The sequence below is a fragment of the Epinephelus moara genome, chromosome 9 (assembly GCF_006386435.1).
Source record: "Epinephelus moara isolate mb chromosome 9, YSFRI_EMoa_1.0, whole genome shotgun sequence".
Lineage (NCBI taxonomy): Eukaryota > Metazoa > Chordata > Actinopteri > Perciformes > Serranidae > Epinephelus > Epinephelus moara.
The window spans coordinates 32,003,041-32,143,989 of record NC_065514.1 but is presented as its reverse complement, the minus strand read 5'-3'; the positions used below and the strand labels follow the sequence as shown (position 1 = coordinate 32,143,989).

Sequence of the window (140,949 nt, the reverse complement as noted above, 5' to 3'; positions counted from 1 at the left end):
TGTTTGAGCTGACCTTTTATCGGATGCCCCGTTTGTATTTTTCTTCTGTCGCTTGTGTTGCAAGCACTGAAAGGCTGATTCAGGAGATGAGGAATCAGGAATTAACCACATGATACCTGCTTATTTCACCACAAAAACCTAAATAAGTTGGCAGCTGGCTGGATGGAGATCGCCTCAGAGATGAAAGGTGCTGGTAAGGGGGGGCCAACAAACAGTGTGGGGGGTAATGCGATACAGTTACAGTAATATATATTACGTTTTAACAATAACAGTTATACAACTCATTACCAACAAGATTTCAGGAAATATTATCACATTTACAATGTCACAGAATGTGTTACCACCCAAATAAACGGTTTGTTTTCATTGTCATTTAACCACACTGATCCACACAGCTTCGCATCCGAGCCACCCAAAAAAATATCATCCAAAGGTTATTGTCTCTTTTCATGTCATTATAGACTACATTATAGAAGGGTGCAGGTAATTGGCACATGTAATGCCGTATTATTAGTTATCATGTTCAGTGTTCAGCGGGGATAAGGAGCTGGCCTCCAGTTTGTTTTTTCCTTGTCCCAATGATTTGCACATCTGGGTGATGTTAGTATATGTTGGATGTGTTTCATTTGCGCTCATCATTGTGACTTAATCACAGGCATCCCATTTGTTGTGCTAACCTCAACATTTGTTTATTGTGTTTAATATCACAGGCTCACAAATATAAATCCATATCTCAGAATTATCTGACCTTGATCCTGCCTGACCCTCCCTGTATCCAAGGCTATTCATTTATTTTTAACGGTCTGGGCTATTTAATGGTTCTATATTGTCACGCTATCATTGTTATAAGCAGGGGATTTTAATACAAAGTGGTAACCACTGTATGTGAATGCATGAATGGGTCAGACCTGTGCAGCAGTGCATTTGAAATGAACTTTAATAAACTAGAGCTTCTGTGCTTTGATTACCTGCTGTGAAACAACATGACCCTCATCTATTTAAAATCAACTTTAATTCTTCTGAGCTCATTTTGCTCAAAGTAATGCCAGAGTAGTGCAATAAGTAACGTATCATTCTACACAGAGAGTAATATGTAATGTAACTTATTGCTTTCAAATGAAGGTAACTAGTAATATGTAATTAATTACATTTTGAGAGTAAGTTGCCCAACACTGCCAACAAATATATATTGGTGGCCCCCCTGGCCCCCCCTTAGCACAACCACTGTCACTATGAACAAAACAACAGAACTTTTGGAAGAGATGTTGTTTTTAACATCTAACATGTATTCCCAAGTTCGTCATTAGATCAATTAATTCTTGGGTTTGCTCTTTTCAAGGTATTTGTTTTTGTATTTATTTTTTATTTAATGTATGTACATTATATTCTGTTTTTTGCTCATACACTTGAAAATCTGTGAATGTCTGAGGCAGCTTTCTATGTATCCCCTCTGTGCTCAGTGATGAGATTAATGAACGAGCCTGATGACACATTCACTCCATGAAATAAATAAGCTAAGACAACATGGTCTATACTGTCGGTTATTTTCTATGCATTATTATTTCCACTATATTCACAATATATGTCTTCTATAAATTGTCAGTAGAGGTTCCTATGTTGTCCACAAATAACTTCACATTTGTGTTGATGACGGCTTGATTGAACTCCTCTATTACTCTACAGATTGAGAAAAATCAAAGGTGACATTTGATGTGGCCTTTCTGAGAGGCAAAATTATCAATACTTTGTCACTCACTCTGTGGGGGCATAAAGCAGATACAGACATTCAATATTTAAAGTGCTGTGCCTCTAAAATCATCAAAACTCATGTATTCTTAAGTAATTTCAGTTGTTTTAATGATATACTGCATGTACATTTCAGAAAAGTCTTTCTTAATCAGTCTTATTTAGCTTAGAATTTTGTATGGCAATAGTATTTACTGTAGTATTTTTCCTGGCAAGTGTATTTGTGCAGTTAGTTGAATACCTATTCATTTATCGGTGGGTTTAACTGCAGAATAATTTACAAATCCTCTTTTTTTTAAAGTCATACCAGTGTACCATGGCTCCAAAGATTGCAATGTCGGTCTGTCAGTTCATGTTTTTTATGGGCTACTACAAAACTGACGGGTTGATTGATGATGGTGGTTGTATTGAACTCCTCTGTCACTCTACAGATTGACAGAATCAAACATGACATTTAAGTCTGGGCTCTCTGAGAGGTAGAACTATCAATACTTTCTACAGATATTCATGTTCTCCCCAGGATGACTTGTAATCACTCTAGTGATACCTTATTTTTCCAACACATTCTCACTCCGACCTCGTCACATATCGATGTTTGGTCATGGACTTTCCGAGTCGAGATATGACGTGCAAGGTTCCCGAGGTGCATTGGTTTCTGACATTCTGCAATGCCGTGTCAACTTTACCTGTTACATGCATTGTCTGTTTTTCAAAATACACTTCAGTTCAATTTTCACTTGCTATAATGCTAACATATGTTTGAATTTTAAAACGCACTTTTATTGAATTTCCCCTTGGGGATGAATAAAGTTATTCTTATTCTTAAAGGGAAAACAATCTCCATAAACAGTATTTTAGCACCATATCAGAAATACAGTGGGCATGATTGTGACAGTGAAAACAGGAAGCAGATTGTCTACACTGTTGTTGGTTGCTTAGGGACAGAATGTACTACGCAGTTGGCGAAAAGTAAGAAGAGAGCTTGGACCAATGACGAGGTGAAATTGTTACTGAAAGTAACACATGAGTATAAGGTGGTTAAGGCAGCGGAAAACAGATTGGGAGTTGAAACAAAGCAAATACGGTGACAAATCAGAGCAGTACCAGGAGCATTATCCATCGCTGGAGATCATCAAAGCATAGGCAGAGGAGTACTCACACAACAAGGATTAAATCATAAAATATGTGTAAGTGAGGTCAAGCTATAATGTCTACTAAAACGCAACTCTGAATTGCCCTGAGTTTTGAAACTAAAACGGGGTAAGCAGTGTTTTCAAAGTTTGCCATTTTAGGGGTTCCAGAACACAGAATGCATAAACGTAGCAATACATTTTAAAACCAAAATGTATTAGTGTGGATTCAGTCTAAGATAGGGAACATGCTAAACTTTCTACCTGCTAAATGTCAGCATGTTAGCATTGTTACTTTGAGCATTAGTGTTTAGCTCAAAACACCACTGTGTCCACTGTTGGTACACCGTAAGAGGGTTCCGGGTTTGAATCCATCAGCCAGCTGGGGCTCTTCTGTGTGGAGTTTGCGTGTTCTCTCTGTGTCTTTTCTATAGTTATATGTATGTATTATATATCTGACATATGTATTATATATCTGGCGCAGAAGTTTGGGGGTTCGATTCCTGGTCAGGGTGGAGCGACACATATCCAGTGTGCACCCTTAGGCAAGGTTCTTAATGCTGCTAGCCTACCTCGGGAGAGCGCAAACACAAGAGTCATACCAGCTCGGGTCAACAAGGTCCCAGTCAGGTGTTGAACCAGGGAGATCTGATGAGAAATGGACTACTGGAACAAGACATAGATGGACTACAGCAGAGAATATGGACCTCTTGGAATGCTACTCTATAAGTAACCCCAGCAAAAGGGGCTACATTCAAAGGTTGTGGGATATATGGTTGCTTCAAAACCCACCATCCTCTGACATCTGACTTCTGACATCTGACATCTGACATCTGACAAAGAAACAACTCTTAGCCCAGTGTTTCAACATCAACAAGCAGCAACTTCTATCACAACTAGAGATTGATAAGGTACAACATATACCATGACAAGAGGGAGCTAGGACAACAGGTCAAAGTGGGGATGTCATCATCATCCCCACACTCCAAGGTTGGGTACCAAGACCTAGCAAGCCCTTACAACACAGATTCCCTTACAGCAAGTGCAAAAAACATATTTTGTCTTTTAATTTGGAGGCCTTGTGTTTTAAAGACCTTTGTCCTAAGTGGGAATGAATGAGCTTGGAACCACAGGTTGGGGTTGTTGGCATATATTCATAAACACATTGCTGGTTTGGGTCTTTCTATGGCATTTGATGACAATAGCAAAAATATAGAAAAGTGCCAGCCTTAACCTGTAGCATAAAAAATGGGACTGTGTTTTTAGACGGCTGCAGTGCTGCTTTTTATCCATACCTTCACTCCTTGAAATATTCCAATTTAAATTAGTGAAAGACCACTAGAGGTGCTTATCACTACAGTATGTACACACACACACACACACACACACACACACACAGGAACGCGCGCACACACACANAACGCGCACACGCACACACAAACACACAGTGATTTCTGCCATAAACTTGGGTGTCGTCATCACACCCTCGTTCATCACCAACTGTCTGTGCAGGTGTCTGTCAATGATAATACACCTGCAGGCCTTTAATCACTGGTCGCCCCATTGGTTCATACCATTCAAGCCATCATTTTCAGAGATATCGCCTGCTGTTCTCTCTGGAGCGACAGTAAGGGGTGCCTATATACCAGAGGCAGTGACATCATCCCACATCTGAGGGGGTGATGAAGTGGTACGTGCTCTCCTGACAACCTGAAAGGTTTCAAGGTTGTTTACCAAGAATGAATTATTTCCTACAGAACAGCTGGAATGTTAATAGTGGATGGATGTTGATTTATATGCTATTGCAAATAACTGAGTGTGTGTAAAGTATGAAGTCAGCTGCTCATTGACTATGTTTACACATTAGTAACTAAATGGTAACATCAGCATGCTAACATGCTCACAACGTCAATAACAGCATGCTGGTGTTTAATGTTTACCATGTTTACCTTCTCTGTTTAGTGTGGTAACATGCTAACAATTGCTGATTAGCATTAAACACACACACAGCTGAGGCTGATGAGAATGTCATTAGTTTTGCAGGAATTTGGTTATAAACCAAAATACTGGACAAAATGAAAATCTGACCCGATGATGTTGAGGAAATGTCAGTGGATTATCAAAGTCAGCAGGATTCACAGCCTAGATGCTAGACGAACATTTTGGCATTGTACATTTCTGCAAACCTCTGATTCGTTACATTTGTATGTTTCATTACATGTCATATCAGCGTTTTGATAGCCATGCAGCAGCCTATATGAACTGACTTTGTCATCTGGAGATGAAAGAGATGGTGGATGCGGTGTCATCGGGGCAAGACACCTGCCAGGCTGCAGACCACTGTTCAAGACCAGCAAACAACAAAATTGCATGTTTCTAAGTGAATCAGCACTGTGTTTATAGTGGCTTTGTTGCCACCACAGAGGGTGTTTTAAGTGACCCATTGCTGTTTTTCCAGCGGGTATAGTATTGTGTTTTTTACAGAGGTGTAAAGTACCAATGTACATGTAACTTATCTGTGGTTTGCAGAAACACACAATGGCAACTGTTATCCCTGTGACTGGACTGGGATTCACTCTTTGCAACCATGAATATATCTACAAATGTATAATAGTTGATGAGATACTTAGGTTGGGACCAAAGTGGTGGACCAACCAGCCCACAGTGCCATCCCTAGAGCCATGTTGTTACTGTGGCTAACACAAGATTTATATTTGATCCAGTGCATACAACTCTGATTCACAGGAACATTTTGATTGTCAACATCAGAAATGGTTGAAAAGGCACCCAGCAGGCAAACATGCATACAGGCTAATTCATCACAGATGGACTGATAACACAAATGGCCACTGCTATAAAGACAGTTGGTGTCGTTCCTGAAATGACTCCAACTGTTAGTAAATCTGTGAGAAGATTTGCACATAAAAAACCTTGGTACCAAAAACCTGCACCAGTTTCCTGAACCGTCCAGGAAACTTGGATTTGATAGGCACGTGGGTTTGTTTATAAATGCCAGTCAACTGTAAACTGACAGCACACTCCCGCTAGTCAGCAACATCGCCACCCATGAATTGCCAGTGACCACCATATAAGAAAAAAGTATTTTATGTATATATATTATACAGACACACACACAGGGTGGGCACTTCACTTCTGTGATGATGTTGTCCCCATATAATGAGCGCAACACAAAGCAGCAGCGATAAGCTAGCCAGTGGGATACACACTTGCACTAACATGCACATGCTGTCGGACAGTTTTACCACAGTAAACCACACAAAACCTTGGATTATAACACACACAGTAGGAGGGTGACTGCTCAAGACACCATAACAAACAGTGATCTGCTGCTGCATTAATGCCCTGAATGTCACATACAGAACCTTTAATGCGTCATTCCCTCTACTTTAGCACACTCCTGAACAAACAGAAGCAGCCCTGTCTGGAAAGGTGGAGCAAAGAATACCTCCCATATGTGTCCCTCAACTGAAACTAATGAATTGAAAGTAATTTAATGGAGCAGTGCACAGAACAGACAGGAAGAGCTGCAGGAATTTCCTTTGAACACAACGAGCCATAAGAGGGGGGAATATCCTGTATGTAAATGTAAATGTATAGGCAATGTATAGAAATGCGTTTATCTGGATCAGATCACGAAAAAACTGCTAGTCTTGTGTCTTTTGAAATCACTATAATTTGCACCTTTACAAAACACAGCATGAAATTGGGCTCAGTTACAGAAACCTGAAGCTTTGGTTGAGGGCAGCATCATACCTTTGTACTTATTTTTCTTTTTTATTTGGTGCATTAAAATATACATTGTTTGTTGCTGCTGCTGTTTAGATTAACTGTATCTCAATACTTTAGAACAAGGACTGTGATTGTCATTGTTAGTGCTGCAGTGCACAGCTTTGTTTCTCACTGTGACACAAATTAAAACAGGAAACATGAGTTGAGTGCTTTGTCATGCGGTATAATTTTATTACAAAAAGGTTTTTATACAAATTTAACTGCATTATGGCAATGGACACTTGTATTTATTATATTGAACACTTGACCTATTGCCCTGTATGTCATCTGTGGCAGGATATGACTTAGCACATCATGTATCATTCAGCAAAATAAACACAAGTAACATTCATTTCAGCACCATTCCTTTTCAAGAATGTTGACCGTGAACTCATATATAATATAATAACAATATCATAAGTCTTAATAAATACACATACTGTACACAAAGCAGAAATAAAAACAATAGCAGTTGCACCAAACACAAAAGGACACTTCATTAAGCTTTATTTAGCAATGACCAGAATGAGTGAGAAAAATAAAACAAAAACAAAAATAAATGCCCAGTGAATTTTAGAGTCTGTAATACGGTGATATCCCTTTGACTGTGTTCTTTTTCCTACACTTTTATTTTGATGTCTGTTGATATAAGACATTTTGTCCAATCAGAGGGACTGACCAGGTGGATCTCTTGTTTTGTTTTTTTAATAAAATAATTGAAAAAAATATGTTTGCAGTCAAATGATACATTTGTCACTTTATGATCCTGCTGGGATCAGTTATTGAAACAGAAATCCTCTACATTGTTGAGTTTAATCGTCTGCAGCTCCTGGCTGTCCAGTAGTCTGTAGCTGAAAGACACTCGGCTGACAAACTTCCCACTGGACACCATCCTCACCACTGTGTTATCACAGCCGATCTTCATGTGGGCTACAGGGGAAAGCAGAAAAAATATGAAGTGCCGGCTCAACCAGTTTGATCATGTTGAAAGGAGGAGATCAGTGTGTACTCACTGGGTCCAGTGAAGGAAATGCAGAGGTCTGTGATGGGCAGCAGCTTCGATGTGTCGATGCCATTTCCTCCGAGCAACTGCACAAAATCTCCTGATTCTGCACAGCCTGGCATGGACCTCTGTGGAAATCAGCACAATGTTTTAAAACACGTGGCAAATACTAATGACATTCAATTAATCAGACTGCATTGACTGACAAGCATCGGTAATTATACAGGTGAGCATATTGAAAATAAAATATAATAACGATACAATTAAAATCCTGTAATACAAATACGTTTTATACATGATAGAAAACCCTGCACTGACTTTTAAAGATTGAGTTCCCAAAGAAACCAGATAAAATGTTGGTATTGTATCTTTCTGCAAACCACAGCTATGTTACATGTGTACGGTTTTAAATGTGTCATATCAACTTTTCCAAAGTGAAATAGTTCAGATTACATAAGCTCGCTTTGTCATAGGGAGGTGAGGGGGATGACAGATGGCATGACACCTAGATAACATGGTGGCCAAGCTGCAAACCACTGCAGACAATCGTTCAATACTAATAAACCGCAACAACACTGGTTGTTGTTGTGGTTGCCGGCAACCGCAGCATTTCCTGTTGTGACTGCGCCATCAAAACTGAAAAACATGATCTTTTCTTAACCAAAACCAGGTGTTTGTTTTTTTTGCCTCAACATCACAATGTTAATCATGGCATTGTTGAAACATATAAAATTGTAATGTTTCAACCTATTCGCTACATAATACAAACAAATACAACATATCCGTGGTTTGCAGGAATGCAAAATGCCAATATTTATTCTGCTGATGAGGCTGCCTCAACATTACAGCCACAGATAAGTGGTTTTGTGTCCTGTAAGATATTATTTTTGTCTTTCATTTAATTCATAGAGCCCTCTTCTATTTAATTTTTGAAATGGCTCACAGTGACCAATCTTTACTCTTGATGAGCATTTGTTTGATTAACGACAATGTGATAGCTCACTTGTTCCAAAAGCTTTCATTCAGGAACAAAATACAAAGTAGCTCCACATCCTTGAAACATCGTAAAAAGTGTTAAGGAGGAGGTTTTTGTGGCAAACTTGTTGGCAAACAGTAGCCCGTTTATACATGCAGCAGATACAGCACAACAGCATCATTCATTTGTAGGCATGTATGTGTTCACCTGAAGAATGTATGTCCAATATTCGCTCTCTATTAGCTCTGTTTTTGGTCTCCACCAACTACTGAGGGAAATATCTGTCCCTGCAGCTGCTAAATGCTTCACTATGATCACCAGCTAGTTGCTAACTTTATCTGACTGCTGTTTGGTGCTGAGCAGGTAGTGTACAGTGGGTTGTAGGGCTGTTTCCTCTGACAAACAGCTGCCTGCTGCAGCTGGAGATGTCAATGATAAGAGCCACTGGACTGAACCAAAACAGTAAAACCATACCATAAAATCCAAACAATCAGAGTTTGGTGTTTACTCTCTGTTTTTTAGGTGCAGTTACAACCCAGTTGCCAGATGTTGGTATTGTATTGTACATTTCTGCAAACCAAGGATATGTTCAATGGTAGATTATTCTGTAGTGAATATGTTGGAACATTACATTACATTACTGCAGGAAATGCAGCAATGTATCTGTAAAAAACAACTAGTGCTCTTTATTGGTCTCTTACTGTAGTCTGCAGCTTGGCAGCTGTTTCGCGTGAGTCTCACACCACCCACCATTTCCTCCACCTCCCCATGACAAGGTTAGCCCATGTACATGTAACCAGAGGTATATCACTTAAGAAACACTGCTATGATGAAATGTGCAATGTGTCGATCCTTGGTTTGCAGAAATGTACAATGACAACATATTCTGGCAACTGGGCTGACAGTCAAGAGCTGCGTATAACACTAAGGTTTTAAAGGGAAATTATCTCAAATTACTCAATGCAAAATCAATTTTTAATGAAAGTAGGGAACAGTATTTAACTGAGGGGTTGTTTCTAGATAAACAAATATAATGCTGTTGAGCTTTCCTGACATAATTTTTGGCTTTGAGCACCCTGAGCAAATTTCAATTCATCTCCACTGTACTGGCCTATTGGCAGAACCTTGAGAAAAACTAGGTGAGGAGAAAAATCTGAAGTACTGAGTAAATGTTAAAGTGGATATTGTATTGAAATCAGTGTTGTATGCATTTGTTCACCTTGGGAAAGCTGTTGTAGTGTCCCAGGCTGAACTCAGAGACGTCGATCTCCACTGGATATATGATGGAGAAGCTGCAGTTTCTGTGCTGCTGCGGGATCACCATTGTGTAACTGCCCTCTGGTGACTGGGAGATGACATTACAGGCTGCGGAGGGACGGGAGATAGTTCAAGGTGAGACATTATAAGGATCCCTGGAAGGATTCTCAAAGTGAAGGAGGTGAAATATACACAGAATAGCACAAGAACAAATAGTTTACTGCAAAACTGTATGGAACAAAACTCATATTTACAAAGTGCTAATTTCATTCCTGGTTATTTGAGTATGCTGGTGAAACTAAAGGTGCTGTAGCTTCAAAGGTATCAAACTTAAACAAATGCTGCTGTCGACATAATTTAAGTCAGGTATCATGACAGCAAATGAACTGGGGATTTTGGTTTAACAAAGAAATCAACAAATATTAGGTTCAGTTTGGCCCTTAGATCTAACTTTTCCATCTGTCCTTTACATTACACACATTACACCCACAGTACTGTAGGACAGCATCTTCTATGTGCTCATGGTCCTGATCTAGAAACACAGTGATGGAAAACTGTCCCATCCCATGGTGGTATTATCACCACAGACTCACACGTCAATCGGGCTGAAAGCTGAGAGCTACTTTTGTGTGCCTGTGCGCATTCTATTTTATGTATGAATTGTGATCTACTTACGGAAAGGATTGATGTGTTTCCTGACTGTCAACGTGAAGCTGCTGCCAGCGTTGTGAATGCGGAAGAAGACCATGGCCACATTCTGAGAGGAGCGCACGCTTCTCCTCAGTGATCCCGAGTCACAGTAATCCACATAGCGCTCGTAGAGAGGCAGCGGGTGATCCTGGGAGCTGGGGAACTTCTCTCCTTTCATCACCCAGCCATCAAACACCTGCATGGGAGACATTCACAGAGAGGAGGATTTCAGACCCAGTCAAACATCATTTTGGCACAAAATATGAATGCACTTTTGTTCATCTGTAGGAAACACTTTCAACTTAGTATTTGAGGTTCAGACCATCAACATAAGTTTGGCATGTAGAACGCATCAGCATGCTACCATGGAATAGTAAATGGACTGCATTTATATAGACCTTTTCTAGTCTTAGCAGCCATTCAAAGAGCTTTACAGTACAAGCACCATTCACCCATTCACACACACATTCATACATGGCTGGGGCTACCATATAAGGTGCCACTTGCTCATCAGATAAACTCTTACACAGCGACGGCACAGCCAACGGGAGCATTTTGGGGGCTGTATCTTGCCCAAGGACACTTTGACATGTGGACTGGCGAAGGTCAGGAATCGAATCACCGACCTCCTGATTGGTAGAAGACTGCTCTATCTTCAGCCGCCTCAGGGAGGGGGTGCTTTGTAAGTAAGCAGGTTATGTACAATAGCCTTATGTTAAAGGATCAGGGAGTGTTTCTAAACTTAGTCGAGTAAATTGACCGACCCCAGTTTGGTGGCATGACAACAAACACAGGCTGTATAGCACTTAAATAAAAACAATGTCACATTTCATCACCACAGATTACTGAACATATAGAGAATTATATAATAGACCTAAGAAGTTGTTTCTATGCAAGGAGAGTTAAGGATGTTACAATCAAGTAAGTACTTTAAATTTGATATCTGAGCTCCAATTCCCAAAACTTGATGCTGTTTCACACCTGATCAGAAGTGTTTTAACGTACAAGGCGAGAAAAATATTTAATTGTGGGACAAGTTTTACCGTGATGAAGTCTCCTCCCCTGCAGTCGATGTCAACATTGTCATATTCCACGCTGATCACTTCGTTGGGCTCTGCCATGAAGAAAGCAGCACAGCTGAGCTGAGGACGCTCTGCTGTGAAGGTGAACTGACCCTCCACTGCAACCATGTCCAGACAACCTGAGAGACAGTCACACATCGGTGTGTTTGTACAGGTACAGTAGATCATGAACAAATTAACTAGAAAAGCGAGTGGAAGATGCATTTTGTCGTTTGATTATAATTTTTTAAGTATATAGAAAATTACTGATTGCCTTTTTTTTAATTCATTGTGCCTTTTTTAACTATCTAATATTCTGCGTTTCTATTAATCGAATTATTTTAAATATTATACCAATGAAAGACAATGAAATTGAAAAGTTGAAATAGAGAGAAAGTGCTTGTTCAATATTGACAGTTTATGATTTTTCAGTAAAATCAGTAGTGTGGTTGAGTCGAAATGCAAATGTGTCTGTTTATGTCGCTCTCATACATAGAAGCTGTCCTATATGCAAAATATAGGTTCGGCTATATATACATTTCATATGACTTACGTAAAGGTCGGCGGTACAGTAACTCCTCAGGTATTTCTCTCTTGAGTTCCGAGTTAAAAAATGAATATAATTCATCTTTTGAGATCTCGTTGTTCTGCAGGGGAAAAAAAGAAGAAAAAAGGCGTGTCCAAAGTTTAACATGAACTTAAATGTTAATCTTTACAGCATCAGAATTTGAAGCACTTACCTCGATATATCTAGAGTCTCCTTTGAGGACAGACAGGCACAACACCAGAAAGAAGAGCTGCTCTCGGAAAGTGCGCTCCATAACGCGCATCTCTGTCTGCAGGGCGCACCTGAGCGGAGAAAGTCTGAGCTACTCTGCGACCGCCGCTGCTTTTTATAGGACCAAGTTCTGGACTGACATGGTCGCTGTCACCCACCGTGGACACCCCCCTCCTCCCACCTTCCCTCCCCCCTTTACCCAACCAATTGCGTGGTCGTGACGACAGCAAAAGATGGACAGGCAAGTTGAGGCAAAGACAGAGAGAGATGGGGGTGGAGGGCAGCTGATGCCAAATGAAGCTCAAACTGCATAACTCAGTTACCCGCAGTCTTTCCACAGTGCTGATCATTAAACAACATGATGTCAACTTATTTTTATGTCATACATACCATTTTGATTCTGAACTGCTGCTTTTCTGTCTCATGCGTAAAACTGATTAGATGAGCAGAGGTGGAGAGAAGGGGGGTCTCTGGGGCTCCAGCCCCGAATGTTTTCTCAAATGCGCAGAATCTTTTATTGTTTGAGATTACATTTACATGGCATTCTTGATTTGCAGTTAGAGCAGGCCAGATTATTGTGGAATTTATGTAGAGTTTGCATGTTCTCCCCGTGTCAGCATGAGCTTTCTCTGGGTTCTCCGGCTTCCTCCCACAGTTCAAAGACACACAGGTTAGGTCAAATGGGGACTGTAAATTGTGTGAATGTGGGTCCTGATACTCTGGCAACATGTCCAGGGTTTACCCCGCCTCTCACCCAGTGTCAGCTGGGATAGGCTCCAGCCCCCGGCAACCCTGAATAGGATAAGCAGTTACGATGATGAATGAATGAGGTTTTAAGATAAGTAATGCTGTTTATCACCAATTTCCTACTCTACCTGTGTTATACATCTTAAAAATAGTAACATCAGACAATTTTTACCTCTTTTAAGGTAGCCTGGTCAGACCATCCGGATGACATGAGCTCAACATTCTCTTTGGCTCTCTGTATCATTTCTGAACTCGGCGCTGCCCCAAACACTTTCAGTGGGTGAAAGTATTCGCCTTGACAGACAAACCCTTTTTGCGAATCAGCATAACAAAACATCAGGGAACATTTCCCACATCATCAGTGGAGCCAGTTGATAAATCAAGCAGCCAATCAAGTTCCTGACTGGCTGCTTACCTTGTCAGATGTGGTGCAGATCTCTGTGTGGCCCAGATTGGATTTTGATTTATGGAAACAAGGCAGGGCGGTATCAAGTCCAGACTGATACAGACAGCACAACAGAATGTTGAGCTCACATCATTAGGATGGTCTCACCAGGCTACTTTTAAGGTGGCAGGAATGAAAATTAGTCAACCTCAACATTTGTTGCATTGTGGTTTCAGAATAATGAAGGCAGATGGAGAACAACTAGTTGCAAAATAGGATGTGGCAACCCAGTCTCATTCCAAACTTGTTGAACACCAGGTCTCGGGCAGTGACTTCCATGTCAGACACCAACAAAAAAGCTGTCCTTTCACGTCGACATAATACGCGGCATCAGTGCGGCGCCCTACAGTGTGAAGGGGAAACGCAGCCAGACAACAACATAACTTAAGGGGGCGGTTGTAGGGTGGGTGGCTGGGTCCAACAATCACCAGCTTTCACCTGGGAGGCCAGTGTTTGCTTCCAATATGAATGTAAAGCCAAAGCCTGTTCATTTTTCTCAGCCTAACCATGTGTGTTTGTTGTTAAAGGAACAAAATGTCAATTTGCTTTGTTGTACCAAAGTAGTGCATTTATTCTGAAAGAGACTGTATGCAAACTGTACATTTCCTGTGAAAATGGAAATGTATTTTGTAAATACACAATGCATGTAACAGACACAAATTACCATGGCATCCCAGAACATCCACAACCAATGCACCCAGGGTACTTTGCACATCATATGTCGAATTGGAAAATCTACGACCAAGTGTGGATATGTGATGAGGTCGTACAATACCGCAAATTGCCGTTGTTTTTTTCCTTCAGCAACAAACACAAATGGTTGGGTTTAGGCAATAACTGCACGTGGTTCGGTTTTGGAAAAAAGAACAGGGTTTGGCTTTAGAATCTTATGGGATGCAAACACCATCTGCAACAGTAAACTGATGAACACATTAATGCATCAATACATATGAGTAATATAATACAGTTGCATGCAAAAGTTTGGGCAGCCCTGGTCAAAATTCTGTTTATTTGAGTAGTTAAATAAGTAGAAGATGAACTGATTTCCAAAAGGCAAAATGTTAAAGATGACACATTTCCTCAATATTTTAAGCAAGATTACTTTTTAATTTCAATTTTTCACAGTTTCAAAATAGCAAAAGGGCCTGAAACAAAAGTTTGGGCACCCTGCATGGTCAGTGCTTAGTAGCGCCTCCTTTGGCAAGTATCACAGCCTCTAAACAATTTTTGTAACCAGCTAAGAGTCTTTTGATTCTTGTTGTGGGGATTGAAGCCCATTCTTTTTTGCAAAAGGCTTTTAGTTCTGAGATTCTCAGGCCGTCTTGCACTGTTCTTTTGAGGTCTATCCACAAATTTTTAACAATGTTTAGGTCGGGGGAGTGTGAGGGCCATGGCAAAACCTTCAGCTTGTGCCTCCTGAGGTAGTCCATTGTGGATTTCGAGGTGTCTTTAGGATCATTGTCCTGTTGTAGAACCCTTCCTCTCTTTATCTTCAGCTTTTTTACAGATGGTGTGATGTTTGCTTCCAGAATTTGCAAGAATTTAACTGGATCCATTCTTCCTTCTACCTGTGAAATGTTCCCCTGTGCCACTGACTGCAACACAAGCCCAAAGCATGATCGAACCACCGCCATGTTGAACAGTTGGACAGGTGTTCTTTTCATAGAATTCTGCACCATTTTTCCCCCAAACATACCTTTGCTCACTGTGCCCAATAAGTTCTATTTTAACTTCATCAGTCCTACTACTCTTCCATGAAGATTGTATTTGTACAGGTGTCGCTGCACAGTAGAACAGTGCACCACCACTCCAGAGTCTGATAAATCTTTCTGCAGGTCTTTTGCGGTGAAACAGGGGTTTTGATTTGCCTTTTCTAGCAATCCCACAAGCCGCTCTCTTGGAGGTTTTCTTGGTCTTCCAGACCTCAACTTGATCTCCACAGTTCCTGTTAACTGCCATTTCTTAATTACATTACAAACTAAGGAAATAGCTACCTGAAACCACTTTGCTATCTTCTTATAGCCTTTCTCTCAGAAAATTTATAAAGCCTTGGAATTTGCATCACCTGACCTCTCTCACGATGACTGTGAACAAGCCAGAGCCCTAACAAGCTGATTAAGGTTTGAGACCCTGGTAAAAGTTGCCTGAGAGCTCAAATGTCTTGGGGTGCCCAAACTTTTGCAGGGTGCTCCATTCCCTTTTCTTTACTCTAAATCTGTACAAAACAAAAATAACACGCAAAAAGATATAAAACAATGACTGGCCAGCACACTCAGTGTAAAAGTCCATAGTACAGGCAGGCAGTCCACAAATACACCCAAGGCACTCTGACTGTACTTAGTGCCTTTATGAATACATGGATAAGGCAACACGTTTCGATTAGAGAGACACCCTGATGACAGCAGCTAGTCTGGTAAGAGATGCAGTATTTTACTATTCAGTAACTGTTGTTATTAATGGAATAAGCACAGCAAACAGGGGTCAAAGGTCAAGGTGGAATTTATTTTCATTCCCCCCATGTTATTTAGCATACTCGTTATATGGTGAAATGAAATTGCATTGCCTCAGGGCTCTGGTGTACACAGTGAAAAAAGAAAAAACAGAAGCCTTAATAAGGTGAAAGAGCTTTACTTTGTGCTTAGAGAATTTGTACAATAAATTGCCTCAAGTGAAGAAGTTGCAGTGATGCGGGCACTGTATTAGACTGTATCCTGGTGAAGAGGAAGCTGATCTGGAAGGCAAACTTTTCGATTTAGTGGTCCATCTACGTCCCAACCCTTGCCTATGGTCATGAGCTTTGGGTAGTGACTGAAAGAATGAGATTGCAGATAAAAAGCAGCCAAAATGAGTATCCTCCATAGGGTGGCTGGCCTCAGCCTTAGAGATAGGGTGAGAAATGCAGACATCCGAAAGAGGAGCTCAGAGTAGAGTCGCTGCTCCTTCGCACCAAAGGGAGTCACTTGAGGTAGTGCGAGCATCTGATTGAGATGCCTCCTGGGCGCCTCCCATCAGAGTTGTTCTGGGCATGTCCTATTGGTAGGAGGCCCTGAGGTAGACCCAGAATACACTGGAGGGATCGCATACCTGATCTGGACTAATGCTTTGGGGTCCCCCAGGAGGTGCTGGAAAGCATCGCTGGGGAGAGGGACGTCTGGGGTGCTTTGCTTGGCCTGCTGACCCCATGGATAAGCAGATGAAAATGGATGGATGGATGGATGGATGGATGGATGGATGGATCACAAGGCTAACACATAGAGACAGACACCAATTAACCTAACCTGAATTCACGCTCACATTCACACCTACCAATTAAACACCAGTCACCAATTAACGTAACTTGCATGTCTTTGGACTGTGGGGGACGCTGGAGAACCTGGAGACAACCCATGCTGTCATGAAGAGAATATACAAAGTCTACATAGGATGGCCCCAGCTGGCTGGTTGGGTTCAAACCTGAAGCCCTTGTTACAAATCCCACATTATTGTCCTTTATCTATTCATTTTCTTATTTCATTTGTCATCATCATTGTCTGGTTATTATGTGCATTAGTCTCAAATTATTTTACTATTTACATGTGCTGACTTATTGTCAGTCTACCTTTAATTGGCACTGACCCATATGAAAGGTACAATACAAATAAAGCATGACATGATTGATACATTAATGGTTCCTCTGTTCCCTGAGATTTTGAACTCTAGTAGAGCTTTGGAATTGTTTTTTGAATGAGAAGTACTGTTATGTCTATCTCCTGTCACACTATTTCACCTACAGGTTACATAACGTGCCAAGAAATACTGGATTTACTTAAAAATTAGCTTTGCTAAACTTTTATGTGGAATGGGTTTTGACGATTCACACAAAATGTATAAACACTTGTTTTTGTTGTTTTCAAGAAAATTTAGGGCACCTTTAAGAGATGGGGTGTGAGGATGTATGGAGGAATGTATCATACATCCAAAAAAGGCTTTGTATTTATAAAGTCCTGAAATGCATTATTCTCAGAATTTCCAACCCACCCAGTCCTACTCCGAAGTCATCGAATATCAGCGCTTGGTTGTGACTTCTGGTGTCAGATACACACTGAAAACACCGTCCTTTCATGTTGGCATGACACGCAGCTGGTCGCAGCAATTTTTTAACACCGCCCGGCAGCGTCAGGGGGAAACGGCGGGACAAAAACATAAGTTAAGGGGGCAGAAGTCCAAGTAGAAGGGGGGGAGGGGTGGTGGATGAGTTCAACAACGCCCGACTTTAACCAGGGGGGTTGGTGTTCACTTTCTGTAAGATTATAAAGCCAAACCCTGTTCTTTTTCCTTAAACTGAACCTCGTGGGTGTGTTGGCTAAACATAAAAATGCATCAATTTGCGGTGTTGTACCGATGTAGTGTGTTTATTTTGTATGCGGTACGCAGACTGTATGCAAACTAGGAGTTTGAGTGAGAATGTGTTGGAATTTCCAACTCAAACAGAGAATCCCACTCCACTCTGTCATTAGAATAAAATATCGACATTGAAATTAAACTACAGATACGTTTGTATGTTTCTTAGTATCAAAAAAGCGTTTCTAAAGTGACTGAATGATTTTGATTACATGTAAATGAGCTGACTTTGTCATCGGGAGGTGGAGAGGATGGTGAGATGGCTGCCAAGCTGCAGACCACTGATAATCACTGTTCAACACCAACACCAGTTGTTTTTTGGCAAACACATGACGATGTGTTTCCAGCGGTGATTGTGCTCCCTGAGTACTTTAAGCCAAAACATGATCTTTTCCAAACCTTAGCCAAGTGATTTTTGTGCCTGAACCTAACCACAAGTTAACCACAGTATTGTTGAAGCGTAAAGTTACAACATATTTGCTAAATAATAATGAACAAATGTTACATATCCGTGGTTTGCAGAAATGTGCAATGCCAACATTTAGTATGGTGATTGGGTTGATTCATTCCATTTCTGAAATTCCAGTTATTTATATCATAAGAAATTATAAGAAATAAGAAATAAGTGACAAAACCGCTCTGTGGTAAATCAGTACATGAGTATGCTACTGTATATCACAACTGCATATAGTCTACTTATCAGTGGTTTGTGTTGTTGGTGGACATGGTCCCAAAGAGAAATGGAGGTAAGACAAACACACCATCATAAAATATACAGTTTCCAATTTATCTTTAATGTTTGGGGCCCAGTGTAAAATCATGTAAACATGAGAAGAACATGTTTACATGGAAGGTGGAAATGTAGGATTGTGTGTTTGAGTTTGGGTCGTATTTCTCATCTGTGATACCCTCTTGTATCTGTTTGACTGCCTGATAGTAAAACTGGATAAGGGGAAGAATATATTCATACAACAGCGACGTCTAACTCATGTAACAACCTGCTGTGATTTCTACAGCATTCACTTCACACCCAGAGTCCATTCACTAAGCTGCTTTCACGCCTGCCTCGTGTGACACCGTCCTAACAAACCCTGAAGCTTTCAGCGCTGGAGTCTGGTTCATTTCTGGAAGGGTGAGAAAACTCTGGGAAAACCTTGTTGAACCCCATACAAACACCCAGTTTCTGAGAGAAGCTTTTGTATCTATAATACTGAAGAAACTGCATGTCAAATTACACGTAATGAGCTGTTGATTGTGAACTGGACAACACACAGTTCAATTTCTCTCATCACGCAAAATGGATATTGTGATTTTGTTTCTCGACATCTGGCTTTCAAATTGCACCCCAACATCTGTAAAGCACAATTTGCTTGTTCATGGGCATGAAAACAAATTAACAGTAAAATTAAAGAACTATGAAATACTCGGTTGTTGAAAAGTTTTGAGGTTACATTCACAGACTTTTTTGAGAGTCAAGGACACAGAGTACCCATCTACCTGTCTGAGCTCAGTCCCCGCAGTCTGCAGGTGCCTCAGGCTGTTGAAAAGGTCAATCCATTCAAATGTAGAAATTGGGCCTCGGTGTAATCCACACTCTTGCTGGCAAGTTGGTAGGAAACAACATGTTTGTGTCTGCAAGATAAGCAGTGGATCAACTTGACAAATCAGAGCTTGGGAAATCCATTAAAATTATTTTTCATACACCTAGAAGGCAAATAGAAGTTCCGATACAAGCTTGAGACAATATAAGTTTTAAGTTGGTGAGGAAAAATAGGAACTTCTCATGACGAAGATGATGTCACTTGTAAAAAACCTGCAGCTGTTTTTGTCCCTTAAAGTACTGCTGTCGAATTCAAAAACTAAGTTTCCTCTGACAAATGGAAACATGACATTAAAGTGTTTTGTTCAACTGGTTATCTATCTATCCTACAACGAACCATTTTTTAGGTACTCCTCACACTGCAACACACTGTATATTCAATGAACCCTTTCAGTCAGGGTGGTGTGCTTAAAGGAATACTTCACCCCCCAAATGATCATTTGACAGTCACTAACTCATTCCATGGTACATTGAATTTTTGAAGAAAACTTTGCTTTTCTCACATGCCTGTGTTTAATGAAGAATCCAAAAAAGGGAAAGATTCTTGATGAATTAAAGTCATAGGGGTCCATGTTTAAAATATATCAAAACATCTGTTTACAAACTCTAATGTCTCATTTGTTGAGTTGTAGGCTCAGTATACATATTCATTTTTGCTAAAACATTAGTATTCAAAACTGAGCTGAAAGTGAAACTTGGCTATACTCTCTTCAAAGCTAGGTTCCATTGACAAAAACAATAATTTTACCTTGCTGAACACAAGAGCTGCTGGTCTACTGCTGCCTCAATCAGTTAGCTTGTTTGTATTATTGTATGACTTTGGTGTTTTAAAGATTTAGTTTAGATCCACCAAAGTCACAAAATAACACTAACAAACTACAGAGCGAATCAGTGCTAGATCGGCTGCTCCAGGATTCAGTGGGGTAAAATTATTGTTTTCGTCAATGGCATCTGGCTGTGAAAAAAGAGTAAATACATTTCACAAAAAAGAAGCTTGCCTGTTTGGTCTGAGGATAAATATGACTTGGATTATACAACACAACCTGTGTGAGAGTTTGTAAACAGATGTTTTGATATAGTTTTGCTGTTGTTAAATGCAGACGCCTATAAATTAAATTCATCAAGAATCTTCTCTGTTTTTGGATTCTTCATTCGCCAAAGGCATGCTTTTTGGACCCTTCCAACACCTGTCCCACCCACTGTAAGCAGACTTTAACGCCCTTACATCTACATCTGTTGCTCTGAATGTCTGAAATGATGCCGGTGTGTCTACATTGGAATTGGGATGAAAGCCTAGTGCGCCTCATTCAGACCCCAAAGGGATAGTCATGATGGTTAAGCTGGGGACACTGTCCAAGTGGTATGTTTTGACACCCTGGGAGTGGGACCAGGCTGAAGCTTCACACTCTTCCTCTCTGCCTTGCTGCATAAAGATCACACCAGTTTGTACATATGAAAAGTAGGAGAGGTATTTGTGTAAAGAATAAAATAAGAGAAAAATTGTCCAAGGCAGGTAAAACAAACTAACCTCTCTGGATCCACATGTTGGCCCAATAGAAATGTATTCTCAGATATTTATGCTGTCTAACAAAGCAGATTTACACTTCCCGGATTTGGGTAGATTCATTTCTGATATTAGACTTCAGTGTTTTTGCACAACTGATTTTTGACAACTGTCAAAAGAAGGCATATCCAATATAATATGACAATGATTTGGAGTTTGTGTACATTTCAGAGAACAGTTTGGAGTAGACTGTGTTGCTGAGTCATTGGTGCATATAGGCATGGAGATACATCACTGCATTTATTTTAAGTGGTTGTCAACGGTATAGGATTTAGAAAGCACTCACCAGGTTAGATGTGTAATGACCCATAGACAGAGAAAGTAAACCCACCAATTGCTCTGTGCAGGCTTTAGTAGTCTCTTCTTTATCTTATTAATGGTGTGTCATAATTGTCACTCTCCATATGTGCCTATACAACCCAGTGAGTTAGGCAGGAACCTATTTGCTCACAAGGCCAAAGTGTTTTTCATCACCGCAAATATAGCAGCTTTACGTCATGATGTCTCAGTTATATTCAAACACAAGCGAAATTTATGTTTTTTTAACTCACAGACACACTTTTCATTATGTTTGCTAATTTGAGTTATTTTGAATGTTGCACACAGACACAAACTATTTTCAGCCTCTTTGAAGCGACGTACATCGTGAGTTTTGTTTGGCTTGTGAGTGAATTTGCAGAGATGTCGGCCACATGACGGACTTTGTAGCTTGGCATTTAGCCCTGAAAGCTCTGGCTGAATAGCAGAATCCATTTAGTACTGGTGATGAGGCTTCATTAGGCTCCATTAAATCAGATGGTCCCCATTGTGTACTTTATGGAAGATATGTACATTATCCTTTAGTGGAGCAGAGTCTGACATAATTAATGTCCACTTTAGCAAATGAGTTTTCTCCAGTATGCTTTGTGAGAGAAGTATTCACATCTGCATGAGTTGCAGTTCTCTGGACAAAAAAGTCTCCATCTAGCATGAGTGCCACTTATGCTCGGCTGTACCCTCGATGGATCAGCTTCAGATTATAGTACAAATATATTCCTTTGTGGTGTTGGCATACTAACATTTGCTAATTAGCACTAAACTGAAAGTACAGCTGAAGCTGATGGGGATGTTATTGCAGTTATTTAGTAATACACCGAAGTATTGCACAATTATTATTTTTTTTACCTTTACAGGAAAAGTTAAGGGATCACCAGTGTTACTGCAATTTATCCTTAGTGGTAACATGTAACCCAGTCACCAGAATAAAGTTGGCATTTTTCACTTAAAAAACAACCAGTTTTTGTGGGCACAATAGCCACTGGTAGTGCAGCAATGTATTGCTAAAAAAAAATCCACCCAGTTTTGGTGGCACAATTGCCACTGGAAATGCAGCAAAGTCACTAAAAAACAACTGGTTTGTTGTTCTTGAACAGTGGTCTTCAGCTTGGCAGCCATCTCACCTGTGTCTCATGCCATCCATTATCCCCTTTACCTCTCAGTGACAAAGTCAGCTTATATAAAAGTAATCAAAACTACGTTACTTTAGAAACGCTGATATAATACGTATGTAACGTACCATTGTAATGTATCCATGGTTTGCAGAAATGCAAACATTTTCTTCTGTCTGCACCAAATCAAATGGCAATCCAATCCAATAGTTGTTGAGATATTTCAGTCTAGGTCAAAGTGGTGGACAGAGATGCCTCAAGAGAGGCGTGCTGCCAAAGGGAAAACACATCACTCAGATGATATTGATTCAACAGTGAAAGCAACTGGAAATCTCACATCTTAACCCACCAACCTTGCACCTGTCCAAATTACATCTAACCCTTACCTCTTTTAATAACAGGTCAGACAGAAAGCCTGGAGATTTTTGCTGCTCACATTTCACTGATGTTTTCCACACGTCCTCCATCTGACATTTTTCAGACTAAAACCAAAATGTATTCATCTGTAACTTTTCAGATAACAAAGCTTTATTGTCAAAAGTTTATTTAAAAATGAAACGGATAACACAGACAACAGATAATAGCACCACATATGTCACTCTGAACATGGTGCCTCACAGGGCCAAAGCCTGTGACTGAGATGCTGTGACTGGTCTGTGAGCTTGTATCTGCTCTCCCCTGACACTGATAAACTGCCCTCACATTCAGCACAAATGACATCTTAATGAAAATTTACATCTCTTGTGAAATTTCAGGAGTTTCCATGTTGTCAGTCATAAGAAAATTGCATTTCTTATCACATGATAAACTGTCACTCCTTATTGAATGTCTCCTGTCGATAGATTTTGATGCTCAGACTAATATAAAAGGTGGGAGAGGTAAGAGGACAGCAGGTCCAGGTTTGATCGTATCATTTTGAGTTTACTGGTACACTCCAGTGCCGTCGACATACATCAGTGCTGACGTGCGAGACGCCTGCAAGAAAGATCTTTGTCCTGACATCCAGCTGTTTTGGTGGATTAGAAAAGGTTATTGGATCTTTGCTCAGAATGTGAAAAGACAATCGCCAACTTAAAGGGTAACTTCTGTATTTTTCAACCTGGAGCCTATTTTCCCATATTTTGTGACTTTGTGTGAAAGTGTGGAATATACAAGACAATCTTGCAAATGACTGACCACAAATGATTATAAAAATGTAGGCTACATGAAGTTATATCCAGCCATGAAATATCCTCAAATTGTAGATATATCAAAATATTATTGTTGCGTTTCACTTGTCACAGTTCCCTCATGATACTCTGAAAATTCAATAACATTTAGACATTTTCTCAAACTAACAGGGAAAATATGAATAAAAAATATGATTATTGTGTACCAACGCTGCACTATAGGGCACTCAGCAGGACAAACTGGACATTTCTCTGACTTCTTCACCAGCACAAGAAAACTGGTGAGTGATTTTAATGCACAGCAGAAAGGTGTGTGACAGCCTCATGACCTCACACCTCATGTATGTGTGCACACATGAATATACGGACAAACACATCAAGTGTGAAAGCCTCCTTCGTGCATCAAAGTGTAACATAAGCAGTCTGTGTGTGTGTGTGTGTGTGTGTGTGTGTGTGTGTGTGTGTGTGTGTAAGGAGGATTCAGTTCATCCATGCATAATTCAGATTTAGGGAAACAAAGGCCTGCTTATGTCATAACAGGGTAAGCTACACATTCTTGCAAGTTGAGCAGAAGAGACTGAAATCCAGCTTCCTGGTAAACAGGATGAGAGCTCATTCAGCATCTTTAGCTTTCATGTGTCTTCCAAGAAAGGCCTTTATATACACATTTATAGCTATATCTGATAAACACACATTGAACACTTTATATACAACTATATTTCCCATAACTCAGAGAATATGGCTTTGTTTCCTCTTTACTTGTGAAATTAACCACCAAGCTGTTTGTTGTTATCCTTGTTAATGTCCACGCTAAGAAAAAAAAGCAATTTGAATTTTTATCAATTCGTTATCATGGATTTAGTAGTACTACCAGTGCTAGAATTATTTTCACTTATTATTTTCCATTGCAGTACTGTGGAAACGTCTCAGAAATGGCGAAAAATCATACTGGTAAAAAAAAATTTCATTGAATATATAATGGAATAACATTAGATATATGTCATTGACAACAGTGAATATTCATCCATTTTTTTAATTTCATAAAAATTGTACCATTAAATGACAACTGTTTGGTTGAGCAGTTAGACAGTAAAAAGTCATACTTAAAAAAGAATTTCAAGCGATATACATATATATATATATATATATATATATGTATATACAAGGGATAACATTAAATGTATCTTTTAACAGCAGTGAATGAGCAGATGTGTTATTATTTTGGTGCAAATAGTCAATTTTAACAACTTTAGCTTAGTTTCACCGTTCACTACCATAAAAGGACAAATGAACCTGCTTGGTAGAGCATGTTTTAAAACAATATTTGACCCTTGACTTTTTTTTTTTTTTATAGACCTACATAAATCTGTTCAGAATGACCTCTGAAACTATAACCTGTCGAAAACATGCCTACGTTTGAAAATCCCACCACATAGGCCTCTTTTTTTGTCACTAACTTTCTTAAACCGAATGGTAGATAGCTCAATTAGGCTGAATTAGGTTCAACACATTTTTCATTAGTGACTCAAAATGTGCCGTACCAAACAGTTAAGCAGAATATTAAAGGGATATTTACAGTTTGCATTATTATCCACCATGAAAATTGTCATCCCATTAACTCCATTATTGTTATAATTATTGACCAACATGAATCACTTTTTATATGTTTCTCTTCAGTTCTTTTTGTTGTGATCCGAGTCTGATGCTTCATTTTCCTGGGAAAACAGGGCCCTTACTACTTCAGCAAGACAATCTGCATTTGTGTCACTTTGTTGCTTTTTCTTACTCACCTCCACACACAGACATCCCCTCTCACCACAGTTTCTGATCACAAAAGAAGAAGAGAAGTTGTGAATAAAAAATAAACAGCTTACAGCTGAATGAAGCTGATGTAGTCTTATGTACTGTACCTCTCATGCCCTCTGCTGGCCTGCTGAGGACACCGCAAAGGAATAACATCCTTTCAAATTGAGTGTTCCGGCTACAGTGATAAATGTTCTGATTAAACTAATTCTAAAAAATAAAAGGAATACAAGCTTAGAAATATCTGTCACCTCCTCTCATAAGTGGGGCTAAAATCATAAAAACTTTTATTTTTGACAAGCAAATGATTGCGTAAAATGCATTTTATGATAATATATTACCACATGAAATAAATACACAGGACACTTAAAGCAAGTGAAAACTGAAAGCAGTTCTTTCTTCATTCTCATTCTGACATGACACTTAACTGTGATATAACTGTATTTACAGTTTCATTTACAGTACAAATAAAGGGAGAAACCTACAAGTGCAAGGAAGCGGACCGTGACTTCAGGCTGTTTTGTCAACAAATGATTCCAAGGTCAACATCAAGCTCAATGGACGGGAGGCTCTAAGAGGTGGAAAGTTTAAGCATCTATTGATTCATGACAACTGTGCAAACAGCTATAGCAGTGTATTTTATTTGCTCATCAATACTGTGTAAGTGTAACTAATGCCCTATGTACAATATTCCCCTCTGGGGGAGTAGAACTGTACAGCAGCACAACACTGAAATACTGGAGCAATGATGACAAGAAGGAGTTGATTGAGCCACTCATATAAAGCATTTACTGCATTTTAATATCATTGGGATAAACCTTTCCCTCTCAAGTTACTGTTGGGGAACAAGCAGTGTGAGAAATTGTGAACAAAAGCATGAGTTTTGATTCACACAAAAACTGCTTGAAAAATTATAAACCAAGAACTGAACAACTAGGACTATAAAAGAAGTCAACATAACATAACTATACTCAATATGATAACTAAACAATGTGTTAACTGAAATAACTGACCTGTCAAAATGACACAGAGGGAGCATATAGTGGCTTGGCCAAACCAAATAATACACAAGGGGTAACCAAAATGGACAGCAACTACAACTACAAAATACAAAGAAAGAGTAACTAACTCCCCCAAATAATTTGCCTGAGTAACGATACAATGCTAGAATGTGAACACATAAATTAGACGATGTGAGATAAAAAGCAAATAAACAGATCCTGAATCAAACCAACTGTGTACTGTTAATTGTTAGGTATGATTGACCATGAATGACACTGACCTGTGTAAGTCACAAACTAATGAGTTTAAAGAGTGTGATTGGGAAAACATTACCATGTGTGGCTGTGACCATCACAGGTCCACACTTAATGCTGTGTAATAAATGCACAGTAGTGTGTAGAACAAAGGAAAGAATGATTGTGCAACACAATAGTCATGATCAGGGTTCAGTTTTATTGCATTATCTTTTAAGAATGTCAATGTATATTTGTCTTTAAACAGTTTTAATACACAATAGAACCCATGGTCAAAATTGAATTGTTAAGTGAGTAGAAGATAAACTGATCTCCAAAAGGCAGGGAGATAAAGAGGAAACATGCTTTTCAACATTTTAAGAAAGATTAGTGTATTATTTTTGTTTTGTACATGTTTAGAGTGACAAAAATGAAAGGAACATCATGTAAAAGTTTGGGCACCGCAAGATATTTGAGCTCTTAGACAACTTACCAGGGTCCTGTGGACTGATGAAGTTAAAATAACTAAAGAACTTTTTGGACGCAATGAGCGTTTGGAGAAAAAAAGGGTGCAGAATTTTATAAAAAATACCTGACCAGCTGTTAAACACAGAGGTGGATCTATCATGTTTTGGGCTTGTGTTGCAGCCATTGGCACAGGGAACATTTCACAGGTAGAGGGAAGAATGGATTCAATTAAATTCCAGCAAATTCTGGAAGCAAACATCACACCATCTGTAAAAAAAGCTGAAAATGAACAATGATCCCAAACACACCTTGAAATCCACAATGCACTGCCTCAGGAGGTGCAAGCTGAAGGTTTCGCCATGGCCCTCACAGTCCCCCGACCTAAACATCATTAAAATATGTGGATATACCTCCAAAGAGCAGTGCATGCAAGACAACCCAAGAATCTCACAGAACTAGAAGCCTTTTGTAGGAAGAATGGGTGAAAATCCCTGAAACAAGACTTGAAAGACTCTTAGCTGGTTACAAAAAGCTGTGATACTTGCCAAATGGGGTGCTACTAAGTATTGACCATGCAGGGTGCCCAAACCTTTGCTTCAGGCCCTTTTCCCTTTTTGTTATTTTGAAACCATGTAAGATTGAAATTAAATAGTAATCTTGTTTAAAATATTGAAGAAATGTGTCATCTTTAAATTTTTGCCTTTTGGAAATCACGTCATCTTCTACCTACTTAACTACTCACAGTAAACGAGATTTTGATCAGGAGTGCCCAAACTTTTGCATGGAACTGTACAAGGAGTTAACAGATAGGTATCACACCTTAGCCTATAAGAAGCCCACATAGTCAGCTAAACAACACACAACCTCTATTCCATTAAAAACATTTGTTTATGTTTGGAGATGTTTAAAACAACAGGAGGCTGCACCTCCAGTATACAGCAGGACTTTGAGCTGAACGCTAATGTCAGTGTTCTGACATGCTCACAGTGCTACCATGCTGATGTAAAGCAGCTAAAATGTTTACTGTGTTCACCATCTTAAGCATGCTAATATTTGATAATTAGCACTAATCACAAAGTATAACTGGGGCTGATGCAGCCCAGTCACCAGAAGAAAATGTTGGCAATGCACATTTCTGCAAAACCTTGAATGTTACATTTGCACTTTTCAACCATATTTACATATTGTATGTTTCTAAAGTGAAATAGTGACTTTGTCATTGGGAGATGGAGGGGATGGTGGATGGTGTGACACCTAGGTAAGACATCTGCCAAGCTGCAGACCACTGTTCGAGACAATCCAACAACAAAACCAGATATTTTTTAGCGAGTCATTTCTGTGTTTCCACCAGCTATTTATCCCCCAAACACAGGCGTTTTTAGTGACCTGTCATTGTGTTTCTTGCGATGATAGTGCCATGAAAAGTGTTTGTTTGCTGCATTTCCAGCAGAGATTGTGTCCCCAAAAGTGTGTATTTAAAGCCAAAATGTAAATATAACATATATATGGTTTGCAGAAATGTACAATGCCAGCCTTTTCTGGCAATTGGGTGGTTTTATGTGGTCATAATCTAAAGTACTGAGTTGTCATGAACATCTGTGAAAATTTTAATTCCATGGCAAACCATCCGCTAGTTGTTGAGACTCAAGTATATTTCTGTTTTTACAACCTGAGAGAAGCACTGTGCATAATGATCAGATATCAGGAGCATACTGAAGGACTAAAAACAATTTAATTCCAGGCAGCTTGCCCAGATTTTGTTGTGTTGACACTGAGCATAGAATATGACAATCTCTGTTGTGGATTTTGAGTCACCCACATCCACACTGCTCTGACTCCTCCCTCCAGGAAAATGTATAAAATGTGTCATAATCTGGACATAGGACATGAAACGTCTCAGTCATGCTCCAGAATCAAATGTTCTTGCCTGCATGGTGAAAAACTCTTGCTGGACATTGTGTCTTCATGTCATTCTCATGAAAAACGTAGAAAGCACCTTCTTAGAAGCAAAGAGATATTTATAGCAACCCCACCCCTCTGCCCTTCGTCATCACTCCCGGCTCTATGAATATGTGCATATTTCTTGACCAAGCTTCACTACTGGTTAACCTCAACAAGGCTGAGACTAATCAGCACACTCGGTGCCGCATGGTGTCATAATGTCGTCTGCAGTTACAGAGGGATCAGAAAATCTTGTCCATAAAGTACAAAACCATCCATTTTCCATCTCAGCCAGGTGATTATTCCATACACATATCTGCACCCTAAACAGTTATACTGTCTGATAAAACAGTGCAAGTGGGTGTGAAAGTCATATTATTTTATGTATGCGTTATCTCCCCCTGACAGGCCTAAAATGCAAACTTAAACTTAAAATGCAGGCTTAAAACTTAAAGTTTATTTAGCTAGATATTATTTATTTTGATTTACGTCTCCCACATTGCATCTCTGATAATTAATTGAAACAAAAACGACATGCAGTTTGGGGATATGCTGCGTAAAGAGCACAGAAGAGGATGGGAAGAATCTAGAGCTGCTGAGTGTCTGTTGTCTGAGATTCTTTAACAATGTTTAAAGCTTATTTGGAAAATTACATAAAGCTTGACTATTATTTTTCAATTTAATGTTAATTTTATATACTTTATTAATCCCCCTGAGGGGAAATTCAATTTTTCACTCTGTTTGTCAATTACACACAGGTCCAAACACACACACATGCACAAACTGGACCTATACATGCACAAAGTGGAGAGATGTCAGAGTGAGGGGGCTGCCCATGACGGGCGCTCTGAGCGGTTGGGGGGTTCGGTGCCTTGCTCAGGGGCACCTCGGCAGTGCCCAGGAGGTGAACTGACACCTCTCCAGCTACCAGTCCACGCTCCATATTTTGGTCCGGACGGGGACTTGAACAGACAACCCTCAAGTTCCCAACCCAAGTCCCTATGGACTGAGCTACTGCCGCCCAATTAGAGGAGAGGAGAGGAGAGGAGAGGAGAGGAGAGGAGAGGAGAGGAGAGGAGAGGAGAGGAGAGGATTTTGTGTAATGATTTGTTGATTTTTAATGGTTATTTACTTTACAGACCACTAGTGTGCACAGTGTGCCATTGTTGCCTGTTTTAAAATGATAAATGTAGAAAGAGTATGTGAAGCAGCTACTAGGTGCATATAGTATAGATTTTGAGACACCTCATACATAAGCCAGACCAGTGCCATGCAAAGACATTTTGCAAGACAGTTGCTGAAGTGGAAAAAGGGCAACCCTTCCACAAATCTTTTTTTGTACATGAAAAGTGGTGGTGCAAAAGAAAAATTAAGAATGTACAGTACATTTGTGCAGAGCAATTAGCAGGGAAATGTCTGTCTACTTTACATATGAGGTGTCTAAATATTTATATTATATACAACTCACAGCTGCTACACATACACACTGACTTTCTACATTTATCATTTACTTGTAACAGGGAGAGATTTGTTCCACCTGTCCTGCAAAATGTGTGTAATTCTCACTCACAAAATGGACTTAAAGGTTCAGCGTGTAGAATTTAGGGGGACATATTGGCAGGAATGAAATATAATATTAGTAATTATGTTTTCACCAGTGTATTATCACCTGAAATAAGATTTGTGTTTTTGTTACCTTAGATTGAGTCATCTATATCTACATATGGAGCAGGTCGTCTTCTACAGTAGCCCAGAATGGACGAATTCAACACTGGCTATAGAAAGCACCATTTGCATTGGCCACAGTAGTTCTCCCACACATGGGAGAAGTTTCATATAGTTGCTATCTGCAACCTTACCACTAGATGCCACAAAATCCTACACACTTGACCTTTAATGTATGAAAAGTAACTTGGTATGTGATACTAACACAGAGGACAATCATCAATCATCAACATCAATCAATCAATCAATCAATCAATCAATCAATCTTTATTCCAGACACAGGGAAGGTCCATAGTACAGTATAAACATATAAAAGAAATATATAGGGTGATATCAGCTAAATTGAGCCATTAACGGTTTGAGCCTCCTAGTTTTTTTTTAAATTTCAACAGCCAATGGCTGCAAATTATTTCAAATTTTTACAACTGTACTTGACAAAAAACAATTGAATTGATTGGTCTATGGTTGCTTTGGGTGGGGCAATGCTTCGCATCCAGCCCGCTGAGGAGAACTGTGAGGTGAGTGGCCTGGCAGAAAAAAAAAATCCTGAAAATTATAAGGTTGATAAATCAGTAAAAAAAAAATGAGTGGCTCCTTTTAGCTGATCAGGGCTCATTTTACCAGAACACTGCTCAACTCAAAAACATGGAACAACTGATGTTTCAAAAGCCATAGGACCTGAACAATTATATTCTATTACATCAATTCAACAAAAAAATATTAAAAACAGTCCATATTAACTATGAAAGTACAATTCAGTGTCGCACATTGCTTTTTCTTAGTTTCCTAAGTGATTTGCCAAAAAGTGGCTCAATTTAGCTGATGTCCTAGTTGGTTTAAACACAAGAGCTGGTGTGATGTTTATACACTTCCATGTTAATGTACTTTATTTTGTGGCCAGATTTTGTTTATTTTATCATCATCATATACAAACATCCCTTTTCCTATTTAAAATGTAATGCAGTAAAGGTTTGTCTGACCTACTTTTATTCTATCTTAGTAGATTTACCCGTAATTTTACACATACTTCTACTTGTATTTGAGTAAAGCATTAGGCTACTTAAAGTAATAATAGTTTATAATATTTACAGTATTAATTGATTATAACAATAACAAGAATAAACTGTTGTAGGCTACTCTTTCCAACCCTGATTAAAATTTAGACTTTATCAGTAATAAAAATTAAATAATAGTACTGCCTATAGGCCTATGGGTACTTGGATGCAGGCTTTATATGTAAATGTAAGCATTTTCCTTTGACATGAATAACATACCTGCAGACTTTCTCCACCGCTGTCCTGACGCTGTTGCGGTGCTGTGAGGACACTAGGGCCGCACGGACACCGAGCCTGCCGCTGCAGCCTGCACCGAGAAGGTTATGAAGTTCAGAGGCCGACATCTAACTAACTTTCCGCCGCTGGGTAGGACACCTACCTACCTGTGGGACACCGCGTATCTTGGCAGTTATTAACAGATTATTATTATCAGATACAGTTTTGTAGCCTATATGTAGCCTCTGATCAGTGTCAACACCTTGTGTTCCCCGTTGTTTCACAGTGAAGGACAAAAGTTCGTGGCTTTAAGACATGAGTGGACTGTCATCAGAGGAAAGAGGTTTATTTCCCAATGGACCACGAAAGGTAGGAAACAAAGTGCTGCTACATTCTTCCTGTGGAAAACTGCAATATAGGCTTCTCATTCAACTTAAATACATATTATTTAATGAATGATTAATATTTCATAATCATTAGATTAAGAAATACAAACCACTAAAATAGTTTTTGCCTGTAACTTTTGTCATTAATGACCCCAAAAAGCAACGTCCATGATGGAATTTTTTGACGTAAACATAGTGGCCAGGAGGTTGTGTAGTGATGGCATGAAAGAATATAACACTTTAGAGACTTTAAAGAAGTAAAGTTGGTAAACATTAAATTTGTATATTGATATTCTGCATGTTCTGGCTATAAAGTCCTAATATCTGTTAATATATATTTTTACTCTTCTAGCAATTTAGACTTATAGATAGCCTATAAAATAAAAGCAACAACTATAAAACTATAAATCTAGGAGGAAAAGAGCATATGTGGAGTTGATTTATATAAGCAGGTGTAAGTGCTGCTATTGATGGGAGGTATAGTGTGTAAAACTTTCATTATAAAGGTTAATTAATATAGTTTGTGATGTGATTATACTGGTTTATTGTGTATATTATTGCTGACATTTGTATGCATGGTTTGCCAGACTGCCAACTGACATATGGCTGTTGGAGTTTAAACTAAATACAGCTGCAATTCTGACATGCATAAAGATATCTATCTATTAGATATCTATCGGCATGTATAATATGCTGGTTTGATGAGGAGCTGCTTTATGATCTACAGTTTTAGGGGCAGTTGAACGTGTAAGTCCTGCCACCCTCCCTGGTCCTGCCACCAGGGGGCTGTCTGCAGTCTCAGCAAGAGAGCATTTCATGCTGAGCATGTTAAAGAGGATCCATTGTACACACTGCTCTCAAATATAAACACAGACAATAGTTTATACTGAACATGATATCAGTATTTAGATCCTTTATTCAAGTAAAAGTAGCATACTTAAAGTATAGTAAACTCCTGCATTCCTGTACTTGAAATATTAAAAGTAAAAGTACTCACTGCAGAGAAAATGCTCCCTTTAACTGTTGAACTATTCTATACACCATAATACTGTAGTATTATTCACCTTTTAATGTTGTAGCTGGTCGAGGTGGAGCTAGTTTTATCCATTTTACACACTGTTAGGTATTCATCTGTAACACTGACTCATTTTATCATAGGTTCTGTGTGTGAAATCTTGATTTTTAAAGTTACAATAGCTGTTAAGTTAATGTAATGCAGAAAAAAAGGACATTTATCCATGAAAGGTAGTGGAGTAGGAGTATAAAGTGGCAGGAAATGTTAATACAAAAATAATAAAACCCAGGTATCTCAGGATTGTTTTGAAGTACAGTATTTGAGTAAATGTACGTAGTTACTTTATACTACTGTGATTTTTCTCTCCTTCACTTGAAAGTGTTGGGACAACTTTTCCAGCTCTTATTTCTAAAGTATTTGTCCCAAGGGATCCCAGGAAAGTCAATAAATCAACTGAGATTCTTTCTGTATTTATGTGGTGCATGTGGTTGAACTGTGGATGAAGTGATTGTGATAGTCTCCTCAGTGTCACTCACTGAAATCATAGCTTTGCTAAAATCCCAACGCTGGACACTAGCCAGGCCTGCACGTACATGCAGTGTTAAAGTACTTCTCTCAGCTTGATTCAGGGTAAAACACATTGTATAATAAAAGTGTGTGTATACTTAAATAGCAGATACATAATGTCCTGACAGATGAACTGTGTCTATACTGAGAGGCAAACTTCCTAAGGTGATCCAGTGTTCCCTGTGATGTAGAGGAGATATTTGACAGCTCTAAAGTTAGACACCAGATCATTCAAGCAGGACTTTATAATAAGGGATGCTTTCTAAACAGCATCTACATTGTGACTACATTCATTAATGATTAATAAATCATTTATTAATATTTTTAAGCAAAAAACGTTAACTTGGGTTGACCCTGTGAAACATAAAGGGATTAACATTTACAACATGTGTGATCTTATTAGAAGATGAGAAACCCACAGTGGTGGAAGACGTACCCATACCACAGTGTAAAAATTCTCTTGTACAAGTTAAAGTCCTACATTCAAAATCTTGCTTACATTAAAGCCACTACAAGGAACTTTTAAATGGATATGCAAGAGTCTCTCGTTTCTGCTGATGTCTGTGTGTGACCTACAACAGCAAATGAGACCATCGGTGTGAAGATAAGCTATTTCTATATAGTGTATATCCATACCTTTAGGAAACTGTCTCCGGGTCCGCCCCAGGTCGCTTCCAGGACGAAACGATTTACGGCACTCAGACGGCACACGTCATCTTACCTAGCTGCTTACATTTATAGTGACTCTTATAAATAGTCGCTATTCCTCCTCCTCGACCCGACGTCCGCGGGGAGTTAAAATAGCAGCAATCATCGGGTAAAAGTTCTGTGAAAGCACTGGACTCACCAACAGTCAGCCACGTCTCAGTCACACAGAGAAAATCCAATCCTCGGGAAGTCAGGAAATCCTTCAGGATAAACGTTTTGTTCGCTAGCGATCTAGCATTTACCAGCCCAATCCTGGCAGGAGCCGGCGGGTCCACGGCGTTAGCTGTCCGGGGAGCCACACACAGAGGCCGCAGGTTGCGCAGATTCACCCCGCGCCAGCGGGGATGAGGAGAGCAGGGGCCGCGGGGCTGGAACACCTCATCCGGGCCGACAACAGGTACCAGCCAGGCGTCGACAGGGTCCAGCGAGTGCAGAGAAATAAAGAGGCAAGGCACCGCTCCATACTCAGTCCAAGAAGCCGTGGAAGTGCTCGCCAAACAGGCCTTCAGCCTTACCAGCCGACCGCTGCGTTTACCCCGGCGGCGGTGGGAAATGTGGAGCTCATTTTAATTTGTTTATATACTGCTTGTTATCATTATTTGTTCATTTTTTGTAGGCCTATTATAATTTAAACCTGCACATTATCTAAGTGAAGTAATAAGCACAATATTTCCCTCTGAGATGTAGTGGAATAGAAGTATAAAGTAGCATAAATGGAGATACTAACGTAACGTACGGATATCTTAAAATTGTAATTTAGTACAGTACTTGAGTGGATGTATCTAATTATATTCCACCACTGGAAACCCATGACCTTCATTAATAATTTATTAACATCTACAACTGCATACTTAATGACAAATTAGACAATAAGTAAAACATAGTTAAACCTGCATTTACAGATTTTTGTTCACCACTTAGGGGCAGCAGAAACAAGCTGTTCACCCAAAACTGATATATTATTGCTTTTTAAGTCACTATGTGGCAAAAGTTTGCTTATTTACACATCCAACAGATGTGGAGCAACACATTCTCACTCCCAACTCATCAAATACCAACGCTTTATCAGTGGCCCTACACGTCACATTGTGACACTTTAGGTACCTCTCCAGGGTAAGTTTTGGATGGGACAGCGTGTCAGTTCTCGCTCATTACATGCATGGTGTCCTTTTAAAATTAACTTCTGTTTTTCACAAGAAATGTTCAGTTTACAAAATAAATTTACAACATAGGTAAAAAAAAACATTTTTTTAGGTTTACTGCATTAAGTTTAGGCAACAAAAGCATGTGGGTTTAGAAAAAAATATCGTGGTTTGGCTAAAAATAAGTATGTGTGTTATCATCATAATGTAATATCACGTGGCATACATCACATATGTCACTAGAAGCATGTTACACATACTAGCACACTGTGTTGTTATTAAAATAACTCAATTTCCTTTTGGTTTCACATTGAACATGGACAGCGGTGTCCCAGATGAAAGTGTACCATGTTTGACCCATCCACCTCACCCCCCCCCACCCTAAATGGACTTTCTTGCTCTTTATACAATGGCAGTTGCTTGCCGCATTAAAATAATCTCAGTGCATCTCATTACTGCTGCTAAAGGGTGCTTCAGTGCGTCAGTATCTGGCACTGATGGCCACTGACCAAGCGTCGGTATTTGACGGGTTTGGAGTGAGACTGGGTTGATAAGGAAAATCATTTATTTGAAGTCATGTTTGTATCCACTTGACATGACTTGATGACTGAAAGTCCACTATTTACTCTCCTTTAAACTCTGTTTTCTTTTTTGTCTCTACCAGCTGCTGAGAAAAATATCTGTTTCTTTAGCGACTAACTGCTCCACTATTTTCACCAGCTGTTCTCTAACTGTGTCTGTCTGCTGTTTGTTGCTAGGCAGGTAGTGTCTAGCAGGTTTATCAGAGCTTTTAGCTGAAAATAGCTACCTGCTGTATCTGAAACTTGTGCTGATGAAAGTGCTGAGATCAAAACAGTAAAGTTGTAATAACCAAAACAATGAGCTGAGTGATGCTAAAATGCTCTGTAGAGTGGAAGAGGAACCACAGAGTGAAGTGATACCTCTCTGTGAGTTCACATTAATGTCGTCATGTGATCTATTGTTAATACAAGAATATTGATTATAGCTGCTTTAAATAGTGCTGACAAAGCTTGAGCAGCGGTGGAGCCAAATGGTGGCCAGTAACCATGGCTACCCCAGACTGTAACCAGGCCTGGTTAAGCTTGTTAATCTATTGGAGGTTTATTAAAAAAAATAGTGCATTAATAAGATGATCCTTTTTTAGTCACTTTAGTCACTGTTGCCTGAGTGACCCAAAATAATGAAAATTTGGCCTTCATGCAATGCAGTAAAAACTAGGAAGATCCTGATTTCTGTGCCACCCCAACAGTGACACCCCCAAAGGGGGGGCATGGCCTCCCTGATACAATTGCTAACCTCCCACTGTCTCATGGCAAAAATAATTGGAGGCCAACATAACTGTCTTTAAGAGGCTGTGGTGTGTTTTTTAAAGCTAGGGTAAAGGAAACTAGACAGCCTGAGGTATCAACTGGTACCAACCATGTTGGCATAGCTAAATAATGCTCCTAAGTTAGGCTAAATTTTGGCAAGGGAACAACTTCAGAGGGGTCCTTTGAAGTGCCACTTCAAGGTATCTGAATGAAAATGGGCTCTATGGGTACCCATGAGTCTTCTTTTAAAGTTGAGAGGGCTTATTCCCAGTAAACGTTTTGTTCCTTACAGTCAATGGACAAAAAGACAACCAGCCTATTTAAAGAACAATGAATCACCTAACATGGTTCTGTGGCATTAGTCTAGCACATCATATAGTTATTAATTTAACTGTAAAAAAAACCCTACCAAAGTAGGGTGTTGTGCCACCCCAAGATTTTCAGTGGCCCCATCTGGCCACCCCTGTGAAAAATTTCTATGGGCACCACTGCACGTCAAACTAAATATTGACTTCAGTCTGGCTCCACCACTGTCCTGGAGTCAGATATACACAAGCCACAACCTGGCAACCTAAACATCTGCCAGTTTCAAAGAAGAGATATTTAGCTGACAGGAAATCAAGGTGATGAGTATTGTTACGTAAGTTTGTTCTCACTGACGATGAGAGAAACAGATCGGTTGCCTTCATTATCTAATAATAATAATAAATATTTTTTGATTAATTGAATTATGTTTAGTCTATGAAAGGTCAAACATAGTAAAAGATGCTCACCACAGTTCCCCAGAGCTTAAAGCGCTATTTTCAAATCGCCTTTTTTGTCTGACTGAGTGTCCAAAACCCAAAGATTTTTAATTCATAGTGTTATATGGCAAAAAAAGATCAGAAAATGTTCACATTTGAGAACCCGGCACCAGCTTCCAAATTCAGCAATTTCATTATTTTCTTATTTATTATATTGTATTTGCCTGTTACTGGGCAGGATTACTGTTCACTCAGTTTATATCTGTTTTCTTTGGTTTTTAAAATGCGAACATTTATCTCCTTGAGGGGTCATCATGGAATAGAGATCTGTCTTAAAGCAATATATAAATACAAACTTAAAGAAATATATACATACATCCTATAACAATAAAAAACAACCATTAGTTCCATTATGGTATGGCATCAGTGGCATCCAATATGGTAAATGTACAGAGCCAGGTCATTAATCATCAACCTGTTTATCAATAAATTGTTTAAGTCATTTTTCAAGCGACCATTCTCTGGTTCCACCTTCTTCATTGGGAGGATTGTTTATGACTCTTTGTCATATATGATAGTTTGCTGAATATATCTTAGGGTTTTGGACTGCTGGTCAGACAAGGCAAGTAATTTGAGTACGTCAACTTGGGTTTTGGGGAATGGTTAACGCTAAAACCTCTGGTGAACAAAAAGATTTACATGAGATACTCTGTGCAATCAATATAAGACTAATTCTCTGCCCTGCTCTATTTGATAAGCTCTTTTTTTGTTTGTTTTTATAATTCTATATTTTTTTGTATTTGCTGACATTTATAGAGCAGACAGTTCATCCATCAGTTGAGAAAATAATTTGCCTAACTCGGCCCAGTCACCAGAGAAAATGCTGCCATTGTACATTTCTGCAAACCAAGAATAGGTTACATTTTTACGTTGTGTACATATCATATCCACATTTATTATGTCACGTAGTATATGAACTGACTTTGTCGGATGGTGGGTGGTGTGACACCTGGCATAGCTACGCCTACCAAACAGCAGACCACTGTTTGCGACCAACAAACAACAAAACCAGTTGTCTCTTAGTGTCCTGTCACTACATTTCGAGCAGCTTTTTAGTCACAAAACGTGGGTGTTTATTAGTGATATGTTGCTATTTTTTCATCAGGGATTGTGCCACAAGAAGCGATTGTTTTTTACTGAAACATCAACAGCTTGGTAATGTTTTGAGCCCAAACATGATCTTTTCCTCACCATAACCAAGTAGTTTTTGTGCCTCAACCTAACCACAGCACTGTTGAAATATAAAGTTTCAAAAAATTTGCTACATACTAACACACACAAGGTATCTGTGGTTTGCAGAAACATACAATGCCAACATTTTTCTGGTCATTAGGTTGCCTAACTGCATTATCAAAGGTCAGATGTCAAAGGTCAGCCAGCATCCACCACAACACTTCACTGCTGCACGGTATTTGCAAAACAAACGAGATTATATTTAAATATCTTTATCAAGAAATGTAGGCTACATTAAATATAAGTGAAAGAGGAGGTGGGAAATGTTTTTCCATCAAGCCTCCATTACTTCTATGAAAGCATTATGTCTAATTCAGCATGGTGAGTCTAAATGACCCCTGGAGTCAGAGCATGGCCTCTGGGGAGATGAGAGGGGTCATCATGGAGAGAGAGAAGTGATATAATGTTAGTGTGTTATAAAAAGAGAGAGGGGGGAGAGAGAGAGAGAGAAATAGAGAGCGAGAGAGGGATGGACCGTGGCCAATGATCTGCAAGCAGAACAACTAAAGTAGAGACAGAGAGGAGATTTCATGTACTCTCCACAGGCCGAAAATGCGATCATGTCACAGAGGATGAGCGGAGATACAAAGCCGGATATGAAGCAAGAGGTGATGAAGAGCAGCCAGGTGGTTTAGTCCATTTATTCATTTTATTCATTAGCCCGGGTCATTTCATAGATGCGCTAGCGGGTGGTACAGGCCATCAGCAAGCTTTAGATCATAGCCCGAAACACCTTTTGTCCTGAATATGACATCAAAAGCCGAGATCCTGCAATAGCGGAGGCTGAGGAGGAACCGGATTGACGGGACGCATGAATTAAACAATCAGCGGTACCTCACGTTTCCCCCCCTTAATGTGCTCAAACGGAGGTGTGTGGAGGAGAGAGCGAACCGAGCCCGCAGCCGATGCCCGGAGAAAACAGCAGCCTGTGTGCAGGCAGCTGTGGACGACAGGAAGGTGGTACCCAAGTGTCGGTGTTTATTATCTGGGATCTGACTCCGGAGGCGCGTCGCTGAGGCATGGGCTGCGCTCCCAGTATCCACGTCTCTCAGAGCGGGGTGATCTACTGCCGAGACTCAGACGAATCCAACTCCCCCCACCAGACCACCACCATCTCTCAGGGCACCGCGGCCACGCTACACGGGCTCTTCATCAAGACCGATGCGGCCGAGACCATCCCCTCCGTCATCACCTACCAGAGCCGCCACTCGCGCAACAACTCGTGCCGGGATCGCAAGGAGAACAGCGGGGGACACATCCGCATCGAGGCCGAGACGCAGACCAGCCACACCAGCGTCAAGGTACAGTACAGCTGTGTGCTGCCACAGTCACAGCATCATCACCGGGTCGTGAGTGGAAATCACACGTGAGGAGGCCTATTGGTTTGTTTGTTTGTTGTTACCGGAGGAGGCCCGAGCCTTCTGATCCGGTGTGTTGTATTACACTTCTAATGACTGTTCATTCAGTCTTCTCTCATTCACTGGCTTTATCATCCCTCTCTGCAGCCAGCGATCAGTGTGGACCGGTGATGATAATTTAATCTATTACATATAATATGACAGTGATCTGATACCAGCACTGTTACTGTGCTACTCCACTGATCCAACATTTGAGGCATGTGATAAATGACAGCTGGGTTAACAGAATGGATCTTTTATTAACAAAAATGCTTTGCAGTTAGACATGGAGCTGACTTATTTGACTGTAAAGAAAACAACAGATGTATGCCCAGTTAAACACCAGCGGCATTTTGCCATTTCTTTCTTTCTTTGAAGAGGACAAAACACTTTCACCTTCCCATTTAGCATTTATTATATTAAGAATTAATAAATGGTTTATAACACACTATGTAGTTGTAAGCAGATATGGAGAAAAAGTGTCAACAATCGTAACTTTTCATATGTCACATATGAAATGGGGGGTTTGGGGATCCTCCTCAGGAAATTTTGAGCATCAAAGTCTTAATTTCCTGCATTCTGGTGATTTTTCACTGTGATGGTTTTAGTTTGGGGGTGGGGCAAATTCACATCTTGTAAATATTGAGGGGGATGTGTCGCCTATGCATATGAAGACGTAGCCTATTTGGTCTTATTACAACTACTATACACCAGCCTCTATTTGAGTGCCCAGGAGTTGTAGTTATGAACAAAAATATTAATAGACACTTTCCTGCGTAAAACTACCCCAGGAAGCCATCGGACTCAGCCCATTTGCGGCCCAGTGTTGGCTGATTTGGCTTTGTTCTGGCTCCATGGTGCAAAATGTGAGCCAGCTTTGGCCCGTTTGCTTTTGCCAAATGTGGCCCAGATTTAGCTGTTACAGACATGGGCCTTTTCTGGCTGCTATGAATGCTCAGTATGGGGTGTAACAGTCAAGTTTTAACATCAAAACTTGTTTAAAAAATGAGCTTTAAAACTTGCTGGAAGTACTTGGTGAAATTGTCCCAGAAATCCCAGCCCTGCATTTCTCCGAACTGTCATCTATAATGTGTGCTCTAACAAAACCTTGTGTAAGTACAGCCCTGCAGCCACAAGGCAAAGATCCTCAGAGGCAGAATACATTGTCAGATGAGCAAAAATGTGCATCCAATTGGTTCGTTCTTAAACAGCAAAGCACAGAGAGAGTGTACCTCAAAGGGCCAAGAGTCAAAGGATCATCTATGTCTTGACAACTTGTGTTCCTCCCTTAAATTCAGTTTACCACACTGGCCATTATATTCAGTCATTGACGACTCTGCTTCAGAGCTAAAAGTGAACAAACTGGGAGACATTGTCCAATTCGCCATGGGAGACGCCGTGCCTAATAAGCTGTTAAGCTACTAAATAAATCATTAGATCATAAAGTGAAAAATAAGTTTGTTATTTAGTTCATCACATTCATCATAGGAGATGCTACATGTAAATAGCTTTAACTTAATAAGCTACAAAGCAAAAGATACATTGTTTTACCAAAAGAAAAAGAAAATTCAAAACTTTTACCCACATCTCAAGGTCTTCCTTGATGGAAAACACGAGTCATGATAAATGAGTTATCTGCATGATAAAAAACTTCTGAAAAGCTAATAATGGGACCTTGAATTAAGATTTTTTTTTTGTCTTGTCAAGGAAAATTCAAGAATGAACTTTCACACACAAAAATCCTGTTGACACAGGCAGATGCTTACATAATAAACCATTAATAAGTATTAACAAGTTGAAAATGACACATAATGTCTGTCTTGCTTGGCAGTTTTCATTCAGAGTTTGTGGAGTCTGCACTTTGTTTGAAAGAGGTTAAGCTTGTGGAGATGTGTACATGTCTTGTCATATTATTTGTGTGCTTTTACTTGCTGATGGATCCTTCTCATGAGGGAGCATGTGAACAGATACTTGTTCATATTTATGATTGAACCCCAGAGGATATAGCTGTGTTTTCCTAAGAAGTAGTGTAGCAGATGATCGTGTCATCAGACCCTAAAAGTATTAACCCATTCAGGCCTAGATTTACAAAAGAAAATGGACATATTTTATGGTTAACCTTCTATTTTTGTGTGATTTGATTTTGATAAACTATACATTTGGTCCCTTTTGGCATTATTTGACATTTGTTGATCATTTTCGATAAAATATTTTGTAATTAATACATTTTTAGACTGATGTTTTAACCTTTTAGAGGCTTTTGCAGTCCCATGCTCTTTATTTCTCACATTTCATTGATTTATGACATAAACTTGTCTCCTTTGGTCCTAATATGGAAGAAAATATGAGTCACTGGATTGAATGAAAATATTTAGTCTAGTAGGATGCTTCTCATCAGCAGTTAAAATAAATCATTTATTAATATTTACATCCAGCAATTTGATACCTTTCTGTAGATTTGTGTCATTAGTTTAGGGTGGCACATAAAGGGTGTGTGTGTGTGTGTGTGTGTGTGTGTGTGTGTGTGTGTGTGTGTGTGTGTGCCGGTTTGTCAGTTCTTCCTTTGCTCTTCCTCACTTCCCCTCTGTCTCTAAGGACTAAGAAAGGATCAATGATACCATTTATTATTGAAACCATCTGCCTTTCCCTGCAGGATCTTAATAATCTGCCATGGTGGGGATCACGCTCCTGTGTGTGTTAGTGTGTATTTGTGTGTGCATGTTTATATGGACAAGTCATTTGTTTACCCCTCTGGTCAGTACGGCATGGGTGTGAACAGTCGCATGTGAAGGAGCTGATGCTGGTGGCCTGTACAGAGATCCCCTCAGGGCCTCTGACACAGTCCCTGACTTATGAGAATATACAGAGAGAGCATGAATTGGTACTTTTCTCAGCAGTGGAGTCGCGACCACCTCTCATCTAGAGGTACAAAAGTTCAGTGATCATTAACAGTACAGCTTCTGTGTTTTGAAAAAGAAATGAACCAAACTACCCCTAGAGACCGCAGCTCTTCTATCCCGACAATAGCTTGATAGAAAGTGTCTTCATAGGCTTTATTTATTTTTGCAAACAAATTTACAGAATTTAGAAAAGAAAAGTGACATGTGACAAAATACAAAAGAATGTGAAATATCATGTCAGTAACAAATGGCAGAACAAAAACATTACTGTGCGTTCACACCAAGAGCTGCCAGAGCTGCAAAATAGCTGAATTCGGTCTAGCAGCGCCGCTGTTAAAATATTTGTGGCAGCGAAAGCAGCTCAAGTCGCTCATGACGTCAAATTTTGAATGTTCAATTATGCTTCTCAATTTAAAGGAGCCGCAAAGAAGGTTACTGGACAATGAAAACAGGACAAAAAGTCTAAATAGGTCTGACATTAAACATTAAACACACACAGCCTGTGTTGCTTTCAGGTGTTGTCACGTAAATAACAAATTCCAGTACTTGAATACACCGTAGCACAACACAGCAGCATGTCAAGTGGGCCGAACCTGAACCGAATGTGAGACACATTTTTTTATTTGCTGGGAAACACAGCCAATGGTTTGGGTTCGAGTGCCTACAGTGCGATTAGTTAAACTAGTGGTAAGGAGAGCAAATTAATTGCATTCCCACTAATAACAAGCGTTCCAGAACATAAAGAAATTGTATAAGTACATGCGCTTGTCCACAATTGTGTATCAATTCAACATGGAAGAAGACATTCTTGTAATTTGTGCTGCCGTGTGGTACCTGCTTGGATGTAGCCGCCGTTGGGTCTGGCTTCACGATATCCTCCGGGGCCGTGAACAGCATGGGGAATATCATCGGCTGGTGCAGGAGCTGCGGCTGGATGGGGAGAGGTTCAAGCGCTACTTCAGACTGAACATATCAGTTTGACAGCTTGCTTCTTGTTTTGAAGTAGGAATGAATATGTGACAGCTTGCTTCTTGTTTTGAAGTAGGAATGAATATGTTGTAGGAACTAAAAGTTTCCGAGGATGTTCTCTGGGTTCCACACAAGCGATGGACATCTACTTTTCAATTGGTGTCTGGTCATTTGCAGCTCAAACACATCATAGCTAATTTGCATAAAGTTAACCAGTCTTTAACTTTCATTTGCAGCTCAATTTGCCAAACGCTGCCGCTCCTCGCTTTTGCAGCTCAAAACGCCTCTGGTCGCCACTATCCATTGAAAATTAATTAGACCTGACGCCTTAGCAGCTCTGGCAGCTTTTGGTGTGAATGTACAGTTAGTTAGTAGAAATCTGGTTTGAGATGCAGTTTACATTAACAAGTTTACAGATCTTAACATATAGTTAAAGAATAGGGATAATACAGTATGAGTTAACAATAACAAACTCCTTGAGAAAAATATGTTGATTCAAGCACACATGTCTGGAAAGAAAAACCTGTGTTCTGAGGTCTGTACTATGAAGCAGGATTTGGAGTTAGCAAGGTAACTTGAGGGTTAACTCCAGGTTGGTTTTTTTTGCCTTTATTAGATAGTAAAGTCTAGCATGAAATGGGAGAGAGGGGATGACATGCAAAAAAGGGCAGGAGTCGGAAACAAAGCAACAGCCGCTGTGCCAAGGACATAGCCTTTGTACATGCGGTGCTCGCTCTACCAGGTGAGCTAGTAGCACCCTGCTGGTTCACTTTTTACCAGGATAAATCATCATGGTAACTTTTGCTTAACAGCTGACCTGGTCCAGAGCAGGTTAACTTAACAGGGTTCCATGGTCATGAAAAACATGGAAAATCCATGGAATTTCACAAATATGTTTCCCAGAATGTCATGGAATTTGTAAAAATAATTGAAAGTTTTGTAAAAATCATGGAATTTTGTTGTGTGTAATGAAATTGTTACAGTAGTCGTCTATGGATAACCTTCCACCTGAAGGGCTTAATGTAATGTTAACATCTGGTCGCGAGAGATTTGCAACATTTCCAGTTTTGAGAGTCAGGACTCTGGTTCATGAATGGAATCCGTTGGTGTGTGGTGCACTTTTTTATCCAAATCGTTTAATTCATCTTTGCATGTCATTGAGGTCTCACTTTTTCGAAACATCTATTAAGATTTGAAGAATCTTTTAGTGTGAGGCAGTCTTAAGCAGACATTTATCACACAAAAGAAAGAGTTAATTTTCAAAACGCTCTCCAGAGTGGAACAATTTTAACCTGTTACCATGTAGATGAGGGGAAAAAGAGCTTTTGGATAACATTGTTGATGTCTTCTTACATGGAAGCTGTAATGTGAGGGAGACAACTATCTGTTGCTTCTAAGTCTGTGAGCATCACTTTAAATGCCAGTGTCAGAGGTGGGTGGGACCCAAGCTCAACCTATCAAAGCACATCTGAACTGCTAAGAGGCCTATAGCTCAGGCCATGCAGGCCATTGTTTGCTGGAGCGTTCTTCATAATCTGCAGACAGTGTTTAACAGTACACAGTCTGACTGTAAGTGGATGTATTTTGTGTCTAAGTTCGTATTGTTTGTCATCAGTAGCAATGCTACTGCTTGTGGAATTGCTATTTAGAGTTATTGGTGTTATTCCAGATTTATTTGAGAACCCTTTTTAGGCTCCGAAGCACGAACCAGCTATTAAAAACTACTTTCTCATAGTCAGTCTCACAGTGATCAACATCTCAGTGCAGCAGTTCAGTTATAAGAGTAAAACTGGTCAACATCAAGCATTTATGATCAAGAGATTTAGCAGAATTTCCCATAGTTTGAGTGTTTTAGATTTAGCCAGCATAGTGTGTGGACACAGTCTGAGTCTTGGATATGAGAGGGGGATGTGTGAGAGCAGGAATGTCGTCCAGGCTGTGAGGTGGAAAATAGTTTGAATGTTGGACTGGGACAACTGTTTACATGTGAAGAAGTTCCTGTAGGTGTGTGTTTACATGCATGTTATCTCATTGGAGCACAGTCTCAATTTTTATCCTGCACTGTCAGGTTTCCAGGCTCCTTTTTGGTAGTTTTGAAATGTAGTAGAATGATCAGTACCAAGTATCATGGCACTAAAATGAATGTGGACAAGTGAGTTCTGTATCTCAAACTGTGGGTATGATTTTGAAAATGGAAATCTGATAGAGTACATACTTTATCAAGTTTTGGTTTGACTTATCAACTAATTCAGATGCTGCAGGATTTTGGGGGGAATTCCAAACCAGCTTTATGCAACACAGTTGGGGAATAACACCCAATACCAAACCACGTGAATAAATATAAAAAGAGTCAGGCAGAATTTTATTTAGCAGGATTAGCCTGGGTACTCTTTCAAGGCATTCTGTAAGTGAGTGAAAGTACATGTCTTAACAATAGTTTTTTATCCTCAATGCCAGTGGGCAAGCTGATTAGCATGTCTTTGGACATGAGGCTGACCAATACTGGATTTTTGAAACTGATAGCACTATTCAAGAGTTTACACAAACACAAATCGAAGCAAACTTTAGTCCATGTCACTGGTCCGACAGCCCATTGATCCGACATCCCATTAGTCCGACGGTCCGCGGTGCTGAGCGTATTTCTACCTTGATGGTGCGCCGCGACCGGCTCTGGGTCAGCTGGGAAAGGCTTGAGGCGAAGCAGGCTCACGGCTTATGTGTATGTTACTTTCTTTTTCATTTTAACCCACACCATGATCTTTTCATAACCCTAACCAAGTGTTATTTGTGCCTAAACCTAACCAGACCTTAACCACAGGGAATCATGATGATTTCAGAACGGACTTCGGAACAATGGGTTTAATATGGTCAGAACAATGGGATGTCGAACCAATGGGCAGTTCCCCCTTAAGTGTACCTTAAATTTAGTGACCAACATATGTCCCAAGTGGGACATTTTTACACCTAAATGTAGCCATGTTAGCATTGCTGTGAGGCTGTACCTAGGCACAACAGGGCTTTGAGCTACGTGCTAACATGATTGTGCTAACATGCTCACAATAACAATGCTAAAATGCTGATGTTGAGCTGTTATCTTTACCATTTTTCCAAATTACTACAGAAACATTTTTGGCATTTTTGTATTGCAAGTTCTTGGCTGTCATATATAAGATAATAATGGTTGTTATAGTGCAGGAATGAACCCCAAGAAAACGAAAATGAGTTAGCATTCTTGCATTTCCAGTTCCCTCCTGTCTAAGTCAATGGGTGTTTTTATCAGGGTTAGATGCCTGAAAAAAGTCTGTGGTTAACACAAGCTTAAGATACTTTGAAGTTTTGTTCTGCGACAAGAAATATGTCAGTAAATACCCCAACTGTGAATTTTGAAACTTTAAAAAGTCTTTAAAAAGGCGGCTGCTAACAAGTGGTTAGATGAGACTACAGTGTCATCACACTGAACATTGTGGTGGCAACATTAAAGTCATGTGACCATGGTGTAGTTTTTTCAAAGTCTAACGATAGCTTTTTACTTCTGGCTATTGCACTGATACTTCAGAAGTCATAAATGTGGTGTTCATTTGTGAGGGTTATCATGCTGAACAAATGGTATAAGTATCATGAACTTTTGTTTGCTTCAGAGCTTATTTTCTGCAATAATCCAAAATCCAATGGAACCAAGGCGATGTTAAGTTCCTGGTAGGCCTACAAAAAAGTTTCATCCCTTTTTTTTTTTGTTATTTAAATTTCTATCGATTTTCTTTTAAACTGACATATTGCTCCCAAATACTTTAACGATAAAACAAGAAAAAAAACAACAGTATTACAAAAACAAAAATATTTCACGGATTCAATTCAATTCAATTTCAATTTTATTTATAAAGCCCAATATCACAAATCACAATTTGCCTCACAGGGCTTTACAGCATACGACATCCCTCTGTCCTTATGCACCCATATGTACTCCAACATCATGAGCCCTTAATAAATAGAAGGAGGTTATCCCAGACTTCAGCTAAATTCCCTGTTGTGTTATTTAATCAAGCCTATTTATATTCAGAGGAGGCAGTTTCTGTCATAAGTCTAATCCATTCAGTGAATTCTGGGGTTTTTGTATTTTTCCAGTACCTTACAAATAACTCTTGCTGCAGTAATGAAACCATTTACTAATAAAACAAACTGAGCCCTTGTGACACCCTGTAGCAAAAATGTTTTGACCCTGAGAAGACAAAGCTGAGGGGAGTGTGGCAATGGCTGCTCTACCCATTCACCAAGTTTCACCAGCACTATTATCCAGAAGGGAAGAACCACAGGGCAGTTCCACATAGCATGCACCCATTGCATCCTTAGATTCCCAACAATATCTATCATGTATCAGGCCCATCCTAAATCGCTTTGATGGGGTGTAATAGTATCTATGTATAACTTTGTAATGAGTGAATTTACTTCTAATATCTCTTGTGGCCCAACCAGTACTAGATATTATATACTGCCATGTCACCTCTCCAATATTATGTTCTAAGTCCATTTGTCAAATTAATCTTAGATTCTCACACTTATCACTTTGTGTATTTATGATGGTTTAATAGAACAATGAAGCACTGTGTGTTATGCTTGGTAAGTCAAAGAGCTTCTTTATCATAATGGGTTCCTCTAAACCCCTGTTAAGTTTGAACAGGCTTGCAATACTGCTCCTTAGCCAAAGATATTTCCAGAATTCTCCCTAAATAAAATCTTCATCCCTGATGCACTCTTAATCAGCCCGGCTAATTAATTGGTGTCGTATCACTTTGGACTGTGGGAGTAACTTTGAGCAAGGAGGGTCAGTCACTGTTGATGGAATACCAGGCTAAACACAGTTAGTGCACATTATCTAATAAAGCAGGGTACAAAGTGCTAAAATAGGAACTCATTTGCATGATAATTTTTAAATATTTTCAACAGTGAATGTTAGAGAACATTATTAAAAAGGGGGATTGAATCAACCACTGTTACTATGTATAATAGTGTCCTCTACAGTGTGCTATTATTGGTAGTGTGAACATCCAATTTGAAGGTTGCAGCCAAGAAGCCTGCTCACATGACAAAATTTACCCACGTAACAATATCAGTTGATCACTGTGAGCTTATCATGACTCCATAGTGTGGAAAGAAGCCTAAAGGATAAGGAAGATGACAGTAGCAGCGTGCAGACCGAGGCTGACCTCAAGTCCACGTAGGCACTACAGAAGGCCACCTGCTCTGCAGATAAGACGAGGCCTTGTTGCAAGGACTGTGATTCACGTAAACTCCAAGGCCTGCTGCTAACAACGATGAGTAATGCAATATGATGAAAGCTGGCTGCTATGTATTTATCTGGCAATATACAAAATAAATCCAATAACATTTTTCTGTGGTTCAGACACAGATGAAAGTGACCTAATGCATAGGATGAGAAGATTTTTCCCAGCATTAAAGGCCACAATAACGTCATTCTGTATCATTTCTGATTTCTAAACAGTCTGAGTTTCAAAGTGAGAGCCACACACAAGGTCAAGTCTAGATGAGAACTACACCCCTCTTTGTCACTTACTCAAAATGATTAGCCATTGGCCTGTAAGTGTAAACAACTCTTTCTGTTCTCCGGCCATAATGTAAACTCCCCTGTCATCTTTATAATCTGACATCATTGTAAACAGTGAAAACACCTTCAAAAGAACACATGAAACATACTGTAACTTTGTTAAGTTTATGGCACTCAGAAGATAAACTGCAATGAAATGGTGGAACAGGCCCCCACAATGAAAGCAATGTTTAATCTGAGTTTTAATGTGTATACAGTATATGCGTCGACATGATGTACCTGGGCCCTAGTACATAATAAGGGCTTATTTATACAGCCAATTTTACAAAGTGTTTCACAAAAACAAGGACAATAGAATTAGCTGACTCCAACAGGAGGGCAGCTCCACCGCAAAAAAAAGCTTTAGAAGGTAAGCAATTAGTCAGGGTCAGGGTTAGAGTTAGGGGTTAAAGGTTTGTCAACTGTGTGAGCTGAAGAGGAAATGCAGAGGGAGAGACGTGAAGCAAAGATACTGCTGGATTTAAAAGAGAAAAGTGCACGCTGGTGTCCTGAAAACAACGATTAGTTATTGTCGTTTGGCTGCTGATTTTGCCCTTCTAACAAAACACTTTTCAGTCGCAGCAGTGACTGTGACACACAGCTCAGTCAAATCTGAACACAGTGATGAGTATATTTTAAGATTCAGTGTGACTTACACTCAACGAGGATATCATCTTCTGTGATGTCCGTCACAGAAGAACGTTCTTGACTTTGTATAGAATTCACAGACTGTAAGATGATCCTTGTAACTCCAGACTTTGCCTGAGATTCATTGTTTTTTTTAAGATTTCTACTGTGTCAAAATAATCCAATGGTAGCTGTCTGTACGTCCATGGGTACACAGGAGGTGCTGATAGCTAACTTGGCATACTTTTAATGGTGCCTGTTTTCTGAAATGTAAACAAATATAAACACATAATCCACTGATTCCATGGCAACATTTAACTTCCTGTTTGCATCCCCCAGATAAGGGGAAGTGTAGTTCCAAAACGTAATCATTGCAGCTACCGTCAGCTTTTGTTATTATGCCTGCAAAAAAATGTGGCCAGAGGCATTATGTCTTGGGGTTGTCTGTCCATATCTGTCCATCTGCCTGTACATCCCACTCTCATGAACCCAATATCTCAAGAACACCATGAGTCTTCACCGTCTTCACCTTATTCAAATTTGGCATGAATGTCCACTTAGACTCAAGGATGAATTGATTAGATATTGGTGGTAAACGTCAAGGTCAGTGTGCCCTTGTCCATCTCACTATTGTGAACACGATATCTCGAACGCCTTTAGGGTAATTTCTCCAAATTTGGCACAAACCTTCACTTGGATTCAAGAATGAACTGATTAAAACTTGGTTGTCACAGATCAAGCTCACTGTGACCTCCAAAAACAAGTTTATGGCCATAACTCAAGTATTCACATGCAAATTATGACAAGATTTAACACAAATATCTATTAGGATAAAATGATGAAGTGATGGCATTTTTTGTATCCAAAAGGTCAAAGGTCAACTTCACTGTGACATCATACAGTTCTGCAAAACACTTTTCTGGCTATTATTCAACATCATATCTCGGAACAGAAGGGAAGGCATTTGGTCGGATACTGCATTGGGGACACAAATCTTGGGTGTCCACCTTGAAACTATGCTGACAGCATGATCTTCTGTGCTGCGTGAAGCATCTGTGTTTTCAAATTTGTAACTTCTTTGTAGCAACATCGATATGAAGCATTGTCTACTAGCATGGCTATATTTGAGTCTGAACAGACATGGATGTAAACTCTAACTGCAACTTGACTCAAACAAGAGGGTTGGATCTCCGACTGCCCTACACTCCACCAGATCAACAAACTTACTGCAGCTGTTAAACAGGTTAGACACAACACTGAAGGACCGTCTCCAGAGTGTTAGCACGAGCTAATTAGCAGCAGCTTACATCCAACACCAAGCTTTTGAAAGGCTCGACTCTGTTGTGAAACTTATTAATAACGGCTAGCCATATGATGCTACAGTTAGCGATTATTTGTATTATTACCTGGTAACCATGTCTGGAGCAGGTCTCTCTCTCTCTGGCTGTGTGAGGTATATCATTAGCGCATTGCTATTCTGCTTGGTAGGCTGATCTATCGTGGGATGGTGAGACAGTGCCTGGGTATGTTAATAAAAATGCAGCGGGATGATATAAACATTATACACCAGATGAAACCCATTCACTCTGCAGTGTAGTTTATACACTTACTGATGCACCAGAGAATTACACAGTAACAGTAGGCTTCATAATTCCCCTCTCTACATTAACTATAAATTTTATACTGATTAAAAGTCATTTTACTGTCACATCCTTGTATTTATTATGTCCATCTGTAGTGTAGGGTTATATGGGGGCAGGGGTGTGGGTGGTTAGGCCACTGACAATACAGCAGAAAATCTCTCTCTTTTTCACAGCCTGCTGTTGGCAGGTATGGAAGAGACAATACAGTTTGATTAGGTTAGGTCAGAGCAATGGGATATGAAATCAGCCATCTTAGCCTTTCTTACCCTTTAGGTGTACATAAAGTACAGGTTACGCACTTCTGTTTAAAATACAAAAATGTCAGATTATTGGTATCGGTTGAAAAAAATCCATATTGGTCCATCCCTAATAACAATACAAAAACATCTACGTATGACATGTATCAGACATGCACTACCAATGGACGTCTTACCAGGATTTATTTAGAGACGGCTGTTCTAGTTTCAGTTTAGTTAAATTTCTAGTTGAGTGTCTTTGCAGTATGTTTTGTGACTGATGTGATTGGTAACAGCAATATTTCCCATCGGGATTCATAAACTACTCCATCTCTTGTATATCTGCATGTTTTTTTTTACATACAGTTTTCAAATTACTGTTAAATAACAAAAATACCAACTTATACCTCCTGTCTTCATTCTCTTTCCTTCAACTTCCTACAGATTCTGACTTTTAATTTCCATCCACTTTCTGTCCTCTTTAGGGTGTCCTGCCTGCCTCATGGTTGTCTGAATCTGTGGGGATAAAACTTACAAGCAAACTTTCAGTCTTTCTCATTCTTCTCTACTTCCATCCATCTTGGTTCTACTATTCATCTTAACTCCGTTAGGGCTCTTGTCTGTGTACTCCTAAATCTCCCTTCACCTATTTCCCCTTCCTGTCTCCACTAGGATTTTGTCACCTACTCTAAGAAGAGATGGTGTCTTATGACAACTTTACCCAACAGTCCCTCCATCATTGTCAAACTCCACTGACTGATCTCTTTCCAAATTTTTGTCTTAGCAGTGATTACTGTATTAGTGATCCCCGTTTCCACCATCTTCCTTCCTGTTCTGTTTCACATTTGGCTGTGTCGTCCTCAAGTAAAACACAATTACTCATTTTCTCATGAAGCCAACTCTCAACCTCTTTCTCACATCTCTGGAGTCTGTACTTCTTATTGTCATTGAAGCACTTAATAATATTCAGTTCTGTCAGTTTTTTTATTTCACAAGTCTTGTACTTGTAGCCACCACACGCTGGTTGTCTCACTTACTGACTTGTAAGGCTTTACCATTGGCACTTTTGGCCATGCTGGGTCAAACCATGCCTTCTTGGTTTGCGTTTCCATCACAAGTTTAAATGCGCCAAGTTTGCCTGAGATGCACCAATTCCAGAGTCATGCCACAGCACGCACGACTGCCACTAAACAGGTTGTAATGATGTCAGGTGTACTTCATCATCATTCAGTGACGATTCTAGATCCCTTTTGTCATCCTGGCTTGTTTTCAAGCAATAAGTGGTAGAGCTGGACCAGAGTATTCAACTATTTGGATATTAGTTCGTTGGGTACGTAGGTATTTGGTTTCCAGTTTTGGAATCTGGATATTATTATTTTCAAATCTTAAATTTGTTGGAACTAGTATGCTGTATCTGTGCTTCTGTTTTACATTGCTTTGTCGTCGTCTCAGATTTGAAGCTTATTATGATGAGCATTCGTTGTTTCCCATAGAATTAGATTTTGTTTGTGGTGGTAGCTGACAAGAGCCAGGGGTCTGATCCTGGACAGATCAGCAAACATTCTGTTGCTGTCGTTGGAATCCCTGCTGCGCTAGGCTTGACACACTAAGTCAAGTCAAACCAGTTTATGTGCATGGAAAAGGGCTATGGCGGATCTTTGGTTCAGCACTCCCTTGGGTCATCTCTTAGTGTTTGGCCTTATTTGTCCCCCGTTGTAATTCACCATGATGGCTGACAACATAAAAGTGAATCCAGCTCAGACTTCCAAGAATCCCTTTGAACTTGAGGACAAACAACTCTGATGTGAGGCCCACATGACTGTGATGACACAACACTGCAAGTCTGCTATCAGCACCAAAGTACCTAAGATGGATATCCTCCAGCTTCTTCAGCATGTAAACATAGATAGACGGACAAATGAATGGACAGATACTTTATTTATACTCATATCACAGCAGCAGTTCATGAATGAACCACAAAAAAACAAAAAATAGTACAAAAACAAAAGTCAAATAAAAGTACTAAAATCAAAGTAAAAAAGTATTCCCTGTTAATCACATTTACATCCACAGGTGCAAGTGTGCAAATTTCCATAAAGCTTCTCCTGTCAGACATATCTTTACATTTTGCAGTGCAACTTAATTATAATACACTCGTGAAGCTCTTCACCCAGAGCAGCACAAGATGTTTAAACAAACAAGTTTTCAATTTAATGACAACATACTGTATGTAAGGCAATTGCCCTTCAAACACAAACCTGCCATTCAGCAGGAGATCATCTGTCAGTACCTTCCATATAGTTAAAAATCTGTAACTCAACAGATTAAACACCTCTACAGATATTGTTTAGGTCAAGTTTAAGAATAAAAAACTACTAGGTCAGGGTTAGAATACCTATTGATGGTTAGGGGACGAGTCATAATTCATGTACGTAAACAAAAGTACTTGCTTAGGTTTCGGAAAAAATAATAGGGTTTGACACTGCAATCATATGGGAAGTGAACACTGGCCTCCTGGGTGAAAGTCAATGGTTGTTGGACCAATCCACCACCCCTCCCGCCCCCTTAACTTATGCTGTTGTCCCGCTGCGTTCCCCCTTGACGCCACTAGGTGCCGTTACACAATAACAGCAACCAGCCACATCTCATGCCCACGTTCTCGGTGTCTGATGCCGTAAGTCAGTACCCAAGTACTGGCATTCGACGACTTCAGAGTGAGGCTGGGTTGCATAAACAGCCTTGACAAATGGTTCCTTATAAATGTTAAGATCTATGCGTCAGAAGTGCCATTTCCCATGATGCATTTTTATGGTAGTAAAAAAAAACCCATCTGGTTGGTCTTTGATTGGGATTTGCAGGGAAAAACAAGATCTCTGCACAGACATTGAGACATATCACTGGGAATTTTATGTATTTTAAAGGGTCTGAAAACATATTTTCTCAATCAGCTTCTTCCTATGGGTGATTGTTCCACAAGAATGGGGAATTTTGGTTAGTTTTGGTTATTTCACTCTGAAGTTTTCTCTGTATGTTGAGGTGTATATACCTGCCACATAAAAAGAGGCAGAAAATTGTCTGATGATGTTATTTTTAAGTTACATTACGTGTGTAGGTTAGGAATTTGGTATAAACAGCATTACTAATCTTGAGACCTATTTTCTTGTATACAGCATTGGAGCAGAGATCAGAAATGAAGAATCTCCAACAATGCCAGTGTTGACTTCAGTACACTGAATATTAGGCCAGCAGAAGAACATTTACTCAGTTATATTAGGTTCCTTAAGGATTTGGGCCTTTTGAGAAAATAATCCAGGCCGGAGCCCCAGAAGCCAACCCCCCACTCTGCCCCTGTTGTTTGCTAATGTTGTCAGTTTTGTCAATCAAGCTTGATCTGTCAAATAAAGATTTGTAATGTGCTTGTGCATTACTCAGTGTTATACAGTAACACAGTCTGCGGTGAAACCTGTAAGACTAGGAGATATTGCATGTTCTCGCAAGCATACTTGAATGACTTGCTCCCATGCTACCGGGGTGTTCATTAAAAATATAGCTCTGGCTAAGTTGCATTAAGCCTCCTGTATAATCCTTTTACAGCTCTATTCACACAGACCTGATGAAGCAAATTAACCAAGTTAAACTCCCAATAAAAAAACAATTAAGAATGTGTGTTTTTCTCTGAAATTTCACAGATTCATTCCTTTAAAATGACCTGATGTTTTATACCACAATATATACAAAACAGGTAGACAAAATAACATGAACAGTACACAAAAAGGAACTTAAATCACTGCCAAATATGATCTGCGTCATATCAGGTTACATGCCAGTTACCAGTCTAGTCTGTCACAGTGAGTGTATTGTACTTTATGTTTTGCATATTACCATGTTTGCACCGATGCTCAGAAATGCTCCGCATTTTTTATTATCATATTGCTCTATTGAAGCAACAAAGATGCTTGTTACTCAGAATTAGGCTTTTCCTTGAAGAGTCGCACCTGAAAGCTCTTGATGACGTTAGCGGTTGGTTGGTGGCTGGTTGAGACTAGATGTGGGTTGAAGTGTGTCCACCTCTAAGCCTAATTACGATGTGTGCTTGAGTCACCAGCTTGTGTCTATACATCACTGCTTTAGTCACACAGCGGCTTCTGAGTGACTGAGTAGAGTGTGCATAGCATGTGCCTCTTGTAGAATTAACTGAAATCCCCCCCTCCTCCCTCTGTCTTTATCTCGCCTCTATCTTTTGTTGATGCCTCACAGATATTTGTCTTCAGCTGGAAGGAGACCTTAAAGGAATACTCCCAAATGACCATGTTTATATGAGTTACTTACCCCGTGTTACCTTAAATTCATCAAGAAAACAGTTTTTCTCACATGCCTGTGGTGAAGGAAGACTCCAAAAGCAAAGAAAATTCTTGATGAATTTAAGCCATAGGGATCCACATGTAACAACAGCCAAACTATATCAAAACATCAGTTTACAAACTCTCACACAACCTGTGCAGTGTCCAGCACTTCCCAAACAGACAGTCCTTTCCCACAAGGAACTGAGAGGATCTTGCTGAACACGGGGTTTGCTGGTCTGCCTTGTCAGTTAGTTCCTTGTTGTTATCGTGTGACTTTGGCGTTTTACAGGTTAGTTTGGATTCAACAAATTCATGCAATAATACAAATGTCAACAAGTCGAGGCAGCAGTAGACCAGCAGCTTCCATGTTTAGTGAGCAAAAATTAAAAAGGTTTTTGACAATGGAGTCTGGCTTTGAAGAGAGCATAGATAAGTTTCACTTTTAGTCAATTTCCTCATGGGAAAGAGCCGTCTGTTTGGGAAGTACTGAGCATATGACTGGATAAATGAGACTTGGATTATACAGCAAGAGTTATGTGCGACTTTGTAAACAGATGTTTTGATATGGTTTTGCTGTTGTTAAATGTGGACCCCCTTGACTTCAATTCTTCAAGGGTTTTCTCAGTTTTTGGATTCTTTGCTCTCCGTAGAGTAGGCTTGTTGAAAGTCTGGCCAGGGGGCCAAACGTGGCCCATGGACCATTTAGAAACGGCCCGCAGCTTGCCTGTCAAAATATGCTACACGTGGCCTGCCACACAATATTGAGTAATCAAGCAATTTTATTTTGTATTATTTCCATTCCATTTTCATAAACAGATGGTAAACAAGTTAAAGAATAGTTACCTTGCAGCAGACATTTCCTGTTTGGTAGCAGACATTGCCATATAGAAAAACGTGAGTCAACAGTGAGGGCCGCCGCTTTCAGGATCGGTGGAAAGTTTACTATTTTTTCAGAGAAAGATGAAACAGCTGCATTTGTCTCATTTGTATGTGATTTTTTTTTTTTTTTTTTTCCGTTAATAACCCATATGTTGTGAGAAGCAGCTGGCCTCTCGGTATTTTCACATAACTAATTTGGCCCCCATTCAAAAACAAAAACAAAGTTTTCTCCAGGAATTCAGCATAACACCGTGAGTAACTGATAAACAAATGGTCACTTGTGAGGTGAAGTATTCCTTTAGTCTGTCACATCCCCCTGTGGGTTATGAGTGTGTGTTTATGAACATGTTGGCGACAAAAGGCTCCTATTCTAACTAAGACTTTTGAATTTTAAAAAAATGAGTCACCAGCACAGACTCTGCTCAAAAATATACCTGATGGATTATTTCTGGGCATGACACACAAAGCTAAAGTGGCTTCCACCATGATACAGTCTGGTATGGTACGCCAATGATTCATTGTGTGTCTGAAGTGTGGTGTAAGCATGTGTACGCATATACTCAAAGCATGCACATGTAGCTGAGTTGCTTATTCATACTAGAATGACGCATGGGGTTAAGAGGCCTGCTGAAGCCGCCCAGACAGGCTGCGAACACACACACATATATACAGCTCAGTGTGTGATGCTCCTGCAGTAGGATTATGCAAGTAAACCTGTGAGTTCAATCTGCGGCTGGCTGCTAATACCTTCTAAAGAGGTTTGCAGAGGACAACTCCATTCTGGGCAGCTAATACTGCATGTAAATAACCATGTCTACAGCACAGTAGAGGCGATCACAAAACCTGTAGTAAAGAATCCAGATATTTGTTGTTTTTGGAGGCTGTTGCTGTTTGGCAAGGAAATACCCGTCTTATTGCTGTATGGACCCCTAAAAAGTGAAAGAGGAACATAAGAGAGAAGACTAAAGGTGGGATAGACAGGTTGTGCAAGAAAAAGAGAAATATGCCAAAATGCTCCTGGACATGAATGGTAAAATGGTAAGAAGTGTTCACAGCTTTTCTGTTTTTGCTTTATTTGATTAATGTGTTTGGTTTGTGACAGTGACTCACATGTTGTCTCATCTGTTGCCTGCAGGTTTCAGCTACAGAAGAATGTGTCGGACCTATGAGACTGACTCAAGAGCCCATTCAGGTAAGAAACAGATTCTTAATGTTTGGATTCATGTTACTTTTGTAGTGTTTGAGGGACTCGATGTTGAAATGCAAGAGGCTGATTAGAAATTTTGTGTCATATTTTTTGTCATCTGTGCAGTCAGTTAGATAACGTTTGATAACTGCATATGACCAGGTGGAGTTTCCTCGACACCTTTTCGTGAATGTACAGCTGCAACTAATGGTTATTTTCGTTATCAGTTAATCTGCAGATTATTTTTATGATTAATCCATTAATCATTACAGTCTATGAAATACCCCCCAAAAAATAAATGCCCATCAAAACTTTACAGAGCCAAAGGGAACATCTTCAGATATCTTTGTTTTGATCCACCAAAAGTAAAAAAAAAACAACAACAACAACAACAACAAAACAAATATTAACTTTGCATTGATTTATGACAAAGACAAGCAGCAAATAATCTCATTTGAGAAGCTGGAGTCTGAGTTTATTTGTTAGCTTTCAAGCAAAAATAGTGGAAACAATTAATTTATTATCAAAACAGTTGCTGATTGTTTTTCTGTCAGGCAATCAATTGATGAACTGTTTTCGCTCTACATGGATGATAATTATGATTTTAGTGATTTTCCTAGTTTTTGCCAAATTATGTAATTTTTCACCAAAATATTCTTATGTTACTGTATGCTTTGTTCTCATCAGTCTAATAAAAATCTAACACTTAATACACAGCTATATGAATAGAAAAAATGTACAAATGCAGCTGTCCCACTCTCCAGTGTAGGAGCAAATGTAGGAGCAAGCAGTTGTTTGTAAAGTTTTTGTTTACATACACTTTGGCATTTAAACTAGGGAGTATTCACCAATAAGACTGTTTGTACTCTTGCACTATTTTCATGGAGATTTTCTGCTAATATGATCCTTCTCCTGGGAAAACCAGTTACATCAACTTCCTAGTGGTAACTGGACTTGAAGTATGTTAGAAACAGTGTTGGGCTTGTGACTCTAAAAATGTAATATATTACTCATAGTTACTCTTTGCAAAAGTAAGAATATTAATTTACTTATTTCTCCCTGCCAACAGTAATTTATTACACTTACTGCCAGCTACTACTACATTACACTTTACTACTACTTATATTACTTTTCTGTTACACCCCATAAAACTGGTAATTGCAAATCTCCCCAAAATTCACATGTGTGCCTCTGTTTAAATTTCAGGGTAATCGCAGGAAAGTTTAGCCAAGACTAGATAGTGTGCGAATGTTGATTTGTTTGTTTTTTTTCACCTGGGGGTCTTCACTTGCTTGTGACTGTTATGTTTTTTTAAGGTTCTGCCTCAAAGACGGAGAGTCACTCATGGAGTAAAATTTCATCCACAATATATCCAGCCACAAGCTTTCAGTTCTTCTCTGTAGCCTGTAGCTGCCCATAAGTAAAATCTAGTTTTGGCTGTTCAGCCAGGGCTACATCCGCAGCCAAGGAGGGCTCACCTTTAGTGGGGTGTATTTCCTGGAGCTTCACGCTGTCATGCTGGTCATAGTAGGTGTTTAAGACCAGAAGACCAGAGGACGTGTTTTCACAGTGGAAAGAATTTTAGTACAACTACCTACAGCAATAGTGTTCTTGTTGTCTTTCCACCTGCCATCTTTCACCTTCTATCTTGTTTTGCAGAAGAATGTTTACATAAGCTAATAATACAATCTTAAAGGATAGGTTCATAAATTTTCTGTCTTAAAACAAAAGTCAGGTGCCCATATAAACACTGCAGGAGGTTTTACTTGCTTGCTTGGATCCCTTCATAATGTGATTCTAATGTAGGTGATGGGGGGACAAAATCAGACGGTTGCTAAGCTGCAGACCGCCGCAGACCAGTGTTTGACAACAACAAAACCAGGTGTTTTTTTCAGTGACACATTGTGGCATATCCAGTTGTGATTGTGGCACCATAGCCAGGTATTTTAAGCCAAAACATGATTTTTACCTAACCACAACTAAGTGGTTTTTGAGCCCTTAACATAACCACACATTAACCACAGCATTGTTGAAATGAAATGTTTCAACATACTGTATCCACTACATCACTGGTTGCCAACCTGGGGGTCATGACCCCCCCTAGAGGTCATCAAAGTACCACAAGGGGTGTAAGAAAACTTCTTTTTTTTAATATATAGGCCCATATATAATTAGGAAAACTCTATTAAACTGTTTATTTTAAAGTTTATTCAAGATATAAACTTCTCACAAAGTCTCACAGGACAAGGGCACAGTGAAGAAAAATAAAAAAAAACATGAAAAAAATACGTAGTACAGAGAATTGTACTTGTGGTCAAGGCTACTGTACAAGATGCTACCTGCTACTCAGTTATTAACCAATAAACGCACTCACACATTGGGAGGAATTTTGGGTCTAGTATCTTACCCAAGGATACTTTGACATGTTAACTAGAGGAGCTTGGGATCGAACTGCTGACCCTATACTTAATTGGCAACCTGCTCTACCTCCCAAGCCACAGCCACCCTGTTACATAATAATGTAAAAATGCCACATATCTGTGGTTTCCAGGAACCCACGATGTCAACATTTATTGTGGCGACCGGCTTGACAAAATCCAGCCCTTCTTCTTGTGATGTATTTGAAAGTTTATGTGGAGCTAAATGAAGCTTCAAGAGGCTTTCCTCCAAAGTTAGTCTTTCTAATACATTTCCTCCTGGAGAATTTCTCCTGTAGTTTGTGTTGATTTAAGACATAGCCTCTCAGTAAAAACTATGGATGGATTTGGATCTTTCCAACACCGGAATCTACAGTATTCAACCATATTACAATGTATGACCTATTTGCTGAGATGAGAGTACTTTCATTAACTGTACACTCATGGCTTTGAGGGGATATCCGATTTGTTGCCTGCAGACACCCTGTCCATATTCTGTGGTATCAGTCCTACTGGAATGTCATGTCCCCCCTCAAGAACTCTAGAATATTGCAAGGTTAGGCAGGGCTGGGTCAGGGATTGTCTGTGCTCATCCTCTGGTTAGGGATTAGGCCATGTGCTAGTCAGATTTATCCTTATGTAACAAAGAAACTAAGAGTTCTTGGAGGTCACCAGCTGGTTGAGATGCAGGTACCACAAAGCATTTCTCTGTTCTGCCAGTTCCTACCTCAGGAATCAGCTACTTTTATGAGGTGCTTTGATTTAATTTGCTCGTGTTTGAGCTGTGCCGGTTTGACCGATCTCCAAGGGTTTCTGAGTTTAGCTCAGTTCCTACTCCAGTGCAGTGATGTGAGAGGCCTGGCATGCCACTCATGTTCATGCTGAGCTACAGTATCCTGCTCTATCCCTTCGCCCTCCTCCTTATTCCCCCTGCCAAATAACATCGCTCCAGGAATCTGTTGCAGCATGCAGGCAGGTGGAGGAACCAGGGGTTTTATTAAAAAGTCCTCTCAGACCTTGTCTCATGCCCCATAAAATCCTTAAAGTGCGCTCCTAAAGTTGTACCTCCAGCCCTCTGCTGGATCCATGACCTAACCCACCCCTCTCCTGCTTCACTCCTTCCACTAGAACAGAGAGATGTAAAGAGAGAGATAAAATGCTCTGCAGGAGAGAGTTATATATAGTGAGTTTTCCTTGACATTTACTGGTGCTGCCTCACAGCCCTGGAGAGTTTCAAGCTCCCCAGATACCTCCTCCTTCAGCTTATCTAATGATTCATGTGTTTCGCTCATTACACAGATAAGTGAAGGTACAGTAACACACATGTTGTATGTTCTTATATTTCACATATGCAGTGCCTGCAGTGTTTATCTCGTGGATAAATCCAAAAGTTTTGTCATTCTGCAACGTTAACCTTTTAGTACCCACCGTTTTTCCTGCAGGATAACACTATGTAGAAAATTTACATGGATATGAACATGTAGTCAGAGCTGAAGCTACTACAGTTAATCAGTTAACAAAGCAACTGAAAATGAATTGATGAAAACATATTTAAGTCACTGGTTCAAGTTTCTGATTTTCTTATGTCTCTTTCACACCAATGACCAGGGTTGGACTGGAGTCTTTTGTCAATTCAAACCAAGCTGTTTGCAAAGCAAAACTATATTAAAACATTTGTTTACAAATTCTGACATAATTCGTGCATTATAATCTAAGTCTTATTTGTCTAACCATAGAGAATATGTTATATATGCATATGCATGTGCTATGAAGGAAGTACTTCTTGAACAGACAGCTCTTTCTGATGGGAACCAAACTGAAAGTGAACCTGATCAATGCTCTCTTCAAAGCCAGACTCCATTGACAAAAACAGTCATTTCAGGTTGCTGAGCACAGGCACCTCTGGTCTACCACTGCCTCAATCAGTTAGTTAGTTTGTGTTATTGTGTGACTTTGCTTAATCTGAACTAATCCCCTTAAAAAAACAAAATCACACAATAACACAAACAAATAAACTGATTGAGGCAGTGGTAGACCAGCAGCTCCCATGTTCAGCGAGGTAAAATAACTGTTTTTGTTAGTCTGGCTTTGAGGAGAGTATAAATTAAGTTTTACTTTCCGTTCAGTTCCTCTCTGTCTGGAAAGTACTAAGCTTATGACTGGATAAATGAGACTTGGATTATACTGCAGGAGTTGTGTGAGAGTCTGTATACGGATGTTTTGATGTAGTTTTGCTGTTGTTGACTTTAATTCATCAAGAATTTTCTACATTTTTGGATTCTTTGCTCAGGCATGTGAGAAAAATAGTTTTCTTTACATATTCAGTTGTCCCTCACCACCATGCTTTTAAGCAACTTCAGGCCCATTTCAAATCTACCTTTTATGAGTAAGATAATAGAAAAGCTGGTGTTCCTACTGCTAAACAGTAATTTGAATTCACTGTATTTCTGAGAACAACAATCTTAGAATGAAACTTGATGAAAGAAAAATTTCAGTTTTTGTCCTTCTTGACTTGAGTGCTGCTTTCAACACCACTGCTCATAGCATCCTTCTAAAGCGGCTCCATACCCATCTGAATATTTCAGACACAGTTCTAACCTGGTTCAAGTCCTATCTGACTGGAAGAGATATTGGTGTCCCTGGGTGAGATGGTGTCTTTTAAAATTGAGGTCAATTGCGGTGTCCCCCAGGGGTCCATTCTGGGACCCACTCTTTTTAATCTGTACATTTAGCCTTTGGGAAACATCATTAGAGAGCATGACACTGATTTCCATTCCTATGCTGACAATACTCAGCTGTATATCTCATTCTGTTTAGATGATACAAGCCTAATTAAAAACTGTCTTGTGTGCATTATCATTATTATTATTACTACTATTATTATTATTATTATTTGTTTTTTAGTATTATTATCTTAAGCAGCTTGACCCTTCGCTAAGTCCGGCTTTCGGATGCCGACTGGCCAATCCTAACGTAGCATTGGCCCACCTCAGACCAGCGTCCGACAACAACACAGTTGTACTCTCAACCTGGGTTGCAAAGCAGACACTTAACGCAAGTTCACCCTTTCAAACTAAAAATCAACACTGGTTTAACCCTGGTAGAACCCACAGTGTGAAAGGGGTATTTGTCTTCTAAGGTACAAAACTGAGTATCTGTAGATTTGACTACAAGACTACAAGACTGTTGATTGAACAAAACAAACTGAGAAAATAATCAGTTGCTCAATCAGTAATAAAGAAAATCTGTTACTGAGGTAATTTTCTAAAGGAACATTGTGTCATACATACATACATACATACATACAGCAAAATCCAATAAATCATTGAACACTTTATGTCCAATACCATTGCAAAGGTCTAACAATCCAACTGTGGGGTGGGTGTTGAAGGGTTAACAGCTTAAATTGTGCTTCATAGCCTGTACAGTATGATGAAGTACATGTATTGCAAAATCCACATGGGCTTTTATCAGATATTTTAGCCTGAATGTTCATTCTTGACCTTGACAAAATAATCTTAACTCAAGGCCCACTCACTAGTTCATTTGCACAATCATATAAAAAATACAAAATATGTACATTAGAAAAGACAGTGCAGGAGAGGAAGGAAGTCTGTAGGGCTCATTCAGAGTCCTTTCCTATTTAAACAAATAAAAAACTGACAAGATTACTCACACCAGAAAGTCCGACTGGTACATCAGCTCAACAAGTTCTATTTGCACAGTGTTGATCACTTGCAGATAAACTGCATACAAACAGCAGGCACCATACGCACATAAACACAGCCCGGGAAGGAAAGCACCAATCAAATCAAGGTCAATGAGCTCATAGTTTGTAATTCATATATATTTAATCTAAAGTACCCTGAAGGTATGTGTTGCATAACAGCATACAAACCTAAATCCTGACACAGGATCTCAACAGCCTCCCTGATGTACTCACTGATAGTCTCAGACTCTGTTACACTCCCACACAGATAAAGTGCACAAAGCTAGTTAGCCCAATGACACCCCTCTGTGTTTGGGAATCTCCCAGTGTTAAATGGCATCTGGCCTGGGTGTGCAAACATGGCGGATTAACCTCTGAACTCTGAAAATGTGAGTCAGCTCGCAGCAGCAGTCAGGGATCAGTCTCTGTGCCAATGTACTGTTCAGTGTTTTCATACAAACCATGAAGCCAATAAGTGACTGTGTTGTTTGTGTAGCTAAATGCCTGTATACTGCTGCTCAAAACATTGGAATCAACTGTTACTGATATTTTTTTCTTCCTTTCAATAATGACTACTTTAACAGAACATTTGAAATTGTTTCTGACCCAAGAGAGGAAGAATTAGATTATTCAATCTTCCATTTAGTTGATGTCTCCACAGTACAGGGGAGAATACTGTCTATGACTGGATCCCAAACACCTTTACTCAAATACTTCCAGTTTAAAGAAGTTTTAAGAAGAGCTGTGCTAAAGCACACATTGCCTGTTAATTGCAGGGTGTTATAGACATTTTTGTGCTCTTAACTCTGTAACACGAACCTGCTCCTATTTAAATCTGCACACATTTTGATGCTCAGCTTCCAGTTCCTTTTACCAACAACTACTCATTTGTTCTATTATTGAACTGCTGCTCCGAAGGATCTTTGTCTCTTTCTGTCTTTTAAGTTGTCAGTTATTTGAACCATTGTACAGTGTTTTGTTCTCCATGTACAAAACAAACCCTTAAAACAAAATAACACCTACAGTATTTTTAAAGAGGACTTTCTACAAACTAAAGGCATGAAAGACCATTTGAACAGAGATAATTCTCTCAGCCATCTGCCTGGACCCAATAAAACTTTTATGGCAGGAGAGTACTAACCTTTGAATTGCAGTGTACGTTGAAATGAAAATTATGTATTTACTTTAAAGATGCCTTTACCAGGTAATTGTGTAAACCGACATTCATTTGCATCCCATTAACAGTGAGTTATATTCAGTGGGAAGTGTGTGTCTGAGACAGACATGATGGTGGTGTGATGGAGTGCAGCCATGTATCTGAATATGTTTGACAGTGTGCACATCACTTGAGGTATTAAAGGAATACGTCACCCCCCAAATGACCATTTGTATATATATCACTAACCCCATGTTATATTGAATTTCTGAAGAAAACATTCTTTTTCTGTAATGCCTCCTCAGTGAATGAAGAATCCAAAAAAACAATGAATTGAAGACATAGAGGTCCACGTTTAACACCACAAAACTATATTAAAACATTTGTTTACAAATTCTGCAGTATAATCTTAAGTCTTATTTATCTAGTCATAGATGATATGCTATATACTGTATACATATGCATGTGCTATGAAGGAAGTACTTCTTGACCAGACAGCTCTTTCTGATGGGAACCAAACTGAAAGTGAACCTTATCAATGCTCTCTTCAAAGCCAGACTCCATTGACAAAAACAGTAATTTTAGGTTGCTGAGCACAGGCACCTCTGGTCTACCACTGCCTCAATCAGTTAGTTAGTTTGTGTTATTGTGTGACTTTGGTGAATCTGAACTAATCCCCTTAAAAAAACAAAATCACACAATAACACAAACAAATAAACTGATTGAGGCAGTGGAAGACCAGCAGCTCCCATGTTCAGCGAGGTAAAATTACTGTTTTTGTTAGTCTGGCTTTGAGGAGAGTACAGATTATGTTTTACTTTCCGTTCAGTTCCTTGTTGGAAATGTCTGTCTGTTTGGAAAGTACTAAGCTTATGACTGGATAAATGAGACCTGGATTATACTGCAGGAGTTGTGTGAACGGATGTTTTGATGTAGTTTTGCTGTTGTTTAATGTGGACCCCTATGACTTCAATTCATCAAGAATTTTCAAAATTTTGGGATTTTTTGCTCACCGGAGGCATGTGAGAAAAATAGTTTGCTTCACATATTAAGTGAAACTCAGGGTAAGTAATTTATATAAAAATGGTCACTTGGTGGGTGAAGTGTACCTTTAAGACCAACAGCGCCTCCCACCATGCTCATCGCTGGTGACATATTTGGGTGGCAGGTCAGATCTGTGCAGCCGGCGTCGTCCCAGGACTGGGTGCTGTGTGTGTGGAATTTCACATGTTAGCACCATGGTTACACAAAGCAGTGCCATGGTTACACAAGCCAGAACAGGATCAAAGACTGTGGACTTTCACAAGCACTCACCAATACTAGCTCATTTTCTCCCTCTGTCCTCCTCGTCTTTTACATCTTCTTCTTCTACTGCTGTTCTCAGCTCAACATTTTATTTTCTGTCCGTCCTGTCTCCAGGTATTGAGCACCGCATAGAGAGATGTCACACTTTGAAATACCCCCTTCCTGTGTTTTTAAACCATACAGGAAGTGTGGTCTGCTTTTTTCACCCACTCACTCATTTTCTTTACTCTCTCTCTCTCTCTGTGCTGCACCTCCATGCACTTACTGTGTCACTCTATCCTTTGTTGTCCTTAGAGGGAGTCAGGAGGTGATGCTGCTGCGAGGCAGAGCTGAGTACTGTTGGTTCTGGCTGCAGCCCAGCTGCCTGTGTGTGTGTGTGTGTGTGTGTGTGTGTGTGTGTGTGTGTGTGTGTGTGTGTTGTGTGTGTGTGTGTGTGTGTGTGTGTGTGTGTGTGTGTGTGTGTGTGCATTACACTATACGTGTGTCTCTATACTGTATTTATCTCTTACAGTGTTGTGTTTCCTCACCACTGTACCAAAGGTGGCTGGTGTGTTTGTGGTCAAAACACAGTGTGGGATCAAAAACATAAATCCGCACTCTGCAGGCTTCATGACTGTTGCAGTGGTGGGGCCAGTATTCTGATCTATTACTGAAGTAAAAGCACTAATACTGCTGTGTAAAAAAACTCTTTTACAACTAGTAGTCCTGCATTCAAAATCTATTTAAAAGTAAAAGTACTCATTAAGCAGAATGGCCCAGTTAAAATATATATTATATTATTGAGGCATTCATGTGTTCAACACTTTCATGTTGCAGCTGGTAAAGATGGAGCTCATTTAAATAACCTTATATACTGCTGGGTAGCTTAACATATAATAATAATATCATAATTAGTTCATTTTATATTTTGTATTAATAATCTGAATCTGCAAAGTAACTTGAGCTTTAAAAATAAATGTAGTGCAGTAAAAGGTACAACGTTAGCCTCTGAGATGTGGTGGAGTAGAAGTATAAAGTATCATAAAATTGAAATTCTCAAGTATAAGTGACTCAAATTGTGCAGTAGGATACTTGAGCAAATATTCTTACAGTAGTTTCATTCCACCGCTGTTGTGTTGATGTGAAACGCAGCTTTCAGTTGTGGTTATGTGCTGCTCAGTTTGTGCTGCGGGAATAACTCACTGGGAGGAGATGTTTACATTATGTGGTCTGTTTAACCCAGGTGTTTTAGTCTGTTCTTTTTTTAAATACCTCCTATTGAGGGTTGTGATGCGTGTTGGAGTCTATCCCAGCATGCAATGAGCAAAAGGCATAGAGGCATTCTGCACAGGTTGTCAGCCTATCACAGGAGGACAAAAAGCAGATGGATGAACACACTCACATTTATGGGCAGGTCATTGTCTTTAAATGGCCTGAGCTGTGCATGTCATGTGACTGTGGGAGGCAATCCGCGTATTCACAGAGAGAGGATGCAAACTGTGCTTGATTGTTACGTCACTGAGTGTGTTTTTTTTTCTTTGAATATATTTATTCATCTTGTGACGGTCATCTATTTGCAGTGTTTGATATGAGCGTCCAGTAGATGATGGCGAGAGTCGACAAAAAATGTTTTTATGCTATAAACATGCTATAAACATTATTGCTGTGGCTGCATATGCGTTTCAAAAAAAACAAAAACCTGGCTCCAGAAAAGAAGACAAAAGGCTAAGATTCATATCCAGAACTTTCTTGCTGTGAGACAACAAAACTGACAACTTAGCCAGTGTGATACTTCACAGCACTTATTTTTCTGTTTTTATTTTTCTTGAACATTATTTGTAGTTGTCAGTAAGTGGGTTTGTGACATGCTCTCCACATCAGTATCAACTTCAGTGTTATTTGTATTCATAGCCATATATTTAAACCTTTAATCTTACTGTATCAGCTCTTAATACTCATCATAAGTTACACAAAATAAAAAAAAATAGCTTTGGGTTTTCATTAATCTATCCAAGTATAATTAGTATAATTTAGTATAATTTAAAAAAAAAAAAAATGGTGTCCCTAATGGCCAAAAATAGTCATCCTTCAAAAGGGAGGTGGGTATTATGAGGTTAAATATGTCTGAGCTGCTGCCACATCAGAGGGTTTTGGCAATCTGTTCACAATTGTGTGTTTTCTAGGTCTTGAAGAGGTTTGGCAGGTACATCAGTTACTGTATTATTCAGGCCCATAAATGTCAGTAACCCTGGTCGTACTGTAACCTCGGTGTCAGAAGTATATTTTACAGCTGAAGTCTGTTTCTCTGTTGTCTGCTGCTCTGGAGAATGTCCTGTCTGAGTAGTAAATGTAGTGAGGACCTACTAACATAGATATCCTATAATTATCACTGTAGTAGCAGCACTATCTCACCCAGGCGTCCATTCCTTCCTTGTCTCCTCAGGTCCTACTGGTGTTCGCCAAGGAGGACAGCCAAAGCGATGCCTTCTGGTGGGCCTGTGACCGCGCTGGGTTCAGGTGTAACATCGCACGCACACCCGAGTCTGCCGTCGAGTGTTTCCTGGACAAGCACCATGAGATCATAGTCATTGATGGACGCCACTCGCGGTACTTTGAGCCTGAAGCTGTATGCCGGTAAGCCTTGCCTGTGTCTCTGGTGACAGTGTGGTTGCTTATTTAATCTCTGATGGACTGACATTTGCAGAATGTCTCTTTCTAAAAATGTTGCTTAAAGGAATAGTTTGACTTTTTTTGGAAATATATTTGTTGACTTTCTCTCTGAGGGTTACGTGACAATACTGATACTACACTCATGTCTGTGCAGTATACATGAAGATACATACAGCTAGCTTAGCTTAGCTTAGCTTAGCTTAGCACAAAGACAGAAAATGAGGAGAAACTGCCAAAATACAGTTAAATCACATTAGTTCATAATCACAAATCAGCTCTATAATCATATGGAACAGCCTTTGTTGACCAGAATCTATCTAGCCTGTGTTTAAAAGAGTTAATTGAAGGAGCCCGCACCACATCCTCTGGGAGCTCATTTCAAGCCTTTACAGCACGAAGTGTGAAAAAGTTTTTTCTCTTTCCACTTTTTCTCTAGTGGGAATAAGCCTCCATTAAATATTTATTTTGTCATGTGTTAGTCAGCAGTGTTGGTCTGTGGATTTTCTTACGTTTGGACAGAGCCAGGCTAGCTATTTCCCCCTGTTTCCAGCCTCTGTGGTAAGCTAGACTAATCAGCTGCTGGCTGCAGCTTCATACACAATGTGGCAGTAATGAGTCCTAAAATGCAAAAATTAGTTAGCATTTCAGCACTTCTGGTTCCTTTGTCCTGAAGTCAGTGGGTTTCTTGAATGGGTTTTTGGTTAGATGCCTGAAATAAGGTCTGAGGTTAACACAAGCAAGAAGTATTTATTTATTCAGCAAGATAATCTTGCTGAACAAAAACATGTAAGTATTGTAAACTTTGGTTTGCTACAGAAATTATTTTCTGCAATAATCCAAAATCCAACAGAAAAATCCTATGGGCTTTTTGTTGTTTTCCCAAATCATCAAATACCGACTCTTGGTCGGTTGCCCTCGGCATCAGATACCGACACAAAGATTGAAAAATTCTGCATAGGGCAGGTGGATCAAACAAACTCTGGACTTTTAACCAGGAGACCACTGTCTGTTTCCTGTGTGAAACCAAAAGTCAGTAGTTACTTTGATAGCAACGTAGTGTGCTAGTATGTGTAGCATGTTATGCTAGTGACATATGACAAGTGACATTACAGATTACATTATTAACAAACATACTCATTTTAAGCCAAATCATAATGTTTTCCTCAAAACCTTGCCGCTTTTCAATTCAGTTCAATTCAATTCAATTCAATTCAACTCAATTCAATTCAATTCAATTCAATTTTATTCAATTTTATTTATAAAGTCCCGACCATCACAGTTGATAAGAAAAAACTCCCCAAAACAACCCTTTAACAGGGAAAAAAAATGTTACAAACCTCAGGAAAAGCAACTGAGGAGGGATCCCATTTCCAGATGTGCAATAGATGTCGTGTGTACAGAAGAGCTCAACATAATAAATTCACAGTAATCCATATGAGAAATTGATACATGAATAGAGGTAGAGACAGAGAGAGATGCAGGGCAGACACTAATGACAATAGCTACAATAACATTGAATTAGTAGTAGTAATAATAATAATAATAGTAGTAATTTGGTAGCATTTATGTTATAAGTAAATATTAATATATGACAGTATATGTATGTGACAATAATGATTATATGTGTACAATAATAGTAGAAGTATGATAATAATAATAGCAGTAGCAGTCAGCATCAGGCAGGACCATGACAGCAGTGTAACCACGACCCACAATCCATGTGTAGCTGCGATTCGAGGGAACCTGTGAGACAGTGGAGCACAAAGGCTCTGGAGAAGAAGTTAGTGACATGCAGTAATAGGACATGAATGTTAGCAAATGAAGAACCAATTTTCAGAATCTTAGAGAGAGAGAAGGGGCTCAGTGTATTATAGGAAGTCCACTGGCAGACTAGGTCTATCAGTCTAACTAGGGGCTGGACCAAGGCAAGCCTGAGCCAGCCCTAACTATAAGCTTTATCAAAGAGGAAAGTCTTAAGTCTAGTCTTAAATGTGGAGATGGTGTCTGCCTCCCGGACCGTAACAGGAAGATGATTCCACAGGAGAGGAGCCTGATAGCTGAAGGCTCTGGCTCCTGATCTACTTCTGGAGACTTTAGGGACCACGAGTAACCCTGCATTCTCCGAGCGCAGAGTTCTGGTGGGATAATATGGCACTATGAGCTCTCTAAGATATAACAGAGACTGACCATTTAGAGCTTTATAAGTTAACAGTAGGATTTTAAATTCAATTCTGGATTTTACAGGGAGCCAGTGCAGAGAAGTTAAAACAGGAGAAATATGATCTCGTTTCTTAGTTCCTGTTAGTACACGTGCTGCTGCATTCTGAATTAGAGTTTTTAAAGACTTATTAGAGCTACGTGATAATAGGGAATTGCACTAATGCAGCGTTGAGGTAACAAATGCATGGTCCAGTTTTTCTGCATCTTTTTGAGACTGTATATGCCTTTCGTTGCCTAAACCTAAGGAAGTAAACCTAGAAACAGAGGTTTTTACCTACATTCTAAGTTTATTTTAAAAGGAGACTGCATGCTTTTGAGGAGCGGAAGCTGTACATTTTCTGTGAAAAGGGAAGTTTAATTTGAAAAGACACAATGCATGTGACGAGCGGAAATTGACACGCCATCTCTGAGTGTCCAAACCCAATGCTGGAGGGGTACATAGAGCATCATAGCTTGAGTTTGTGTTGAATTCTTGAGAATGTGTTGCAGGGAAACAGGATGATAGTAACTTCTGGCTTGGCCTACAAAAAACATCCATATGGCACTCTATTTAAAGGATAACTTTGGTATTTTTCAACCTGGGCCCTATTTCCCCATATGTATGTGTGCGTATGATTCATAGGTACAACTCGTTCTAAAATTGGCGGATGCAGGCAGGAGCCGCGAAACAAGCTAAAACGGTAATGGGGGCAAATGCGTCCCGTATAAGTTTGTGCATTAAAAATGTTTTTTTTTCCCCACTGACCGGTTCAGATCGCCAGTGTTATCTCTGTAAATAGCATAGTAAACGTTTCCCTTACCTCTGGGCTGTGTGTGACATCATCTCACGAGAGCTTTGCTCCACTGTGTCTGTAGCTCTCTCTACTCGTGGGACAGCCGTTTTCTTGAGGAAGAGGTGTTTCGGGATTGGATGTCTTCTCTTCTTCGGCTGGCAGTAGTCATCTTAGGAGAAGTGAGCACTGCAGACCCGATGGTCTGCAAGGCGCAGTGTCTGGACAGGAGTGTTAGCATCCATTTGTAGCACAACTAGCCACAACTTCAGCATCTCGCCGTCCGACAAAGGCAGGCTATGAAAGCTGTATGGGGTGTTGCGCGACATCCTGTTCTTGCAATTCAGATAAGCACAAACACAAACCATTGTTTTCAATCGATGCAGTAAAACTCTGAACTGTACTCCGGGACAACCAGTGCCACTCTGAGCGGTGCTCTGCATGGCTCCTCTGTTTTCTTCCGGCAACAAGCAAAGCTCTCGCGAGATGACGTCACAGCCCAGAGCAAGTGAAGGGTAAGGGAAACGTTTAGTATGCTATATCCAGAGATAGCACTGGCGATCTGAACCGGTCAGTGGCGAAAAAAAAGCACTTTTAATGCGCAAACTTACACGGGACACATTTGCCCCCGTTACCGTTTTAGCCCGTTTCGCGGCTCCCAGTTGCATCCACCTCCCTCTATACTGAAACAATTTTAGAACGAGTTGTACCTATGAATCATACGCACACATACACATGGGGAAATAGGGCCCAGGTTGAAAAATACCGAAGTTATCCTTTAATGTACAGACATTTGGATTATATCTATCTTTTCATCTCTCTGCAAGAATACATAATTCCTCAGTGTGGACCTATTCCTTTAGGCATCGGATTGCACCATGATCCCTTGAAGAACTTGAACTGGCACAATAGTCTGGCTTCTTTTCTGTTGCTGTTTTCAGACCAGCACGCGTTTGACGTTAAACAAAAAGTTTGAGAGGGTCTCATCTAACTAAAGGGCCAGATAACTTCTTCTCACAAAGACCGTGTTATCCTACAGGACAATCAAAAATAATCAACGCTTAAATCATGAGGTTTCTATCTAAAAGCAGTGATATAAAAGAATGTCTAGATGTCAGTGTTTAAAGCAGTTGTACTGTAAATAGCTCAGGGACACTGCAGTGAAGGGCTTGTTGGCTCTATCTGGTGTTCACTGAAGGCACTACACGCATCTGCAACCTGAAGCTGCACTCTGAGTAACTGTAGTTGAGTAACTGTTGCTCTATTCAGTGTTCTTCTTTAAGAAGAAGAAAAAGAAATGGACACTGGATGATAAGTGGCTGTTGAAGCAGAGAAGCACTTGAGTGAGCTTGGACTACAAGTTGTGAGTTTGTTTGTTGACATGAAAGCTGGATGGTGGCCCAGGGGAGCCAAGAGTACACATGCAGTAGCCTGACAAAGTTTTTTTCGTTCCTTCTTGTCGATTTTCTTTTTCACAGTAAAAGCCCCTGGCCACTTTTCAGAAACCTCTTTGATTGTAGAATAACCTCATTCCTTCGTTCATGCCAGGTGTTAGTTGAGTTCATACTGGCAATACTGGTCTGTGTTAAGTTTGTCCCTTGTTACTTTCTTGTGTGCACAGGAAGATTTATTTAGGAGGCATTATAGTCCTATATATTTCAAAAATTGCTACATGTCAAACCATTACTTTCTTCTCACTGAGTCCCTGAAGAAAATTCCAAACATGTAGGTGATGTTTGAATTATAGTCATTTTCTGATTGTTGCAAATAACTACTGAAAGCTGGAAATCCTTCTACTTTTTGACATCTGTGAACAAAGGACTTGTGTTTACAGCATTTAAATGGGGATTCCCGTGGATCTCAGTGTCCCATGGTTGTGTTAATGCTGGGTGAATACCCTCTAGACAGTCGTTACAAGGTCTGTAAAGACCTTCTATTTATGTTTAAACATCCTTGCTTTTCAGGTCTTGGTGCATATTCCTCATTATATTTAGCTGAGACTTCTTGTGTCTTTATTTCTGTCATGATTTCTGCAGACTTTTGGGCTGTAATTATTGTTAGATACAGTGCGAGTCCACCCAAAGTTCTTGGATGGACTAAAAGCCACTACTATATATTTTGCAGAGTGATTTATTGTAAGTGCTTCATTATTTCCACAAGTAAAGGAACAGATCCATTTGTCTCTCCTGTCTCCTAATACCACAGTTTGGGAGCTGCTCCCTGTTTGTCCATTGCTCCTTCACTCCTTTTCCTCGTCACTAGTTTTTTCTTTCCTTCGCCCCCCCCTTCCATCCTTATCCCCCATGAGGACCTCTGCCATCATCTGTTCCCTCAGTTCCTCCTCTCGTCCTCCATCACTGTCTTCTCTCCTCCCCCCACCTCCCGGCCCACTTTCCCGTATGTCTTGCCAGCAGTGTGGCTTTGTGGCTGAACCTCTGAAGCACATGTTGTGTTTGGTGTTTCTGTGTAAAGCACAGCAATGTTCTGTTCCTTCTTTTGTGGCAATGACATCACCCCCAATCTGCCCACATGTTTATCCTGTACCTGAGTCCAAGCCACTTCTCATGAGCTCAAAGTGTGGATGAAATGAACTCCCATTGACACTCCTGCTGACTTTTAATCCGCATTTGTTTTATTTTCAGATTGATCCGTGCCACAAAGCCCTCTGAAAATGCAGTTATTCTGGCTGTTGTGCCACAGAAGTAAGTCTGATTGCATCTTTTGTAGATTTTGATATCCTCTGTGTTGTTTTGTGGGATTATGCCATAACTTCCTGAAAACTTGGCTTTAAATCTTAAATATTTATCTGTAACATTATCAACAGTTTAAAACGACAAACTAGCATTAAATCTTCATTTACCTCAATGAGTTAAAGGGGACCTATTATGCTTTTCATTACTTCCTGTTATATAGCCCATATCATGGTACAGTGTTGGATGTCCATATTAAACATGGCCAAAGTGGCCAAAAATAATGACGTAAACATACAAAAGTAATCCCTGGGAGCAAAATACTCTGGCTTCGAAGTGTTCTGAATACTGTTTCCAATGTTATTTTCTACCTTTGCTAAAAGCTTACATTAACTTCTGATGGTTTTTTTTCTTTTATATGGTCATCTGCTCCAAGCACACAACTGCGAGTGTTTGCATTACGTAGCCTACACTGCTACATGTAGCTAAATGCTAATGCCAGGGAATATGTGAACTTGGTTGCAGATGTTGTTAATTTCTCCCTGATTTTAGATCATATTCCCACAGGAACATGTCCAGTTGTTTTTGGAAGCTGTTAGTGGTGATTATAAGTGGGACAGAGTGCTGCTTTACTCCTTTATGGTCATTCGCCTGGCTGCAAGTACGCTGCATTGGTAATTTATAACAGGAGAAAGTGCCACTACACAGTTATTCCGTGTACACTGTACACTGCTACATGTAGCTTTATGCTAACATCAGGGAAACATGCAACTCTTTGCATATTTCATATTACATATTGCATATTTCCATGATGTTAGCTACATGCTAACATCATGGAAACATTTAATCTTACATATTTCCATCATGGAAACATTTAATCTTGTTGCTGTTCGTTTCTTCTCAATATTGGATTATATTCCTGCTGGAGCATGTCTGGTTTTGTTTAGAGGCTTTTACCGGTGAATTTTAAGGGGAGAAAGTGTTGCTGTACCCTGTTACGGTCATTCCCCAGCTGGAAGTACACAGCTACATGTAGCTACATGCTAACATCAGGGAACAATGTAAACTTATTTGCCAATGCTTTAAACTTCCTACTGACATTAGATCATATTCCTGCTGGAACATGTGTGGTTATGTTTAGAAGCTCTTATTGGTGCTGCTATAGGCTACTCTGTTACAGTCATTCTCCAGCTGCAGTGGTGGCAGAGATGACGAGATACGGAAGACCTGGAAACGCTGTACTATCAGAGCAGACTGTTTTGGGTTGTTTTTTTTGTTTGTTTGTTTTTTCGGAAGAGGGGTTTAAGGAGAAAGGCACTAAAAAGGAGTGTTTCAGACAGAGGGTGAATACAGGTGTTCCAGCACAAACAGTATGAGGAAAATGAAGTGTTTTTTGACCATTACTGTATATAAACATATTCCAAAGGATATCCAAAATACAACTATGTACCTGAATGTTAGCATAATAGGTCCCCTTTAATACAAACGCAAAACCTCCTCCATGTTTACCTGCTGTCTTTATAAATTCAGTGTAATGTCCATCAGTTCAGCAGGAGCCATGTCAGACGCTCCACTGATCAGTGTTAACCATGAATGAAACTCAACACTTACTCCAGAATTTTCATCTCAACACTGTAAATAACCCACTAACTTCTCATAAGAGTTTGATTCAGATTTTGGTGAATCCTGATTGTTGCATGAATGTATATGACATCCTTTTTTTTCTGACTGAACTATAGAACTAAAAGGGAAGAGCAGAGAGGAAAAAAGAAAACAGAAATCTGCCATTTGAAATAACTTTGGCAGAAGTTCATGGCCTTTAATCTACATTTATATATAAGTGTGGACCACTACAAGTATGTGTCTGATGAATGATTGTGGTTGCAGATGGTAATGATTCTTTTCTGCCTATAGGCCGGCTGACCAGGAGGAGCCATCTGTTCTTCCTCTCCTCTGTGCAGGATTCAGCAGAGTACGTCTGAAACAACTTGCCTCGCTTGTGACTGTGTGGTTATAGCAGATTGAATGTGTTATCCGTGTCTCTGATAGATGCTTTTTATTGAGCATCTAAGAGACTTCAGACACTAAAACAGCAGCATGTTGCCAGATTTGAAAGAAGCACTTATTGTCAGCGCTATTTGATGGTGTGGAAATGACGTAGGAGGTTACAAAACAAGTTGCTACTGAGTAAATCCTTACTCATTCAATTTTCCACTCCCCTCTTTCTCTCTACCTCCTTCAAACACCACTTAACCTCGTTCGGGCTCCAGAGGTTTGTGGAGAACAGCAGTGTGTCAGCCTGTTTTAATGAACTGATACAGATTGAACATGGAGAGGTGCGCTGCCAGTTCAAACTCAGGTACAGCAGAGGGAAAACTCCTCAATCCATGCAGTAATAAATATAAATACATGCACAGACACATACAACCTGGTGTTGGTACTGAGGATGCTCATCCTGAGATGGTGTTGCTGTAATCATCCACAGGGCTTGTAACTCTGTCTTCACTGCTTTGGAGCACTGTCAAGAGGCTGTGGAGATCACCAGTGAGGACCACATAATACAGGTGGGGATGATACACACACATGTGCAGGCATATATACAGATTTAGAAGGAGCAAGATCTCAACTCTTTGCTTTTGTTCTACATTTCTATTACTGTAAAAAATGCCCTTGAAAAGACCAAAACCAACAATGTATCCATGTCTCAGTACTTTCTGACTTCCCCAGCCCGTCTGTGGTGCTCCTGGGGGAGGAAATCTTTCAGTTTTAGTGAAAGGAAAATCATCAGAATTTGAAAATACACCCTCCTCCTGCAGCTCGCCGCTCTCTGTCCTAAGCCCCTCCCACCAGACAACCATGAGCATTATGCATGCGCTTCATACAGTAACCCAGTGTTTCCCATACATTCTGGGCTCTAGTTTCGCAGACCGGGCGCAGCGGAGGCACAGCGCACCTGCGCTTCGCCAACTGGGTGTGGCCAGGCGGATTTTGCAAGTTTGGCACACCGTGCGCCTGGCGCAGCTACTCCTCTTTCCCACCTCTGTCCCTCCTACCGGCGCAAGTCGGAAAGAGGGAGGAGAGAAGGCGTGGAGTGGGTTTTACACACATCACACCAATCAAATGAGCCCCTCTCCTCGCCCTTAAATGCGCCGCGCGAAGGCGTAATGAGAGTTTACTCAATTCGCCATGGCAGAAGAGAGCAGCAGCGTCAGACGGCCAAACTTCTCCCAGGAGGAAACTGATGTTTTGGTCCGGGAGGTCCAAGCTCGCAGTGTCCGAATATACGGAACTGCGAGCAGACCTCCACGGGCTGATGATGCAAAGGTAGCCTGGGAGGAGGTCACCACAATTGTAAATCAATGTTGCGTTTCTCTCGTGCGCGCGCGCTCTCTCTTTCTCTCTCGCAGTCTCACTCTGTTTCTTTTCTTTTGACTTTTCTAAGATGACAGATGCTGAATATATACTCCCTATCTGATGCTGTGGCTGTTTGTGGTTGGCTGAGAGGGATGTGAACTCATTAGTTTGCAGCTGTTTAATCAAATCAGGTTCGGTTTCCATTACGCGTACCAAACGTGCCAAATGGTGCCAATCCCCTTTGATCTGACATCAGATGTGACGGGACAGTCGATATAGAGATACATTTATGTGCTGATTGCAGATAGTTGCATTGAATAGTGGTTTTTGTGGCTATTTATTGCATTGTTAATGTGCCTACCATTCTGGAAACCTGCCTGTGAGGTTTTGGTGACGTGTACGCACTGTCCGCCGGTAAGCCAAACTTCGGCTTACACCGGCTTCGCTCCACCTGCGCTGACAGTAGACCTGGTTTCAGCTGGCGAGCATTTAGCGCACCTTCGGTGAAGCCTTTTGGCACGCAACTGTCACTGCCGACACCTCCCCCTGCTGCGCCACCACACCCATCTCAGCGCACCTCGGTCTGCCAAACTACCAAACTGAGCGCGCCTCGGGTTGCGCTGCTCGAAACTAGCTCTGCACGGGGTTTGCCACCCTGCGCTGCGCCGGGAAACTAGAGCCCTCTGTCTTTAATCTTTTTGCATTGTAGAGTACTCCCTCTGTTCAACAGACCACAAATGAGAATTAGCTAGTGAGCCACCCCACAGTCCCTCCGCCTCACTCCTCACTGCTCCGGACTGCTTTAGGATAGTGGCAGCAGCTTTGGAGACAAGCTTGCAGTTGGCCAGGTGTCACAGTGGGCTGGTGGCCACTGGTTCTATCCTGTGTAACAGCAGCAACAGAAAGTTTGCTGATTCAACAGGAAGTTGGGGCTCCAGTCCCCTGGAGCTGGGGTTTACGCTGGCTGGATTGGCTGGAATGGGGGTATGTCCCAGCTGGTCTGTAACAGCAGGGAGTGAGGCAGAGGACGCACCGTGATTCGAGGCTCTAACTAATGTTAGCTACATAAAGAGTAACTTGAAGACACAGCCATGAGCCTTTAGCTCAGGTTAACAGTTTTCCTTTTTTGGGTTGCTTTGCAGTGTAGGCAGTTGTTGCCAGTACTGGAGTAGTAACTTTCTCTGCAGGATTCTCCATGATTGAATCAGACTTTCACTGCAGGGACATGCACGCTATCTGAATTTGTAGAACAGCCAATGGGAATGCTGTAAAATGACCTGTGATTGGCCAAATTGTCCAATTATCAGCTAGATTGCCTGAAAACAGAGCCAAGAGTAGATGTAGAAATCTAGTTTTCTCTCAGTCCACTTGAATTACAATATGCTTAAAGAGTATTGTGTGTATTATGCCTAATGATGCCAAACTAAAAGTGCCTACCGCAGCTTTAAATATATTTAACAATGGAGCTCTGTGGTTAGTCGGATGCATTCATTGTTGGTTTGGTCAATTTCATGGGATTTGTCACCAAGAAGAAACACATAGAATGTTACTTAACTTTAACAATTCCTGGTTTTGTCTCAGTACGTAAACCCAGCGTTTGAGCGGATGATGGGCTACCACAAGGGGGAGCTAATCGGGAAGGAATTGACTGAACTTCCAAAGAGTGACAAGAACAGAGCTGACCTGCTGGACACCATCAACACTTGTATCAAAAAAGGAAAGGTGAGTCAGAAACATCCATTCATCTACCCACCAGTGAAATGAGACAATGCTGTATCTTTACCTGACTGCTCCATTGTCTCTGAAGGAATGGCAGGGCATTTACTATGCCAGAAAGAAGTCAGGTGACAGTATACAACAACACGTAAAGATCACACCAGTCATCGGCCAAGGAGGGTAAGCTAAGATTAATCAGCCCAAAGTTCTGATTGTTTCTCATTTCTGAGAAATTATTAGAAATTACTGACACACTCATTTTGCTTCCAACAGGAAGATTCGACATTTTGTAGCCATCAAGAGACCTCATATTGACAACAATAATCAGGTGAGTCAAATGATAATCTAATGTGTTACACAGATAACCGATCCATTTCCTTTCCCTTTATTTTAAGTAATGAGGAAATGCTGTACTCACACCCCTTTTCCACCAAATTAGCTCTGGTTTTTATCCAGTTCCATTTAGGATTCTTGGAACTTTGGTGCTACCTAGTGACTAGCCCAACTTTCCTGCAGTTCTGAGCAGAACCATTGTAATCAAGGATGGGTCATCAAAAGAGGGCATTGTACAATGCACAGCAAAAGTGAACAGCAGGACAAGATGTTCAATTGTATCAGTAACCCGTAAGCTTTTATTAGTTACGGAAATTTGTTTAATCCAAAAAACACAAAACAAAAAAAGACATCCTCTGTCCAATCGGCAAACTATGTCACACCCACTGAGGTCCTCATGGTTCACACTTCAGGTCAATGAAAACTTGCTTTTTTTTAATTCCAGCTGGGAACAAACTTTTAAGGTTCTGAGCCAATATCATTTCAGTCGAAATGCTTCATATGAATCAAAATTAATTGCAAGATCTGGAACATAACCTGTTTCATGTTAGTGGAAAGGGGGCTTTAGTGATGGTTTTCTTGAGGCCTCCTGAGAGCAGTAGAGGTTCTCACAACAAGTCACACAAGAGCCTGACTCTCCAGCCTGAGAAACAGACAAAGCTCATGTTTTATTTGCTCTGATCGATGCGTCTGGGCCTCCTCCCTTTCAGACAGATTCAACCAAACACAACCATTTATCTAAAATGGGGTTTAAGACAATGACTGACAACTTGCAGAACCTTTCTGTGAATTTCTGTTTCTGCGGAAACCTAGCTTTGTAAAGAGGAGCGCCATTGAGGCATTATGAAAAATAACCAAGATGGCTGCAGCTGATGTGGATCTTTCTGTATTACAAGTTGTGGTGGCAAAAAAGGCAGCACTTGTTCACAGACATGTTGATGCTACACTGTCACAGCTCATTTCTGCATGTTTCAGTCTGTTTACATTTGCCTGTTGCACAGCACTATATTTTGTTTCCCTGATTGGTTCTTGGTCTACCCCACTGCGTCCACAGTCACTTTGATCTACAGCTGTTGATACTCCCCTTGGAAATTAAAAATGAATCAAGAGGTTCCAGAATAATTAGCATTTGCAGTTTAGTCTGGTAATGTCAGGCTTGACCCTCAAGAATGTCAATAAAGATCTTGATGTTTGATCACTGATTCAGGCAGGTATCTGATGCCAAAAAATTCTAACCTGGATCACTCTTTCTTTGCCTGCAGTGTTTGAGCCCAAATAGTGCCTGCACATTAGCAACACTTAAAAATCTTAAACCACTTACTCTCAAATCTGCCCAAAATGTTGATTTGCAGGCTTAAATGATATATCCTTTGTTTACAAATTTACTAGCAGCTGTTTGGAGAAAAAAATGCTGCAACAAAGTATCATTTACAAAAGACTTAGACTTATAAGTCCACTTTTGAAGATTACAGTGAGTTGGTTTTTTTTTCTGTTGTGGAGCTTGAACAAATGTCCATCAGCAGTCCTAATGCTTCAACACAGCTTGGCCCAATCAAGCCTGGTGCAGAAATGAATGACTGAGTCCAAACTGGATTGCAAACTCTGCTGGCAGTTAGTGTTACATAAATACTTCAAATGAACTGTAGGCTAAAGTGTCAGATTTAAATACTTCAGTGGGATATGTAGCCTCACAGGCTTCCAGCTCTGCTGAGCAGCACACACACTTTACTCCAAAGCAGGTGTGTGTCGCTGCTCTCAGCTGGGTTCCAGGCCAATAACGTCATACTATGCTAAGCTACGGCTAAGCACCAGGATCCCCCGCTTAGGCCTGGGAGGGCTAGCAGCCAGGCGCCAGGGCTATTTATACCCTGAGGCAAAGCTGCACAGAGACTAGCTTTAGCTCGTTGCTCCTTTCATCGTGTGGGCATAAGGTGAGTCAGTCGTTGGCGTCTGCCTGCCAGAGCCAAATGGCATTCATTCCTGCTTGTTGGGATTGGGAATCCTTAGACATGGCAGTGACTGATCCCATTCTGGAAAATTGTCCCCACAACCTGAATCATGCAGTGTCAAACTGAATGGTATTATCAGGGTGTCCCCTTTTTTTAATGCATTTTTTAGCGCACGTTATATGATGCAAAGTGGGAGAAAAAGTATTTGATGACATTTTAAACTGAATCATGTGATGAGGCATGTACTACATCTTTACCAAGACATTATTATCCATCTGACAAGCGAGGCCACAGAGGTTCTTTCAGGATAGTACTGATCTGATACCGTATCCTTGCTTAGGGCATTTTCCTCTGAGCACTTAAAACCACACATTATTCCTCATCCCTTCCCACCCAGACGTTTGGCTGTAGACCACGGTTTCCATTTCATCGTGTTGTTTAGTTAGCAGTATTTGTCTAAGCACTCCAGACTTACAGCAGGTTTAGGGTCAGTTTTGTTTGTCTTTCCCTCTCAATTAAGGGCCATCATAATCTCAACTATTTCCCAGCTTTAGTTGAGTTAATTCAGAAGATGTTTTCTGAGCTGTCTGTTTGTGCTTTGCAGCCCAAGAAGCCCATTAAGATGTATCCAGTCAAATCTGGCAACCTTGTATGTCATTAGAAGTGTTTATACTTTCTTAATCCTATTTACTCAGTATGGGACGCACTGGAGACCTGACAGCAAGGCCACTTAGAAATTCAGAGAGGGAGGCTGTGAAACGAGAAAATTAGCAATTGTGTGAGAGTGACATAAATTCTAAAACTGAAATATGTTGACAAATATTTCAGGGACTACTTTGTCTGCATAAAAATTAAAATTTTCAGATTTTTGTACGTTAAAAAAAAGAATAAATATGTTTGGATGTACATATTCATCATTACATAAATGTGCATGTGCACTGTCAGCAAGATGTAAAGGTGCAGTGAGTCACTGGGTGAGGAAAATCTTCTGTAACTGGATTAAACCGGCTCTACTTATCCATATCTACATAACCTCAGTGTGACTAACAGGATGTTCTGTACCAGTTGTCACCTGCATGAAAATATGTTGTTATGAACATGAGGAAAATGTGCTGTATTGGTAAAAGGTTTTTTTTTTTTTTTTTTTACATTTTATTATATTTGTTAAAGTAATTATCTCTGCGATTTTCATTTGAGTAAATGTTAAGTATTAAGTAACTAGCCTATCTGTCGGGAAAAATAACAAGTGGCACACAGGCTTTAACAATCACACACACACCAAAACATATATAGTACATGTACACACATACACACACACACACACACACACCATCTATGCTGTGATAACCCTTTCATCTCATCAGCTGCAGGCTCATAAAACGAGCTGATATTTACAATTCACCAGTCTGGTTTCAAGCCTTAGTCTGCCAACAAACACATTTTGATTATTGCTTATCGCCAGAGGTGCTGCCAAATAAAACCAAATGGAGATCTTTGAGATTGCAACTTTATGTATCAGTCTCGTGAATTACAAGTGACTGTTCACCCAAAAAATCAAAAATACATATTTATCTCTTACCTATAGTGCTATTTATCAATCTAGACTGTTTTGGTGTGAGAGTTGGAGATATCAGCCATAGAAATATCTGCCGTCTCTCCAGTATAATGGAACTAGATGGCACTCAGCTTGTGGTGCCTTAAAAATTCATTTGAAATACTCAACAACAATGTCTTTTTCCAGAAATCACGACCCAGTTACCCAAGATAATCCACAGAGCTTGTTGTGAGCAGTTTCATGTAGGAACTAATTTCTTTCCACCAAATTACGCCCAGCAACCATATCACTGCACAGAAGGAAGCGTGCATCTACTGCTAGCTTACCCGAGCTACACTGAGCTACACCTCAGCAGAGGAGGATGCCATTAACGTTGACATCTCATGCTGCCACAAGCCTCTCGTCCATGAGTAGATACATGCTTCCTTCTGCACTGTGATATGGTTGCTGGGTATAGTTTGGTAGAAAGAAAATAGTTCCCTGAACTGCTCTAAATAAGGTCAGTGGATTATCTTGAGCTACCAGGTCATGAATTCTGGAAAGAGACATTTACAAATTTGTATTTGGTGTCCACTTCTAGTGTTGTGTTTTGGGCTCAGCTCCTCATCTTCTACGCACATTGCTTCGTCTAATTTAACTCCAGAAACCGTGAAGTTGAGGGTTTAAAGTTCAAAGTAAAGTAACAGATAGAAAGGTTGCAGTGGCATTGTTGTGTGCCTGATATTTATTGTAATTCATTTATTTATTTTACATACAGCAGGTTGTTGAGGTGTTATGAAAGAGTACAAAGAAACCTCAAATCGCTGGCTCACATTAAGTCTTTAATCAACAGATGTAATCCTGCCAGCGTGTTGCTTTCGAGGAACAGGAAATTAGACTGATTATGCTCCTCACAGCGAAGTCGAAGCGGCAGTGATTCTTGGTCATTGTCCAGACCTTGACTTTAATCAGCTCCTGCTCTCTCTGTCTGTCAGGTCCACAAGCTCAACAAGGAGGAGAGATGCAGCGGGGAACATTCTCAGTCAGGTAACTGATCATACCATATTTTTAATGTTGCTGCAGCCTTTTTATTGGACAGGTAGGCCTATAGTTTTATCTAGATCTTTGTAGCTTACTATAGAACAGCATTATTTTGATTAGCCTCAGTCTGTTACTCCTGTCTACTGACGTCACATTTGGATCACAGGGCTAAGCTATGGGGAACGAAACTGACAGAGTATGGTAAAAGGTTATTAGACAAGTAAAAAAATAACTGCAGTTAATAATATTGTTAGTTGGTACTTAAGGGGAGTGTAGATATAAAGAAACAGCTTTATACTGTTCCTTTAACCTCCTGTCTGTTGGTTTAAAAAGTCAGAAGTGTATTCTTTTTCTTTTTGGTCTTGGCACACATTTAAACATTTATCTATTCCCTGTTTTCCCCACGCAACATTTCCTTTTCTCGCTACATTTCCAATTTTCCTTATGTGTATGTGACATACTCATGCACAATGTACAAAATTAGCACCATCCACCAGCCAAATGCTGATAAAATATGCAAGTGGCTGGTAAAATCTGAACATTCACAAGCCATTTGACTGGTAGACGAAAAAAGTTAATTTTACACCCTGTTCATGTATAACAGGTTGTGGATGGATATACAAAATGAGTACTGACATATTTTAGCTCTGGCTATCTGGATTAGAAAACAAGAGTTGTAATTTGGGATTATGAATTATTTTTTGATCAAAGAGGCTGGTGGCACGCCTGGGGGGTGGGGGGTATGAAATATTTGGAGGCCAACATTACTGTCTTAAAGAGACTTTAGCACACTAATTGCTAGCACAAACGTAGTGGTATCCTGTCAGACTTGACAACCTAATGCATCCACTGGTACCAACCATGTCGCCATAGCTTGACGAGAAGGGGGCTAAATCATGCTCCAAAGTTAGGCAAAATATAACTGGCATGGCCATTTTCAAAGAGGTCCCTTGATCTTTCACCTCAAGATAGCTAAATAAAAATGGGTTCTATGGGTACCCACAAGTCTCCCCTAAACTTTTAAAAGCTTGTTCCCATTAAATGTTGTATTCCCTACAATCAATGTCCTACTTTAGATTAAAGCTGTATATTTGTCTTTTTAAGGAAGAGGACAACCAGCCTCTCTGAAGAACAATAATTCATCATATAAATACATAACACATTAAAACAGGATTGTTATGGAAGTCAAGATGTTAACTGTACCAGCATTAGTATATGCAGATCAAATATTTGTAATTATAACTGTAAAATAAGAAACCTATATCACCTATATGCAGTTTCCTGACTCTATATATTGACATAATTTTCATCTAGCCTATATACTGAAACAGCATAATCAAATTCCTGAAAATTGCTCATGGCTTTGGGTCTTTGGTGTGCCATGCCAAGCTTTTCAGTGGCCCCATCTGGCCAGCCCTGTGCAACATTTTTGGGGGCACCACTGCACACAGGAGACAGAATATTTTTTCATCCAAATATTATATTATATTTTTGGAACTGTTATAAGTCTTGTTAAATGTCCTCCTGGATTTTTCAAAGATGGTTCAGTGTTTCTTTATCAGAGTAAATGGATCCCTACAATAGCTCTATGGCTCAGAATTAATGATCATACACGGAAGGCTAAAACTGGGGCAAGATTTAGAAATGCTCCAGAAGACGAGGAACACTGAGATTCACCAATATCAGTATAAATATGTCCCTCCATCAGTCTAAACATACTGTGCATTTAATGTCCCTGTCTTCCTTCTGCCCCTCCACAGAGTGCCATTCTCTACGTCACCGCGACAGGAGGAAAGATTCAATTGATGCCAGATCACTCAGCTCTCGCAGTAGTGATGGTAAGACCATTCAGAATCTATTCTGTTTTAATTTGAGCTCCAGTCTGAATGAATGGAGCTCCAGTAATGCAGAAAACGACAGGTAATAAAGTCAAATCAAAGACACAAAGGAAGAATAGGGAGATGATAAGAGGTGAGTCAGACTGTGTTATAGTTGGAACTTGAACTAAAGGGATCCTAAAGAGAGATGTTGTGGGCTGATGACATTACGTGCCTCCCTCCTCAGCTCACATTGACACAGCTGCTGCTATTTTCAGGTGTCTCAGCAGAGCTTCTTCTTTTAATCAAACCACTTTCCTTCTTTCACTTCTTGTCCTTAATTACTCTTTTATTAGAATTTGTTCTATATTTAAATTTTGTACATTTTCTATGTATCTTTTTTTTTTTAACGAGGGCTAACATTGTCAGGCCCTGTGATGTATATTCTTGCAGTTACAGTATTAATGACATTAACTAATAGACTATACAGGCTGACCATCAGTAAGCCACACCATCACAATACATAAAATCTTCTTCTTTTTGTTTTAATTGCAGCTCCCAGTTTACAGAATCGAAGATATTCCTCTGTTGCCAAGATTCACTCCATGACTATTGAGGCTCCCATCACAAAGGTACGCTGCTTTGAGCACCCAGAGAAGAGTATTGGACAAATTACTATTCCTTTTTGGGCACTAACAATATTTTTTTAAATAACCACACAGACTTACTATGAGCCTTTACTAAACAGTATAGATAGTATAATGATATAGATTTATGGTAAAAGTGCATTTTCAACAATCTACATATTTCTTTTTTCTATTAAAGTGAAATAAATCGAGTCGTCGTAAAACTAGCTCATCTTTTCTCTCTCTGAAACCACACTGCATAGAATAGATTTTGAAGTCTAAAATATTAATAGTTGACCATGAAAGGGTTAAAGGAAAAACTATCATCTGCAGTGGCTATCTTCCAATGAACAATTTCATACTGAATCCGTTATGCAAGTCTTGCCTTAAGCGCTTTGAAACACAAATGTTTCCTTTAGTGCAGGAATCATTTCTCCAGCAGCAGTCGTCAGCTTGTACATGTTGGAGTCCCACCAACAATTAAGTTTCTTATGGCTCATAACCAGCTTGTTTCACATCAGCCAGTGCACACAGGTTCATGGTAGCACCTTAACTGGAACATGGGATCAGTCTCGGAGATATCAGCCATAGAGATGTCTGCCTTCTCTTAAGTATAATGGAACTAGATGGTACTATATTTGAAAAACACAACAGCAATGTCTCTTTCCAGAAATCATGACCTAGTTAGTCAAGATAAGCTTGTTGTGAGCAGTTTCATGTAGGAACTATTTGCTTTCTTCCGAACTAGATCCACCAACCTTATCACTGCGCAGAAGGAAGTGTGCAGCTACTCATGGATGAGGGGCTCATGCTCGCGACAGTGCGAGATGTAAACATTAATGCCGTCCTCCTCAGCTGAGCTGTAATGTTAGTGCTAGGTGAGCAAGCAGTAGATGCACACTTCCTTCTGCACTGATCATGATCTAGAAGTTCTCAGGAGCAGATGCTGTGAGCAGTAATAAACCCAGGTCAAGCTGGAGGCTGGATCACACTTTGATAATATACAGTATACAGTGCACACATTGTCCTGCTCACTGTCCTACTGCCGGTCCTGTGATGCTCTTGTGTGTTTGAGGAGCAGCTTTTTTTTAGCCTTTTAGCCCCAGACAAGATTTCTCCAGCATCACATGCAAATTTCCATGACACATGCACAAAGAAAGGGGTGCTCTGTTTGAAGGCATATCTTGCAGAGGGCTCTCTGTCAAGTGTTTGTATGTGGTGTCTGTTTTGCAGCAGAAATGGAGACTTTTCTTTTTCCTCCTCCCCAGGTAATAAACATCATCAACGCAGCCCAGGAAAGCAGTCCGGTGACAGTGGCTGAGGCTTTGGATCGGGTGTTGGAGATCCTGAGAACCACCGAGCTCTACTCTCCTCAGCTTGCCTCTAAAGAAGATGACCCTCACACCAATGACCTGGTTGGGGGACTAATGAGTGTAAGAAGCAGTATAGATAAAGCTTTTGATCTCATTCATAAGTAAATGCCTGAAGCTCTTTATAAGGAGAAAAGTTTGAAGTAGTCTATTTCTAATCACGCTGTAAAAATGCTCTTACCTCATGCATACGAAATTGAACATGCATTCTTGTTGAACCAAGAAGTTTTTGGCTTCCAAAAGCAAATCTGTATTTTTGGAGTGCCAGCAGAGTCTTTGTTTATTTATTTGTTTTTAAATTTGTTGAGTAAGACCAACTATGAGGTGAGTCACTGCATTTAGATGTTCATGTCTCCACAAAAGAGTTTACTGCAAGTTTTCAGATCCATCAGCTGACTGCAGAAACTTCCAAAAAGGAGGCCTTTTGTATCCCAGATCATGCATTTTCAAGGCATATTCTTTAATATTTTATTTTTGCCTACAAGTCCCATGAAAATAACAAAACCAACAATGAACTGATTCTTCTAACAAGTATTGTGTGTCTTCGTCCTCTTTGCCATAGAGACATTAAGGCACACTGTTGCATTGGCTGACATGTTCCTTCATTACCATGAGCACAACAACACTCTGTTTTTTTTCCAACACAAACTCCTTCCTGCTGCCACAAATACTCACTAGAGCACCAAGTGTGGATTAATCCACCGCTGAAAATAGTTCCCAACAAATGCACTATTTACTCCTGTTTGAGTAAGGCTTGATAAAAACTACAGTGACCAACTTTTTCAGGAAATTACTGAACTTTTTCTAAAAGAAATATATAAAAATATCACAAATACAGGTATTTTATAAATACCTGACTGCTCTGTAGCATTAGGTATATCCTTAGCAGTGGCTTTGGAAAACACTCCTACTGTTGGAAGGCTGCTGTCAACAATCCCAAGTGCCTCTTAGCCCACATCTGGACCCTGGTCAGTCCTGTGAGAAACCATATGAAAATGGGAAACAAATTAAATCATGCCCCTCCTACTGTCTCTAATGGCATTCGCTAGAATCAGATTGTGGCAGCAACAGCCAATCAATGCCGAAGGGCAGGGTTAGATACTATCACCAGCCACCAGCCAAATGATGGTAAAATATGCGAAATTCTGCGAGATTTGCTTAACCTACCAGCCACTCTGCTTACTCTGTGAGCTGTTTTTATGCCTTCATGCCGACAGTAGTCATGGCCGCCGACATTATGTTTTCGGGTTGCCTATCCATACATACGTACATAGGCCTATGCACATTCAATTCTCGCAAATGCGATATCTAAAGAACACCTTGAAGGAATTTCTTCAAATTTTGGATGAATGTCCACATGAACTGATTAGATTTTGGTGGTCAAAGGTCAAGGTCACTGTGACCTTGCGTTCATCTCATTCTCGTGAATGCAATGTCTCAAGAACCCCTTGAGGGAATTTTTTTCAAATTTTACACAAACATCAAGTTTGACTCAACAATACAAGAACAACAAGAATTTTGTGGTCAAAGATTGATAGAAAAAAAAACCTAGCTATGGCACTATGGATCTAAAGCTCTTGATGACAGCTATTATTATTAGCTTTAGATGAACCAAAGGCCATTCAGAGTGGGTTTTTTTATAATTAATTCAACCACTTGTTTTTGTTTTCCTCTTCAGGATGGGCTGCGCAGACTCTCTGGGAATGAATACGTCTTCTGCAAAAGTAAGTTTTTAAAGAATTATCACATTACATCAGCGATCATGTGTTAATATAATACAATATGATAATAGTAGTGATACAATATAATTACCTCTTATAGGCCCTGCTCACCCACAATGCTTTCACTCACTGTACGACTAATATGCTTTCATAATACAACATTATCAGAGCTTATGGAACATGAGGTCTGCCGCCTTGAGTGAATCTTATGAATAAATATTATTCATTTAGCACTTATTGTCATGATGAATGTGGCTTTGTAGTATGTGAATTCTTCCATATGAGTTTATTATGTAACCCAATTATAATGATTTAAGTCATAAGAGCACTGAACTGAGAGAAGATCTAAATCATGAGTCTATTTTCCAAGAAATGTACTTCTTTTTCCTTAAGTTGGAAACAGTGTTGTTATCTGAGAGCTGCAGCTACTTTTGCTCACATAAAATTCTTTAAACAATCTTATCACACACCATCTCTCTGCCATAGTCTTAGATTTACAAAGTAAGACACTTAGCCAGAATGTTTGCACATGTATATAGATGTTAGAGAGCCATGGCTGGTACAGACATTTATTATTTATCCGTCAAATCGCACACAGAGCTCCCTCTCGGTTTGCCCCTTTTATGGTCATATCACCTTGAACTGCGTGTGTGTGTGTGTGTGTGTGTGTGTGTGTGTGTGTGTATGTGTGCGCGCGTTCACTTCTGTCTATCTGCTAGATATGAGCCAGAGCCAGCTGGCCATCCCAGTCACTCTGAATGACGTTCCTCCATCCATCGCGGAGATGCTGAATGATGAGGAGTGCTGGGAGTTCAACATCCTGGAGCTGGAGGCAGCTACACACAAAAGGTACAAAGATGGTGAAACCTGAAAATTAGGAGAACATATCTCATTGTTTTTGATTCTGAAAAGGCAATATATTGCCTGTTGCTTGGTGATCATTTCATTGAGTTATTACTCAATTATTACACATATTTTACATTCTCAAAATTGGCAATTGATGTCTTCCTGTCTTCAAAAATCTGGTTAAATCTCTTCCGTTTCTTGTGAATAATGAAGGAAACCAAATATGTTGATGATCACAGTCACTTTGTCACTTTTACTTCTTTTTCTCCTTACCTTAAAACCACAAGGTTGGTGTTTAAACCCCTGAATGTGGAGCCGTGATCCTTGTCATTTTTATGCCTCCACGCTGGCGATAGCCATGGCCAGTCAAGAACATATCAAGAGAATTTTCTTCAAATTTGGTACAGTTGTCCAAGATGAACTGATTATATTTTGTTGGTAAAAGGCTAAGGCCACTCTGACCTTGCTTACATCCCATTCTCATTAATGCAATATCTCAAAAATGCCTTAAAGGAATTTCTTCAAAGTTGACACAAACGGCAATTTGGACTCGAGGATGAACTGATTCGATTTTAGTGGTCAAAGGTCACTGTGGCCTCACATCCTTCCCATTCGCATGTATGTAATGTCTCATGAACACCTTGAGGGAATCTCTTCAAATTTGGCACAGTCGTCCACTTGGACTGAGGCATGAACAGATTAGAATTTTAGTGGTCAAAGGTCATTGTGACCTCACATTCATCTCATTTTTGGGAGTGCGATATCTTAACAAGTCCTGAGGGAACTATCTTCAATTTGGCATAAATGTCATCTTGGACTAAAGGATGAATTAATTAGAATGTGGTGGTCCAGGGTTATAGTCATATTATTCAGCATCACAAATCAGGAACAGAAGGGGAAACATTTGGTCTGATACTGAATCTTAGGTGTCCACCTTAAATTGTGCTGATTGTATAGATCTTCTGTGCTGCTGGGTTGAAGATGTGTGAGAAGCATCCATTTTTTAGAATTTGCAGCTTCTTTGCAGCAACATTCATATGTGAAGCATTGTCTGCTGTCATGGCTACATTGAGTCTAAACAGACATGGATATAAACTGTAAACTGTAATTCTAGTTTTCCCAGGGATTTCGTGCCTCGTTCGCTATGATTGAACCCTTTAGCCAGTTACAGAAGGATCCAGTATAATATATCCCTCCTCTGTCCCTCTGAACCATCAATTCTAGCATCAACCACACTTCAACGTGTCATTTTTACACTTATTTGAGATACCTTTGGGCAGAGCTGGGAAAGCTGTGTTCCCCAGCTTATAGTCTTTAAACTAAGCTAATCTAACCATCTCCTTGCTGTAGCTTCATATTTAACATACAGACATGATACTATATTTATATTCTTCCACCCACAGAAAGACACATTTTCTCATATTTCTAAGTTACAGCAAAGAAAATGTCAATTAATGATCCACTTGATTCAAAGACATTCAGCTAATAATCAAATTATACTACATGTGCAAAAAATATGAGGATGTCAGAAGAAGGGATAACAAAGACACCATGATGAAGCAAAAAAACGCAGAAATATTGGTTAAAGTTTTTTGTGTGATCCTCTGCAGGCCGCTGACTTACCTCGGACTGAAGACCTTCACAAGTTTTGGTGTGTGCGAGTTCCTGAACTGCTCGGAGGCCACGCTGCGCTCCTGGCTGCAGCTCATGGAGGCCAGCTACCACTCCTCCAACTCCTACCACAACTCCACGCACGCCGCAGACGTGCTGCACGCCACTGCCTACTTCCTCCGCAAAGAAAGAGTCAAGGTTAGAAGAAAAACACCTTTATAATGGCTGACATAAGTATTTTTAGGTGTGGGGAGTATTTTTAGGCAGCTGGGATATTGCTATGCTACAAGTGTAATATCTTACAAGACATAGCCTCTTAAAATTCATTTTACGAATGATGTTGAAGATTTGATGCATCTCATAGTTTCCATTATTGATAACAAAGAAAAGAGATCTATAATGCTGAGGACTTGGAGACTCGTGACTCCAGAGATAGTGTTTTTAAAAAATTTGAATTCTTTTCTGAGTTATATGTAAGAGAGGATCTCTGCTCCATTGCTCCTCATGTGGTTTCTCCCGTCTTGTCCCCAGCTGAAGGGCTTTCTTTGCAAAGGTTTTGCCTTATCCAAATCAAGGGTGTAAGGACAGAGGGTGTCATATGCTCTACTAATTTCAAGGCCCTTAGAGGCAAGTTTGTGATTAGTTATTTTGGCCTGTATAAAAAATCAAACTGACTTGCCCTACATAGCTTTTAACAGGGGATTTGATTCTCTGCTTGAACCTGATGAACCTGACCCAAGCAGCTGGGTTTGGGCCAGGTCAGGCTGTAATTTCTTCAGTTCTTTTGAGCTTAAATTGGGCCAGGCTCTCTTAAATTCATTGTTCATTGTGTTTTTAGGTTGTCTTTTCATACGTCTGTCTGTACATATGTACATGTTTGTATGTTTGTCCCATTCTCATGAACAAGATATCTGAAGAGCACCTTGCGGACATTTCTTCAAATGGACTCAACTATGAACTGAATAGAATTTGGTGGTCAAGGTAACTGTGACCTCACAAACCCTGTTTGGCCATAACTTCAGAATGCATATGCTAATCATGACAAAATTTCACACAAAAGTCCAATTTGATAAAATGAAGTGATGACATTTCATTTCATATCCAGAATTGATGTCACTAATCTTGGGTGTCCATTTTGAAACTGTGCTGATTGTATAGATCTTCTGTGCTGCAAGGGGGACAATGTGTGTGAAGCATCCATGTTTTAGAAAACAAAGCAAAGTTCCAGTGGAAATATGGGTTTTAAATCGGACTCTGGCCCAAAACTTTCACTGTGGTTCAGGCTCGAGTAGGGCTTGGACAGATACTATGTGGATTCATGTGGGCTAAGGCCTGATTTTTTGGGCCCAATCATAGCTCTACTTTTAATTAATAAAACACATGTAAAACTGTTGAATATTCCCTCACCTGTGTCTGTTTCAACTTATATAACACAAGAATAATGCTGACAAGACACTTGTTTTTGGAGAAAATCACTCTGCTTTGACTTATGCGAATTCCACTTTTGGTTGCTGGACTTGTGCATGTTCTGAAAACAGTAAGAGTGATTTGCAACACATGCAGAATGCGTTTGTATACACACGTACAAAATACGAAATATTAGAGGCATGTAAATTGATTTTCACGTTTAATTAGCCATTGTAACTGAACAGAGAGTCATACCAAGGTTTATTTTATATGACAAGCCAATATATATGGCCGAAATACCAAACAAAAGAGGTGTCTTCTTCATTAAATGCCATTATATGTCCCAAATGATGACAGTGTTTAAACACAAATACAGCATGTCTTAGTGTCAGCCAACATGGATAAGTGGTGCTGCAAAATGTCAAATATGTAATATTCACTGCAGGGATTATGTGCTGGCTGTGTTGAACCTACTTTACTTACACTTTCATCCAGAACAGGGCACAAAAACCAGGCAACATTTCATAAAGCATCAAAGAGCATGACAGGCATCTATAACTGCTCAATTGGACAGATTGATCTGTGAACAATGTATTTATTAAATCTAAGCTGGCCAGTAACTGGTAAGTGTAGCACAGTCCAGTACTGACATCCCTCTGTCGCTCTGTTTTCTTTAGAGCAATCTGGACCAGCTGGATGAGGTGGCAGCTCTGATAGCGGCCACAGTACATGACGTGGATCACCCGGGCAGGACCAACTCCTTCTTGTGTAATGCCGGCAGCGAGCTGGCGATCCTCTACAATGACACGGCCGTGCTGGAGAGCCACCATGCGGCCCTCGCCTTCCAGCTCACCGTCCGAGACAGCAAGAGCAACATCTTCAAGAACACCGACAGGTCGGCTGTGGCGGTGTTGTGTATACAACCTAAGCATGTTTTGTGTTCACTGAGTAATAGAAGAGTGTGTGACATTTTAATCCTTTGGCGTATTTAATATAAGACAGATCCAGATGTTAACTTTACCCCCTCCACTGCTGACAGGAATCAGTTCCGAACACTGCGACAGGCAATCATCGACATGGTGCTGGCCACAGAAATGACCAGACACTTTGAACATGTCAGCAAGTTTGTCAACAGCATCAACAAGCCAATGGCTGCCATAGAGGAGACCAGCACAAGTGTAAGTGTGCTTAGTTTGTTACATTTTAAAGGGACAGTTCACCCCAAAGTATAATGTGCCTGACCTGGGTTTATTACTGCTCACAGTGTCTGCTCCCAAAGATTTTTATACCATGACAGCAGGGTCATGGAGAATTCATATTTCACATGTTCAGCTGGCCTGGGTTACACCAGCATAGCAACTAACTGGACTTAAATTGGAAATGAATAAATTAAACACTCTATTTTACATACAGTTAGTGACAAATTACATCATTTTGTTCAGAAAACTTTCAAGGAAATTATAAGATATTTTACAGACGTAAAACAATGTTATCTGATGATGTGTCTCAAATGTGTGTTTAAGCAAATGTGTATTATTGGTCTGTATATGTGCAGATGCTTATGTCTTCCTCATGTATCTCCTACAGAGCATGAACAGCGACTGTGAGGGTCAAGCCAATTTCAGGAACTCTCCAGAGAACCGTCTGCTGATAAAGAGGATGCTGATCAAGTGTGCAGATGTGGCAAACCCCTGCAGACCGCTTGAGCTCTGCATCGAGTGGGCTGGACGGATCTCTGAGGAGTACTTTGCGCAGGTGTGGGGATGACTCTAATGCAGCTCACTTTAATAGAGAACAGTTTTGTATCTGTATCAGGAGGCATTTGTTTCTATTGATCATTTTCATCGTCTCATGTTGCATAATTTAATTTATGATCTGTGTGTGTGTGTGTGTGTGTTTGCTCTGCAGACAGATGAGGAGAAGAGACAAGGCCTGCCGGTGGTGATGCCGGTGTTTGACAGGAACACCTGCAGTGTGCCCAAATCTCAGATCTCCTTCATAGACTACTTCATCACTGATATGTTTGACGCCTGGGATGGTAAGAACTTTTTTTTGTCTTCTCTGTGTGCGTGTGGGGAGTTTTACTGTATCAAGGTATCCAAGGACTCCCAAAAGTATTCAGATTGGATAAATCAATTTAGAGACAATTAAAGAGGAACTCCAGTATTTTCTAACCTAGACCACATCCTCCCACATTTTTGTGTCTAGTCAGTGAATCATAGGAAAACCAACTTTTGAAACCGATCCAGTATTGAGAGAAACCACCTCAGCTGGCAGCAGTGAAACAGGCTGCACTGTAACAGCTCAGAGCAGGTGCGCCAGGTCAATTAATGTTTATAAAGTGCTTGCTTTTGCCACTGACAGGTTCAAATTGTTTTTATGAGTGTCTTACAACATTATGGAAAGTATCCTACAGTGAAATTAAATGTTCTCCTATTCCTTTTACTTGTCCAAGTTCTGCTAAAGGAGAAATCTTGCTCAGATATCTGACAAGAGGTGGCAAGATTTTCAATGTCATGGCTGAATTTTTCAGCTGCTTTCAACAATGTAGGAATGTCTGTGAGATTTCAGAACAAGACTTCACCTACAGCGAGACTTGGGCACAAAACAGACCCAAACAAGCTGAAAGTGATGACATTTTTTCGTTTTATTTCAGGGTCCAGGTTGAAATTACTGTTGTTCCCATTTTAGGCCCTTTAAAATTATTAAAAAGCTTTAAACACCATTTTCAGATGTATTACATTTTGAAACTTGTTTTGAAGTATATTTGTGCAAAGAGGTTGCATGCTTAAATTTGTATAAATTTAATCCTAGGCACAAAGCGGGATTATATGACATTTTTAATGCAATTTTTCTGACATTTTTTATGGCATACTATACCACTTTTATGTTATACATTATGTTTTCGGGTTGTCCATCCATCCTTCCCCATTCTCATTCCTTTCGGGATTTTCCTCAAATTTGACACAAATGTCTACTTTGACTCAGGGATGAACTGATTGGAATTTAGAGGTTAAATGTTACTGTAACCTCCCAAAACACATTTTTGGCTCTAACTTAAGAATTCATACACTTATGGCAAAAGTTCACAAGCGTCTAATAGAATTAAAATGATCAAGCGATGAAGGTCAAAAATCAACTTGACTGTGGCATCATAATGTTCTGCAAAAACACTTTTCTGACCATAATTCAACATCATAACTCAGGAACAGAAGGGGAGACATTTGCTGAATTGGTGACACTAATCTTGGGTATCCACCTTGAAACTGTGCTGATTGTATGGATCTTCTGTTTCACATTTTAGAAATTGCAGCTGCTTAACAGAAACATCTATATATCTGAAGCATTATGTACAGCCAGCACAGCTGAAATTTCGCAGTCTATCAGAATGAGCCTTACTGGCCAAAGATGTGGATGCATACCAGGAATTTGACTCTCAAATGTTTCTCTCAATAAAGTTAAACGCTAATAGACATACAGCAGAACAAAGACAACAAAGCTTAATAAAGTCAAGTCATATCATTTTTATTTATATAGTATCTCTATAGAACAAATCAAAAAATTTGCCTCAAGGGGCCTCATAGTCTGTACAGCAGATATCCTGTGCCGTTGCGGCATATGACAAAGCTCTCTATCAGTTCTCTGTAAAACAAAGTAAAGACAGTACGTTTCTCACTGGAAATTATTGAATGGCAACATACATGTCAATATAATGATTACTTCCATTTTGCCAAAGAAATACACTAAATATCTTTCTCAATTCTCAGTTGTTTGCACTTTTTTCTGTCCGTGTCTTCGGCTCTCATGCTTCCTCTTTTTTCCAAATAGTTTTGTTCTCTGGTTAGCCAATTTACTCACCTCCTTCAAGCTGAAGTTAAGAGATTTAACATGAAACAATCTTGAGCTTGAAATTGATTTGACCAGAAAAAAATAATACCTAAGTTTCACTATTTCTTTCCACCAGTAAAAGCTGGTAAATAGACCTTGAGGGGTTGAGGGGTTTATTTCTCTCTGTCTTTCTGTTTTCTTTAATTGGCTTTCTATGTCAGTTGCAGCTTAAGTAGAAACAGAACTTGCCTGGTTCCAAAACCTCAGAAACATTGCCCACATTTTGATTTGTTCAGCTATTCAAATGGAATGAATGAAGCAAAACGTCAGACTGTTGGAATAAACCAGAATCTCATACATTCAGATCTTCATTTCTGCCTTCTTAATTGCCTCAGTCGATTTCATTTTTCTTGTCAGATTGCGGGGTTGGAATTTGCGTGAAAGGGATGAGAAGGAGGAGGATAGTATGGTGCTTATAGCTCCCCATTCCCACTGAATTTTCCTTTTAGTTTTTCTCCCCAAGAGGGAACTTGTTTACTGTCAACGCAGCTCTGATGTCACGGAAAGATTCCAAATGCCAGTGGGACAGAGAGAAATTGCTAGAGCGCCAGGGGAGAGGAAGTTGGGAAAATACTAGAGGGGATGGGGGGTCACGATCACTCGCTTAAGGGAGGGACAAGTAGTTGAGCAGTATTTCACTTGCACATAAACACAAAAACACACATGCAGCAGCAGCTTTCAATTCATCAGGGTCACTGTCGGGTCACCATGGGGTCACTGTTAGTTTCAAAGATGCAGGCCTGGTCATCAACAAGCCGGAAATGAGGATGTAAACACATGGACAGAAAGGCAGAGACCTTTTCACCCAAAGAGTCCTTTAATGTGGGAGCAACATTGCAGAGCATACATAGCCTAACATTAGCCACTATAAATCAACTAACCACACACACACACACACACACACACACACACACACATCTTTGTGCCCAGCAGCTCATGTGGAATGATAACAGGAAGTGTCTGATAGCAGGTGTGTCTTATCAGTTGACATTTCACCTAGTTGTTTGTGTTTATTCCTGGATTATATTATGTCAAAAAAATTCATAAAAAGTCACAGTATAGTATGTCACAAAAACTGTTGTAAAAGTCATAGTATTGTATGAAATTAAATCGTCATACTGTAGTATATAAAAATAAGTCATACATTTCATTGTATGGTATGTAAAAAAAATCATAGTACAGACTGTAATAAGTAATAAAAATTCATAGCATAGTGTATAATAAAGAAAAGAATCCTAAAAAGTTACAGTATATAACGTCATAAAAAAGTCATTAAAATATCAGCGCATAATATATTACAGTGGTTTGTTTCTACATATCTTCTCTCAGCCTTCGCCAGCTTGCCTGGTCTCATGGAACACCTGTCGGAGAATTACAAGTACTGGAAGGGTTTGGACGAGATGAAGTGTAAGAGCCTGCGTCCTCCCCCTCCCTCTTGACCAACTCTTCGTCGCCTCCTCTCATCTATCACTCTGAGCAGGGTAAGACAGCGAACGCAGCCCTGCGGTGGAACAGTTGGTCTCTTCAGCTGTGATTCGACAGAGCTCTGTGCCCTCCCAGGCGCCCCCGGACACGTTCGCGGCCAGAAGGTGGCAACTCGGGTTCCCTGAGAGCAGACATCACTGACTGATGAACACTGAGACGCTGTTTCAATCTCAAATCACAGCCTCTTTTCTTGTGTGGTTGTAGGTGGAGGTGGTGTTCTGCCAGTGGAGAACAGGTTGTCATTTGAGGGCCCCTTCCACATTTATGGCCCTTTTAAGTATTCCTAATAGCACCTCTATGAAACTGTGTGGACCTCACGGCTCACCTGACAATCTGTACCATACAGTGTAATACACCACAAACCTGCACTTTAGCTAATGGAGACATTTTCATTTGGAGCATCTTCTTGCTGTTTTGGCTATTCACAGTTTTTTCTCTAATTTTCTTTAAACAAATCTTTTCATTCTACGTCTGTCTATTGCTGTAAAACAAACATGGTGATTAAGATGGTGACCAAAGCTGGAAGCACTGAAGTTCATGCTTGTTTCTTTTCAAATTGCCAACTTGAGAAGGTGCTCAGCTGGAATCATTCATTCTTATAAGCTGTGATATGGTCTGCAGTATGAGAGACACTTTGACTTGTGTCTGGGACCAAATACTTAGCAATCCCCATCCTTTTGGACCCGCACAGAGAGAACTTGTTGGAAAGATTTAAGAAAGGGGAGTTCCAGAGACAGTAGGCCAAGTACCAGGGTCCAGTCAGAGGGGGGAGAACCAGCCCCATAGGCAGAGCTGACATCAAAGAAGAGCTTGGGATAATTGCTGGATTTAAGGATCATGTAGGTATCATTTTCCTTTGTGCACTGTGAAAGCAGTTGGTGAAGATCTTTGTCAACAAATGGAGGAACAGAATTGCACTGTATCAGAGCTGTTAGCAATGATGCTTTCATCGAGTAATACAAAAATATCAGATGTTACAATACACACATAGCTTTGTGACACTAACTGTAGACATTTGCACCCAAATAAGAGCAAACAAAACTGACTCATGAGTTTCTGAACACTATAAGAATAAGCTTTCTATGTGAAGCAACACTGACTGTTGTACAGTAGAGGCCATGCAATGCTGTTAGAGTAGGGAGTAGCTGTGTTGGACCTCACAGTGACCTGACAGATGTATGAAGGAGCAGCAGATCCATGTTTGGATCCAGCTTGTAAAAACAGCAGCTGCCGAGCACAGCGTCTGTCTGCCTCCAGCACTAATCAGCTCCGGCTCTCACATGGTTTTGGTTAAAGCGATTCTTTTTTTTTTCACTGTATCTCAAAAATCCTGCAACTGCAATTCACCTTGCAGTCATCTGGCTCTGTTTCGGGGAGAAATCTAGGATGCACATGATTTTCAGATTATTTGCATTCAGAGAAATAACACGAAGGCCATCTGATCATGAAATTTGCAAGGTGTTTCTGCCCTCCGGTGGCGATATGGGGGTGTTGCAGTAACATTAAATCAGTGTAATGGTATTCGTCAGATCAGTTCCAAAGAAACTAGTTATTACCCCACTGTGACTGCGAATAGAAAATGCAGTTTGCTTTGATATTTGAGAATTCAACCGGTATTATGTTTTAGTAAAACATCCATGTAGCTTCTCTTAAATTTTAACCTGTTAAGGTTAAAGGTATAGTTCAGATTTTTAAGTCAGGTTGTATGGGGTTGTTATCCATAGACAGGATATTACATACAGTAGAGGTTGGTCGGTACGCCCCTAGTGTGGAGAAGCAGGCTGGAGTCTGACATGGAAGCTAAACAATTGCCAGCTTCACCTCATTGCAGACAGTGAATTCCAACAGGAAAATTAAGCCGTCATATGGCTGTCTTCAAAACCAAACTCCACTGAGAAAAACGGATTTAATATCAACGAACACAGGAGCTGCTGGTCTACCACCACCTCAAACTGTTAGTTTGTTTGTGTTATTGTGTGACTTGAATTTACTAAAGTCACACAATAACACAAACATTTTTCTCAATGGAGTCTGGTGGCTTTTAACACAAACATTTTTCTCAATGGAGTCTGGTGGCTTTGACGACAGCACACGAGGAACTGAAGCTGTTAACCACTCTCTCGTCAGAACGGGCTGTCTGACATTAAGGTAAAATGGTGAAAATACTCTAAATACACCTAAACTGGTATTGATTTTTTTAGGTGGCTATAAGTGTTGTTGCTGACCCCTCCACAGCAGTAGATCTCATAGCTTCTGTGTCAGACTCCAGCCTACTTCTCCAAACTCAGGGTGTGCTGACAGCTATCTACTTAACACACCGATGATGGATAAGAACCCCATACAACCCCACTTCAAAAAAAAACTGATCAGTCCCTTTGAGCAGTATTAGAACTTTTTGATATTATAAGAAAATTGGATTAGAAATCAAAATGGTGATTAAATCTGCAGATATCCATAGATGATCTGAGCTGCTTTGGTAAAATTGTGTAATATCATTATTATGCATTACCAGCTCTAGTTCCAAGAGTTTTACTCCACAAACGCACATTACAGTATTAACCAAAGGCACAGAGAGCTTTTTACTGGTGCCTTATTCTTTGGTCATCTCCACAGAGCAGGTTTTTTTTTTGTTGTTTAAGTAGTTCCTCCTTCTCTCTTAAGAAAAGCCATACATGTTTTAGATATTTGAAAAAATTGCTTTAGGTATGTTGCTTTATGATCTGTGCTGCAGTTTTGAGTCAACCTGGTCATGATGGGCCTGACATTTTATCCTTTCTGTTTTGTACGACTGTGAGGTTTTTTGAAGACAGAAACTGAATCAGGGGAAGTTGGATCAGATGTGAATTCCACTATTGGTTTGTCTGTTACTGTATCAGTTCATTTTGAAAAGACAGAAGTGGTCACATCCACATTCAACGTTCATAATGATATGACGTTATTTTCTTGATGACCAAGGTCTTAATCAACGCCTTAATCTTGTCATGTCTCAGTGTTTAGGTCTGCTATTGTTGCAGTACACTGTATAACTACCTAATGTACCTGCTGTTCTTGTAAATACTCATCACGTATTGTTTTTGCTTTGCATTTGACATCATTTGCTTATGTAACTTGTTTATTTGGGCTGTTATGTGTTGCAGGGGTAATTTCCAGAATCTCTAAAAATAAGATTTTAATTTTTTACAGTGACTTGAAATGTGGCTCCACCTCTGAATGTTTCATAACTGCTCTCTGATCATGAGAAGATATTTTTGCTAGTCTATAACAAAGATTTCAATTCACAAAGCCAATTTAAATATTTCAGATTTACATGTCAGACATGCCTTTTCTGTGAACAGCAATGACTGGAATGTGATGATATCAATTAGATGAGATGACAGCCAGTCGCTTGACGCCTCGCTTTGGGTCTACTGAGGCAGAACCAGATTGTATAACTGCTTGTTGCGTAATGATAAGCCTTCATCACTTACAGTGATTTCTATTTCCTCTCTCTTTCATCTCTGACACTGATGGCCGTGGCTGCGTGCCAATCCTGTGTTGCTTTTGTATAATTTATAAACAGAACAATAATTAGAAAGTGATAATGTTGTATACAGTACAAATTATTTTTCAAAGAAACAAATATTGGCCATGAGAACTGTAATGTGTGTTTTGAAAGATTTTACTGCCTCATGCATAGTCGTGAAAAAAACAAACAAAAAAAAAACAAAAAACCTTCCATCTGAGTCACTTAAATCTACCATGTTTGTTTGAAATGTTTGACTTAGTTTGCTCTCTGGATTATGATGTCTTATTTTGATGTTCTCTGTCAAACACACAAATGTATTGTGAGAGACGATTAAAGCATTCTTTAAATATCAAGTTGTTACATTAATGGCAGCAAGAAATTTAAGGGAAGAGTTTGACATTCTTGCCACTCTTGTATTCGTCCGGTAAGTATAAGGGTACAACCAGGAGAGTGAAAGCATTGCTTCAGAGTAAAACTGGAAGCAGGGGGAAAAATAGCCTGACTCAGTCCAAAGGTTTAAAAAAAAAAAAAAAAACTACAGCTCACTAATTCACGCATCATATTATAATATATAATAGTCACTATAATAATATAGTGATATTTTTAAGTTACATCGTGATACGTTATATATCTTGATATACTGAAATCTACATTTACTGTAGACTACTAAATAAACTACTGTTACAATAAAGTTAAACAGAGTACTGTTTATAATAGTTAAAGTGCTGTTACAATAAAGTTGAATAAAGTACCGTAAAATGATTTTATAATGAAATAAATCAAAGTAAAACCACTGGTGCTTTCATGCTGAAGCACCCGGTTCATCTCAGGTTGGACATGTTGATGTTTTGATGTGAACTTGACTTCAGCCGGCTTAGCTGGTAGCAGTTACAGCGGCATCGTTTAAATGAGGAATTATTCACTGCATAATATTCATAGTATTTGCAAGTTACAGTGGTGCTCCATGGTCGCAAAATGCAACTAAATAATCGTGTTCTGGAGCCCTGAAGATACAAAAACAAACGCCTTGCCTGCTCACGCACTATTGCCCAGACAGTCGTCTGGGTGAGCAGGGGAGTGTTTGTGACGTATCCTATTCGTGCCAGTGGCTAAAACAAATTACATGACAATTTATAGTCAATGCCGGCACAAACGCACTTTAAGCCAGAAATAAAAAGTAATGCAAACTTTTTTTTTTTTTTTTGAGATGAGGTATTTACTGAGTTTTTTTTTTAAATTTATGTTAAATACTTTCAGTCAAAAGGCAAACAGCAACCATTACATCATCATTAAACACACACAACAATCATTACAATAAATCCAAATGATTGTAGACCAACACCACCCGACAGCTTCACATCTTTGCTTTTTTTAAAGGCAGTAATTCAGGGGTTAAAGGTCAGAGTCCTCCATTCTCCTCCAGCTTTTGGAAAAGTGCCAGGCTGCGGAGATGGGACTGCCTCTCTCCGTTTTTCCACAGAATCAGCAGGTGGTCTGTCGAGCAGGTCACCAAACCGTTCTCCTTAAAGCTCACAAACATCTGACACAAAAAGGAATTGTTAAAGCATTACTGGGACACCATTTTGAAGTAGAACCTAAATTTGGACATCATTAAAAAATCATACCTGGACTGCCCCCGAGTGTCCAATCAGATCACCCGTCAACTCCAGCTTCCTGATGTTTGGGATGTCCATGACCTTCTTTGTCGGAGGACCAGTCTGTTTGTTTGACCGGCCAAAAGTCCACATTCCAAAGAACCCTGGGTTAATGGACAGAGAGGAAAGACTGAGATTTAGAATAACGGATTAATAAAGACATAATACAAAATGATCTTGTGCATATGTTTCTTGTTACCTATACTCTGGCAGTCCATTCTTACTGAATGAACAAAATGTTTTTCTGTATGTTAGGTAGAGATTAAAGCCAGGGAGGATTGGTTAAAAACAGCAGTAACAGATCATTAGAGGACAGAATCAAATCAGAATGTCTGAGGATGAAACAACTGACATTAAAGCTGCTCTAATCAATATTTCTATACTTACAAAGAATCCAATGACAATGTGTTCTTCAAATGTCTTCTTTCTGTGTTTAGTTTCGATTGGACTCAGAGGCAAGTGTTTAAAAGGTTTCATGTAAAGGTTGTGTTTGTCTTGCAAGCTGCACTGCTTTCTAGACAAACACAACCTTTACATGTTGTTGTGCTTGAGTCTGCATCTCCCAGCATTTCTACGATGAAAAGTAAGTATGGCCAATACTGGCTACACTGGAAACACACCAGTTTAACATATGCCAGAATTTTCCTTTAAATCTGCAATAACTGATATTTTTCAGGCCACTGGGGGGCAGTGGAAACAAGTTATCAACACACCGTGAACATATCATCACCTTTTAACAAGTAACAAACTTGTCAGCAAACATTTGCTTATCTTGATGTAGCAGTTATGAAGCAAGGTTAGCATTTATTTGGTGTTGTGTTTGTGTCCCCCTGATGAATGTTCTCTCTTAGTTCTGTTTTTGGTCTGGTTTCCTGGAGACATAAAACAAATCATGGACAAATAATTCGCCTTTGGTGATGATTAGCAAGTGTTGTGGCCTGAGTGGATGCTCCAGCCAAGATGTATTCAGAGTCACCAGAGCTCTGCACCCACTGCAAACAGCTAGAGCATCAAAGACCACACGACCACACAGACACACACTCAACTTTAGACCACCCCACTTAAGTAGAAAACACAACCTCTCTGAGTGCTGGAACAGTACTCTCTCCTTTGATATACACAACACCACATCTGGACTGCATTACTGCACCTCCACACCACCCACACATCAAGACACTCAACTGTACACATTAAAGTTGAGTGCAGGCAATTTTCGTCAGGCTTTGAACTTTCTGATTCATACTTGTGAGTGTGATCTATCACTGGGAACAGAGTCTAGTTTTCTTAAGGTGGCACATCCACAGGAAGAAATAGGAAGATATGTCTGCAAATGTGTCACCATATGTGTGTGTCCTGTTGTGTATGTGTCACCTGCAGAGGCTGGTTCAGCAGGCAAAGGCAGGTCTTGGATCTCCCACATCCTCACACTGCCATCTTCAGAGCAGGACATCAGCTCACTGGAAAAAGAAACAGAGTCACACCAACAGTCTAACAGCTGCTTTAATCACAGTTGCTTTTCAGCTCCACTAGATGGTGCTGATGTTTTTTTTTCCTAGTGAGGTCAGCAGAGGTCTCAGTCAGGGGCATTTGGCAGGAAGTTCATCAAAACAAAGACAGAGGCACCAGAGAAAGAAATCAGAAATGCAGTGTCACCATTTTAATCAAACGTCTGGACTTATTTTTGATTTCTCAACATGGCAGGAAAAGAGGACCTGGATATGACACATGTGATTTGCAAGCAGTGTCATATGAGAATAATATACTCTTGAGAATAATACGAACATGAGGGCTCGCCTCACACTCCACCATCCAGAGATAGCATTAGCCACTGACAGTGGCAAGGTAACACTAAACCCGCTCCGCCGAAAAATCAACCAACACTGGACACATTTAACTTGACAAAACTACCATCCAACTTTGAGTTAGCTAAGAAAATAACAGCCTAACTACTTCACTTACAAAGATCTGCATCCATACAGCATTGTTGAAAACAAAGGTCTTTGTTACGTGCTAAAAACACTAGAACCCAGGTATGTGACTCCATCCCGACGTGTTTTCACTGACACAGTCATACCAAAGCTCTACAGAGAAGTGAAGCATAAAGTTGAGGAATCTTTGAGTACAGCAGGAAGGCTGGCATTAACTTGTGATGCCTGAACGTCAAGGTCAGTGGATTCATATGTGACTATAACGGCACATTATCTCACAGAGGACTGGCGACTACTGTCTCACATTCTCCAAACTAAAGCAGTACACTAAAGTCACACCAGAGCAAACACTGCAGACCTCCTGCAAAATGCAGCACAAGAATGGGGGATTGTGGTTGTAACAGACAACGCTTCTAACACAGATGTTGCTATTTAGTTAACGGGATACCTGCATGTAAAGTGTTTGGCTCAGGTACTTAACCTGACCTCGAGGGCATTAAATCTGCCAACAGTTCAGTTTGTCAGGTGTAGGCAGCATTTCTGACAGGTTTTATGACAGTGTTGGTCAGTCAGTCTGCTTTGCATCACATTTTGCTGCAATAAAATGATTAAAGTCTGATGAACAGACTGAAAACTTTATTTTATGAGGTAAAACTGATTTTGACAAAGTTTTCCTTCGGGGAAATAAATTGCAGTTGGAAAAAAAAAGGTAATAAAGCGCAATATATTTTATCGCAACACTCAACATGTCGCAATAATGTCGTATCGTGACCTAAGTATTGTGTTAATATCATATCATGGCACCTCTGGTAATTCTCACCTCCAGCTAAGACACAGAGCACTGTATCCTTCACTATTAGGACACTTGCATTGCATATATTCATAGACATGAAATTAACCCCTTCCTAATTTGTGCAACTGTATGTTATGATTTGCCATGTGCTAATCTTGGCTGTTGTTGCAGTCTGTGTCTTGTAAGCCTAAAAAAAGATGGGTACAATATGGTGCAAGACACTGAACATGAACCAATTAATCAACTGGTCAGTGTTTGTTTTGTTTGTTATTTATTCATGATTGATATTTTTCAGGGCTGCATCTGTTGATTTTCATTTTTAAATATCTCACAACTCAAATTAAATACATAAAATCCTTGTTTCCCAAATTTTGGTTAATAAACAAAAAAAAGTCATCACTTCAATTCTTGACAGGTACATCAAAAATATGCATAATCTAATTACTAAAATTATTCTACTTTTGATTTAGAATATGTAAAAAAAACAAATCAAACAGATGTAACCTGAAGATTTTTTACAGTATTTAGTAAGCCTGCTGCTCTACTGTTTAACTGTGTCTCAAACCAGCTTATTCTAATAGGAGCCATTTAGGAGCAGTTAGAGTGCTGAAGCATGTTGATATGATCTGAACTTCATCATTTCTAAGCACTGATTTTAGTTTCTGGCAAGGAGAGCAGTGGCGGTCTCATGTGGATGAGAAATGGAGCACAAGCTTGTTGCACTGTTCAGTCTAGACCAGTGGTTCCCAACCTGGGGGTCAGGATCTGCACAAGGTTTGCAAGATAAATCTGAAACACTGTGAGAATATTAACTGAAGGCGAAAGCAGAAAGAACGACCTAGTTTAGAGGTAAGAGACGATAACTGATATGTTTATGTTTATCTTATTTAGAAAGGGACAGTGCACATCAATTAACGTGATCACTTAAGTCATGTAAATGTGCCAGATATAGCCATACAGGCTAATTTTCATCTGCAGTCCCTGGCAGGTTGATGGTATGTGTATATAAGGAAAAGACGTTACAATAACATACAAAAGCACAGAAGCACATATATCTCACCTGTCAGACAACAGCATGGTGTGTAACACATTAGAGTCATGGGCAACCTTCCTGTAGGCCACCACTGTCTTGGTCAGAAGGCTGTACACATACAGACCGCTGCCCACAGCTGCAAGGATGTGCTGCAACACACACGCACAGATAACGATAACAAAACAACATACCAGCAATTTTTACACAATGGGTACAGCCACTAATGATGTCTTCCTCACCCTTCCATTAGTGGTCAGATGCTGAATGGACATCTCACTAGGTTTGGGAGCAGCCAATCGTATTTCCGCCTGAGTGCTGGCTTGTGACTCCTCCCACAGGATGTGCTCATAGGCCAGGATGTTCCAATCGATCGCATCCCATAAGATCAACTCGCCTGCATGGGAACCACTGGCGAAGAGCCCGTCTGAGAAAAACATAGAATTAAAGTCACTTGAAACATGCAATTTCTCAATATCTCTACAATTGAAGGCAGCCACTGATTTTCAATGACGAGTTAAGAATGAGAGTTTCCCAACAGACTGACCATTGACGTTGATAAGAGCTCGAATCCTGTCCTGGTGGTCAGACAGACAGCGGATCTCAGCCACTGACAGGGAGGAATCAGTGGAGACTGTCAGCCTGTAGATCACTGCAAACAAGGATTAGAAAAATATTGTGGGTGTTCTTTTAATGCATTTAGGTTTCATCTATTTGTGCATTACATATTCTGTAATTATTGACCATTATCTGTCTCTTACCTATCTCTTTATCCATAGCAGCTGCTATGCAGTTCTTAGGCAGCTCTATCAAAGCAGTTATTCCTGCAAAATGCCAAAAACACAATAACAACATTAATCAGTTTGTGTGCAAACAGCAGTGTCAGAGGTGAGCAGCGCTGGTGCAACAATCAGCACATAGGAGCTTTATTGTGACAGTTCTTTTTCCTTTTCTTTCACCTCACCAGTGTCGCTGTGGTTCTGTCTGTGACACTGCAGCTGAAAGTCTTTGTTCCACACACACAGTTCTTCCCCGCCAGAGACCCACACACACAGCCGCTCCAGCACCAGCAAACACTGCAAGAGAGGGACACACACACACGGCTGGATCAGCACAAGACATGCATGTGCTATTTTTAATTTGGACAAATACATCAATGCATGTGCACACAATCAAAATATCAGCGACAAAAAGAAACCAAATGCAATTAGCCTATAGATGCTGCAATTAACCTTAATGTATGATCAAGAGGAGGCAATTACCATTTTTATCTTCAATCACAACTGGCAGAACAACCTTTAGAGTCAAACGTTTTAATTAGTATGTTACACATCCTGCCGATACAAACTTAATTGCCCAGAGATGCATGGCTGGAATATCCAAGAAAACTGAATGTGAAGGAAAAAAAACGTAGCATATACATATGGTCTGTATTAGTGTGTGTGGTGCATCTTTGCAGATTTTATCAAACTTGTAAGTTTTATCTAAAACAATTTAAGATATTTTCCATTTTTAAAGATAAAAACATTAGCTTGCATGATGGTTAATACAGAAATCAGGTGTAACATGATATATTTAACTGTACAAAGCAGAAGTGTACACAATAGCAATAAGAAAAAGAAAATATTTACTAATTAAAAATTGGGGTGGATGAGGTCACAGTGACCTTGACCTTTCACCTCTGACCACCAAATTCTAATCAATTCATCCCTGAGTCCAAGTGGACATTTGTGCCAAATTTCAAAAAATTCTCTCAAAGTGTTGTTGAGATACTGTGTTCACAAGAATGGGACATACGGACGTAGGGACAATCTGAAAACATAATGCCTCCGGCCATGGCTATCTCCAGTGGGGAAGGGAAAACACCCGAGTCACACAATAATATAAACAATCTACCTGATCAGGGCAGTGAAAGACCAGCAGCTCCAGTGTTCAGCAAGGTAAAATTATTGTTTCTGTCAATGGAGTCTGGCTTTATAGCAAGGATACATAGGTTTCACTTTCTGTTCAGTTCCCCTTCAGAAAGAGCTGTCTGTTCGGGAATTACTGAACATATCACTCAGAAAATGAGACTTGTGCTGTATCTCAAATCGCGTACTTCTGTACTTACACTTAATATTTTGAAGTGCGTTCACACTGAGAAGTATGGAAAAATGCAGTACACTAAGAGTACCCGGAATTCAGTGTAACACAGAGTGAGTAATTGATGAACAAAGGATCATTTGGGGGTTGAAGAATTCCTTTATTAAGGCAGAGCAAGATGCATTTATTTTTTCCTAACTGCTCATGTGTTACCTCATGCTGCTGTAGCCTGTATGTCAATTTGACCACATTTAATTCAGACTTGTGTTGTGCTGGGAGCTTTAAGGGAGTTATTTTTAGTTTACGTAAAAGTGACTTTCTCAGGCATGAGACCTACAGGCAAAATTTTCATTACATTTACGCAACAAGGTACATTTTCTAAAAGGACTTATCAATTACCTTTACAGAAGACTGCAGATCTGAAATGGTCTGAACTCGGTTGCCCGTATCAGGGTCCCACAGCTGACACATCAGGTTAGGGAAAATCAAGTTGGATTTACAAACACAACAATAACGTATGAATGATTTTAGTATGTCTGTAAATGTACAGTTGTTGTCTATGTCTTTTGGTGTGAGGATACACTGAGACTTCGGTCTGAGGAGGCTGTGATGAGATAGGTGTGCGATATGAGTCCATTGTTACAAGTGAAGGTGGTTATGGCTGTTATTTGCTGAGAATGGCCCCTCAGCTCCTGCAGCCTCTCCCCGGTCTAACAGAAGAAAAGAGAAAAAAAAGCAATTAGTGCCACTGTGTTGCGTGCAATTTCACAATGCAGTGAAATAATCAACTTGCAGCATATTACCTCCACATTCCACACCAAAACAAGGCCATCATCACCTGCTGAGGCACATCTGGAAATCATAAGATGAAAGATACATGATCTTTCTTGAAGGTAGACTCATACGTGACAAAAATCCTTCAGTGCACTTGGCAGGCTTCATCTTAAACATAGTCAAACACCCCAGTCTCTATCTGTGTGAGGAATCATTTCCCGTAGCTCCATCTCCGCCCGAGAAATCTTAAAAAAACATCTGTCCTGGGGCTTTCCACCTTCACTTGCCCTCTGACCCTCAACCATCCGCACTACCTGTTCCCAAAATCAACAGACAGGATGACCGGATAAAAAAAAGAGAGATAAAATGAGAAGAGAGGAACTGTCGAGGATACATTTTCGGACTTCAAAAGCAATCTGGAGAGAATTTTCTGGCCTTTGCCCCCGACTGTGGACCTGTGTGCGGAGAGGACGAGACCCAGAGGAGGGGGTTATTACTGGAGGAGACCAGGCGTGAAGCCAACCCCCCACCTCCTGACACACACACACACACGTACTTAGTTCTGTTATAAATCCCAATCTGACCACTTATGCAGGCCCACTCTACCATGCCAGTGTGCAGCATGCTTCCACAAAGCAGCGCAGAGAGGAGAGCAGGTGCAAAACCTTTATATGTGTGCGTGCATGTGTGCATGGACAGCATTAAAGGGCTTTGGTTCAACTGTACTGTGCACACACAATCACATAGTGGTGATGATTGGGCTCTTGTCATGCTCTGTAAGTTTTCTGTAGGTGAGGATCTCCTGTCAATCACAGAGGGATCGAGGCCAGCCAAGGGTAGAGAGGAGAGAGGTTAGAAAGAGAGAAAAAAATAGGAGAGGAGGGGGGAGCTGTGGTCTGCTTACCTGAAGTCATCAATCTGCACCAGAAATCGAACAATGTCAAAATGTCCTTTCAGCACCTGCAGCTCAGTGAACCAGTTTTTGGGCTGTTCCTCTCCGATGCACAACACGGGGCTTTTCTGCAGACATAAGAGGGAAAGTAGTGAGACAAACAGGCTGGGGTGCAGAGACAGACAGTGGACTCAGGCTGAGAGAGGAGGCTGCAGAGTGGGGAGCAGGGACAGGCAGAGGTGGAGAGTAACTAAAGTATAGTACTTATGTGCATTTCAAGGGACTTGTACTTACGTATTTCCATTTTCTGGTACTTTCTACCTCTACTCTACTACATTTCAACAGGAAATACTGTATTTTTTACTGCACTACACTTACATGACACCTGTAATTGCTTTTCAGATTCAGCTCTAACCCTAAAACAAGATAATACGCTTATTAAATACAGTGCACTGTTAAAGATTAAAGTTGTGGTTCCCAGTCTTTTTGGTTTGTGGCCCTGGTCTACTTGGAGCCCCGAGAAATGTGGAAGATGCCTACGAGTCATTTTCCCTCTTATTAATCCCCTCTAATAAAACAAAGACTCTGGAGACGTCTACAAAAAGAATAGGAATTTGTGTCGCTGACCTTAGATCTTCTTTCTTCTCCTATTAATGATCTCATGACTTTTCCAATTTGTCTGGTGACTTTTTAGAGGTTTTAAACCAATGGACTAAACAATTTATCTGTATATAAAGTTAAAAACAACAGAAAAGTCCACTAACTCAGCAGACAACAATCATGAAAAAAGAACAAAATAAATATACATACAGAAGAAAAATAGACATAATAATAAGAACATTTTGTTTTGTAAAAAAGAAGATAGAGATTGTTAACCTCTCTGGTATTGGGACAAATCATGTCCTACTAAAACAAAACAAAAAAATTAAAATTATAACATTTTTTTATTTTATTTTTAAAGGATTTATCTATAGATAAAGATAGACACGTACATATAAAAAAATATGATTTACCACAATTTTTGATCTGCTTTCATTTTTTAACCTCTAAACTTGCCCTGTGATAGAAAATAGCCTTGTCCCCAGATAAGCAATTAGCGAAGAAATAAGCTTCAAGCAATTATACAATGTGTTAAGCCTTCATAATCTAAAACTAACAGTATGTATTGATACCATCGGTGTAAAAATGTACGGCTTCAATCATCTTTGTTTTAATTTTTTTTTTTAAATGTTGGCCCTTTAAAGATGTGTCCCAGTTTTTGTAAACTCCACCAGATTTCTACTAAAACATAATTTAAGGGGTTAGCCATATCACAACAACTCACTCACTTAAAACTGCTCAAGTACTGGTAAGCTTACTATTTTTTGACAAATTCATTAAATAATATTGCTATCAGGTGTGTCAAAACCATAACAGGTAAACTCCATAGCCCCTCTAAATCAAAACTAAATAAGAATTATGGATTAAAAATTTGTATTTTGATTAGCATTACATGAACTCTCAGCAACTGTGAAAAATAAAAGGGCTACTCACCATGACTGCTGTGGAATTAATAAATATATAACTTTTTGTCAACTCTGTAAGACGTCAGCTCCGTCAGATCTTACCTATGACATTCATTGTGTATGTTATTCAAGAAAAATTTGAATCAGTGGCCCAAAAATAGGATTTTCCCAATTCTCAAGAATGTCTGGTGAATATTTATACCATACACAGGGGAGCAGAGGCCGTTAAAGTTTGACAAAGTCGGCAACAGTAGTAAAGAAGTATTCAGACATTTCACTTAAGCAAAAAAGCTGAACCAAGATTTAAATATGCAATTTCACAGGTGAAAGTCCTGCATTCCAAATCGTCATAAGTATAATCATCAAAATGTGAAAGCAAAAGTACTCACTGAGCATTTTAGTCTTGTAGTGAACTGCAGAGTCAGTTGAGCAAATTTTACAAATCCTATGTGCTGTTGGGTGGTTTCATTTACTCTATAACACTGTTTTGTGTCTGATATGGCCTTAATAGCTTTTTAAAATCTCAATCTGAGATTTAACTACAGCTGTCACAGAAATGTAGTGACGTGAAACATACAATATTTCCCTCAGAAATGTTGTGGAGTTAAAGCATAAGGTAAAATCAAAATAAAGTTACTCAAGTTAAGCACAGGCACTTCAAAATTGTGTTTAAGTACAGTACTTGAGTAAATGTACTTAGTTACATTCCACCACTGGTTGCAAATCTTGTTTTGCTGTCCATGAAGGTTGTGGAGATTACAGGGATGACTTATGTAAACATTATTACCATATATACAGTGAGGATAAATCATGGAATAATATGACAAGGGGAAGACACATTAACCAAAAAGCTAAATTAGCATTAAAATGTTAGCTTTATTAGCTACAGTTACATCTTACCTCCACTGAACCCTGAGCTTCTCGACCACCAAGAATCCAGCGAAGCATCGTTTATGAGCGATAGACGACAGCTGAAGGAGACAGAATGAAGCCAGTTTATATATTTATCTTAATATGAACCAGAAACATACCTTAGCATGTATGTTAGTAAACTGTGAAGCTTAAAAAACAAGCTAGCGTTACAGCGGCATGCATCTTAACAGTTATCTTACCTCTCATTAGCGTAAACACAGAAACCCGAAACGCTTCCGCTTAGATGAAATATCGCCCTATTTATCACCCGTGTGAGACCATTTCCTGATGTAACGCTTCGTTTTGTTGACCGGATAAGTTTACCAAAAATATAAGGTTAATACAATCTCATGTAAGCTAGCTACATGTTAATAAAGGGTGCATTTCTGTCACGACCTAAACAAATCATTCATGTGACTCAAACTACGGAAGCTTTGGTAGGACAGAAGTCATTCACGTCGCTAAATATTGGGACTGCTTCACTAAAACATTTTATTTATTGGTATTAATTTGTCGTGTTTTACTCAAGGGCAGTGCGCTAGACTTTCTTTAAAATATATTGTAAATATTTTGTTTTGAAAAAATGTTTGTGTTTTTCCGCCAAAAGAAGTCAAATTACCATGTCAAAAATGATTGAAATTGCATACTCATACACCGTCTACGAATATGCAAACTGTGTTGTCAGTGTTGACTGACAACAGGGAGCCCAATTAGAGCCTGAAATCCACCTTCATCGTTGTAAAATGTTACTGCGAACGTGCCTCTGGTCCTCTGCTTTATTAGTATAACTAGGCAAACTCAAACTACAGTAGGGGGAGGCATGTCAAATATTTTTTTTAAGAATTGGGAGGAGGGGCTTATGATTTTCATTTTGGTTCAGGGAAGGGCCATACAACTTTTAATCACGTATTTTGTTTTTATTTTACTGCTGATTTCTAAAGAAAACATGCAAGTTTTCTTTAGAAATTGTCAAAATTACCATTTTTCATAGCCAGACACTGTTAAGTCAGAAGTTATCATTGGATTTTCACATTTCTTTCCATCATAAAAAAGAAAATCATAACCAAATCTAAGTTTAAAATAGTAATATTTCATCAACATCAAGTATTTTATCACAGAGCTCTGAATGAATTATTTTATTAACTAATTTAAGAGGAAAATAAGTTTTAATCAAATAAACGGAAATTACATTTGGTTTTGATAGGTATGAGTTATCAGTCATTGTGTGTTAAACTAAACCTATTCAGCCTTGTGCACTGTACATTACCTGAAGGAATGAAGACGCTTATTTATTGGAATTTAGCCTAAATTTTGGAGGAAAGACCCCAGTTTTTTATTTTAAAAAATTACACACAAGTTAATCTATGTGTGCATCACAGGTTTCAAATTTCCACATCTCAGGTGTAAATTACATATTGACTGCACCATTGGCGCTGGCTTCCTAAGTGTGCTTGTAAATACACAAATGTGGGGTAAGCGCAAAGTAACTCTCCCCCTTCAGCAGAGGAATATGAAGTTTCCAATTCTGCATAGTAAAGTTCAAACAATCAAGTGAGGTAACAACAAGTAACACATTTTTGAGTGGAGAGGAAATGTCCTATGTTGAAATGGCTGTTGTTCTCCTTTGTACAACTAGATGGCAGTATGTAACAATCCCATGAGATCAGAGGAAGGTTCAAACCTCCATTAGCCAGGGAAAACCAGGTATTCTTGCCATGTGTTTCCCTTTTATCTAAATTATGTTTAATCATGAAGGACTAAATCAAATCATTTGATTGATTCCCCTGTATGATTTCAATACTGCACTGTCTATAGTTTTGCTTACTTGCCCTTAGTTCTCTCCTCCAGCCCTTGACTTCTGCATTAATGTTGACCTGCTCTCTCTCTTCATATCTTCCTCCTCCATTCTCCATCCTCCTCCTCTCAGTGTCTCTCCTGCTAACACAGATAACACACATACCAGGCACACGTACACACACACACACACACACACACACACAGTCACACATCACCCAAGCTGTGTCTACTCCTGCTCCCCCGATTGAGACGACATGCAGTGTAGGGCCTGTGACCTTCATGGTGGCTCAGATCTGCGGCTGGCACTGATTTCTGATTTAGTGTCGATCCGCCGCGCTTGTCAGGGGCTGCGAGGTGCTTTCCATGCGGTAATAGAAAAGCTCAAGGGCAGCTCGAGAAAGGAGGAGGGTTAGGGAGAGGGATTGGTTTGAGGTGGAGTGAATGGGCTTTAGATTTGGGGATGGGTGATGCTCTGTTTGTTTAACTATCTGTCAGATATCTGGATGGATGGGTCAAATATGTAGACTCTAGAGAATTGTTTTGAATCACTATATAATTCATGCAAATGATGTGAAAGATTGTGGTCCGAGTACAAAACCACAAGACTGCCGCTTTGGGCTAAATGCTAAATGTCAGTATGCTAACATGCTAATGTTTAGCAGGTATGTTTACCATGTTTACCATCTTAGTTTAGCATGGAACATATAGTATAAGAACATATAGTACAGCTGGAGCTGATAGGAATTTCATGTGTTTAGGGGCAGTGGTGTAGTGGAGGGTATACTCAGGTATACGGGGTATGCCCACTTCTTTTTCTATCCAGTTACAGTATACCCACCTATCAGCTAAAAAGCTATAGGGTATCTGGTCATAAACCAAAGTGCTGAACAAATTAGAAAATTGACCTGATGATTCTGATAAAGGAAAACTCAGAGAATCACCGAAGTTGCTACTATTCATCATGAAAGGGGCATGAATATCTATAAATTTCGTGTTATTCCATCAAATAAATGTCAGGATATTTATCTCAGAGTCAAAAATGTGAACCTCAAGATGGTGAGAGAGTAAATGAGCAAGGATCACCGAAGTCAGTGGGATATATCATGCGGGCATCAGGAAGGTCTGTGCTAAATTTTATGACAATGTCTCTGATAGTTGCTAAAATATTTCAATCTGGACCAAAAACCAATCACCAAAAAAAATGTTGCCATTGCCATTGTAGGCTTCTGCAAACCACCAAAAGCCTAAGTTACATTTGTACGTTAGCCGATACATTGAAATTTTACTTTTCAGAAATGCTGTGGTTAATGTGTGGTTAGGTTTAGGCACAAAAACCACTTGGTTATGGAGAGGAGAAGATCACATTTGGGCTTAAAAAACAGATTTTGTGGCATTATTCTGGCTGGAAATGCAGCAATGTCTCAGTAAAACACAGCCGCTTTTCATGGCACTATTCCAGCAGGAAATGCTGTGATGTCTTGGTTAAAAAAAATTAAAAAAAAAAAAAGCTTTTGTGGCAATATCCATAGGGGAAAAACAGCAGCAGGTTGGTAAAAACCATCCACGTTTGGTGGCTAAAAGGCCACTGGAATACAAAAATACAAAAACAGGTCCACACACAGCCGCACAATTTTAATCAGATCACCACACGTGATATTTCCTGCACCAAAAACATCACATGTAATGATCTGATTAAAATTTCCAAAAGGAGCAGTTTGTGGTGTGTGGACCTGTTTTTGTATTTTTGCATTTGTTCTTCTGTCCAGCTCCCAGTATTTATAGAAAGTTATGTGCATGCTGTTTTTTGAGTCTTCAGTTAAAAAGCCACTGGAAACACAGTGATGACTCTAAAAGGGACTGGTTTTGTTGTTTGTTGTTCTCAAACAGTTGTCTGCAGTGATGTGTAGCTTGGCGGGTGTTTCACCTAGTTGTCACGCCATCCAATATCCCATCCTCAGTGACAAAGTCAGATCATCAGTTATGTTGATATGATACATATGAAACATACATATGTAACACATTTGTGGTTTGTTAAAACATAGCCTACAATGCCAACATTTTCTTGTGGTGACTGAGCTTGGCCTAAAGCAGTGGACCAATCAACCAATAAACTGTATTTGCCATCACACACAAACCAAAACCAGAAATGTTAACCACATGGTGGCTCTGGAGGATGAGGCATGGCCAACATTAGGACATGTCATCTGGTGAGTATCAAAATAATGTGACATTCCATCCAGTAGATTTTGAAATATTTCAGAATAAGTGAAGAATATGGCCTGTTGATGGTACCAGAGGAAAAGTCAGAGAATCACCAAGGTAATTAGGATTCATCCTCTGGACACAATGAATGTTTGCCCCAAATGTTGAGGTAATGCAACCAACAGGTGTTGAAATATTTCAGGACTGCAGAAGTGGATCAACAGATCCACTGACATTGCCACTAACATGGCTAAAAAAGCCACATAGAAAATGTGATAAGGCCAAGATGGCACCAGGAAATTACAAGGGAAAGTTACATTTTTAAAAACACATTTTAAGGTGAAAATAGGAGAAAAGATGAATTTATAACAGACAGGGAGGTATGGTGGAGATTCAAGAGTTCACTGGGAATAAATGAGAGGAAAAAGTGTTTCCTGAATGTAGCGGCTTTGGCCTTGTGTAGACGAGGTGTCAAATATGACCAATGGCAGGAATCAGCTGAGGGGTGAAGTCATGATGCGATGGCCACCGAAACACTCCTAGCATTAAAAACCAGAGTTAGAGCAAAGCAAAAGTCTGCCCCCTCCCTTTTCCTCCGCTGCAGTGCCCGATCTCATTCCCCTATCCTCACCCTGTAAGGAAAACAAATGGTTATGATGATGGAAAAGGAATTAAGCTGTAATTTAACAATGGGCCAACAACAGTATTCAATAACAGGCTCCCTCCCTCGCTGTTCGGAGGGGTCTTGTAGAAGAGAGTCTCATTCTTGACCAACACACTTCACTGTCCCTCTTCATCAGGTTTTCACTGTGTTCTGCTTTAGCTAACGTGGCCTCTGCCTCACATGGGATCTGCTCTCAGACCTCAACACAAGAGGATGGCACCATCATAAGTCCACAGCTAACGATATACAGGATCTGTCCATAGTTTCCCTTTCTTTACAAAAATATGACTTTTTTATGTTAACAATGCCGATGCACTCATTATTCCCTTACTTCCCTGTCCTGTCTGACAGCCTGAAGTCCATTCATTGCATAAAAATCCTAAAAAAAAAAAAAACAGGTCACAAATGTAAATTTTTTCAGTCTAGAAAGAAATTCTAAAACAGCAAGGCACTGTAATTTTAGCAAACGTTACTCAAACTTGAGTAAATAGCATTTGTTTGGGACTATTTTCAGCTGTGGAATAATACACATTTGGTATATTAGTGAGTACTTATGGTAGCAGAATGTTGGATGTAAAGGCCTTGACACACTAAGCCGACGGTCGGCTGTCGTCAATGTTGGGCCGTCAGTCAGCGTCTTTCGCCCTAGTCACTGCGGTGTGTCCTGCACCATTGCTCCAAATTGGCTCCCATTGGCTTTTTTTTTCAGCTGATTCATTGGCGGTGGTGGAGTCTGTTGGTATCACTCTGACCGGCAGATCGGCTCAACACATGAGAAGAGAAACAAAGTGTTGAAAGTAGTAGTGGTCAGCACTTGCCTTCCATGCGGAAGGTCCAGGGTTCAAATCCTGCCGGGGTCCACATCACCAAAGGCATGCGGTCGCAAGATGTTCCCACCGCAGAACCAAATGGGATCAGATTCCTTAAGGAGGCTTCAGGATAAGAGAGTAACTCCAGAATCTGAGCCAAGTCCTCAATGAGGGCGCATCTCAAACCCGTTGTAGACAGGAGGTTCCAGACGTAAAGCGAATTCTTCTTGTTCTTGAACAAAGGGGTGGAGGTAGTTGTGTAAAGAATCAGCCTGGTCTCATTCCCAGAGTGTCAAAATGCTTTGGAAGTTTCCCTGGTATTATAGTGACACCAGGGGCACCATTTAGTATCTGTATTGGACTCATGGGGCTTTCAACCAACTCCAATGTAAACACATCCTTGACATTATAAGATGTTCATAGCAAGGGATGTATTTAAAGATCCTGGAGGTCTGCTTAGGTTGGGTGGATTGGAGGTGGATAAGCTCAACAAGCACAGGACTTTGACCCGAGAAACAACACTTACTTCTTTTGTCACATCAGTTGTTAGTCTCATCATCCACAATCTTTTCCTAACCCTGACCAAGTGGTTTTGTTGTCTTAACCAAAGTTCCTACTCCTTCTTAGTCACGTTGACTTTTGGCCAACCCTTTCTGCATCAAGGTACAACATAACAGTCACTACAATAAATGAAATATGAGGAGTAAGGACAAGATTGCATTAAACAAATAAAAAAGGAAGTTTATGAAAAGAATTCACGAGGCCAGTCTTGGCCAGGATTGTTGGTTTCGGACAGTAGTGAAAAGTTTGCACACAGGAGAGGTTTTTCTTGTAGGCCTTCTCCAAGAAAGCCCTTTCCAAATCTATTCATTATAACCCAAACCACAACTTTATTTCTTGCCTTAACCAAGAGCACTCTTTCTGGTAGAAAGCCCTTAAGGAAAATTTCTCCCAACTGTGCAGTACCTTCCTTCCTGATTCCAGTGTTGGGTGAGGGGTTTTAGATGCTGCTCTGACAAGTTATTTCAAGAATACTCAGGCCTACTCAAAAAAAAAAAAAATCTGACCATATCCTTTAAAGGGTCAGTCACCCAAATAATCAAAATAAAAGTCTCACCTCCGACCACCAGTGAGAGGTGGTGGAAGTTATAACATACCCCATGGGTGGGGTTAATTGTCACAGGCAAAGGGTTAGTTGTGACACTTGCTGGAAAAGTCTGTTTAACACAATTAATCCAGTACAATCCTTTCTATATAATATAGGATGATACTGTTTATAGATCTATCCATGATCGATATCCAAACATCTGTCAATCCCTCATCTAACCACCAATGCGTCATGAATGGAAAGATTAACACATAGACAGATGTATGTGTGGATATTATATATTTTTCTCTTTTCATCCTTAATGTATTGATGGATAGATGTATGTACTGTAGATACCTATCTGGCCACCTTCATATGGGAAAGATAGGTATCCATGCAGGTATCCATCCATCTGTTAGTCTATCATCCATATTCAATGGTTTGACCGATACATGTACATAGATTGGGTTGATCAACATGTTAAAATATGATTGCTGAATGTATGAATGTTGACAAGACTGTGAAATTGTGTGTCAGGAAGATACCTGACAAATTAAAAATGCAAAGTATATCTCATTTAATTAAGGACATTAGTTCAAACTGAACGTAAGTTTTAAGTGCAAAAATTGTGAAATTGCACTATAGGCAGCTTAGTTGTAACACGACATTACAACTAAGCCCCCTGTGTGGAAATTTTATCAAGCCAAGGTACTGTAACACTTGCTGGGAGTTGGTTACATAGTTGAAAACAGTGCTATGTTTTAGGCAGCAAGAGAGTCATTAAGATGATACACAGCTGGATTTGATGACTTACATAAACAGCTCAGTAACTGAAAAACAAGTATGACAAAGAAATTAACTTAAATCAGCCAAAAAAACTCTTTGTTACTGAACTCCACTGAAACACGTCCAATCTCTGTGGGATTTTGCGGGTCACTGTTTGGCAGTGTTCGAATGGATCTACCCTGTGTAACCACTTAAAAAGTCCATGTTACAATTTACCTCGCCTTAAGTTGTGCCGCCGCTCTCCAAAGACATGCAGGTTGGGCATAGGTTAATTAGTGACTCTAAATTGCCCATAGGTGTGAATGTGAGTGTGAATGGTTGTCTGTCTCTATGTCAGCCCTGTGATAGTCTGGCGACCTGTCCAGGGTGTATCCCACCTCTTGCCCAATGTCAGCTGGTATAGGCTTCAGCCCCCACGCGACCCCCAACAGAATAAGCAGTTACGGAAAATGGATGGATGGATTTAAAAGATTAACAATAACTTTTTTTTCAGAATCATTGTCTCAGTTTTTCTAGCCAATCCAAAGACCTAACTGTCAACAGCTTTTATAATGACTGCGTCTTCATGATAAAGCAGTTCCAATGAAAACTATCCACAGTAAATGTTTTAACAGATCCTTTAAACCTGTATGGTGCCATAAGACCTAATAAAACACAGTGCATGTGGCTGTGATTAGAATATACTGTATATGGCACATGATGCAGAGGACGATGGTCTGAAGATGACCAGGGAGGAAGCCTGAGTGTATTCAAGCTTGTCACTTTGATTTGTCACATGAGTATGACTGTAATTGCTGTGTTTCAGTCATCATGGGTTAATTATCAGCCTTGACCTATTACACACACACACACACACACACACATACAGACACACACTTTAAACACACGCATGGAAGGATTGTTTTTGTACAACCCCAAAAGTACGAAGACGTACAGCACAGCAATGTAAAGCTGCCACTTTTCTTTTACTCTGTATCATCTTCCTCTCTGACAAACTCATCATCACTGCCTGTCTCTCACCCCTCCTTCCCTCCTCCTCTTTCACCCTCCCTCCCTCCCTCCCTCATTTGGTGACCCACTAATGTTCTGTTCATTTTCTCTTATGAATAGATAATGGGCAAAAATCAAATCTCTTCATTTGCATGTAATACAATTAAGACCTTTTCAAACAATGACAAATGGAGGGAGCAGCGAGGTGTCAGTCAGCCTCGTCAGCGAGAGAGCAAAGACAGCATCGGCGAACCTCTCCATTTTAACGAAAATTAATAAAACCTTCAAATGGAATTTTCTCGCCGCCATCTGGCATAACAATCACCAAGACACTCCTAGACTCTGCCTGTCAAATAAAATTAAACTTCTCATGAATTTGGATTCATAACGTGGATGTTAAGCCACCAACATACCTCCACCCTCAAAAACTCAAGGCATTAGTTATCAATACATGAAAGGATGTATGACCCAAAATGATCTCAGAGATAATTTTCTCTTTCATCTCACTGGTTGATTTAAGGACAGACATTGGAAACGTAAACTGTGGAAAACAGGTTTAAATCATGTTAGCCAACAACTGATAGCATGTACCTTAAAGGAAAGGTTCACATTATTTTCCTATCTCTGTAAAAAACAATGCTCATACACCCAAATGTACATTTAAAGCTTTGGGTTGTTTTATTCATCCCGATTCTGCAAACTGGCCCTCCAGAGATCCCTTTATGCTAAGCTAAGCTAACGGGCTATTAGCTCTAGCTTCATAATTAGCCTACAGATATGAGGGGTATCAGTCTTCTCATCTAGATCTCAGCAATATAGTAAATACAGTTATTCATTGTCATGAGCACAAAAATTGCAAAGAAGTAATTGTAACCAACAAAAATCTCAGGATCCCTCCAGCAAGCTCATTAAAAATGTATAAAAAGAAAATTACACAAGTAAAAAATGAGAATCTTAGACATAAAATAGTGCAGAAGTTGAAATAGATATAGGGTTACAACATAAAATAATATAATTTTGTACAAAGTAATTGCAAGCTTGTTCAACTGTAGGCTAATTTAATAAACAGGAATGTAGTAAATGCACGTGCATAATGAGAGGTGTAAAACAGTAAGTAAAGTAAATAATGGTGAAGTGACAACATAGTGGTAAAATTAAATGCCGTAAAACTTAATTACACTTAGTAGCCCAGGCTTTTCTTAAATCACTGAAATCAACAGACCTGTAGTCGGGACAGGCTTTAAATTATTTTCACACAAAGCTGTTAATCAGCAAAGATCGAGAAATACAATCAAATTGTTTATATAAACCAGTATGAATATTACTTGTTTATAAATAAGGCTTCAGATAATATATCAATAATGAATCATTCATGTGATGTAATTCTGACAGACAGCATCAGAGAGAGAGTGAGTCACCCGGCATATAGACACAACACCAATTTATCCTATTAAAACAATACTCACAACTAATTTTTAAGAAAAAAAACTTTTGATTATTTTGATCTGAAGACCCTTACGGAAGAAAGCAATATGAATAACCTACAGGGTAATCGAGGAATGGACACATCATTTCAGGTATTCCAAAGAACTTCTATTAAAAAAAATGAACTGCTTGGCAACCAGACCAGTTGCTGTTGTTCAGCACCATTTAGTAATAAGAGTAAATAGTAAATGGACTTGCACTTGTTTCTAATTTTTTGACCACTCAAAGCACTTTTAAAATTGTCACATTCACCCATTCAAACACACATACATACGTTGGTGGACAAGGCTACCACACCAGTACCATACCATACATGCTACTCAATTAAACATTTACATACACTCACACATTGATGGTAGAGCCATCAGGACCAATTCAGGGTTCAGTATCTTGCCAAAGGATACTCTGCGATGCAGACTGATCGAACCAATGATCTTCTGACTAGTGGACGACCCAGTGCCTCTGAGCCACAGCCGCCATTTGTGCCATTAGCTGCTAGCCGCTGGCTAACCCACCTTCATGTTCACAACCATGTCCAGACACCCATATGCTCTGAATTTCACACAGAGCCCCTTTAAAGGACAGGTTTAATTTTTTGTCTCAAAACAAGAGATAGGCGATAAACTCCACAGTGAGATGCAGGTATCTTCCAAAGTTAGAGTGTTTTTAGAATGAAATTACAACCGCATTACTCCAACACTGTTTCTTTGCTGAGCTGTGGTGTACAAATGGAAACAGAAAGAGATTGTAACTTTTAAGACAACCTTAAAAAAAGAGCCAGCTAGCCTGGCTCTGTCCAAAAGGAATACAATTCTGCTCACAAGTAACACCGTACATCTATTTTTGTTCTCTCGAAAAAGCAAATATGGTTGTTTCCCAAAATGGCCAACTATCATAATAATGTTATTAAGATAATCACAATAACATGGACCTTTGCAAGCAATTGTTTGATTTCTAACCCAGTGGCCTGATGCATATTTATAAATACAAATTCACATAATTACATTAAAATATTATGTTATCACACACAAATATAAAGATGTGGACATAAACACAGCAAGCAAACAAACATGCACACCTATACATACACACACACACACACACACACACACAGATTGTCTCCCTCTCTCACACACACACACACACACACACACACACACGCAGGAAAATTAATGAGCTCTCATTCATAATCCAGGATAGAGAGAGCCATATTCACCCTTGGATGGTTTATTGACTGATTTCATTTATTTGTGTGGAATAAATAGGAGGTAAACATTGGCTCGCTCTCAGATTTTCTGTGACACACTCGCTGCACAGCATTCTGGGAGAAATGATCCCACCAACAGCAGGGTCACTGATTGGCTACCTCGTCAGTGTGTGACAAATTACCCAATGAGAAATAGGTTACCCATTTCCACAAACTAATTAACCTGGGTGATAGTGAAACAAATTATTACATTTATGTAATATTATTTCACATCTGGCAATAGACTACAAAAATCTTTATCCCCGTGCTTCCCGCCCCCTGATCGCTTCTTCTTTGTGATTATAATCCAGACATCATGGAAGCCCTGCACATACTGTAATACTGTATGTATTGTTTTAAAGGACTTCATCATATTTTGGTACTTTAAATAGAAATCTGAAATTTGTCAAAAGATAATATTTAGCTTCTGCTAATGACAGTAGGTTAACAAGCACTGAGAGCTGTGGTTTCCAACATGGGGATCAAGACCCCTTCCAGGGTCACAGGATAAATCAGAGGGGTCTCAAGATGATCGACAAGACAAGAAATAAGTGGACGAAAATATGTTTTTGCTACATTAAATATGTTTAGAATCTTTAGCTTTCAGCAGTCTTTGCTTTTTTGTTGTGCGTATTCCTGCAACCATGAATACGTCACATTTTTATGTTTCAAACATATCGTCACAACGTTGTTAAAGTGAAGTAGAATATGAGCTGTCTTAGTCATCGGGGGTTGGATGGGATGGTGGATAGAATGAGACCTACGTGAGATGCCAGCCAAGCTGCAGACCACTGTTGGAGACCAACAAACTACAAAACCGTTTTGTGGAGTTTTTCCTTGTTTTTTTTTTGTTTGTTTGTTTTTTTTAGCTAGCCATTGCTGCATTTCCAGCAGCTTTCTCGCCACCAAACGTGGGTAGTTCTTAGTGACGCATTGCTGTGTTTCCATTGAGGATAGTGTCATAGAATGAATCAGTTTTTTAACAAGCCATTGCTGCGGTTCAAGCTGGGATAGTGCAACCAAAAGCAGTTGTTTTTTACACCTAAAAAGTGATTATTTCTTATTAAGACATTGCTGCATTTCTAGCAGACGTTGTGGCATCAAAAACTGGTATTTTATGCCAAAACGTAATCCTTTCCTAACCATAACCAAGTGGTAATGTGTCTGTAGTTTGTTCTGGTGATTGGGTTGCCTAATAAGGTGTATAACACAAATCACTACTTTAAAACATTATTCAAGGGTTTAAGGGGGAAGATGACAAGACAAAGATAACCTAATCTAACCAGAAGACAGCGTGTCACATAAACGCATCACTCAAAAGCCATTTAAAAAAATAAGTGTCTGTAGTTTAGAAAAGTGCACAGTACAGTAAATGCTCAGCATTAGCAAACGTCTGTTCTGTATTTTGACCATTAAAAGAGAAAGGGCTTACAAATGAAAGGCAGTCTAAAGTGTGGATAACCTGCTCCATATGGCACACAGACAGGAATGATTTGCAGTAATTACCCCATACCATATACCTAATTTATTACCTACAGTAGCAGAAGCAAGGTATTAAATCAGGCAATAAATATCTGGTAAAAAAAAAAATATGTCTTAAAGCTGACATGCACATGAAAGTGTACACCACCAATTTAGCATTGTACTTCATTGTTGGACTCATAATGTGCAGTTTTTTAAGTATCATAATTGATGCAGCATAACCTGAGATATTATCTTTTCTATTCCACTCATTCTTCTTCCTTTTCAAAACGTGTTGCCTACATTACCCACAATGCAACTCTACCGCCAACAGCTCTGTTGGAGATTCAATGTGTTATGCCAGTAGCGGCTGATGTAGCAAACTACACAGGTCTGGTTACTTCTTTCTAACTAAACACACCCAGATTTTTTTTCATTTTCAAACTCTTAATCTTCAGAGCCAACCAACGCTGACTCAAGTGACATCACCACACAGCAAAACAAAGCAATGCGGTGAAGATCAAAAAATTGGATAATATGATTTTACGTATGGGTAATAAAAATAACAGTTTTGCAACTGCCAGAGAATTAAACTTGTCTTTAACTTTATTTGCATGCTGATTTTAAATTTAAAAAAAAAAGTCCAAGTGTAGTACTAGTCCAGGGGATGGAGGGTTTTGCACATCCCATTCCACGTCCCCAGAATGTGCCAAAATATCATGCATCTGCAGCCAAAGTTCTGAGAGAGCTTTAAGTTTGTCCCCGACATGATGCCACAGCCCTGCGTTCATGTTTAAATCCACCTTCAGTTATAAAATAAAAAAATGCCTGTTCCTTGTTGTTTTATTATTAATATATAAGCTATGGAAATGGCATAAAGCTCTTTGTCAAACGTGAAATGAATTATTTACTTCCTGCATGTTTTTCATATGGCCTGGAAGAAGCTGATGTGTGGTGTAAGAATTAAAAGCTCCTGATATTCTCTTATTCCAGGCTTTAGACTACAGTGAGCAGGTTTGGGATTATTATTTTGTGGTTTCAGCTAAAGGATAATAAATTGGAGAATAACACCTTTGGGTCCTCTGCTAATTCCTCAGTTTGGTTCTTACTGTGATTGAGTTTGACACCTCTGATCTTGCCTAAATTATTAATTGGGAATTGAACGTTTTGTGTGGAGATGCTCCTTGATGACCTAAATATATTTTTGCATGGTTACACTCCAGCTACTGGAAGAGACTTTTGTCCACCTAAAAAAGAAACACATTACTGAATAATGATCAGTTTCTAGCTCTTTTTTTTTTTGATAAGAGCTGGTGTTGTCCTTTATAGGGTGATTGGTTTGAGTTTGTACAGGAACAGCAAAAATGCCTTTAGGAGCAAAAACACTTCAGGGTTAGAGGTGGAAGACGGCTCTTTGTTCAGGTAAAAGTTACAGCAACACTGTGTAAAAACACTCCATTGCAAGTAAGAGTCCTGCATTTAAAATTACCATAAAACTTCAATTAATAGCCAAAGCTTTTAATAACATAAATCACTAATCTCAACAAGCCTATGGGAAGGCGTCTGTATGAGACAGGCTTTCAATTCCTTTCACACAAAACTGTTGCTCAGCAAAGATGGGAAATACTGTGAAATTGTTTATTTAAACCAGTCTGACCATTACTTGTATAAAGATTAGGCTGTGAGTACCATATCAGTTATGAATCATTTATTTGATCTAGCTCTGACAGCTATAACACTTGTTTTACAACACCCAAGGGTTACAGCACCTGGCATACCGACACAACACCACTTTATCTTGTTATAGCAATTTTCACAATGTAGATTCATTTTTATTAAAACCCTTGATTTTTTTTTTTTTTTTTTTTTGATGGAATATGAAGGAATATGAATAACTTACTGGGTAATCAAAGAATACACACATTCTAATTATATAATTGCTTCAGAGGAAGGGAGTCACCAATTTTGTCATGTCTCTTGTTAACCAGGCCGGTAAATCTGAATGAATTATGGTCTTCTTTGGTGCTCATACTGTAGTACAGTATGAGCACCAAAGAAGACCATAATTCAGTTCATTTCATTCAGTTCAGTAAAATGAACTGAACAACTGAATTATGGAGAACCTAAATGAGCTAACAATGTGTATCTTCTCCATATTCACAAAAGTTCAAACATTTACATTTTTATGTGCGTTTGAAGCACCTAACTAATGTTAGGTCAAGTGGGGAGCCAACAACTTGTTTTATACATCCAAAGAACTTCTATAAAAAGAACTGCTTGGCAACCACACCAGGTGTCTAATTGAGACAGCTGTTTATTTGTAAAAATGTGTAGCCACACCAGGCTAGTGAAAGGAACTGGAGGTTTAATTGGGACTAGGCTTTTAATTGAAGTTTTACAGTATAAGTGAAAGTGCAGATATCTGCAAGACTGGACTTAAAATATCAAAAGTGAGGAAGTAAGAACAGGTATAAAACAGCAGGTTTTGGGGGTCTGCCACCAGATAATGTTGAGCATCAAATGCTTAATTCCCTGCATTCTGGTGATTGTTTATGTACAAGTTTGTGTCTTTTCTGCTGTATGGTGTGAATATCTTTGATTTTGTCAGAATGAAAATCCTCTGCTACTTTCCTGTTTTTATTGGGGGGACAAATGCACATTCAGTGTAACGGGGGACGTGTCCCCCGCATCCCTCCCTGAAATCTACACCTGACTGTTTGAACTGTATATTATATCATTGCTTTATTATTATGGATGTATTACCATTTTAAAGTTGTAGCTGGCTGATGTGGAGCTCATTTCTACTGCTTTGTAACATGTTGAGTGGTTTAATCTTTAACAGTGCACCTTTTGTGCATATGTTTTTGTGAAAATTAAATCTGCAAACTTGTAGCTATTAGATAAATGGAGAGTATTTCCTTCAGAAATGTAGTTAAGTATCAAGCAGCATAAAATATGTTACTTAATACTACAACCATCTACTTTCCACAGCTGCCCAGAGGTTTGCTTTTCAGACCAAATCCTTAAAGAATGTAATACTTTTACTGCTCAAATGTCAAATGAGATCACTCATCTGACACGACTGAACAGAACATTTGAGGGCAATTCATATCCACTAAGACTTCCTTTGTGAGCCTGGGAAAAATGTGTACGGTTAAAGTGAAATAAACCATTTAAAAACTATCTGCGTTAACTACAAAATATAGCTGACAACAGGGCTGTTTCTCTCCGCTCATGACAAGTGGACACTTTTAGAGATACATGGTTTTTACAGGGCAGCAGCACCAGTGGTTCAGTGTACACTGATGCCTTTAAACTAATTCAAGAAAGGAGGGTTGATTCATGATGTGACATAATTGAAAATGATTTTTATTTGATCATTTACATTTAATTGATATAAACATGTCCATGAAACAAAAATGGTTCAAACATTTAAGAAAGTCATAATTTGATAATAAGCACAGACAGAATTTTGGAAACAGAAGTTATCACAAACTGACCAAATGGGAACAAGTGCTTCCGCTACACAAAACATCCTATATAACAGATTATAGTTAAGTCAGTTTCCATGTCTTAATTTATAGTATTTCCCTATTTTTTTAGTTTTTATTTTTTTGCCTTGGACAGCACATGCAGTCAAGTCCTCTTCCATGTTATCCTGATTCCTCTCTCTCTCTCTCTCTCTCTCTCTCTCTCTCTCTCTCTCTCTCTCTCTCTCTCTCTCTCATGTTCCTTTAAACCTCCAGGTGTCTTGTGTCTGCACGTCCACTGTGCATCCCTGTGGCCCCTCACCGTTGCATGCTGTGCAGCAGGTGGAAAAGGGATGTGTAACCTAGATTTTGTATTAAAGTATCCACAGAATTTGTCTTCAAAAACCGTCAGTCACCAAGCAAATGTCACTGAAAGCCCCGCAGCAATCAAAGTGAGGGCTGCATGTGCCAAATAAATAAATACAGAACAAATAATTTAAATAGACAAATAAATAGTTGCCATAGGCTACATGCGAAATAATAAATTATAGCTTCAAACAGAACCAGTCCTATGCTTGATAAAGGCCAACTGGCCGGATAAATAGCTTCAGTGTTCCATCTTGTTTTTGATTTTGGAGCAAAAAAATGCCAGGTATGAAGCTCTGCGATTTGTTATTTGAACAAGTATCCTGGTAGTATTTGTCCCAGTGCGCCGTTTGGATGGACTGGATGAATAAGAACTAAACGCAGAAGACCTCTGTGTGAGTGAAAGAAAAGCTCTTCACGCTGGCCCCTCGTTACTAGGTGAAACTCATGGATACTGTGTGCTCCAGCGCTTTGCGGCGCAGCGAGGCGATGCTTGTCCCTCTCCAGACGTCACTCTCCGGGGAACTACACAGCTGAGGTGAGCCGGTCACGTTGGTCGGGCCCGACAGGGACGCGGGTACCATCCCGGGGAAAGTGGGTTGGTAGAGGTGTGACTGAAGCCCGGAGCCGTTCGACGACATGTTGGATAGACCCATGGAGTTGGGCGGCGGCCCGGCGCCGAGACTACACTGAGACAGGGACTGCGCCATGGCCTGCTGGCGGCCCAGAGCAGGCGGTAGCTGCAGCTGAGACACACCGTGCATCCCTGCCGTGGCCCAGCGGGTGTCATTGGCGTGGAAGGAGCAGAGGCTGTCGCCCATGGCCGCCGCAGCTGCCGCGGCGGACGGGAACTGAGGCAGGCCGTGGTGCGTCGGCAGCAGAGTCCCCGGAGCCCGGAAGACGTTGGTGGTCTTCTTGCGCTTCTTCCACTTGGCGCGACGGTTCTGAAACCAGACCTGCAGACAGAGATTGGATGTGTTAGGAGGAGCGGGTGTAATGGCTTCATCGACAGGTCATGTTTTCAGAGCTGTGAGCGCACATAAAAAGGTTATGACATCACTCTGTGATCATCATGACACTGAGAACAACAATAAATCAGTTGGAGAAAAACACTGATTTATGTTTTTTTTTTCTTCCAGGATCTCACCAGTTTGTAGCAACGTGCTACCCGTTTACATTGTTTACATTTATACATAATCGTCCCCAATTAATAAGAATAAACAAGGAGGAAAAACTTAATTTATATGGCACAATCCACTCCAGGTGGAAACGCAATGAGCTGCACAACGCGCTACCAAGAAAGCCACAGCTACAAACACTCATGTAAAGATAAAAAAAAAATATTAGACATAGGCTAAGTAAACACAGTTAAAACATAGACACATGTGAAGAAGTAGGAATAAGAATTAAATTGCACAAGATCAACATCCGACCAGTCAGAATACATAAGACATTAAATTATTAAAAAAGTAAAAAATAAACAGAATAAAATTAAGACCAAAAGTTGGCCAATAAAAATAATAAGACACGTGAACAAAAACAATAAAAGAAGTCAGAAAAAAATGAAAAAATAAAATAAAATAAAATTTCAAATCGACAAGTCAGACTACTGAAAGGCGCAGTTTAAATGAAATGTTTCAGTTTGCGTTGGAGCATCTAACATGATTGAGGATGTCCCTGTGGCTTGGAGCATCAAAGATAAAGGCAGTTTCACTAGTTTTCGTGGAGAATAACCAGACGGCCTGTTCCAGATGACCTGAGGGTCTAGCTGGTTCATATAGCTTGGTTGGTAACTTTTTTTAACACTGAACAACTGAAACGCTTTCAGCCTAATAACAGAAGTTACATCGCAATACATGTCATAATAAACTTTAATTGTGTGTGCCAAATATTGGGATTTATTTTTGTAATTTTCTCATTTATTAATAAGCCTATTTAAACTGATTTAAATTAATTTATGTGAAAAAACAACATTTTAATAATTTGATCTGAGCCCAAGTGATTTTTTTTACAGCTTTAGGAGGAGCCATTGAAAAGCACGCGCTCGGATAATAAAGATAATGTTATTGCAGTGACAAACAGACTTTATTCCGGGAGTCCTTGAGCTTCTATAGGTTTGCTTGTAAGCGCGGGCGTCTATGATTAATGTGAAGATTTGCTTGAGAAAGTGGAGGCGCAGTAATAAGCCCGGGACAATCTCACTCTCTTCCCTCCGCGTAGCCAGCCGTGAAATCCGGCTTGAAATGCATTACACTTCCAAAGAAAAGAAAATGCAATTTCTCATTCCGTTTAAAAAAAAAAGAAAAAAAGACAGAGTGCACCCTCAGCGCGTCCGGCCCGGCATTAAGACGCAGAGAGCAGTGACAGGCTGACTCTGGACCTGCTTCTTATCATCACAGCAGATGAGCGTCATTTCACTAATTCTTATTTTATGGAAATAGTATATAGAAACTGAATTGAGCCATGCTATAATAATAATGATTATTAGGGCATTATTTCACATGTGAGCGCCTCGAGTGAATTTGCCGTCGCTATAGTTAATAAGGCGGTGGCGCCATAATTCCTGACGCGCTTTTATACAGTATTTGTGCAGACTGGAAGTCACAGAGGGCATTATGGAGGAATTCTGCATATAAAATACACAGAATTTAGTCACGCTTTCACGGTGCATTCAGGTCTGTTAAACGACTGTAATAAAGCTGCGATCATCATTTGGTTCCCTGTAGGTTTATTACAGGAGAGGGACGCCAAATGTGGGCCAACTCCTGCATCAGGCAGAATTTATTTAGAGGTTACAGTCCTCAAATATAACAACACGTTCCTGCTACAACGAGACATTTAGTTCAACAAAAAAATATAGAAATCATTTAGCATTTTATATGATGTAATATTTTTCCTGGTTAGAGGATGACAACAGGATTTGTTGTTGTCGTCTGTGGTATAAAGGATGTAACTAAAGTAACGTGTAACGAGCTGATCTCAGGCGGTAATAACTGCTGTCATGTTGAAGCCTCCTTATGTGCATCGTGGTGTGTGTGGATGAAGCACGTGTGTAATCCACAAGGTCGCTGGCTCGAATCCCCAAACCAGACACAGTCACTGCACACACACACACACACACACACACACAAACACACGCACACTCAGGTCTGTGTGTTGTAAGCTCTACGTTATTGGCTGTTGGCTCACTTAGCTTAAAAATAACATGATTCCATACAGTGAACGAATGAAATGCATTTTCTTTTAGTTGTGATATTTTTGTTTTTTGATATTCAACATAAATTGTGAGATGGAAAGTAAAACTGTGGGATAGGATAAAATTGTTTGTTTTGTAGTTTGTGTTTACTCTTGTAGATTATTATTATTTTTAATGTAACCAAAAGCTAGATAAGAAATATGAACATTTTTCCCCCTTTTTTTGGTTTGTTTTTTTAATCTCCTTTTTGCGTGTTTAACAAATATAGCCTAGCCTACTTAAAATTAAAAATTAGTTTTTGTCTCTTGACTAATACTCTTAAAATGTTAAAGGTGCTAAAAGCAAAAATCAGAACATTAAATTCTACATTCATAGGGGGAAATATTAATATAGCAATTTTATTTTGATTTTTGATGAATTAAGTCCTAATCAATGGTGCATTTCAAATATATAGAATAATGTGAGTAAATGTACAAATTCTCAATAAATGAGTTTAAAAAGTTGAATTTTTCCAGACATAATATGAGGAATTAAAAGGCGGCTATTGTGTGGGGTTTTATTTATATGTTTATTACAGTATCGTATTAGCAGGTCTTAATTTTGAGGGGTTTTTTAATGATTTTTTTTTTAATTCACACGCGCATTTATTCTGTCCTCAAATGTAGCTCATATATTTGATGCTGCCTTAGATACAGGCTATCCTAGATTATCTGTAAATGTCACACGACATGTCTGTGGTTTTGTCTCTGCATCTGAATCGTGTCGAGCTTTGATTCATTTCCTCCACTGTTGATGTAAGTCCAGCCGCCCTACCTGCACTCTGGACTCCGTCAGGCCGATCCTCAGAGCCAGCTCCTCCCGCATGAAGATATCTGGATAGTGCGTTTTGGCGAAGCTCCTCTCCAACTCGTTGAGCTGCGCCGGGGTGAAGCGGGTCCGGTGCCGCTTCTGTTTCTGGGTCTGCTGCCCTCCGGACTGGTTGGGGTTGTTGTTCTGCTGCTGCTGTTGCTGCTGCTTCTCCTGTTCCTTGCTGTTGACCTGCCCCGGGTTGGATCCTCCGCCGCTGCTGATATCATCACCCGGGAGCATCGTTGCCCCTTCCACGCCGTCCGGGCCCGGGCCGAGCTCCCCGGAGTGCCCTGGGTCAGGTCCTCCCCCGCCGAGCCTGCACTTCAAAGCCTCCCTGTGGCCCAGGAGCTCCGCCGCGGCATCCTTCATCCCTGCACAGACAACCACAGCTGGTGAGATTTTGTACAGTAAACACTTTTCGCTACAGGAGGGAAAAAAGGAGACATGGTTAGAACAAATTCTGCACACAAGCAAACACTTCACAGGCAAAAGAGGGAAATTAGAAGCATTATTTCTGCTGCAGCAGAAACCGAAGAGACAAAAGCTGCACATGCATTAAAGCATCCAGTGAAACATTTCAAACACAGAAACAGAAATTAAAAAAGGGACGAGTGCAGCTCTTTGAGAGAGACAACCACAGCATGCACGTTACAATCTGCTCCTTAAATACTCTTAATTCAATTCGATCACACCGATATCTTAGAAAATTGTTAAATCAAATTACGCAGTAATATAATAATAATAATTACTTTTCCAATGAATTAAGCGAGTTTAGTTCACTTGAGTCACATTAAGATAATATAAGAAGCAAATTGACAATTTTCAGAGCTTGATTTAAGATTAGAAGTGCCTCCAGCTTACAGTAGAGTTGAAGACCGGAGTTTGGTGATGATAACTCACCGAGGCGAGCATCCAGGAGGTCGGCATGAGATAGCATTGCGCACCGCTCCAGGGCGAAGTGCTATTCCAAAAAAAAAAATCTCTATGACTTTAACCTATTTAAGAAATATATATAGCCTAAATGAAAGCAAATTCGGTTTGTGGTTAAAAGGGAGGTTCGTTGCATTATAATGTAGTTTAGAGAAATGGGGAGGCGCTTAACAACGGAATGAACCCATGAGCTTCTCCAAACGAGGACCAATCAGAGCTGAAGCCTGAGGTATGTCAGCTTTAGCCCGAGACCCCCAGCACCCCCTTCCCCTCCACCCTCCTCCTCCTCCATCCTCTCACATCCACAAGTTCATTCCTCCTCATTCCTGTAATTGGCTTTGATTTCTCCTCCAAATTACATCCAATAAAATAACCTGATTTAATATCTGTGTGAGCTTCGACCCGTTCAAGAAATGTTGGATCACCACAATATTTGTTTAATTGTGCATGCTGTTTCTGTTTTTATAGTACAAGAATGGGAGTTATTCATAAGAGGAGAGAACACATGGCTGCATTAACACACACGCTCTATGTAACACCTTGAATATGAACTTGAGTCTATAATATGAAGCTCTTATTATGATTGCACCTTCTTTTTTTTTATTTTAGTCCCCGTGATGATATTGTCGACCTCTTTATGACACTAAACGCCTCTTGGAGACCAAGTGAACCTCTTCTAATATTCATGATTTCCCAGTCAACCAAACAACAAACTTTATATAATTCTAACCAGGCTCATTTTCAAGGCCATTAGGCTTTTAGCCCGTGTAATTAGCGCTGAATCCATACGCCTTTATTGCAAATATCAGAGTAAGATCAGTATAAATTAGTGGTAATTTACTAGTATTTAGGCCCAACTGTCAAGAAGGGAGGGACTTGGTATAAATGATGTGTGAGCAAATTAATTCGGCGGAAAGTGGAGGGAGTTGGACACATGAGCTGTGAATGCTCGCCTTTGATAAAGGGACACAGTTAATACACCCGAAAGGTTGTGCAGAAGCTGACACCTGAACAGATAGCTGGGCAAACACACAATCATGTTTACAACACGTGGAGGAGGCCTTTGTTTCGGATTTTTCATCATCTGTCCAAATTAAGGTTATTTATTCTCAATGAGACAAGAAAAAGTTCCTTGAAAGGGAGCTCCTTTTGTTATTTAATAAGACTCAATTAGCACGACATCTTTTTGTCACACACACACACACCGGACACACACACACCAGTCTGCCAAATATTTAAGGGACAAAAAAAATCAGACATGCTTGAGACAGATGTCGGGACGTTTTGTGAGAGAGCAGGTTTATTTATTATGTGCTGAAAAAAGTGGCACAATGGAGGCGTCCGAGCGTGAACCCGCGGGCTCGTTTGGCTCCTTTTCTTCATCCATCCAGGCTTCAATCGCCTCGGCTCATCTTTTATTTGTCTGCAATCTGGTGGCACGACGGACAGACCGGGAGGGATGGAGGGATGGAGTGGAGTCGTGTGCTGAGACGCATCGGGGATGTGGAGGAGATCTGGTCTCTCTGCGCTGATGATGTCTGCGTCTTTTCTTCCAGAGGAGGAAAAGAAGAAGACGCGCATTTGGAGATATTTCTTTCTTATCCTCTCTTTTATCGAGGCTCTCATTCTTTTAGCAGCTGGACTTCAAGGTAGATTTTAAAAGCTCTAAAACTGGGATTAAGCCTTAATTCAAAATTAGGTGTATTTTTTATTTTTATTTTTATTTTTTCTTACAGATTTTATACATTATTCCCTATTGCCATTAATAAGCATGTACAAAAGTCGTAGTATTTTTCTCGTGGCGCACTGACAGCCAATAAGGATCATTTAAAATCATCACATTATGGTATGATGATTTGCGCGCTTTCATTTTAAGACTTTTCAATAGCTGAGCTATTGAAAAGTCATATTTAACTCAAAACAACGGTCATATTTAACTCAAAACAACGAGACAGAGAGAGATGGGGGCTGATGAGCTGTCAGGAGGCACGAGATATTTGTAAGCTACAGTGGAAGGGCCGAATAACACCAAAAATAAATATTATCATGTCTAATATATATTTCATATTTCGTCTATTTATATGAGGCGTCAGTTTTTTTCCCATGGTGAAAAGGTGATTTTTATTCATGATAAAGACGTTTGTGATAGCTGCCTGTATAATTTATTTAGTTTGTATAGATTTAATTGTGCAAGTTTGGGTACATGGGTAATAAAACTATAATTTATTTAATGCAGTTTAGGCACGAGTGATACCTATCTATTTTTTTTTTTACCCAGTTTGCTGTTTGATAAATTAAGCTCCCTGGAAGTGATTTTTATCAGATGCAATTTATTTAATTTATCTAATTCAAAGGCATATTTTCACTTAATAGTATCAAAAAATTGTATGAGTATGTGTGTTGTGATGAAGGACTTGGGCTGATAAGGCTGTAATTAGGGTAAACAAGGAGCACAGCACAGTTTGCTCCATCTCTCCACCAACATGCTCACATCAATCTTACCCATGACATAAATAAAAATAGACAAACAAATTCGCCCCCTGCAAGTTAATGCGGTGCATCTGAGTGGAAAGTAGACATTTTCACGGGTTGTGGAGATGAGGAGTGACTTTTATTAAAAACAGCTAAAAACAACAACAACGGAAAAGTGTGATACTGTTGGTGTGTTAAGGCTGAAGTCTCTGAGGCTTTTACCTTCACATCCATGTGTGTGAGTGTTGCGGATGGACGCACAGTTGTTGGCAGGCGGGGCTCGAACCTCTAACCTTTTGGTCACAGTACAGGCTCTCCAAACCTCAAGGCCCGGGTGATTTTTTTTCTCCCTTTCCTCTCTCTGATCCGCCTTTGCAGTCTGTATTCACTCAATTAGAGATTTCTGAGGAGAAAAACAATCGATCTTCCATCTGCACAGGCCCCAGTTTAACAAATGAGATTCTTGTTTCATGCAGCTGATTTGGTGACAGTCTGAGGGGGATTAGGAGTAATAAGTTACTGTGCTGAAGAGGAGAAGAGCAGCTGATGCTGCAGCCATACCGGGCTGCTCTGCGTCCTGCGGCCAGCGGAGAAAGTTTGACATGCTGGACAAAGTTTAGCGAAAGAAAAGGGGGACAATGTGCGCGTTCGCGTGAGCGGAAAACGCATCGGTCATAATGCCGCTTCCGCGAGGGAGGCGGCAACAGGGACTCTTGTCAGTATCTTGAGCAATTATAACCTATTTTTAATACCAATAAACCTGAAAATAAATAGTAACCAACAGCTAACGTTCTAATAAAGTATCTTCAACAAGATTTGATGCTTTGATGTCCTTCCCTTTCTCTCTTCTCTTTCTCTCCCTGAACACCTACCTGCCAATGGGACAAGGGATGGAAATTAGCCGCATGGCTACAATCTCTTACATATTTACATTGTTAATGTTCATTAATATGTTCTGTCCCATTTTTAAAAATAAACAAATAAATTAAAAAAAAAAAATGCACTCAAGTATGACACTATAGGCTACCCACTGTTGCACTGTGGTACTGTAGCCTATATCTTTATGGTGAATCTGGTGAATTTTCATACACCAATTTGCAATCTGCATGGATGTATGGTATGTCTTTTGTCAAAATCACTGTCCATGTCTGTCCCCCTGCCCTTAAAGGCCTAGTCCCAATGACACACCCAGTCCCTTTCACTAGCCCTGTGTGGCTACCCATTTTCACAAATAAAAGCCTGTCTCAATCAGACGCCTGGTCTGGTTGCCAAGCAGTTCA

At 39.8% G+C, this 140,949-nt stretch overlaps 4 protein-coding genes across 6 annotated transcripts; 1 reads left to right on the top strand and 3 right to left on the bottom strand.

Annotated features, from left to right (window-relative positions):
* Window positions 1-6,837: 6,837 nt before the first annotated feature.
* crhbp (corticotropin releasing hormone binding protein) lies at window positions 6,838-12,560 on the bottom strand. The gene is made up of 7 exons (XM_050052377.1): window positions 12,393-12,560; window positions 12,206-12,299; window positions 11,635-11,792; window positions 10,577-10,787; window positions 9,864-10,009; window positions 7,679-7,796; window positions 6,838-7,595 (listed from the first exon to the last, which is right to left on the bottom strand). Exons 1-7 carry the CDS (start codon window positions 12,480-12,482, stop codon window positions 7,441-7,443), a joined length of 972 nt encoding a protein of 323 aa, XP_049908334.1. The 5' UTR covers window positions 12,483-12,560; the 3' UTR covers window positions 6,838-7,440.
* Window positions 12,561-39,928: 27,368 nt separating this feature from the next.
* On the top strand, window positions 39,929-102,826 carry pde8b (phosphodiesterase 8B). Its single transcript, XM_050052355.1, has 22 exons — window positions 39,929-40,691; window positions 59,119-59,175; window positions 70,179-70,369; window positions 76,038-76,097; window positions 78,000-78,057; window positions 78,356-78,444; window positions 78,571-78,649; window positions 81,021-81,161; window positions 81,247-81,335; window positions 81,429-81,483; window positions 85,967-86,018; window positions 87,773-87,850; window positions 88,385-88,461; window positions 89,724-89,888; window positions 91,504-91,549; window positions 92,266-92,395; window positions 94,003-94,201; window positions 96,088-96,305; window positions 96,450-96,588; window positions 96,998-97,165; window positions 97,319-97,448; window positions 100,628-102,826. Exons 1-22 carry the CDS (start codon window positions 40,410-40,412, stop codon window positions 100,735-100,737), a joined length of 2,613 nt encoding a protein of 870 aa, XP_049908312.1. The 5' UTR covers window positions 39,929-40,409; the 3' UTR covers window positions 100,738-102,826.
* Window positions 102,827-104,993: 2,167 nt separating this feature from the next.
* On the bottom strand, window positions 104,994-116,292 carry wdr41 (WD repeat domain 41). The gene is made up of 14 exons (XM_050052361.1): window positions 116,060-116,292; window positions 115,848-115,918; window positions 113,455-113,570; window positions 112,580-112,628; window positions 112,358-112,486; window positions 112,176-112,238; window positions 110,659-110,770; window positions 110,456-110,518; window positions 110,242-110,346; window positions 109,937-110,121; window positions 109,725-109,846; window positions 107,315-107,400; window positions 105,914-106,047; window positions 104,994-105,828 (listed from the first exon to the last, which is right to left on the bottom strand). The coding sequence occupies exons 2-14, from the start codon at window positions 115,893-115,895 to the stop codon at window positions 105,688-105,690; spliced, it is 1,353 nt and encodes a 450-aa protein (XP_049908318.1). The 5' UTR covers window positions 115,896-115,918; window positions 116,060-116,292; the 3' UTR covers window positions 104,994-105,687.
* A 15,759-nt stretch (window positions 116,293-132,051) lies between these two features.
* Window positions 132,052-137,343, bottom strand: otpa (orthopedia homeobox a). Of its 3 annotated transcripts, none has more exons than XM_050052374.1 (3): window positions 137,129-137,343; window positions 136,232-136,638; window positions 132,052-133,178 (listed from the first exon to the last, which is right to left on the bottom strand). In XM_050052374.1, the coding sequence occupies exons 1-3, from the start codon at window positions 137,202-137,204 to the stop codon at window positions 132,657-132,659; spliced, it is 1,005 nt and encodes a 334-aa protein (XP_049908331.1). In that variant the 5' UTR covers window positions 137,205-137,343; the 3' UTR covers window positions 132,052-132,656. The 3 variants fall into 3 exon arrangements, with proteins under 3 accessions (XP_049908331.1, XP_049908332.1, XP_049908333.1); XM_050052375.1 differs by having other exon boundaries at window positions 137,168-137,343; XM_050052376.1 differs by having other exon boundaries at window positions 136,232-136,688; window positions 137,168-137,318.
* Between the last annotated feature and the right edge of the window lie 3,606 nt (window positions 137,344-140,949).

Bases quoted from the DNA above. Each gene is read 5' to 3' on its own strand.
- crhbp (XM_050052377.1), bottom strand. From the start codon at position 12,482: ATGCGCGTTATGGAGCGCACTTTCCGAGAGCAGCTCTTCTTTCTGGTG. The intron at 11,793-12,205 runs GTAAGTCATATG...ACTGTCTCTCAG, and splicing joins ACTGTACCGCCGACCTTTAC to GTTGTCTGGACATGGTTGCA. The intron at 7,596-7,678 runs GTGAGTACACAC...TTTCCCCTGTAG, and splicing joins CATTTCCTTCACTGGACCCA to CCCACATGAAGATCGGCTGT.
- pde8b (XM_050052355.1), top strand. From the start codon at position 40,410: ATGGGCTGCGCTCCCAGTATCCACGTCTCTCAGAGCGGGGTGATCTAC. The intron at 88,462-89,723 runs GTACGCTGCTTT...CCTCCTCCCCAG, and splicing joins TTGAGGCTCCCATCACAAAG to GTAATAAACATCATCAACGC. The intron at 89,889-91,503 runs GTAAGAAGCAGT...TTTCCTCTTCAG, and splicing joins TGGTTGGGGGACTAATGAGT to GATGGGCTGCGCAGACTCTC.
- wdr41 (XM_050052361.1), bottom strand. From the start codon at position 115,895: ATGCTTCGCTGGATTCTTGGTGGTCGAGAAGCTCAGGGTTCAGTGGAG. The intron at 112,239-112,357 runs GTATCCTCACAC...CTGATGTGTCAG, and splicing joins CCTCAGACCGAAGTCTCAGT to CTGTGGGACCCTGATACGGG. The intron at 107,401-109,724 runs GTGAGATATATG...TTCTTTTTCCAG, and splicing joins ACCATGCTGTTGTCTGACAG to TGAGCTGATGTCCTGCTCTG.
- otpa (XM_050052374.1), bottom strand. From the start codon at position 137,204: ATGCTATCTCATGCCGACCTCCTGGATGCTCGCCTCGGTGAGTTATCA. The intron at 136,639-137,128 runs GTAAGCTGGAGG...TTGTCTGTGCAG, and splicing joins CTCCGGTCTTCAACTCTACT to GGATGAAGGATGCCGCGGCG. The intron at 133,179-136,231 runs GTAGGGCGGCTG...CTCTGTCTGCAG, and splicing joins TGACGGAGTCCAGAGTGCAG to GTCTGGTTTCAGAACCGTCG.